This window comes from Aotus nancymaae, unplaced genomic scaffold, assembly GCF_030222135.1.
Source record: "Aotus nancymaae isolate 86718 unplaced genomic scaffold, 86718_ANA_hifiasm-v0.15.2.pri h1tg000031l, whole genome shotgun sequence".
Classification (NCBI taxonomy): Eukaryota; Metazoa; Chordata; class Mammalia; order Primates; family Aotidae; genus Aotus; species Aotus nancymaae.
Genome location: NW_026988444.1, coordinates 2,264,263 through 2,408,441, shown reverse-complemented (window position 1 = coordinate 2,408,441; position 144,179 = coordinate 2,264,263). Strand labels below are relative to the sequence as shown.

General features: G+C 42.8%; 1 protein-coding gene, 1 long non-coding RNA gene and 1 other non-coding gene across 7 annotated transcripts; 2 read left to right on the top strand and 1 right to left on the bottom strand.

The window, feature by feature from the left end:
• Positions 1-28,684: 28,684 nt before the first annotated feature.
• On the bottom strand, positions 28,685-41,729 carry COPS8 (COP9 signalosome subunit 8). 4 transcript variants are annotated; one of them, XM_012434157.3, is made up of 8 exons: positions 41,548-41,729; positions 40,377-40,447; positions 38,935-38,983; positions 37,573-37,705; positions 33,341-33,448; positions 31,941-32,003; positions 30,627-30,674; positions 28,685-29,844 (listed from the first exon to the last, which is right to left on the bottom strand). In XM_012434157.3, exons 1-8 carry the CDS (start codon positions 41,623-41,625, stop codon positions 29,765-29,767), a joined length of 630 nt encoding a protein of 209 aa, XP_012289580.1. In that variant the 5' UTR covers positions 41,626-41,729; the 3' UTR covers positions 28,685-29,764. The 4 variants fall into 4 exon arrangements, with proteins under 4 accessions (XP_012289580.1, XP_064239457.1, XP_064239458.1 ...); XM_064383387.1 differs by having other exon boundaries at positions 30,627-30,668; XM_064383388.1 differs by lacking the exon at positions 30,627-30,674.
• Positions 41,730-41,898: 169 nt separating this feature from the next.
• On the top strand, positions 41,899-126,993 carry LOC105704778 (uncharacterized). Of its 2 annotated transcripts, XR_010344987.1 has the most exons (10): positions 41,899-42,071; positions 42,475-42,597; positions 71,179-72,150; positions 74,604-74,752; positions 115,011-115,091; positions 115,371-115,587; positions 115,955-116,039; positions 117,757-118,112; positions 118,940-119,047; positions 123,442-126,993. It is a non-coding gene; the product is annotated as an uncharacterized LOC105704778 (long non-coding RNA). The 2 variants fall into 2 exon arrangements; XR_010344986.1 differs by lacking the exons at positions 71,179-72,150; positions 115,011-115,091; positions 115,371-115,587; ... (2 more) ...; positions 118,940-119,047; positions 123,442-126,993 and having other exon boundaries at positions 74,604-79,928.
• Positions 114,041-114,142, top strand: LOC135277407 (U6 spliceosomal RNA). Its single transcript, XR_010345009.1, has one exon. It is a non-coding gene; the product is annotated as a U6 spliceosomal RNA (small nuclear RNA).
• Positions 126,994-144,179: the final 17,186 nt, after the last annotated feature.

Here is a 144,179-nt window from a genome sequence, read left to right as displayed (position 1 = left end):
TTGTGAGTGTAAGCAAGTGTGTGAGTGCATATGAGTCTGAGTGCATGTGAGGTGTCAGTGTGAATGCATGTCTATGTGTGTGCATGTGATATGTGAGCATGATTGACAGCATGTGTCTGAGTGTGCATGTGATTTGTGTAAACAAGTCTGTGTGCATGAGTCTGCATATGCATATGTGAGCCCATGAGTCTGAGTGTGCATGTAATTTGTGTGAATGAGTGTGTGCATGCACATAGATCTGCATATGCATGTGATGTGCAAGTGTCAGTGAGCATTGAGGCTGAGTGTGCATGTGATGTATGTGAGTGTAAGCAAGTGTGAGCACATGTGAGTGAGTATGCATGTGATGTGAGTGTGAGTGCATGTGAGTCTGAATGTGCATATATGCATGAGTGTAATTGTGTGCATGCATGTGTCTGTGCATGTGATATGTGAACAAGTATGAGTGCATTGTGAATCTGTGTGTGCATAGGATATGCAAGTTTACATGAGTGCACGAGTCTGAGTGTGCATGTGATGTGTGTGTGTCTGCCTGTGAGTCTGTGTATGTGATGTTTGTGAGTGTGTGAGCACATGAGTCTGAGTGTGCATGTGATGTGCGAGCAAGTGCATGAGTGCAGGTCTGTGAATGTATGATTCTGAGTGTGCATGTGATGTGTATGTGTGCATGTCTGTATGTGATGTGTGAACAAGTATGTGAGTGCATGTGAGTTTGTGAGTGTGTGATGTGTGTGTGAGCAAGCATGCTTGTGTGATATGAGCGCATGAAAGAGTTTCTGTCCTTGCTCCTGCCGGCTAACTGTAGTACCCACCTTGCACATCAAATTACATTAAATATACCTCACACATTCACAAACATCACACTCACGAACTCACACACTTGCTCACACATCACAGACTCATGCAGTCAGACGCTTGCTTACACTTGCAAACATCACACACACTCATGCACTCACACACACTAATCGTGCTCACGAACTTGCTTACACTCACACACACCACATGCACTCTCACATGTAACATTTGTTCACACAAATCACAGACTCATGCACTCACACTTGCTCACACACAGACTCACATGCACTCACACAGGCACATCACATGCACACTCAGACTCACATGAGCTCGCTCACAGGCTCCTCAGCTTTCATCCCTGAGGACGCCACCCCTGCTGCCCTGTGACTCAGAGACCCAGGAGGAAGAGGCGCCACATGACGGGCCTGGCAGGGTCCCTCCATCTCCCGCCACCTCATGCTGAATGAATCACAGCCTCCTGTTTATTTAACCACTTCAAGAAGCTGGGTTTCTTCCAGGGGCTTTCTCAGGCAGCAGGGGGGCATGCAGGGGAAAGGGGTGGAAAGAAAACAGGGTCTTCTCTATTAGCGATGTAGAGAGGGGCATGCAGGGAGGTTGTGCAGGGAGCATCCATGCAGAGCTAGTGTCCCCATGTTGTGCATGGGCCTTGGGCATGCAGGGCCCATGTCGCAGTCCCCAGGGTCCAGATGGGGTCTCCTACATCCAGGACTGGAGAGGAGCTGCCACTCACACAGGAGGGTGAGGCTGCGCTAGGAAGCGGTCCTGGCCCCAAAGGAAACAAGAACCTGGTTCAAGACCGGTGCCCATATGAACCCTTTATCTGCCCCCAAAGTGAAGCTGAGGCCACAAAGCTTTCAGGTGGGCTCCAGCAGCCCCCGATGCTGATTCACACGTGCACCAGGCCTGCTGGGGGTGCTGCTGTCTCAGAGAGGGTGCAGCTTCGGGTTGTGCTTTAGTGCACAGAGAGCAAGGGTACAACAGGAAGAAAGAGAGAGAGAAGACAAGGGAGGGAAACAAGCTTTGATTCATGATTTCTGCCATGCCATCAGTGCTTCCATACACGTATGTGTGAATATGTGTATGTACGTATTCTTGATTTATTTGAATATGAGCACATTTAGAATTTGGATGGCAACAGAGTGGCTCAAGGCGTGCACTCCAAACTTGAAAGAAACAAATCTTTTTTGTGCTAGAAAAATTTAGTTAATTAAACAAAAACAACAGTTCTATTATTTTTTCTTGTAATGCTGAATAAATCCATTTTGAGACAGGCATTTTTAATTTTCAATTTTCCCAAGTGCAGCAAATTTCTTTTTAGGGATTGACAGTAAGGATATGTGGAGTGTCAAAATTCACATATGCGATGGTTCTTCAATTCTATTATGAAGTTAGCAAACAGATGAAATACTTCGTGCCCCTCCCAATATTTGTCTAGACCAAACTAGGCACAAAAAATGACAACAAAATAATTCAATTCACCAATACTTTTGACCAATGTAAAAATCTTCAGCTATTTGTGTTTTTAATTACAGAATGGGTTTGTAAATGCCAAAGGTTCTGAATGTGTTTTGAAGTTAATTCAATGATTAGTTTCTCCAATAAAACTTTTGCTCCCCTGGCAGAAAAGAGCACAGGGAAAAAGAGGACCCTCGCCTCAGGGGTGACAAATGCTGGCGTCTACGCACAGCCATTGCTTTCATTATCCCTGAGTTCTGGTTTCTCTTACCAATGTTCGCATATCTGAGTTACAGAGAGAAAGAAAGGAAGGCGCTGTAGCAGGAGCCAGGCTGTGATTTAGGCAGACATATTCAGGTTGGTGTTAGCCAAACTCCAGAAAGCGCAGACCCCTTAGGAAAAGGGGCACAGACTCCCTGAACAACTGATTCAACCCACCAGCTGTATTTACAAAGCATCTCTATGCCCACTACAGGCCTGTGGATCCAGCATCCCAGTACTTTTACTTAGATGGAAAAAGTCTATGCTTTCATTCCAAGCAGGCACCTCCCTCCTTTCCTGTCCTCTGAGAGGACGCACAGACAAGGGTGCTGGGGTGACAGCACAGGAGAGTTTGGGGTGTGTGTGGCTGGCACATAACTGTCTGTGACTCTCTGAAAGGACATGTGTTGGAGCCTTCAGCCTTGCCAATGTGTATGGGGTGAGTCCAGGGACTCTGCCAGCCCCTGGTGAGGGTCTGAGGAGAGAGGGCCAAGAAAGGGCTGGAACAGCCTCGCAGCCTGGCTGCCGAGGCCTTGGTAGGAGCGAATGTCAGGGGCGTGGCTGTCCTGTCGGGGTCAGCAGCTGGGGGACTCCAGGGCCTTCCACAGCCAGCCCAAGCACCTGCCTGGGGTAGAAGATGCAGAACAGCCTGCAAGGCTCCTCAACAGGCAGAAAAATTGCTCATGGGCCTCTTAGCGAAAGAGAAGATGCTCACCAAATATGCTCTTTTGGCTGAAGATATGAAAGCAAACCCAGTGTACCTTCTGAGGGAGAATATAGCTTCATGTAAATAGCCAGTAGCTTTCTACATGTGCTCTCCACAGCCCTGGGTTTCCTGAAAGCTCAGTGGGAATGAAGCAGGAGCTTGGAGGAAATGTTCTTTGGTTTCCTGTGCATGCATTTGTCTCCGAAGGGGCAAAGCGGCTCTGTGGTGCTGGACCCAAGACCTTCAGACCCTGGGTGGGGAGAACCTGAAAAACAATAGCATGGAGCTGCGGGGAGCTCCTCTGGCCCAGCTGCTGTTTCAAGATGAATGTCTAAGACCTTGTGAAATGTTGGTAGGTAGCCAGATGGCCTTTGAAAGGATCTGGAGAAAAGGTCTCTTATGTCAGTGTAAGGTAAACTCTGGGTTGTATTTTTCTACCATTATCCCTGAACAAAATCATATTAAACTATGTAGACTGGTTTCTGCTGTTACTATGTTGGATTTGGGAAAGAGGAGATGAGGTAGATCAGTGTCTCTGCTATGCCACGTGACGGCAGAACCAATGTCACGGGCGAGCACAGCTTCACGTCAGGGCAGCAGGGCAGCCGGTGGTGCTCCTAACTCCACTGGGAGACCCTGGTTGGGGTGCTCTGCCTACAGCAAGCTGGCTTAGTTAGAGCAGTCCAGGGTAGCTCTGGAAGCAAGAGTGATTCTTTTGCTTTAAAAACATTGAAAACAATGGGTTTCCTTTCTAGATAGCTTTCTTTCTACTTTAAGTTAAACACCAAAGAACAAATTCAACTGGAGAAATGCACCATCAAAGAATGCCTGTCTCTTTTCAGACGTCTGGAACTGGTTGGGGGATCAGGATATGGGGTGGGGGTACGGATGGAAAATCTTGTGGGGAGTCATCAGGTGTCTGAGGCTGTTTTTCTAAAACCATCAAGACTTGGTTTCCCGAAGATGGTTTTGGAAGTTGAATATAAACCAGCCAAGGCTGTTAGAAGCCATGCTTCAGAGACCAGAAGACTCTGTAATTTTTCTGCATCATTTTATTAACACATGTACATTGATTTTTAGGTCTGTCATAGACACAGTGGGAGTCAGAGAACCTGATGTGCCCGCACCAAAAAGCCAACTCTTCCCGCTCTGTCTCTGCACACTCAGGAACAAACCTGCAGCAATGACCCTACATGGCTTATCTCAGACGTTTCTTTTGGAACCTGAAGACCAGTAACGAGTTCCAGTCCCTGCTCATCTTTTTGGCCCCAGAACCCTCTCCAAAGGAAGAAGAGCCCCCATCCATGACATCCCCACACACTGAGGGAGGCTGAGTCGGGTCCAACCCTCCAAGATCCACTCCACCTGTGTTGACTCCTCTGCAATATTTTTCACTGTAAGAGCAGCAGCTGCTCATGGCAGTGCATTTTCTCTCAGATGTACTAGTGACAATCCCCTGCATGAGTGGAAGCAAGACCATGAGATGCAGAGGAGGCAACCAAAGGGCTGCCCTTTTTCTGTGCTGGCTCCCTGGGCAGCCTGTGGTGCAGCCCTGCCCTCAGGGGCAGCTCCTGAGACATCTGCCTCTGTCACTTTCCAGAGTCCATACTGATTATAGTTCAGGACTTCTCCCATCTCTCCAATGCAAACAACACATACACAAAAGGAACTGACTTGCTATTAAGTAAGAAGGAAAGGCACAGATGTAGCTCTTGGAATCAAAGAAAGGGCTCTGCATGAGCTTCTGGTGCTGCTGTAACAGCTACTACAAATGCAGCAGCTTGACAACATCATATTTATTCTCTTATAGTTCTAAAGGGAAGAACTCAAAATCAGTCTCACTGGGCTAAAGTCAAGGTGTCAGCAGGGCCATTTCCTTCCGGAGGCTTTAGGGGAGAATCAGTTTCTTTATCTGCTATCGTTTTGAGAGGCTGCCTGCATTCCTTGGCCCATGGCCTCTTTTCTGTCTTTGAAGTGCATTGCTCTGACCTCTGCTCCCATCATCACGTGGACTTCTCATTTCTCTCTCCCTCCTACTGTCACCTCTCATAAAGAACTCTGTGATTACACAGATGACTCTTCTGGATAGCCCAGGGTCATCTTCCTTATTTTAAGACCGTATCCTAGTCCATTTGTGCTGCTAAAACAAAATACCACAAACTAGGTAATTTATAAATAGTAGAAATGTATTTCTCACAGTTCTGGGAACTGGGAAGTCCAAGATCAAGGTGCTGGCAGACTCGGTGTCTGGCGAGAGCTCTCTCTTTGCTTCCAAGATGGCATCTTGCTGCTGTGTTCTCACTTGGCAGACTGTGGAAGGGAAAGAGGGACAAACGCTGTGTCCTCACACGGCAGAAGGGATGGAAAGACACATTCGTAAGCACACTGACCCATTCATGAGGGGCTCCATTTCATCATTTAATCATCTCCTAAAGACCCCCCATCTCTTAATGTTGTCTCTGGTGATTAAGTTTCAACATATGACGGTTGAGGGGGCACATTCAGACCATGACAGACCCTTAACTGAATCACATTGGTAATGTCTGTTTTGCCGTGTAAGGTCACACAGTTACAGGTTCCAGGAATAGGATGGGAACATCTCGGTGGGCCGCTGTTCAGTTAACCACAGGCTCCAAGGTCAACGATTTCAGGGACTGGACTCAGACACAGACCTCAGTCCCTTTTGCCAAGGGTCCCTCTCTGTCCCCAGTTTGCTGTTTCTCTGTGCATGTTCATGATTTACACAGCTCTTGAACCCATTTCAGATTCTCCTGGTCTCATCTGTCCCTGTCCCTGCCCCTGCCGCCAAGATGAGGAACTTGGACCAACTTCACAGAACCTTCCTTATGTTCTGCTTATCCCACCCAGCCCTGCCCTGGCTTTCCTGTTGCTCCTGAGGCAGGAGAGGTTTTTGGACTCACTCGGCCCCACATCTGTACAGATCAGAGATGTTGGGGGCATTAACGCCACAAAGGTTTGACTTTAGATGAATGTGAGATAACTGTTTCAACTATGATTGCGTGTTTGTCAGTGCCTCTTTGTAATTCTGTGTTTTTTTCCTTTATTTATTTGATAATGTACCATCTAATAATGCAACTTTAAATTATCATGTCTTCCTGGTTAACATTTTTATTTAGTCCTAATGTAGTGGGATTCTTTGCTGGGGACTAGGTGTCAGCATCCTTTAAGGGATCATTATTCCGCCTACCACAACTATGAATAACTTTTTGCCAACAATTTTGAGAATATGGGTAACGTGTATTTTCTTGGGAAAAATCTGTTGCTTATTTTAATTCGTAATACAATAACACTTCCTTTTTGTTGATTCTTGATTTGGGATGTATATATTTCTTCTTTCAATTTTCAAATTTTCTTGTCATTTCACGTTATGTGTTTCTGTTGTAAAGTATATATACTTGAATTTTGTTTTATCATCCAGTATGAGAAAAGCTGCTGATGCTTGATACTAAGGATTTCAAGATGTCTGTGGTTTCTTTCTGAAACTTCATGTCCAGTTGACCATGATTATGCGTGGCCTCAGAAAGGCTCAAGGGAGCTCTTTGATCTCCTTCCTCTGTGTCAGTTTGGTGGAGAACTAAGATCACTAAGGTCACCGTTTTTGCCTTGATGGCTCCACCATACCTCTGCCGGAACCTGGGCAAGCAAACGCCTCACTTCTGCCACTTACAAAATAGCCCCATAGTTTTGCGAGGTTGCAGCAGTATACTAAACTAAAATAAAGAACTTAATTCAAGCAATAGATACATATGCAAAAATCACCAGCTCTCAGAGTTGGAGTCTCTCTTCCCCTTGTGATGACAAAAGGACAAATGACCACAACCTACCGGTGCATGTGGCACGTTCATGCCTGACTCCCAGCAGTGGGTGTCAGGGTGGACATGGAGGCCAAACGCTGGGGCTGAGAAAGTCAGCATGTGGTTCTTTGAGAAATCTCACAAAAGCTTCTTTTATCACTTGAGGACACATCACCATCATCACCATCAGAGACGACCATTAGTTTTCATTAATGGCATTAATATATTAATATATTTCCCCACATGTTTTACAAAAAAATGGAAGGTATTTACCGAAAACACTCAGGAGAAAGAGAATGAAGTACAAGAGCTGGATGTGTGGGCAGTAAATAGAGGGAAAGGGGAGCTGGCAAGTTGAACAAGAAGGAAAATGGATGCCACATGTCCGTCAACAGCTCCCGGGCTCTGTATTTAGTTTGAGCTCTCCACACGCCAAGGCAAAATGATGGAAGTAACCATTTGTAAGACACACAGTATCCACAAGACCCTCTCTTGATACCCATATCAGAGAGCAATTTCTCACTTAAAACGTTACTTGGTGATACAGGGTACAGCCTGTCCATATTGCAACAGAGAGCATGAGTCGTTTTCTCCACCTCCTTCGCATACTGCCTCCTCAGAGGCCCAGGCCCCAAGCAAGTGCACAGTGTAGTTTGGAATGGAGAGACTGTAAATCCTCAGAGCTGCCACCCCTAGCATCAATGTGCTCAAGAATCACTGGGGTCTTGTCAAATGCAGATTTGATTCAGTATGTCTGGACTGGGGCTTCCAGGAGATGCCCAACTTGTGGTCCAGGAAGCACACTTTGAGAATATTATTTTTCACAATTGAACCTTTCATAAAATCTGGATAGCAGAGTGCTTAGGATTAATTTTCTGATGAGATCTGGGTGCTCTCATATCCTGTGCTGCAGTCAAAGGTGGGGCCACATGGTTTGAATGTTCAGGGCCAACCTAACAGTCTCTGATGATATTAACAGGCTGGACCAGGTCTGGAGCTTGCAGCTAAAGCCACTGCACTTCTCCAAGGAGAGGGGCCATGGCACTGCTCATCCCCCAGCCACACTTATGCCAACACTGCAGGTGACCGACTTTTATTCTTAGTCAATGTCCAGGATAATTTTGTTAGGTTTTGTATATTTTAATTTTTGCTTAAGTTTAGCATACATGTGGATTTGATCATCTAAACTGGTGAGTTACAAGCGTGTGACAAGCTCCCAGAATAACGCTTTGGATGGGTCTTTTAAATAATTTTTGTTCTCTTGATCCTCACAAAATAACTAATGGGTACTAGGCTTAATACCTGGGTGATGAAATAATCTGTACAAGAAACCCGCATGACACAAGTTTACCTATGTAACAAATCTGTACATGTACCCCTAAACTTAAACGTTAAAAATTGTTCTAATTACTAGGAATTCAGCCTCTAATTCCCCACAGATATTCTTTCTTGCCAAGTCTTAGTAAATGCATCCATTCCACTCATATGACAAAAGGACTGATGACTCAGGAGCCAAATAAGCTATTTAAAAACCAGAACATGAAGAAAACCTCTCTTCAAAAATATCTAATAACTCAAGAGTGGTTCTTTATCCCTTAGAAAAGACTTATTTAGGCCTCTGCAGGGACTGTATTTCAGCCAGCAGTGATGGTGATCTGACATTCGAGGAATGAAGTGGTGGGAATGACCCTAAACACCAAGTGAACTATGGCAGCAGATTGTAAACAATCAGAAACCCGGTGACAGTGAGGAGTGAGAATCAAGCAGATGTCTGGCTCTGGCTAAGCACATGCTTTACACATCTCAACTCAAAAGGGTTTCCAAACACAGCGTCAACCCTACGTGTTTGGTCTTCCTTGTCAGAGCCCTTCTGCTACCCCGAGGAAGGGATGGGTGGAAATACAGAAAAGCTACCCTGCACAGATCCCTGGATCTACATCAGCAGCTCCAGTCACATGAAAGACACCAGACACAGCATCAAAACATTTATCCAAGATAATGTTGACAATATAAGATAATGTTGAAAACTAAAGCCTCCTAATCTTTTGAAGTTGGTCCATATTAAACTGCCTCAGGCAAAGTTACAGCAGTTGGGGCCACACTCCCATATTTTCATTTACATTCTTTGTGTTTTACAAGGGAAATACGCAAAAATCTTGTGCACCAGTCTGCTAAAAATCAGGGTTCCGAGGGGAGGCATCCAACAGGCTTAAGGCTGCCAAGTGGATTTGGAATTTCTCGGACCTTACTCGTTTGACCTCATTCACTGCCCAACCTCACAAACAACCTAATCTAGTTTTCAAACCATGTTATTTAACTGACACAGAATAGCCATGAAGAGGTTCTTATCACCCTATGCATTATTATGCATTGGGCATTTTGCCCTTTGTCCTGAATTGCCCTTCTTAAAGAGCAGGTGCAGGTGCACAATTAGAACATTATTCAATCAGAATTCTTTTTGGCAATTCCTCCCATCATGTGACTCACAAGTTAAAAATGGTCCCATTCCTCTTTTATTTAGATTGGAGCCTTTTCCTGCAGCTTTACCCAGAAGAAAAAAAAAAAATCACGATTCACATTCAGGATGCACATATGCTGGTCAGGTGGGTGCACACAACATGCTCATTCAAGTCCACTCATTCCTTAAAAAGATGTCCAAAGACTCCTGGCTTCCTACTATCTCAATTGGCCCAGGAGAACGTCATCAATTATTTACGTGAAAAAAATGTCCACTCTGCTTTTAGCTTATCTTTAGATATTTGGACAAAACTACACAGTTTTTCCACTACATTATGAAAGCTTCCTTTACTTAGAGAAGGAACAAATTCAGAGGAAAGTTACTACTTTGCTCAACCTCAAATGTGATCAGATTACTCAAAGTTATTGACTCTAGCAAAAAGGCAAACCCTTACCTTTCTCCATCTGTGGTGATAGCAAGAGTTCTCAAGTGAAAGGAAATCCAGGCATGGCATTTGTTAACAAGGAGGTACTCCACTTCATAGGCTGCTCAGCTAAGAGGCAATAGATGCCTTTTCCCCCCTGCTTTTCAATGCAGAGTTTAATTGTGAGTTGTAAAAATCTAAAAAAAATTTTAGACACACTAAAAGCTAGAAGACTCCTGGAAAACTGCTATTTCTCCAGGAGGTGTATTCACCCTTGCTGCTATCATTTGGGTGGATGGGGGCAGACGGGATGGATGTTATCAGGTGGAGTTCTGTTCTTCCTGTTTTTGCTACAAAAGCTGGAGATGGGTAAGGGGAAAGGAGACCTGGTAACTGTCCCTAACATAGCCAGTGCCTGAATATTTCTTCAAAACAGCCTCGATCAGTGGTTACTGACCTTGTCTTCAATGGTTTCTAACTGATGGGATCCTCGCTCTATCTGAGACCATCTAGACCACCACTACCTCATATGCACAAGTCATGTGGCTACTGAGCACTTGGAACATAGAAGTCCAAATTGGGCTGTGCCACAAGTGTAAAATACACATGGGATTTAAAGACGTAGTATGAAGAAAAGCATGTAAAATATCTCATTAATATTTCTGTATTGATGACTTGTTGAACTAATAATATTTTGATTGGCTAAATAAGATTGCTATTAAAATTAATTTTATCAGTTTTTCTTTTTCACCTTTATACAGTGGCTGCTAGAAAATTTAGTTACATATGTGGTGTGTCTTCTAGCTCTATTGGACAGTGCTGGTCTAGGCAATTAAATAGCTCTTCTTTGTGTTGAGTCAAACTGGCCTTTTCTAACCTTCTTGATTTTGCCTTCTGAAGCAATAAACAAAATTCTTCCACATGACAGTCAGTCCAATATCTGAAGACAATCATCATCCCCACCCCATCTTTTCTTCTCATGCTGAATAGCCTTTCCTTTTGCAAACATTCCTTCTATGACATGTGTTAAAAATTATTTATCCAAAACTTGGAAAATGTCAAAATGATTGCTGTTATCTTTCTGGACAATGTGTTTAATAAGCCTAGTTGACTTCATTGAGCTCTCTCAGGGAGTGTAACTTTTGATTTTACAGGGTGTAAAACAGCTGGTTCCTTATTGGTTATGGAGAGTTGCTCTAAGTTTAACTTGTAGAAAGTAGAGAGTGAGAAATGTTCCTATAATCTGAGATGAAAAGCAAAAATTCTGCAAATAGATCTCTGGGTACTATGTGAGGGTGTTAAATTGAGCTTCTTCTCATGCCCCTACATCTAGCTGTTGGAGACCCAGCTCCACATTGTTTGTGGTTCAGTTTAGTGCATATTCCACCTCTTGGAAGAAAGCATCCCAGCCTATCATGCTAGTACAATAGCTGAGCCTTAAATAGGCCATTCCACCGTTCTATTAAGCTAGATATTTCTGCCTAAGGAGAACTTAAAACCAATGAAATGGTCATGCACCCACTCTCACATCTCCTTTTTCATAAAATAGGTTTCTTGGACTGAGGTGATATTCTGTAGGAGTTATTGTTAATAGATGAGACTTCTTATGTTCTTAGAAGGTGGTGCCGGAGAAGGCACTCACAGTGCACGTAAGGCAAACCCATATCTGGAGTAGGTGCCATTTCCAGTAAGGATGTGGCACTGTTCTTTCCATGGTAGAAGGGGCCAACATAACCAACTTCAATGGTATTGTCAGAGCTGACAAGTGGTATCTAGTTTCCTTTAGGAACAGAGCCATAGTTGAAGGTTTCACATCACTCTCCAGTGACTCCAGGTCCACAGAGGAAAAAGCAAGAGCAGCCCTGGCGATGGTGAACTCACTGGCCCATGTGTAAACCCCATTCCTGCTACTATTATGCCTCTACTTATGGGCCCATTGTGCCAACACAGGGATGACTGAAGACAGCCTGGCCCACAGGCAAAAGATGAGTTAACTCGTCCATGTGATAGATGACTTTTTCCTGTCTGGTTTCCTGTTCTCTGGTGTGTTTTAATGTGAAACACATAGATTTACAGTGTACCTGCTCCTACAAGTCCATCCATGATCTCTTTCCCAGACTTCTTTGTCTCCAATTTTCTGACCTTTCTCCTTTCAGGCCTCTGATCCACTAGCCTAGCTGCCTGCTACTGTCTTAAAGTCCATGCTGCTGGCTGCCATTATCTCTGTTCAAAGTGAATAGCCAAATGAACAGTTCACAAATCTGTCCACCTGGAGTATTTCCCCTTACTACTCTCCTTTATGTCCACCTCTGAGTGGGTTTGAAATATGACAGCAGTGCATTTTTAGGCTTGTATCAATGTGTCAAGCTGACCCGTTTGTGAATCAGGCCTGAGTTTTTGCTTCCTCCATTAACAAGTCAGAAGAAACCTCCCATAAAACTATACATGTGAGTTGAGAGAAAGGTGTTGGTAGAACAGAGGTAAGAGCTATGAAAGTCTGGGTCACCTGGTTAGCTGTTTGTAATTGACCTGCTTGAATCTGCCATCAAATTTGCCATTTTCACAGATTTAGCCATCTCCACCTTTTATAGCAAAAGCAGGAAGAACAGAACTCTACCTGATAGCATCCATCCCCTCTGCCCCCGTCCACCCAAATGAAAGCAGCAAAGGTGAATAAACCTCCTGGAGAGATGGTAGTTTTCCAGGAGTCTTCTAGCTTTTAGTGTGTCTGTTGTACTCACAAACTTTTAAATATGAAAATAGCCAGTTACAGCCTACCTACTGAAATTCTAATTTTGTTTTTCTTTTGGATAAATTCTAGTTAATTCTCTTTCATATATGCCAGGTATTTTTTGATGTCTCTTGCTCACTCTTCTTACTTTTAATGCCTTGACTTTTAAAAATATTTTTTTAAATTATTTAAACATAAATTTAAATAGTTTAGTAAAATAAACATGTTGTTAAACACGTTTTAACAAACAAACATATAAAATATTTTCATTTTATAATTATAATTTCATACCCAATGTCTTTGAGGCTTTAAATCTATAGCTTTTCATTTATGCTGATTCTTATTCATAATGGTTTATTTATTATACACTTTTTAGTTTTGGATTGTAAACTTATCATTCTTGGAACCCTATCTATGGCAATTTATTCAGGCATTGAGCAAAATATATTGCCAGATATCTGCTTTTGATTCTGGCCAACCTTCTGAAGACAGACTTGTGTACTCATACCCCTTTCCATTACTTACTTGCTCTCCTACTGCAGAATCTCCTGGAGGGGGAGTATTTTTCTCTAGTTCATCTTTAGAGGGCATTATCTTTAAGATGTCCTACTGTATGTGAGTTGAGTGATCCTACTTACCTCATCAAACATAGGGTTTTGTCTCCTGCTCCTTTCATGTCAGTGGCCCCAAATAACAGAAGTTCTAGGCCATCAAGATTGGTAGGTGCCCCTAGAACAAATGTAGGCTTCAGTGCTAGAGTATAGTTGTTTCCAGCCTTTGAGAATGTCCCTATTTTACTGTCAGCTCATCGATGCATATTTTAAAATAACTTTAATACTTGAAACAGCATTTTAGTTGTTCTAGACTGGGAGGTTTTCTCCAGACATTTAGTTAACTATATTGGCAGAAACAAATGTTAACCTTACAGTTTAACATGCATATTTAACTTAAAGTCTAAAATTAATCTGTATCTTCCCCCATCTGAATATTTCAAAGATTTAGGATTAATATACTGAACAATAAAAGTTACAAGTTTGATGCCATCTTGTTTTTAAATAGTTCTAATTTAATGATTCTCAGTTAAGGGTAGGGATGATGAAAATCTTCAGAAGACTTTTTCAAGTGTTCCTACATGTAATGAATGTGTTGTACATGTTAATAATATGAAGGCCAAACAATGTTAAGAATTTGGTGTTCTCATTGATGAAATCATCTTCTTATAAAATTTGCTCTAATACTGACCCATACATCCAACAAATATACATATAAACATATATACATAACTATATACATATAGTTTTGTGTATATATACACATATATATTATATATAGAGAGATATTCTAAATTTAGTTTATGTTCTTAAAGGGACATTTTCTTTTATAACCACAGTAAAATCAACAAAATCAGGAAAATTAGTGTACTATAAAATGTTCTAATATAAAATACAGAAAACTTTCTATATAGGGCCAAATAGTAAATATTTTAGCCTTTACAGAACATATAGTCTGTGTTACAATTACTGAATTCTACTGTTGTAGTGTGAAAGCAGCCACGGATGATGCATAAATCAATAGGTGTGGCTGTGTTCCAAAAAAACATTTTCGAAAACAAGCATTGACCTGGTTTGGTCCCATAAGCTACAGTTTGCCAACTCCTGATCTAATCTACAGAGTTAATTCTGATTTTGCCAATTTCCCAGTCATGTGTGTTATAGCATTGTGTTTAGTTGTTGTGCCTCTTTATTTTCCTTCTATCTAGTTTTTCAATCTTTCTTTGTCTTTCATGAAATTGACATTCCTGAAGAATGTAAGACAGTTGTTTTGTAAAATATCCCTCATTTTGGATTTTAGTATATTCTTCTTTAGAAAATACTTGTGGGAAGAGAGTTTGGGTCTGTAAATATTTTTAATTCCCAAGCCTTAACCCACTAGTTTAACATCCACTGATGAACCTTTCCTGTATTAATTATCATCATGATGGTTTCCCAGTGGTGATATCGCAAGTCCATTCATTTTATATCTGTTAGCTGGAACTGTCCTTCAACCCTATTTATTTGTTTATATCCATATGAAATAATGAATTCATGTTTAATTGAACAGGTTATAATCTTTAACTATCATTTATTTTGATGTTCAATCTGTCCCTAATTTGGTCAGAGGGATCCCCTTTCAAGCTGGCTCTAGTGTCCTGTTAGTACATCTTCCAGTCCTTTAAGTTATTCCTTGCTTTCTGGCACAAGCTGTTTTAAGACGTTCTCTACGTACAGACCTGAAACCAACTATTTCTCCAAGGAGTCCTGTTTTCTTTTAAAGAAATAGCCTTGATTTTATTGATTTTCTCTATTTTCTGTAAGGTTTTTATGTTGCTTATTTCTGTTGCTTATTTTATGTTGCTTATTTTAATATGCTCTTCTTTTTCTAAGTTCTTAAGGCAGAAGCTTACATAACTGATTTTAGATTTTATTTTAATAATATAAGCATTTTAAAACATGAATATCCCTCCAAATAGAGCTTTAATTTAATCCCACAAATTTTGTTATGGCTGTTTTGATTTTCATAACATCAAACATTTCATATTTCAAAATATTTACTAGTTATCCTTGTAGTTTTTTCTTTGACTCATGGGTTATTTAGAAGTACATTTGAAAATTATTGACTATTTGGGGATTTTAAATATATCTTCTGCTATTGATTTCTAATTTAATCCTATTATAATCAGAGAACACATATACATGACTTCTAACCTTTTAAACATAGTGACACCTGCTCTGTGGCCCAGCATATGGTTTATCTTGGTGAATATACATTCTGCTGTTGTTGGGTGAAATGTCAATTAGGTCTGCATCGTAACAGTGCTGATCATGTCTTCTATAACCTTAGATATCTTCTGTCTAATGTTCTGTTAATTACTGAAAAAGAAGCATTAAGATCTCCAACTATAATTGTGGCTTTGTTGGTTTCTCTTCTCAGTTCTTTCAGCTTTGGATTCGAGTATATTTGAAGCTCTGTTGTTGGAGTGTTTGTAATTATTCATATGAAAATCTTAAATTTCTCATCATGCTATTTGTTTTCTGTTTGTTTCATCTTTTCTTAGCTTCTGTCCTCCCCACTTCCTGCCTTATTTTGAATGGAATGTTTCTTAAACTGTTATTTCATCTATGTCTGCTATTGGACTGATTTGTTACATTAATGTTTTCTTTACTCATGGTTATTCAAGAGCAGTGAGGTCCAATAGAACTTTCAGTAATGATGGAAATGTTCTATAGTTATGCTCTCAAATATGGTAGCCACATGTGACTACTGAGCATTTGATATGTAGTTGGTGCAACTGAGAAAGTGAATATTTATTTCCTTTTCATTAATTAAAACTTAAATGTAGTCAGTTTTGGGTAGTGGCCACCATATTGGACATTTCATTGCTAAGCTTTAATATCTTTACCTTATTATAATTTAACTTTACTGTATTTTACCACTTACTGTATTATGTAAGGCCCTTACAAAAGTATATATCCATTTCCCTCTTCAATTCTTTGCACTATTCTTGTCATATATTTTAACTTCACATATTAAAAATCCTATATTATTTTTACTTCAAATAGCAATCTTTCAAAGCAATGAAAAAATAGACATTTTACCCACATGTTTACCATTTCTGATGTTCTTTATTCCTTCATATAGATCTAAATTTAGATCTGATATAATTTTATTTCAGTTGGAAGAAATTTCTTTAACATGTATTTCAGTGTAGGTCTCCTGGTGATGAACTCTTAACTTTTTGTTTGTCAAAAAACAAGTTTTTTTTTCCTTTGACCTTAAATTTTCAGGACATTTTTACTGGCTTTAGAACTTTAGTTTGACAGTTGTTTTCTTTTAGGCCTTTAAAGATGTCATTCCATTATCTCATTGCTTGCATACTTTCTGATATCTGTAAATTCCTATCTTTCTTTTTATGCAATATGTCTCCCCCTACTCTAAGACACACCAACTGCTTTACATTTAAAAAAAATTTTTTTCTTTATCAGTTGTCCAGCAATTTTATGATGTTCTTTTGTATGATGTGTGTGTGCATGTGTATTTATTCTAGTTAGGGTTGATTGAACTTCTTGGATCTGTGAGATTATGTACTATTCATCAAGTTTGAGAAATTTTTGGCTAATCCTTCAAAAAGTTTTACTTTATCTTAGCTTGTGGGGACTCTAATCACACTTGTATTAGACCTCCTGGTATTATTCTACAAGCCCACTCATTTTTAATTCTTCCTTTTCCTCTAAATTTCATTTAAGATATATCCTGCTCCTCATAATTCATTGATATTTTGTTCTGTAGAGTCTATTCTGATATTAATACAATCCAGAGAAATTTTCATTTCAGAACTTGTGTGTGCATATATATATATATAAAATTGCACTTTAGGTTCTGGGGTATATGTGAAGAACATGCAGGATTCTTGCATAGGTACATACATAGCAATGTGGTTTGCTGCCTCCATCCCCATCATGTATATCCGGCATTTCTCCCCATGTTATCCCTCACCAACTCCCTACCCTCCGCTGTCCCTCCCCTATTCCCTCCCAACAGACCTCAGTGTGTGATGCTCCCCTCCCTGTGTCCATGTGTTCTCATTGTTCAACACCCACCTATAAGTGACAACATGCAGTGTTTGATTTTCTGTTCTTGTGTCAGTTTGCTGAGAATGATGGTTTCCAGGTTCATCCATGTCCCTACAAAGGACACGAACTCATTGTTTTTTATGGCTGCATAGTATTCCATGGTGTATATGTGCCACATTTTTCCTGTCCAGTCTATCGTTGATGGGCATTTGGGGTTCCAGGTCTTTGCTATTGTAAACAGTGCTGCAATGAACATTTGCATGTATGTCTTTATAACAGAACGATTTATAATCCTTTGGATATATACCCAGTAATGGGATTGCTTGGTCAAATGGAATTTCTATTTCTAGGTCCTTGAGGAATGGTCACGCTGTCTTCCACAATGGTTGAACTAGTTTACACTCCCACTAATAGTGTAAAAGTGTTCCTATTTCTCCACATCCTCCCCAGCATCTGTTGTCTCCAGATTTTTTAATGATCGCCATTCTAACTGACGTGAGATGGTATCTCTATGTAGTTTTGATTTGCATTTCTCTAATGACCAGGATGATGAGCACTTTTTCATATGTTTGTTGGCCTCATATATGTTTTCTTTTGAAAAGTGTCGGTTCATATCCTTCACCCGCTTTTGAATGGGTTTGTTTTTTTCTTGTAAATCTGTTTTAGTTCTTTGTAGATTCTGGATATAAGTCCTTAGTCAGATGGGTAGATTGCAAATTTTTTTTCCCATTCTGTTGGTTGCCAGTTCACTCTAATGATTGTTTCTTTTGCTGTGCAGAAGCTCTGGAGTTTAAATAGATCCAATTTGTCTATTTTGGCTTTTGTTGCCAATGCTTTTGGTGTTTTAGTCATGAAGTCCTTTCCTACGCCTATGTCCTGAATGGTTTTGCCTAGGTTTTTTCCTAGGGTTTTTATGGTGTTAGGTCTTATGTTTAAGTCTTTAATCCAACTGGAGTTAGTTTTAGTGTAAGGTGTCAGGAAGGGGTCCAGTTTCTGCTTTCTGCACATGGCTAGCCAGTTTTCCCAACACCATTTATTAAACAAGGAATCCTTTCCCCATTGCTTGTTTTTGTCAGGTTTGTCAAAGATCAGATGGTTGTAGATGTGTGGCATTGTCTCCAAGGGCTCTGTTCTGTTCCATTTGTCTATATCTCTGTTTTGGTACCAGTACCATGCTGTTTTTATTACTGTAGTCTTGTAGTATAGTTTGAAGGCAGGTAGCGTGATGCCTCCAGCTTTGTTCTTTTTGCTTAGAATTGACATCTATGCGGGCTCTCTTTTGGCTCCATATGAAGTTTGAGGTGTTTTTTTTCCAGTTCTGTGAAGAGGGTCATAGGTAGCTTGATGGGGATAGCACGGAATCTGTAAATTACTTTGGGCAGTATGGCCATTTTCACAATATTGATTCTTCCTAACCATGAGCATGGAATGTTTTTCCATCTGTTTGTGTCCTCTCTTATTTCCTTGAGCAGTGGTTTACAGTTCTCCTTGAAGAGGTCCTTTACATCCTTTGTTAGTTGTATTCCTAGGTATTTTATTCTCTTCATAGCAACTGTGAATGGCAGTTCATTCTTGCTTTAGCTCTCTTTAAGTCGGTTATTGGTGTATAGGAATGCTTGTGATTTTTGCACACTGATTTTGTATCCTGAGACTTTGCTGAAGTTGTTTATCAGTTTCAGGAGATTTTGGGCTATGACAATGGGGTCTTCTAAATATACAATCATGTTGTCTGCAAATAGAGACAATTTGACTTCCTCCTTTCCTAATTGAATACCCTTTATTTCTTTTTCTTGCCTGACTGCTCTGGCTAGAACTTCCAATACTATATGGAAGAGGAGTGGTGAGAGAGGGCTTCCTTGTTTAATGCCAGATTTCAAAGGGAATGTTTCCAGTTTTGGCCCATTCAGTATGACATTGGCTTTGGGTTTGTCATAAATAGCTTTTATTATTTTGAGATACGTTCTGTTGATACCCACTTTATTGAGAGTTTTTAGCATAAAGAGCTGTTGAATTTTGTCAAAGGCCTTCTCGGCATCTATTGAGATAATCATGTAGTTTTTGTCTTTGGTTCTGTTTATGTGGTGAATTACGTTTATAGAGTTGGCGTATGTTGAAACAGCCTTGCATCCCCGGGATGAAGCCTACTTGATCGTGATGGATAAGCTTTTTGATGTGCTGTAGCAATCGGTTTGCCAGTATTTTATTGAAGATTTTTGCATCTATGTTCATCATGGATATTGGCCTGAAGCTTTCTTTTCTTGTTGAGTCTCTGCCAGGTTTTGGTATCAGGATGATGTTGGTTTCATAAAATGATTTGGGGAGGATTCCCTCTTTTTGGATTGTTTGGAATAGTTTCAGGAGTGGTACCAGCTCCTCTTTATATGTCTGGTAGAATTCAGCTGTGAACCCATCTGGACCTGGGTTTTTTTGGTTGGTAGGTTATTAATTGCTGCCTCAACTTCAGCCCTTATTATTGGTCTATTCAGGGTTTCAACTACTTCCTGACTTAGGCTTGGGAGGGTGCAAGTATCCAGGAATTTATCCATTTCTTCCAAGTTTACTGGTTTATGTGCATGGAGTTACTTGTAATAATCTCTGATGGTGGTCTGTATTTCTGTGGAATTTGTGGTGATATCCCCTTTATCATTTTTTATTGCATCTATTTGATTTTTCTCTCTTTTCTTTTTTATTAATCTGGCTAGTGGTCTATTTTGTTGATCTTTTCAAAAAACCAGCTCCTGGATTTATTGATTTTTTGAAGGGTTTTTTGTGTCCCTATCTCCTTCAGATCTGCTCGATCTTGGTTATTTCTTGTCTTCTGCTAGCTTTTGCGTTTTTTTGATCTTGCTCCTCTAGCTCTTTCAATTTTGATGACAGGGTGTTAATTTTAGATATTTCCTTGCTTCTCATGTGGGCATTTATTGCTATAAATTTTCTCTAGACACTGCTTTAAACGTGTCCCAGATAGTCTGGCATGTTGCATCTTTGTTCTCGTTGGTTTTGATGAACATCTTTATTTCTGCCTTCATTTCATTGTTTATTCAGTCAACATTCAAGAGCCAGTTGTTCACTTTCCATGAAGTTATGCAGTTCTGAGTTAGTTTCTTAATCCTGAGTTCTAATTTGATTGCACTGTGGTCTGAGAGACTGTTTGTTATGATTTCTGTTCTTTTGCATTTGCTGAGGAGTGATTTACTTCCAATTATGTGGTCAATTTTAGAGTAGGTGTGATGTGGTGCTAAGATTGTATATTCTGTGGATTTGGGGTGGAGAGTTCTGTAAATGTCTATTAGGTTTGCTTGGTCCAGGTCTGAGTTCAAGTCCTGGATATCCTTGTTAATTTTCTGTCTTGTTGATCTGTCTAATACTGACAGTGGAGTGTTAAAGTTTCCCACTATTATTGTGTGGGAGTCTAAGTCTCTTTGTAGGTCATTAAGAACTTGCTCTATGTATCTGGGTGCTCCTGTATTGGGCGCATATATATTTAGGATTGTTAGCTCTTCTTGTTGTTTATCCTTTTACCATTATGTAATGCCCTTCTTTGTCTCTTTTGATCTTTGTTGGTTTAAAGTCTATTTTATCACAGACTAGGATTGCAACTCCTGCTTTTCTTTGCTCTCCATTTGTTTGGTAGATCTTCCTCCATCCCTTTATTTTGAGCCTATGTGTATCCTTGCATGTGAGATGGGTTTTGGCTTTTTATCCAATTTGCCAGTCTGTGTCTTTTGATTGGGGGCATTTAGCTCATTTACATTTAAGGTTAATATTGCTATGTGTGAATTTGATCCTGCCATTTTGATGTCAGCTGGTTGTTTTGCCCATTAAAATGGATGCCCTTCCCCGCACAGAGCTGGACTGTCCCAGGTCCAGCTATGCTTGCTGTGAAACTCTCAATCCAGAGCATTTCAGATTGCTGGTCTTTGTGGGGGTGGGACCAGCCAAGCTAGATCACCTGGCTCCCTGTTTCAGCCCCCTTTTTTTCAGTTGAATGGGTGACTCTGTCTCCCAGGCATTCCAGTTACCAGTTGAAATGGCGCCCGGATTTGTGTTTTTGTGCGGAGACTTGCTGTGCCGGCTGAAACAGCCATGCTGGAGACTCATGGCACTTTTCTGCCTGGGAATCTCCTGGTTTGTGGGCAGTAAAAATTCATTTGGAAATGCTGGTGATCACTCACCCTCTGCATTTTTGCTGGGAACTGGAATCTAGAGCTATTCCTATTCGGCCATCTTGGATCCTCCTCCAATTTGTAGTTCTTTATATTTTCTATACATAAACAAAATATCTTCTTTATTATCTTCTATATCTATTAAATTTTCTTCTCTCAGTTGGTAAGTTGCCTTTTTATTCTATTAATGGTGTGTATCTTTTTAATAAATAGTTATTATGATTAACAGGCTAATTTAATCTTTACTTGTATGGTTAACAATTTTAGCATTTATCCTAAGTTTGGAAGAATATTCTCCAATGTTTTCCTTAAAGTGTTATAATTTTATGTCTATGATGCATTGGAGTCAAAAAAAAATCTACATTTTCTAAGAGATAGCTAATTAGCACAATTATTAAAATAAATAATCCTGTCCCTCCTTGCTCCCTGTATTACAATAATACCTTTGACAACAAAGGTCACTTCTGATGTGACTTTATTTGGGGTCTGTTTGGATCTTTCTGTGTTCCATTGGTCCCTTTCTTTATCCTTATGCCAGTACCAAGGTGTCTTCACTAATGTCACTTTAAAAGTCTTGATCTCCAGTCATGTCATCTAATGTCCTTTGTAAAGATTGCCTTGGATATTTGTGGCCTCTTATAATCATTTATAAATTTTAAATTCAGCTCATCAATTTCCAGTGAGAAAAATCCCTTTGCAAGTTAAACAGCAAATACAATTGAATATTTAGATCAATATTTGACTAGGAGATTAGGTGCCTTTAATTTTCTTAATGTTTGTAGTTCCTTTGTATGAATCTTACACTTTTCTTAATTGACTTTTAGCTATTGATATGTTTAATGCTATTGGAAACATTATTTTTGTTTCATCTTATATTTATTCATTGTTGTCATATAGAAATACAATGACTTTTGCATGTTTATCTTATATCCAGCAACCTCAATAAATTTCTTCATTTTTAGTAGTTCGTTAGATTCTTTAGGTTTCCTAAACACAAAATCACATCTATAAATAATACTCATTTTACTTCCCAATCCCCATGCCTTTGTTTTTCTTACTTAATGAACTAAGATCTTCAGTACAATTTTGAATACAGGTGGTTATAGCAGACTTCCCTTGATTTCAGTATCAAGTGGGAAGCTTTCAGTAATCCACCACTACATGTGAGATCTGCTGTAGGTTTTCCATGGATACACTTATTAGAATAAGGACATTCTCTTTTATTTTTATTTGCTATGAATTTTTCTTTAAATCATGAATGAATGTTGAATTTTATCAAATGCTTTTCCGGCATCTCTTTAGATCATTGCATGATCCTTCTCTTTTTTTTCTGTTAATGTGGTCAATTACACTCACTAACTTTCTAATATTAAACTGTCTTTTAAATGCTGGAATAAACTCCACTTGGTCATAATAGTCTTTTGAAATATTGATGGATTTGATTTCCTAACATTTTGTTATGGATTTTTGCATCAATCTTCATGAGTATATTGATCTACATTTTTCTTTTAAAATTGTGGCCTCTTTAAATCAGCTGGCAATTTTCGACTGTATTTATTAAATGGAAAAATTTGTGTAAAATTATTGCTTTCTTAAATGCATGGATAAATTTATCAGTGACCCTATATGGGTGTTGTGTTTTGGAGAGGATTTTAGTAACCAAGTCATTCTCTTTAACAGATAAGCATAGTCAGATTTATCTATTGGTTTTATTTCTGTTAAGTTGTATTTTTCAAAGAATTTGTCCATGTAAGTTTTTTTCTTGGCATAAAATTGTTCACAAAATCTTATTACCAACTTTTTTTGTTTTTTTTTTTTTGAGGTGAAGTCTCTCTCTGTTGCCTAGGCTGGAGTGCAGTGGCACAATCTCGGCTCACTGCAACCTCTGCCTCCTGGGTTCAAGCAATTCTTGTGCCTCCCAAGTAGCTGGGTCTATAGACACATGCCACCATGCCCGGCTAATTTTTCTTTTATTAGAGATGGGTTTCTCCATGTTGGCCAGGCTGGTCTGGAACTCCAGGCCTCAAGTGATCCACCCACCTTGGACTCCTAAAGCACTGGGATTACAGGCATGAGCCACCACACCCAGCTCTATTACCAATTTTTTTGCTTTTTTACTACTGCTGTATATAGTTTGTGTTTTCTCTTTATTATTCTTGCTAGAGACTTAAGAATTTTGTTTCTTTTCAAAGCTCCAATTTGTGGTTTTGTTGATCTATTACTACTGTATTTTTATTTACTATTTCATTGATTTCTGGCCTTCGGGTTTCAACTTTATTTGTAATTGATTTGTGATTACTGGTTTTCAGTCTTTTTTCTTTACTAGTAATTGTTTTTCAGTCTATACGTTTATCTCCAATCTTAGCCGTGGATAAATTTCTTAAATATTTTCTAATTTATGTTTTCTTTTTTGTCCCATGAGTAATTTAGAAGTATACTACATAACTTCTTTCTTTCTTTCTTTCCTTGAGCCAGTCTTACTCTGTTGTCCAGGCTGGAGTGCAATGACATGATAATGGCTCACTGCAGCTTTGAACTCCCAAGTTCAAGTGATCCTCCTGCCTCACCCTCTTAAGTAGTTAGGACCACAGGCATACACCAGGCCCAGTTAATTTTTAAAAATTCTATTTTTGTAGAGACAGGGATCTATATTGCCTAGCATGGTCTTTAATTCCTGAGCTCTACAATCTTCCTGCCTCAGGCTCACAATGCTGGGATTACAGGTGTGAGCCAATGTGCCCAGCCAACTACATAATCTCTAAGCAGTTAGACATTTCCTAGTAATTTCTATGGGCTTTACTGATTTCTAGCTTAATCCCACCATTTTCAGAGAATGCACTCATTTTGATTTCTACTCTGTAATGTATTAGGGCTTTATAGTCTTTTATGTATTCAATTTTGGTGAATGGTTTATACAGCATAAAATGAGTATACATTTTGTCACTGTTGGCTAGTGTTTTATGTATCCTAATTAGATCAAGTCTGTCACCTTTTCTATGTTCTTGGTGATATTGTCTGTTCATGCCATCAGCTAATATGAGAGGTATATTAATGTCTTCCAGTATGATTATAGATGACTCTTTTCTCCTTTTAGTTCTGTCAACTTCCACTTGATTATATTTTGATTATCAATTTTGAATTGCTGCATATTCCTATTGCCATTTGGACTGATCTCTGTGGTAGAATAATGAACCTCCAAAGATGCTGATATTCTAATCTGTAGAATCTCAGGTTACATGGGAAAAGGAAATGAACACAGCAGACAGAATTAGATTGCTAATCAGCTTACCTCAAAATAGACTGATTATCGTGAATTTCTAGGTGGGTCTAATATCATCACAGGGTCCTTAAAAGTGGAAGAGGAGGCAGAAGAGAGAACCAGAGAGTGAGAAGTATGAAAATAACTCTACCCAATGTTGCTAGCTTTGAAGGTGGAGAAAGAGGGCCATGAGCCAAGAAATGTGGGTAGCCTCTAGAAGCTGGAAAGGGCAAGGTAACAGCTTGTCCCCTAGGGCCTGCAGAAAAATATGCAGTCCTATTGACATAAGCCCAGTGAGACCCATTTCAGATTTCTGAACTGCAGAACTGTAAGATAATACATCTGTGTTGTTTTAAGCCATTAAGTTTGTGGCAATTTGTTACAGAAGGAAACTATATGCAACTTTTTTCATTAAAAATCACTTTCTATCTCTAACAATGCTTCTTGCCTTGAGGTCTAGTTTGTCTAATACAATTACCCCTCAGTTTCCACAGGGGATATACTTGGCTTCAGGACTGCCAAGTATACAAAATCTGCAGATGAGACATAGTATTTGCAAATAACCTATACACATTCTCTTGTATACTTTAGATTTAATACCTAATACAATGTAATATATAGTTGTTAGGAAGTATTTTTTAAATCACTTTTTTTCAAATATTTTTGAGCCAGTTGGTTGAATCAGATGTAGAACCCACACATATGGAGGGCCAACTCTCAAGAAACACCAGCTTTCTTTTGGTATTTGCAGTGGTGTATCTTTTTCCAACTTTTAAATGTAAGAACACAGGAATATTGTGTATATTTTATTCCTGTGTAGCAGTTAGGTTTTTTTTTTCTTTCAAAATGTTAAAAATGCCATTTCATTGTCTGGCTTTATCACTATTTCTTTGAAGATAATGTCCCCTCCTGGTCCTCCCTCTGTGCTTTTAATATATTCTCTTTGTCTCTGGTTTTCAATAGTTTTACTATTATTGTCTGGGTGTGGTTTTCTTTTCACTTATCCTCTGTAGGGGTTTTCTGAGCTTTTTGAATCTGTGGCTTGATTTCTTTCATCAGTTTCAGAAAATTCTGGGCCGGCACTTCTATTTTTCTGCTTTATTTTCTCTCTCTTCCCTGGATTCCAATTAGATAAATGGTAGATCGCTATGCTGTGTACCACGTCTCTAACACAACTGCCAGTTAAGTTCCATTCTGTACTTCAGTTTAGTATTTTATATTGACCTGTTTTCCAGGAGCAGTTTTACTAATGTTCTACTTCTGGCTTATACTTATAAGCAAACACCTTCCCCGACCCACCAACCTTGTTTAATGGAGCCCTGGCATAGCAAGACTCCAGGAAAATGGAACTGTTTCTCAAAGGTTTTTGACTTGCTTTTTGGCCTAGGCAGCTTAAAAGTTCACCAAATATCTTGAAGGGTAAACAGTGTGTGGTTTAGCCCTCACAAGTCTCCATTTTTATCACCCCAGCCCTGTAAAAGTACCCAATTCCACAGGTTGCTAGGTTACCCAGCAGTGGACCCCTCACCAGGCAAAGCTTGGATCTTGCTGTGCCCAGTGGAATCAGCAAATACTGCCCCCTACCTGCAAAGAGGTGCTGCAGATGACCTCATTGTGGTGCTGTCAAATCTTGGCTCCTCATTCCTCATTGATTTAGGGGCTGATGTGTCTCAAGGGATAACTCTGTGTATTCACCTACTATATTTATTGGCACAATTCTGAGATGGGTTCAAGGTACTTCAACTCAGGAGCAGAAATTTTCATACTTACCACCACCCCCTGACTTTTTGTCATTATTTTTCAAGGAAACTCACTACTCCTGTTAAATTTCCCACATTCTGGAACTGGCTGATTGCTTCTTAGTGGGATGTTTAACTTGTTCCACTAATTTTCACATTTTATGTAAACTAGCCGATCTAAAGTGTTGATTAGAGTTTTTTATATATATATATATATATATATATATATATATATATATATATTTGGATTAGAGTTATTTATATATATAAAATAATACAGGAATATTAAGAGTATCTTTTGTGTATGTAGCAGTTAGGATTTTGTTTTTTTTTTCAACATGTTAAAAATGCCATTTCATTGTCTAGGGGTGGTTTTAAGTATAAAACTTTGATTAGAGTTATATATACATATATACACATATATATGTGAACTTTTTTGGACAAGAAAGCTTGATGATTGCTGCAGTATGCTTACCATGCCATCATATCAGGCTTGCTTAATAGGAATGAGCAAATTAAGGTGCTTTCAGCCAGATTCATGTATTATACATTTCCCTTTGTTTTGACTAGGTCCCCAATCCCTTCTCCAAGGCAGAATAGCATAGATATATACAGATATGTAGATAGATCACTTCTCTTGATGTCTGGGAACAAGAGACAGGGAACCAGGAAAAGTAAAACAAGGAAGGAGGAAAAAACAATTGAAGGTTGCACTAGAGAGTTTATGACAATGGGACACCACAGCTCAATCTTTTTGGGGTTCTTTTTGAGGAACTAGGTATACAGTACATCTGAAATAGTCTGCCCTGAGACAAGGAAGAGAGCTTATCCACCACGTCATGTTCACAGCTGCTGAAAGGCTGCCCATGGGGCTAACACCCTCTTACCCAGGTTTGTGTGGGCATCCTGATGGTAGTATCAGGGTAAGTCCCAGGGCAAGACTGGAGAGCTATTCAATGGATCTAAAGCAGGGTGCTGTCAGGCTACACCTGTATGTAGATGGCTGGCTCGGAAGTAGCCAGAGCACAAAGACAGGCTGATGGATGTACTGGACATGCGTTACGCTCATTCTCATTTTCCTGCCCTGTGGTCTCAACAGCATTAATATATATTTCCAAGATCCCTTCTTTATTTCATTAAGGGCTGCAAGTACTTTTTTACATGGCCTGCAGAAATCCCTTCAAGTTGGCTCGTATAACCCTTTGACAGAATCCCAAGTCTTTAAGAGCTTCCTTGAATCCTAGACATCTTGTACCAGATATGAACCTGTACGTTTATTGCCCTGGACCTATTAGCTGTTTTGCAAATAAATTCTTATTCCTTTTAATTGCAGATGAAAATGATAGAATACAATCTAGGTACCAGTGGTGCTCATGGTTACTGAACTGTAATTATTCTAGACCTTTTCAGTAGACAGGAGTGGGAGATATTTACTGTTTACAAAGAAAAATAAAACATATAATGAGGTTTCCATGTCAAATTTAAGATTACTAGGGTCTACTGTTACATGATTACTAATTTAATGTATAATATACTTTAAATAATAATGACATCAAGATTTTGGGAAATTAATCATGAAAAGCCACATTCATTAGTCTAAGGTTTTTTTTTTTGCCCGTAGTGTGCATCTCACTGACAATGGAAAATTGAAATACTGTGTTTGAGTCACTTGATATTATTTTTTCTCTAGTTCACTGTCCTCTCCTTCCTCTTTAGGGAACTATTTTATTGATTTTGTATATATCCCTCAATTGCTTCATTTTGAAATATAAGGAAATATGTATGTAAATATAATTGTAATCATTCTCTTTTTGTTACCCTCTAAATACGCATATAAATTATATGTACTTTCTATGTTCTCACTCTGGAGATCATTCCAGTTCAGTATAGAGATCTTCACTCCTCTTACAGCTGCATAGTCTACACTGTTGTTTATTCAACCAATCTGCTATTAATGAACATTTGGATTGACTCTAATCTGCTTTTAAAAATAACCATGGATACAATTTGTACTTAATACCTGGACGTTAAAAAACTGGCTCTGTCATTCTCGTGATCACTCTACTGATCCTCTGACTTCTTGATTTTCCATTTCCTCAACTGTAAAACAAGGAATTTTAATGACTTACCTATCCGGGTTAAATAAAATTGCAATTCAAAAAGTATTCCCATATATGTTAAAAAAAAACTGAAATAGTCACTAAAATGCATTTAAAATAAATAATGTAATTATCACTACACAGATTCACCATACAGCTCACTTCTATTTAATTAAGAAATTCATATTGAGACAATGACAAAATAGACTGTGTCCACAGAAAGACTGAGATAGTGAAATTTCTAGAAACTACCCTAAATGAAATAGTTGAAGAATTCAGTTAAATATTTATTGAACAAATGCAGAATAAATGAACTAAGGGCTGTTATAACCTGAAGTTACAACAAACAACTTCAAATATTCAGAGGGCTGTCACACAGAGAATAAAAGATTCGCTCAGCATTTATCCAAAGGGCAGAACTTGAGCCAAGGGATAAACAGAAGCAACCAATGGGCTGCAGGATAGTTGTACAAAGTGTCTCATGCATCTTCATAGCTTCTTTCCCCATAGAATGCATTCTGCACTTAAGTTTTCCCTTGTAAAAGGAGACAGCACAACTTAATACTTCTCATGAATGCCTTAAATAGGTTGCATTTTCATGGCAAGCCCTCCACTACCAGCAATGGATACACTCACACTATTGGAAGAAATCGAAAGTTAACAAATTGGTTTAGTATGGAAATGGTCTATTTGTTCCTCAGCTATGTTTCTGTATTTTACATTAGTGACTCTCAGGACATGGTGGGTGAAAAGGAAGTATATTCTCTAAAGAGGGTGAATCATAATCCCCAGCAATTCAAATACTGTGCCTGGGGACAGTCTTTCTTCAAATTCAAATGAATTATTGCAACTATCAACCAATGGTACAGATAAGAGTGTGGCATGTGCTGGGGCAGAGAAAAGACAGTTGACAAACACTATTCTACATGAAACAGGAAATCTTATTTTATAAGTCACTAGAAAACAAACTAACTGTAATACTGACAGGCTCCATCCAGATTATTAAATATTATAAACTGAGAACTGGTTCAGCAACTGTTCTGCATAATGTTTAAGGACAAAATGTATATAGCATATTTTATATTATACATGTATTTTATCACATACTCGGTAAGGAATGCTGAGGTGCTTAATCCATCCAATAAATTGAAAATACAAACTTTACATTTCTGTATTTGTCAGTATACAGGATTCTGAAGATGAATCTTGAACTCAGAGTGATAATTCAGTTTTCAAGGAAAGCCACATAATCCGTCAGTCTGGCTAACTGCTGTTCATTGGGTATTGGGGGAACTGGAGCAGGCTCTGTATGTTAAAGAAACAAACATGCTTCAGGTTAGATACCACTGTAACAAAGGTTTGGCATCAACACCCACCTTTACTACTGCCTTTAATTTTTAACAATAATCTTCTTAGATTTGTCCTGGTTTTAGACAAAACCTTACATCATAGAGGCCTGGGTATTTTTGAAAAGCAAGACGAGAAATCTCAATTTTGGTGAGTATGGTTTTACCTAACTGGTAGTAAAGACATGTCTGATGTTTTATTATTGAAGTAGTCTATGTAAAGGTTAAAGACACTTTCACCATACAGTGCCTCTTTTAAAAGATCACAGCTCTTCTGGAAAACATCCTTACCCATGCGACATTAAATTCAAGAAATAATTAGAGTGCCTCCCATGCCCCAGGCATCACTGAAGAATATTAAACTTTCAATGAACAACAACAACAAAAAACCCACAAAGAACCTCAAGGAATTTATATTCCAACACTTCAGTTACTACATATCAGCCTGGGGGTGCCTTCTGAATAAGAGTGCTGGTGAGTAGCTCTGGCAGGGCTCCCCGACGTGACAGTGAGAAGGCTCTGCAGCTGGCCCAGAGGAGACCACCACCTGAAGACAAGCTCTGGAGAGCCCAGTTTCACTCTTGTAGCCAGAAGTATTACTACACATTTATGAAATGCAACCTCTGTTTACGAGGTGAGGAATACATACACACACCCTCACACACACATATACATACATACTACAAAAAGGAAATCAGGAACAATGAGACATTTAAAACATGTACATATGAAAATACATACCTGATAAGGGAATAAACTTGTTAAAGGAAACATCAAGGGCCCCTGCAACTAAATTAAAAAAAAATGTTCAGCTCAATTTACAGAAGTCATTGTTAAGACCTCTCACAGAACATGCTATTTTCAGACAACATGCATTTAGGGCCATTTGTTTCTCAAACAGGGATAGCAATTGTGTTCATTGTAAGTCTTTCTTATATTACTCTTCCCCACTATCTCACTTGACTGGGATCATCTCTTCCCACTCTTTGTACCTCAAAGGGCTGAGCATATTGAGAAGCTTTTACTGTATGTTCAACAATGTCTAAACAACAGGCATTCAGAGTAGGTGGAAGGAAATTTCGGTTGACATGGATGCAGGAGGGTGTATGGAAGTGGGCACTAAGCCTGGCTCTAAAGACCTGGCAGAAAAGAATACCCCTGGTCAGTAGGAGGAAGAGAAACAACCAGGTGGGAACAAGTGTGGTTCACTTCAGACAGCAAGACCGAGGGGCTGAGAATTCAGATTAAGACAACAAGGACAGGTCACAGAAATTAAGGCCTTAAAAGGAAGGCTAGAGAAGTTCACTTGGTGAAAGTGAAAGCCACAGGAAAAGTACCCATGTGACTTGAGTGCAAGCAGAAAGTGGAGGGGCAGTTGAATATTAAAACTTTTTTTTTTTTAAAGACAACGGTCTGGATATTAAGGACAAGCTCAGTTACAAATGGTTCCATAAAAGGATGGGAGATTGGCCGGATGCAATGGCTCACACCTGTAATCCAAGCACTTTGGGAGGTCGAAGAGGGCATATCACCTGAGGTCAGAAGTTTGAGACCAGCCTGGCCAACATGGTGAAACCTCGTCTCTACTAAAAATACAAAAATTAGTTGGGTGTGGTGGCATGCACCTGTAGTCCCAGCTACTCAGGAGGCTGAGGCAGGAGAATCGCTTGAACCCAGAAGTGGAGGTTGCAATGAGCCAAGATTGCGCCACTGCACTCCAGCCTGGGTGACAGAACAAGACTCTGTCTCTAAAAAAAAAAAAAAAAAAAAAAAGAGAGATTATATTTAGTAAAAACTAAGGCATAAGAAGGAAGAAGGACCATGAAACACCTACATAAAATCATTTATATACAGGAAATAAATTTTTAAGAGTTTAAAGTAGGTGACCTTTAAGCTCCTTTCTACCCTGTCTACTACGCTTTATTTAAAATGAGTTATTTCCATTGTGTTAGTATAGCAGAATTTTACATCCAATTATCAAAAATCAAAGCCTGAAAACCTGAAGCAGTCTTAGAAGAGTTCAACGTTGCATAAATGGGTGAAAGCTCCACCTACCTGGCTTTCTGGGCAGAACCATTCTTGTGGTGGAATCAGCTTGCCATCCTTGTTCTAATATACCTAAAAAAGTGTATTTCACATAAAGATGTGGAAATAATAAAAATACCCAACAAAATCCACAACTTGTCCATGACATGAGTTGTACAGAAGACATGACGTGTTTAGTATAACCTTTCACATGCATTTTTACTAGAAAGGTATATTAATAGAGCATGGAAACTTCTTATTGAAGTATTTCTGAAACAGGTATCAAAACCTCACCTTACTCTATTAGGCTGCTATAATTGCTATAATCACTAAAAGACGGTTAGTTTTCTGCCAAGAATACATTATAGCATTAACCTAATCAATACTGTTTAAAAACAAACATAAGGAAATCTAATATGACACCTTTTGGGACCATCATATCAGTAATAACAAAGATGGCAACGATAAAAACAGTTTCCATATACAGAACGTTTACCTGTAGGTACAAGACTATGTGCTTTCATAGGGATTATTTTATGTAATCACCACAATTGTATTAAGAAGGATATAGAGCCATCATTTGACAGGTATGCAAAATGAAGTTTAGGGAATTCAAGGGATTTGTCCTAAGTCACATAGCTACTAGCATCAGGGATGGGTGGTACCAGGATTCACATCTAGGTAGTCAGCTGAGAGCATGGGTTCTGAAGTATATTATATCTAGAAAACAGATAATGGATCAATTTTGAGAGCCAAAACAAATAAATGTTTGTAGGAGTAAATAAAAGTATTTAGTAACTGAATATAAAAACTATCATTAACCTATCTTCATATGTCTAGAACTGTGCTAGGCCCTGCAAATTGAGGATATGGAGCTTCATGGAGCTCATATTTCAGCTGGAGAATCAAAAATGTCAATCAAGGTAAAACAAAGCAACAAGGTGTATAAACTATTCTATAGCAATGAGCAAGAGGAAGGATCAGTCTGGGATCACCTGAGAAATAAAAACGTGAAGGTACATTTGGAGAGACCAGCAGGTGTGAGTGGGAAGCAAGCAAGCGCCTAGAGTATGGGTCAGAAATGGCAGGAAAAATGGGCTGAAAAGAGATGTGGGGATGACGCTGCCTTTACCAAATAAGGGTGAAATAAGGAGTTCCAAATGTGAGCAAAGAGGCCAATTAGGATGTATTTTTGTAACTAACTGTGTGGATATTCACACATTTGCTTGCTATGGAACTATTAATATGCTTGATGGCAGGGTGCTTGCTGGGGTGTTTTGCAACACCTGTTTCATATCACCTTTCAAAAAACAAACACAGCCTGGATTCCAAAAGCATATTCTGTTCCAAGGGTTTCAGAGGAAACTGTGAACCTACAATTCACACTTCTATTTTCCATTTTCCTTGTAAGTAAAGTAAGCCAAAAATACCTTTCACAGCCTCTTCTACAGGGAGTCCCACAAAGGCTGCAAAATCATCAGCAATTATTGAAGTATACGCTTGAGAAACCAGGGCAAAGGCTCGTCTCCTTGTTGCATCTATTATGGGAGCGGAAGGTTGGCACAGAGTGAACCAAGGGAGCAGGCATTTTCAAAACACACCGTTAAGTCACACCACTGTCCTTGTCCAGTTTTCATAAGCAAGACCAGATGAACCCAAAGATTCTGTGCTTATAGACATAAATATATATGGCCAGTATGTAAAGGGGGTTCAAATATTGCTGAATAAAAAAATACGTTTCTTACATTTCCTCTCAAATGAAAAAATCTCAGATAATAATGAAAATCACAAAGATAGAAAAAGGTTAATAAACCCAAGGCTCTAACCCTAATAAAATGCAATGTTTATGCAATGGGGATACAAATTTTACTTATCTTATTTCATTTACAAATGCTGGAATCAAAGGAGGAGAAAACTGATTTGTGTAATCAGCTATACTTTTGAAAAACGTCTAATACAGGACCACCCCTGGGAGCTACAGAACACATCTTGTAACTGGAGCATTCTTCAAGTCTGCATCAAACTCTTGACTGAATTATGGTTCAAAATCCTAAATTCCCACCCTGAAAGAATGAGTCTAAGAAGGGACAGTCGAACAACACCTGCGACAAAACGTTCCCTGAAAATGGCACTTGGGATTGTCCCCAGGCTTACATACTCACATTAAATAAACACAGGAGTAAGGCAGAGTTGAGTCCTATGAAAGCAGCGGGCCTATCTTCCTGCGCTGTGCTCTTTGGTAACACAAGAGCTCCTCCACCTGGTGGTCAACATGCTTAGGACATAGTCTGGATTTTACTTTCCATATTTAATAGGCCAGTGTACATATGTAAAAGAAACATCGTAACGTATTTAAAATCTTCTCTCCACTGCTGGGACTTTGTCAAAGTACACCAATTCCCTCAGACACCCTTCGTGCCAAACTAGTCCACTGGCTCTCAGACAAGTCTTACACCTTCTCCCTCTGGAGCTTTTGGTCCATGCTGTTCTGTGGCCTGAAATGCCCTCCTGTCTGCTCTCTGCCATGCCTAGGTCTGTTTATAATTCATTACGATCTCTGTCCTTCTCCAAACTCAGCAGTATTGTTTACACTTCTACTTTAACAAGTAACTTTACCACCTACGGCAGATCCTGTTCCGCCTACCCCCTTCTTTTCAATTATATCCCAAACTTCGACAGGAAGAGCAATCTCTTATCTTTATAGTCCACGAAACACCTAGCATCCAGTGAAATATATGCCAAATACATGCTTGTTGATGGCATCATGAGGACCAAAATGGGGCACAGCTCCAGGACTTAGGCTTTGTTTTCTCACATTCCTTCAAAACTGCTGACAGTCCATTCCTTCCCTTCACACTGAGCCTGACATCCTCTCCAGCTTTCACTGAGCCCCGTCTGCTCTTCCTTCCGTGGCTTTCCACCAGATTCCTTCCTTCCTTTAACCAGCCTCTAACCTAAGAGACTTTACAATATCAAGAAATTTCTTCTATTAAGGCTGCAGACATTCAATGGAAAAGAACTGAGCCAACAATGGAAAAAATATATACTTTTTTAGGGAAATAAAAGTATATACCATCAAACTATATTCATTTGGTAAGCCAACCATATTTTAAAAACATTTACTTCAGTTGAAATATTCTGGTCATATTTTCAGAGTGGGGAATAAAACAGGAATGCAGTAAGAATGGAGAAGATGAAAGGGAGAGTAAAAAGTAAAAAGAAAAAGTAAAAAGTAAAAAGATACAACTGGAAAAGGAAACAAAACCATAAAACGGGAGGCAGGAATGAGCCGACGGAGCAAAAACAAAGGCTAAGTTTTCTTAGTCTCAGAAGCTGCAATATCCACTTGGCACGAATGACATCTACGTTCTGACTAGTCACTATGTGATCCTCAAGTTGTGAAATCTGTAACCTCAGTCCCTCCCTAGAATGACACCCTGGAAGGTGGAATAAAGTGAGCTAGCATCCAGTATCTGTGACAAACTGTTCATGGAACACATTTTTGGTGAAAACAGAGATGCTAACAGAATGCAAATTCAGTTGTTTAACAAATATTCAAGTGCTGCTCAACCATCACTGCCAGTGCCAGAGACAGAAGGGAAGAGGAGCTAGTCACTCCCATCCCTTCGAATCCACTTCTGTCTTTTCCAGCCATGCTGTATGCCAGAGAGGTTGGCCACCAATGCCTGTGGCAACTGAGCTCTCTTGCTTTGGCAAATGGGTGCTCTATCAGGTCAGAGGCTGGGAGGAAAGTCAGGGAATTTTTTGCCTATGCCCCTTCCCTGCCTTGCTGCAGCTGATCTTCTGTATCTATCCTGTGGGGCAGCCCCTTTTTCACAGCCACAGTAACACTGCCCTTTCAGGGCTCAAGGGAGAATGGCTACTGTCTATCCAGTTCCTGGGTACTTCATCAGTCCTTGTTGGTTTCCTGCAAAAACAGTTTTCACTAGCTTTTCTTCAATTAAGTCATTTTCAGTTTTCTAATAGGACTGTGTCTAATTTAGAACAGAATGGAAAATATCTAAGAAAGTGATTGTTCTTAACTAGAAAAGAAGTTGCTAATACGTTAAGAAGCAAAATATTAAATTCATCAGTAAGCCCAATCTGTTATGGGACTATCCTGACCTGGCTGCATTTTACAAAGGAAACCACAGTACCATTCATAAATCTGGGGATTTGTTAAAGTTTCAGGATATGTTCATGAATATTGTAGTGCTTTAGAACAAGGTACATGTTATATATTATAACCTGAAGACAGTACTATTTATAACTTGATTTATAACCTGAAGAAAGTACTATTTCTAATCCCATTTCACAAATGAGGAAAATGAGACACTGAGGAGTCACCCCAAAAGTGACAGATCTGCAATTTAAACTCTGGAAGCGTGGATCCAGAGTTCAAACTCCCACATGGTATGCTATACAGCCTTTCTAGGTCTACTGAACTGCTTTCCAGGAATTCTCAATCTCATGGAATTCAGTGAGAGGAGGCTCTGGGAGGGAATAAAACTACAGACCTGACAGTATACAACAGAATACTTGCTGAACGAGTAAGGAGCCCCAAGCCCAGTCCTGCCAGCAAACTGGGTGTATGACACTGGGAAAAGGCACATGCCCTGTGACTGCACGACCACAATCACAAGGCTGAATCACAAGGAGACTATGAAAGTCCACTATAACACCAATTCCTTGGGGCTTATATGAAGAGGTTTCCAGTGCTACTTTCTAAAACTGCCCCTGCTACACCTGTGCACTCTTCTGCCACACTCCTCCCTTCCCATCTATCTGCCTTAGCATTTTGTTCATTTCATTCACATTTCAAGTAGCTGCCTCCTGTTTTGTCACTTACATTGTTCTGTTTTATGCTGCTAAGAATTTTACCATTCCAAGGAAATTACGTGAATCTCAGAATTAATCTTTGCTGTCCTGCTGCCCTGTAAAGTGGATATCCCTTACCAGAGTGATGAATAGTTATTAAAAAATTCCTGCTCACTGACTTTCTCCAGAGCAGGAAGACATACAGTACAGGTGGATATTAACTATGGAAGTAAGGTAACAATAAGAAATAAGAGTATGTCACAACATAAAACAAGATGATTATATAATTTTATAAAGAGTGAACCAGGAGGACTGGAGGCAAATGTTAGGGGGTGGGAGAATGTAGAGAGGCAGGAATGAGATTTTACTGTGGGATCAGTGCTCTGTCACAATGGGCTTTTAATCTTTCAAAGTAATTACAAATGCATTTGAGCATCTATGTATTAAACTGATTAGTTATAAAATCCAGAAGTTTAAGACAACACCTGTCAAAGGCTGAGGCTAACAAAACTCAAACAGCAGTCTCTATTTTCACATATCTACAAACCCTCACCTTAAATTTATTAGAATATTACAAGATTTCATTTTAATAACAAAAAAACTCTTTCAAAACTGACAAGAGCAGTTTCTACCTAGAATTAAGAAACAACAGAGGCATAGCAGCCAATGTAATCTTAAAAAACAAAAAGGATAATTAGGGCAAATCTAAAAATTCTTAAAACTGCTCTTTTCACCTATCAAACATATCTACTTAAAAACACACCACTAATTTACTGCTTTAACACTGCAGCACTTAGGGACTAAGTCTCATCTAATTTCATTTTTAACCACAAAGAAACACTACCTCTAAGTGCTTCCATAATTGGCTGGACCGTCTCAGACCACTGGTGAGCGTTGATGGTTGTATAGATCCCAGGGAAATCTCTCTGCCAGATTCTTTGTCCTACTGACCAAATTCCCCCAAGTTCAGAATTTGCCTGCAATAAATATTATTGCCTTAGAGGGTATTCACTCTGTAAATGTAGCAATGACTGTATCTTAAAACAAAATACTAGAAATGATACAAAAACTTGTTAGCTATATCATTAAAACCGAATTCAACATTTATTTTAAAAGATGCAATTACCTTTTCAGTCCAATCACTATCAAAAGAATTTTTAAACACTATGAGTAGTAATGTAAAATTTATTCATAGGCTTGATATAAATTTTTTATTACAATAGCAAATTAAGGCATTAGAAAGTAGTTCAAAAACATTTCAGAATTAAGCCTGGGGACTAATTAGCTTAATATTGTTTTTAACGATGTTGTATTTGTATTTCATAGCTATGTTTTATATATATATATATATATATATATATATATATATATATATATTTATGTTAAAATAATAGCAAAATGGTTAACAATAGACACTGTCAATCTAAGATGTCATACATTATAGCCTCTCTAAGCGTTTCCACTAATATCATTGAAACGTATGTGCATAATTTATAGTTGTTCTTTATTTAGTCAAAGAAGCTGAGGAATATTCCAATCTTACTTAACAGAATATATGGGGAAAAAAAAAGTAAAAATATTAATCTGATCTCTTGATGAATATTGACAATGAACAAACGTTCAGAGGAATTCTTGGTAATATTCTGAGAATGTTAAAAAATTTCACTTTACACTCATGTTAGACACATGGAATCATCTGAAGTTGAAATTTTACTTCATTCCGTTTTCAAAGAACCTTTTCCAAGGTTATTTCTTCTAATCTCCCATTCAAAATAAGAAATCTAAAATCCTAATTAGCAAAAGAATCTGACTGCTGTGATTAATCATTCTTGGCATATTTTTGTAAACAATGGCAGTTTCAAAATAAGTACCATTACTGGAAACAACAAAAACCAGTGGAAAATCACCTCCGCTGCCTCTGCCACCTCCTTCCTTCATCTAAAGGGCTCAGCTGCTTAACTAGGGAAGCTGCACTTAGAAGTGTCTCAAGAATTCTAATCAGTAGGAACTAAGCACAAATTTCTACACCATCCCAGCAAAATCCAAATTTCTGAGTAGAGGACCCTAAAGATTTATTTTGAAACTTCAATACTAGCTTGATGACTATTTCTAGGACATCAGCTAGAAAACAGAAACTTATACAAGGTTGCCATTTAAGGGAATGTCATTACATTAAAGCAGTAAGATATGTTTAAAGGATACTTACAGATTTTATAGCAGGTGGTATTCTTTTCCAAAGGTATCTTGCATTATTCCTAATTTACACCACCACAAAGAATAATAAATTAAAAAGATAATCATCTTAGTAAATGTTTAAAAACTACCAGGTCTCAAGGCAAATGTACAGAAGTATACTTTACATAACACAAAGTAAAATTTAGTTTTATATGAATTTGTTTTGGGGAAACAATAGTGGTTTTCCAGAAAAAAAGGACACGAAATATTTTTACCAAAATAATATTTTGCCATTTCCAGTGAATTTTTAAAAATAATAATCCACATCCTAAATTAAGGCAACAGCAAACTAAAAACACAAAGACTTATGGAACTGCCCAAATAATTCATTCAGATATAAAAGTAAACAAATGTATGTACTATCAAGGCTCTAACATTCCCTGACAAGAAGCATGGCACACAACACTTCTCTCTCTATTATGGCCCCTCCTACCAGTGGGTACAGAGTTTCTGAGGAAGGAGTTTTTAAGGGTCTGGAGGCTTGAACTACCACAACCATATAATTATAGTTTTACAAAAAAGAAAACATGTATGTGTAATACAAATTTCAATTTAGTTTTTAAAAAGATAGAAAGGTTTTGGGAGGAATTTAAAATAAAACTTTATCAGGAATCATCGGTGAGTCACAGAACTACAGGAGACTTTTTTGTACAGTTATGCTTTCTTTTTGAGAGAGGGTTTCACTTTGGTTGCCCGGGCTGGAATGCAGTGGCGCAATCTCGACTCACTGCAGCCTCGACCTTCTGGGCTCAGGTGATTCTCCCCACCTCAGCCTACCAGGTAGCTGGGATTAGAGGCATGCGCAACCACACCCAGCTAATTTTCTGTATTTTTAGGACTATATATTTTCATTATATAGTCCCCAGCCTGGTCTCAAACTCCTGGACTCAAGCCATTCACTTTCCTCCACCTCTGAGAGTGCTGGGATTACAGGCATGTGGCACCAGGCCCGGCCTAGCATAGCTATGCTTTCTGACTTTTCCATGTGAACATGAATTAAGAATAATTTAAAAAAAACAAAACTTTCAGGAAATCTCATAAATGTTTGTAATGAATTCTGCTTGGTGGCAATCTTCTCTTTCCACTTCTTTTGTTCTATTGATTATATATGAAGTTAAGTAAATAAAGGTCATAAAAGTGTTTTTAAAAAGACAAAAAGGTTAAATGAATTTACTGACATAGTTTCTCATAGTAAATTGAAATGTTTTCTAGAAAGTGTATGTAAGACAATGACAACCTAATAATAATTCATTAAGCTATGATTCAATAGGAAATAGATGTAACAGTTATTTATCATAATAAAAAAGGTAGCTCATTCTGCCTATGTTTTAGTAGTACTACTTCAGTGCAGAAATATTTCCATATTAACTTTGAGAAAGCTGTTGCTCTTGGCTTTAGGGTGAACGTACTTACATGTCATTATGGAGCAAATATAAAGCTAGAAGCTGACCGTACACTGGGGGTGTAGCAATTCCTCCAGGAGCCTAGAAGTTCAAAAATAAAAAAATAAAAAATGAATTTTAAAAACTTCATTTACCCGTTAACTTACATTTAAAAAATAATATTTTATTAATGCTATTTTAAAAAGCCTTAGTTTAAGTCTAAGATTATAAGGAATCTTATAGTCCTATTACAGATTTAGCAACAGCTTAGAGAAGTATCAAACACGAAAATCCTGAGTATTAAGTTTATATTCGTCATCAATTTTATCTCCCTTTGGGCCTCAGTTTCTTTATACATTCAAGAATATGTAAGTAGATCCCCTTCCCCAGTTCTCCAGTTCCCCGGTTCCCATTTAAATTATCTTACTATTATAAAAAACAAATTCAACAGATTCCTAAAGTATTCTGATTCTGCCTATTACATCAAGTGTCCTGAATGACTAAGGGACAGAAAATCACCAAAGCTGCATTTTAAAGACAATTCTTTCAATTTTAACTCAATTAGAAAATATCTATTAGTAAGTTGCTGCTTCTGGATGTTGTCTCCTTTAGTTAATTAACGTTAAAACTAATGATATAAACGCTTTTTAAGAGTCTAAGAAAAACGTTAACAGCTGCATAACTTTCATCTGTCTTACTAAAAACAAAATGGCAAGCTTACTTGGCAACGACATTACGAGACTAAGAAAGGCTTTGTGAGTTAAGAAAAGGTTACAATGGTCACATCTTTCTTGGTGTGTGCGCGTTGGTGTGTGTGTGTGTGTGTGTGCGCGCGTTGGTGTGTGTGTGTGTGTGTGTGTGTGTGTGTGTATCAAGATCTTTAATAAAATCCACATTACTACTCTCTCCCAACCTGATACTGGGAAGGAAAGATGTCTAATTAATAAGAGCTTATCGGTAGGTGCCGGAGCAAAGACGCACAGGGTTTTCGGGCTCACAAGCTGAAGACAAATTTAAGAAAAAGGTCCCGGGGAGTTCGGGGAGACCCGGCCCGGTCGGAGCACGCCGCGACTGACAGGGCTCCACACGTCCACCTCCCGCGCCGGCCCCGGGAGCCTCAGACCCCGTTACCCTGGAAACTGCTGCCGCCCCGGGGCCTAAGAAAACTCCGCAGTTTCTCCCAGCGCAACGCAAAGGGCTACCTCGAGCTCCTGGTTCTCGCACTGATCCAGCAACTTTTTGAAACTGAAGGCACTTTCCGCCATCACCGCCACTGGCATCTTCCCGGCCGGTCTCGCCACACCTTCCGGACAGCCAGACCCCAGACTGTGCCTCGGGCGTCGCGCCCGCGATGACGTTTAAAGCCGCCTTTGCCACCGAGCTCCCCTGCGTACACAGACCGTCAGTTCCGGGGCGCCGTCAGACGTCGCCGCGGCCGGGATGGGGCGTCGCCGCTCTGGCCGGCTCTCTTGGTGTCCTGGAGGACCTGGCTGGCTGCGCCGGAAGCTAGGCTCAGACTGCGCGGCGGTAGCGGCCAGTGAGGAGTTTGTTGCACCACTGAGGGAGGATTCGTCATGAAGACATCCAATACATAGAAAACAAATAACAGCAACAGTAACTCATTTTTAAATATTAAAATTGCTGGGGAACACGACGGATCCTGCAGCTCTTCGGTTGTCCTGGTCAAGTCAGTGACCCTAGGGCTCTGCACCGTGCCCTGCACACAGTAGGTGCTCACGAAACATTCCTGAGTTCCCCACTTTGAGAAGACAAGCTTAAAAACTTAGAATCTAAGGTTTCAGTCTCCCCAAACCTGCTTGTTAGGCAGCGCCCCCCGGAGCCACGCTTCTCCAGCTGGGACCTCCTTCCAGGCTATTCTCGGACCTCAGCCAGAGGGAGTTTTTCCTTTTAACTTTCCTGAAACTTAGAGCAGATCTGGTTACCCTTCTGCACAACTCCCTAACATCCAGGGCCCTTCCCATCGCTCAGAATTTGCATCTAATTCCCAGCTCCCCTCCTGGCTAGCTGTAGCCATCCTGGCCTCTTTAGTTTAGTACACCACTGATGGTTAGCGAACATTATATTGTGTATTATTTATTAACATATTTGTTTTTTACATCCCTCACTAGACCCCCAGGAAAGAGGCTCTGATGTGTTCCCTGCTGCAAGGCTGGCTGCATAATCTGCGGGGCCCAGGCAAAGTCAGAGTGCAGAGCTCCTTGTTCAGAAAACAGAGGGAAGGTGCCATTAAGGTAATAAAAATATAACGCTTTCTTTTTGTTCTCAGTTCTCTCTTAACTTTTCGTAGTGTTTTTATGTGTTATTTAATATCTTTCTAAGTAAAGAGAAATTTAGATTTAAATTGTTAGCATGACTTTTACCATCCATCTTTATGTTGTGAAATGCCAGTTTTAAATTCTAAGTGCACTGAACTCATTTGTGGAATCACAGGAGTTATGCAATTTGTACTTCATAGATTATACGTGCATATGTATTTTGTTTTTACCAGAACTGTGCTGGTAAAAACAAATGCTGCACAAAGGGAACTTGTTTCATGAGCACAAGTTCTTCCACTCTCGGCCTGGGACTCACTGATGAGTAAGGAAGGACTGAAGGCAACAGAACTAGGGACTGGCCTTTCGGCATAATCAGGTGTCTAATATAAAGAAGCGCATGAATAAGAAAATGTGCGATATGTGTGACGGCTAATACTGAGTGGCAGCTTGATTGGATTGAAAGATGCAGAGTATTGATCCTGGGTGTGTCTGTCAGGGTGTTGCCAAAGGAGATTAGCATTTGAGCAGTGGGCAGGGAGGCAGACCTACCCTTAATCTGGGTGGGCACCATCTAATCAGCTGCCAGTGCTAGAATATAAAGCAGGCAGAAAAAATGTGAAAAGAGAGACTGGTCTAGCCTCCCAGCCTACATCTTTCTCCCTGGCTGGATGCTTCCTGCCTTTGAACATCGGACTCCCAAGTTCTTCAGTTTTGGGACTTGGACTGGCTCTCCTTTCTCCTCAGCTTGAAGACTGGCTATTGTGGGACTTGTGATCATGTAAGTTAATACTTAATAAACTCCTCTAGAGAACTCTGACTAATGCAGCATGGTTCCTTTATGTTTCTTAAGACACCATTGCCGCCTTTCTGCCTTCAAAGCAAGTTTAGGCTCTAAGGGGAAAAGTGTGTCCCTTCAGGGATGTAGGCACCCAATTCACTCAGTTGTAGATATAGCATGAGTACGTTGTGCTCACTTTGAGTCTTGGTGGCCTCCCAACATCAGGGGTCCACAGGGAATTCATTGTGCATGGTGCACTGTGAATGCTTTATGGAACATCGGTGGCCACACAGAGAGGCCTGTTTCCCTGGCTCATGCTTCATTGTCTTAATGGACCTCAGTTACAAACCACAAGTTTATAGAAAAAATTGTTAAACATTTCAAGACAGAAACAGCCATCCTTGATTATTTTTGCATAATCCACAACATCTCTGTGTGGAAATGATTGTTTAGTAATTCCCTGAATGGAATGTAAAGAAGAAAACACTACGATGTTCTTCAAGGAATTGCCAGCTTTAAATAGAAGGGCAGATAAGGAGATCAACATTTGAGTCAGTGGGCTGGGAAAGGCGGCTGACATATATAGTTAGCAGAACTAGAGATATTTTGGAGGAATAAAGCAACAAAGTTTCATCCACAGCTGCAAGGAAGAGAAGGACTGAGTGTGAGTCTGAGATCATTTGACAGAACCAAGAGGAGCAGGATTTTGACGCTTGTAATAATAGTCTTGAACACTTTGGGGGCAAAGAAATATTCAAAAGAAGCCCTGCTTGACAATTTGATCATTTAAAGGGAAAACTATAATGTGAAAGCTTTGGCAGGTGCTCTGGCCCTCTAAGAGGTGGAAACCTACAAAGTTGGCTCTTTGCTGATTAGAAAATCCCAGTGAGGCTTTCAATACATATTGCAGGTTAGAGGTAGAGTTGGGGTGTCACTTAAGGACCAAGCTGTTCCTTAGAAGACCAGTATAGGAATTTGGGATTTGGAGGCTGGGTGCCAGAGAGAGTAGGACGAGAGTCCTTGGGAGGCAGAGAGGAGTCTCTGGGAGCAGTTGGGGTCTGAGGTGAGACCCTGACTTGGACACCAGGAACTCCAAGTGGCAGTGAAGCACTGAAGCGTCTTCAGGGCTGTGATGGTTGATATTCAGTTTTAGGTTGTCACTATAATGTGCTGGAACCACATTTCCCCCCAGACTTTTGACAGTAAGTGAGAGAAGAGAAGGGGTACAGGAAAGGGCAGTGTGGTATAAAATGCTGTCATCTCCGGAGGTGCTACTCAGAAGAGAGATCAAGACTGGGAAGAAGCAAGATAGTCAAAGAGAGGCAGCCAGAAGGACCTGGAGATGCTGGTGCTGGAGTGGGAAGGACTGCGTTTCTCTCTGCTTTTATAATGAGGATGGGGCCAGCATGCTGAAGGGAAGCATGCACTTAGGAGGCTGGAGGATGGGGCTCTCAGACCCGTTACCACTCCTGGTCTTCCCCTTATGCACCTTTTCCATGATTCTTCTCTGGGAGAAGCACAGTGATTGAGGAGGCTGGAAATTGTACCAGAATGGCTGGTACAGTTTGGATGTTTGTCCCCTCCAAATTTCATGTTGAAATGTGATCCCCAGTGTTGAAAGGGGGATCTTGCGGGAGGTGATTGGATCATGGGGATAGATCTCTCATAAATGGCTTAGTGCCATCCACTTTGTGATGAGTGAGTTTTCACTCTGGCAGTTCACGTGAGATATGGTTGTTTAAAAGAGCAGGGTATCTCCTCTCTCTGTCTTATTCCCTGTCTTGCCATGTAACATGTCTATGCCCCGTTCACCTTCCACCATAATTGAAACTTACTGAGGCTTCACCAGAAGCAGATGCCAGCATTATGCTTCCTGTACAGCCAACAGAATCAGGAGCCAAGACTGGGAAGAAGCAAGTCTGACTGCCCTCCTGGTTCACAAAGAGCATTAAGAAAGCTGCAGTAGGCTGGGCCACATAGCCCAGAGGGCTGAGCCTCCTGGCCTGCCTGCCCATCCACCCTGGTTGTCCCGGTGGTAGGGCCTGGAGAACTTCTAAGGGGAGAGAACAGCTGGAGTTTCTGTTGATGTGAAGAAGGCAGCTCTTGGCCTTCTACGCCCACACTTCTTTTCCTATAAAACTTCCTAGCAGCAATTTGAGCTACCTGCAGAGGAGACAGGGCAGGAAGGGCGAGGGTCTGCCTCTGACCTGCCATGTCCTTTGCAGGAAGGGGGTAGGCACCTTTCTGAGCTTACTCTATTCCCCACCCACACCCCCGGGCAGGGTTGGACATGAAGGCTTTTTTAACCTTTGTTTTCGTTTTTTAAAAATAAATCTGTAAAATCTGTAAAAAAAAAAAAAAAATGTTTTCTTCATAAATTACCTAGTGTCAAGTATTTCTTTATAGTAATGCAAAATTGGACTAGCACAATGGTTAACTCAAAACTCTGAAATTTCACGTTTTTTGGTCCTATTTTCCACCCTTTCAAAGTGGTCTGCTCCATTTTATCCTGGGAACTATAGAGTCATTTATTATGAATAAGGCCTCTGAAAAAGTGATGTCACAAGGGGTTCAGGTGCCCTCCCACCAGATTCACACTGGTTGCCCATTTGCTTCAGGATCACAGTTTCCATAACCGGGTCTAGGGCCATGTGATCAGTCTGATTCATGTCATGAAGAAACCACAGCAAGCGTTCATCAAGTGGCCCATCTCCCTTCATGGGGCTCTTTGGCCAGTGAACCTGCTCTTGAAGCTCTGGGATGTGGATTAGTCAGCCAGTGTCAACAAATGGTGGGAGAGGAGAACAGATGATCAGCCCTGGTCACTTCTGTGCTCAGAACACTCCCATTGTGTCAGTCTGGATTGCAGCAAGAAGTATATGGAATGCTCAGTGTATTCATCTGTTTTCACATTGCTATAAAGAAATACCCAAGACTGGGTAGTTTATCAAGGAAAGATGTTTGATTAACTCAGTTCTGCATGGCTGAGGAGGCCTCAGGAAACTTACAATCATGGCAGAAGGGGAAGCAGGCACATCTTACATGGAGGCAGGTGAGAGAAGAGTGAGGGAGGAATTCTCAAACACTTATAAGACCATCAGATCTCATGAGAACTCACTCACTATCATGAGAACAGTATGGGGGAAACCATCCCCATGATCCAGTCACCTTCCTCCCTTTGACGTGTGGGGATTACAATGCAAGATGAGATCTGGGTGGGGTCACAGCCAAACCATATCACTCAGATTGGGCAGTTTGAGGAAAATTTTAATAAAATGGCTATTTACAAAGGTATTGGCAAACTATTGGAAAACTACAAAGGATATCACCCCAGGGCTCACTCACAATAGTGTGACATCATTACCACCACTAGAGTTTAAAAAGCACATGAAGGGGAATCCCACTTCTGTGGATACATTCCCCACTTAAACAACTGTAGTTGGTGAAAATGATTTTTAAGACAACTTAAAAGTTTCTGGAAATTGTCTTAAAGGCATGTAACAAATGAAAAAAATTTATTCAAGAAATATCACAACTTGGTAAGAACAGAGAGAGTATGTGGCATTTCAGCCATATCCTGCTCCTTCCCTCCCCATACATACCTAGCTTAACTTGATAGAAGTTCCACTGTGGGTGGATGTGGTCAGGAAGATGGGGCTCACTCTCCCTTCCTCTCTCAAACAAAGGATAAAGTATCTCACAAGAAAGGGAAGGATGCAAGCATTTCTCATCTACTCCAACTCCAGGTTTAAGGCTAAATTCCAGATAAGTGTGGCCAAGAGGCAGGAGGCTCCCTTTTTCCACCAAGTTCCCACTCATGGATGAAGACTATTGCTAGGCATAACAGGCCAGGACTACAGGGATCCTAATTGCCCTCACTCCAGCTTGCTTGCTGGGGTAGGTAAACATACATTCTGTGTCCAATAGAAAAGCTGAGAAGACCAGAGGCTACCACACCTGCCATGTGCCAGAGCAGTATGGCTCTAGCATCCAAAAATCAATGTTATAAGCCATATCAGCAGAATAAATGATCAAAACACACATTCATCTCAATAGATGCAGAATACATATATAAAACAAAATCCAACATCCTTTTATAATAAAAGCACTTAATTAACTAGGGAGAGAACAGAAGGTCTTCAAACTGATAGCAGACACCTATGTAAAACCTACAGTTTACATTTACTGGTCAAAGACTGATGGCTTTTCTCGATGATCAGGGAAAGACAATTTGCCATTTTTATTCAACAGTGTACTACAGGTTCTAGCCAGGGCAATTAAGCAAGAAAAATAAATGAAAAGTATTCAAATTGGAAAGGAGGTAGTAAAGCTGTATCTATTAAAGATGGCATGATCTAGTATATAAGACATCCACCAAAAAACAAGTAGAACTAACTGTGATAGGAAAATAAATCTTGGGATCCCAAACTTACTAAGCCAAAGGGAAAAGTCAAGCTGGGAACTGGGTCATGCAAGCCTGCCTCCCATTTTGGTTCCTAAGTTAGATGGCTACAAAGATGAAAAGCTACATACCTCCCCTGTGGGTCCCGAGATCTTTACCCTAAAACATTTCTGTTAAAATTTGTCATGGTGATGTAAATTGATAGCTTATCTTCACAGTTGCGTAGGACCGAACTCAAAGCTATCCCTCTGCCCACCTGAGACAAATGCATATCTGATTATTTCCTCTGCCCTATCGTCTACATTATCTTAAGTAAAAATGCATATTCACAAAGCCAAAGACATGAATGACTCTTTTCCTCTACCTCCCTCTCACATGAAAATTGTACATTTCTCAATATCTCACCCTTTCTTCTTTAAATATTGAAGCTCTCAAAATCATCTCTTGAGAAAGGCATAGACCTGTCTCCCAGGCACATCTTTACCTTTGGCAAGTAAACCTCCTAAAATGATTGAGACTTGCCTTGGTCATTTTCCTCGATTGACATAGTATTGGGTCCAGGTAGGTTGCAGGATACAAAATCAACATGCAAATATCAATTTTATTTCTGTACATTAGCTATGAATAAACCAAATAAAGAAACAGTTTCACCTGTTGTATTAACCTGTTCTCACACTACTATTACTATAAAGAACTGCCGAGACTAGGTAATTTATAAAGGAAAGAGGTTTAATTGACTGAATTCTGCACAGCTTGGGGGTTGGGGGAGCTCAGGAAACTTAAAATCATGGCAGAAGGTGACAAGGAAGCACAGACCTTCGCACGGCAGCAGGAAAGAGATGGCTAGCAAGAGCAGGGAAAACTGCCTTATAAACCATCAGATGGCCAGGCACGGTGGCTCACGCCTGTAATCCCAGCATTTCGGGAGGCAGAGGCTGGTGGATCACCTGAGGTCGGGAGTTTGAGAACAGCCTGGCCAACATGGCAAAACCCCATTTCTACTAAAAAAAAAAAAATACAAAAAAATTGGCTGGTTGTGGCAGTAGTCCGAGCTACTTGGGAGGCTGAGGCACTAGAATCACTTGAACCTGGGAGGCAGAGGTTGCAGTGAGCTGAGATCATGCCACTGCACTCCAGCCCGGGCGACAGAGCAAGACTCTGTCTCAACAAACAAACAAAAAACCCAAAAAACAAAAAACCATCAGCTACCTTCAGAACTCACTATCACAAGAACAGCATGGAGGTAACTGCTTCCATGATTCAATTACCTCCCACTGGGTCCCTCCCATGACATGTGGGGATTATGGGAACTATAATTCAAATTGAGATTTGGGTGGGGACACAGCCAAACCGTATCACCTGTAATAGTATGAAAAAGAATAAAATATTCAGAAATAAATATGATAAAGGAAATGTAGAACTTAAACTCAGAAAACTACATTGTTAAAGGAAATTAAAGACCTAGATAAATGGAAGACATCTCTTGTTCATGCATTGGAAGACTTTATATCATGACTGCAATGCTAAAATTGATAAACGGATCCTAAAATTCATACAAAAACTTAAGGAACACAGAATACCCCAAAACAATCTTGAAAACAAAGAACTATGAGAACTCATACTTTCTGATCAAAACCTACTATTAAGTGGCAATAATAAACATTGGGTAGACATTTTGGCAAATGGATAAGAATAGACATAAAGATCAATGGAATAGAATTGAGGGTCCAGAAATGAGCCCTTGCAGTGACAGTTGATTTTCAACCAGGGTATCAAGACCATTCAATGGGGGAAAGAATAATCTTTTCAACAAATGATGGTGGACGACTGTATATCCACATGCAAAAAAAATGAAGTTGGATCTCTATCTCACACCATCCGCAAAAATTAACTCAAAATAGATCAAAGACATAAGTGTAAGAGCTAGGACTCTAATAGTCTTAGGAAAAATAGGATAAATCTTCATGTCCAGGCATTAGGCACTGATTTCTTAGATATAACACTGAAAGCACAAAGAACAAAAGAAAAAAGTAGATAAATTGGACGTTACCAAAATTAAAAACTTTTGTTCTTCAAATGATACCATCAAAAAGTGAAAAGGATCAAGAATGTAAGAATATTTTTACAAGTGACATGACAGATAAAAGACTTGAGTTTAAAATATATTGATAACTCTTAAAACTGAAAAATAAAAAGGCAAATAACCTGCTCTTAAGATGGAATAAGGATTTGCTCAGACGTCTCTCCAAAGTAGACCGATGTCCAAGACGCACGTGAAAAGATGTTCTACGCCGTTAGTCATCAGGCAAATGCAAATCAAAACCACAGTGTGATAGCACTTCACACCTACTTGGCTGGTTATAATAAAGACAGCTAACAACAAGCGTTGGTGAGGATTTGGACAAGCTAAAGCCCTTATGCACTGTGGAAGGACTGTACCATGCTGCTACTTTGGAAAACAGTCTGGCAGCTCCTCAAAAGTCTCAGTAGGGTTGCCATATGGTGTAGCAGTCCACTCATGGGTATATTATATAGGTATATTCCACTTTCATTCCGAGAGAAAGGAAAACGTATATTTCCACAAACACTTGTACTTGAAAGTTCATAGCAAGCTTTATTCATAGTGGCCAAAAAGAAGAAAAAACCCAAATGTTCATGAACTGACAAATGAGTAAATAAAATGTGCCATATCCATACAGCAAAATATTATTCACCCATAATGAGGAATACAGTGATGATACATGCTACACTATAGTTAAATCTTGAAAACACATATTAAGTGAAAGAAGACACAAAGCACATATTGTATGCACATAAAGATGCACAAAGCACATATTGTATGATTTTATTTACATGAAGTGTCTAGAATAGCAAGTCCTTAGAGAGAAGCAGATTGATGGTTGCCATGGGTGGGGATGTTTGGGGAAGTAGGAAACTACTGCTAATGGATCTGGGGTTTCTTTTTGGGGTGACGAATTTTTTTTTTTTGAGACCAGAGTCTCACTCTGTCACCCAGGTTGGAGTGCAGTGCTGCGATCTCTGCTCACTGCAACCTCCGCCTCCTGAGTTCAAATGTTTCGCATGAGGCAGCCTCCTGAGTAGCTGGGATTATAGGCGCACACCACCATGCCCAGCTAATTTTTTGTATTTCTAGTAGAGACAGGGTTTTGCCATGTTGCCCAGGCTGGTCTCAAACTCTGAGCTCAGGCAGTCCACTCACCTTGGCCTCCCAAAGTAATGAAAATATTTTAAACTTCTATTGTGGTGGTGTTTGTACAACTCTGTGAATGTACTAAAAACCACTGAATTGTAAGCTTTCGGTGGGTGAATTGTTGTAAGACAAATGGAGAGAATATTTAGTGGAGCCTAGCAAAGACTGCTTGGCCGGGACTCTGATCTTTCATTAGGGGACCAGCCAGACAGGGAGGGAGTGAGGAGTCAATGCTCAGAGGAACTTCCTCCCCTCTCTCCCTCTGATCTCCTGCCGGGGCTCCCCATTGGCTGAGCCCAACAGGAAGCAGAGGGCAGGAAGTCTACAGCAGTTGCTCATGCAGCTGGCCTTCTGAGGCACAGTGGGGAGGGGAGCATGGAGAGTGGATGGGAGGGACAAATGGAAGACACTCAGCACACCTAGTCTGGTGACAGGGGGTTGGGGCCCCAGTGATGGTAGAGTGGCCTCTGTGCTGGAGAGCATGTGTTACCCACCCCCGAATGCCCCATGCAGGAAGATCACCTAAAGAGAGAGGAATGTGATATTATCCCCTGCCAAACCTGCAAGAAGAAAACTAAACACAGATCACTTGCAGCTGTGAAGTGTGTCAGGTTTAGAGTCCGGGCAGGCAGGCAGGCAAGAGGTGGAGAGTTCATGGGTATCAGTGAGAAAGATTTCCAGTGGTTTACCTGACTGGAGGCAGCAGGACCTGAGGTTAGAGGATGGGCCCCAAGCGATGACAGTGGCTCTGCCAACAAGGGCCTGTGTCAGAATTGCTGGGAAGCAGCTACAGGAATAGGCTGACCCTGAGCCAGCCCTCCTTGTTCCAGGAGTCCTGGGCTTTCTGCTTAGGGTGGAAACAATCCTGCCCCAGAGCATGTGCTGCCTCTTTGAGCAGGGGCCACTGGGGTGAGAAGAACAGATAGGATAAGAATAGGATGCATTATTTTTCTTATTCCTGAGGCATTGCACTCTCAGCAGAGTAGAGGAGATTACTAATTTTGATGAGTTGTCCTCTGGAGGAACTGGAGTTTGGGGGATGCCGCCATCAGACCATTGCCATTGGACATTTATGTCCATGACCAGTGAATTTTCCAACGGATCTTTTGACAATGTCATCCCTAGTGGCAGGAGATGCTGCCATTTTGGAAAGCCAGGTAGCAATACACAGGGGCGATGAAACAGTCTTAGCCTTGGACTTAGTGTTCTGTCTCTGGGAAGTTATCCTGAGTAAGTTATTAAAAAGAGGAAATAAGCTATAACTAAAACTGGGACTGCAGCATGAAGTACAATAGCTAAACCCCTTGAAAAGACCTAAATGTCTAATAGGTGAATGGTTAAACGTGCCGTCGTCAGTCAACTGAAGGGAATATTTTGGAGCTATTAAATTCATAAACATCAAGTCTATGTAAAAGTAGTCTTTCTGCAATAACTTTGAAAAAACGTGAAAATAATATTGTGTATATCTCTTGGTCATTATGTATAATAATCCAGACTAGATTTATGGGGAAATGTTGATAGGGAACGTGGAAATGAACATTACGGTAAGCTTGAAGAGCTAGATTCTGGGTGAAAAGTATTTCCTTACCATATTAAAAATCAATGAAGATTTTGTTCTTCTAATCTTAGACAACTTTAACAATTCAAACTTTAAAAATAGGACACTTTGCTTTCTTTTTTTCTCCTCCTTTTTACTAATGCTTGTGTTCACAAGTGAATAATAAAAGAGAACATTTTTGCAAAACTTCAGAAGGGCCCTGGAGCTAAGGGCAGATACATGTTAGGGAAAGTTTGGAGGAATAAAGAAAAGCTGCAAAAAATGATGGCAGTGGTAGAGGCAAAGGGGTTATAAATAAAGCATGGAGGAAGAGCGCAGGCACACAGAGACCCGAGAGCAAAGCAATGGTGTTTCTAGAGCAGGGTGGCTTCCAGGCACGTGACATCATTGAAGGCCGCTCTCACACTCATCAGCTGTTTCCTGAGTAAGGACGTGTGTCATGGCTAATGGCGTGAGTGGAAATATAGAACATGTTATTATGCTTTTGATTTCTAGTTTTATTTTAATTCTGTGAGCTCCATGAAGCTGGTTGTATTATGAGCACTGCACATAGCAGGTCTTCCATAAATGCTTGCTGAATGAATACTAGTGTGCTCACTTTAATTTATTCCCTGAGAACAGGATATCACCTTGCTTTTACCTTCCTTGTTTTCCATCCACCCTTGCTCATTTCCTTTTGCCTTCTATGACTCAAGCAGTAGGATGTTGTATGAGTCTGTTCTCACACTGCTATAAAGAAATACCTGAGACTGGATGATTTATTTTAAAAAGAGGTTTAATTGGCTCATGGTTCCACAGGCTGTACAGGAAGCATGATGCTGGCATCTGCTCGGCTTCTGGGGTAGCTTCAGGAAACTTGCAATCATGGTGGAAGGCAAAGGGGGAACAGATGTTTCTCATGGTGGGAACAGGAGCAAGAGAGTGGGGAGTTGCCACACACTTTTAAACAGCCAGATCTCAGGAGAACTCACTGTCACGAGAATACCACCAAGGCAGTGGTACCAAACCATTCATGAGAAATCCGCCCCTGTGATCCAGCTACCTCCGACTAGGCCCCACTTCCAACACTGGGGATTACAATCAGACACGAGAGTTGGTTGGACGCAGATCCAAACTATATCAGACGGGCTGATGCTTTCAGCTCCCATGACAATTCTGACGAAGAGGACAAAAGCACGTTCAGATGCTGCTCTCCCCGCATAACTTGCTTTCCCAGACCTCAGTTCCAGAACTGCGCCAGGAGAACTGCGGACAGGACAGCCATGTTGACCTCCAAGGAGTTCCCTTCTCTCTTTATAGTGGCCCTCCCCAGTATCGTCTGATATGTCTGCCTGAGACATCTGTTTTCTGTCCTGCAATACTTCCTGATTGTTTATGCTGATTACTTATGTCTTCCATACACCTACAGGATCACCTAGAACCCTATCCATTCCCACTAGGTTCAGGATCTAGTACTTTTATCTCGTTCTTTCAGATTTTCTCCTGTTGGGTTAGGTTATTTCCTCCATACCCAGCCTTTTGGCATAGTTTTCTTGTGTGCAGGCAGCTCTCTTGGAAGCAGAAACTGCAAATTCAAGGCTTGAATCCTGCTGCTACCCCAGATGCTGACCATGGCAGCCATCACTAATCAATCACAGCTGACTTTCCCATGGAGCCTGGGAGTTCTTGGCTCCCAGCCAAGAACTCAGCCCCTTCTTGGCTCCATCCTGAATCAGGTGGTCCAAGCTGAGTGGACCTGGTCCTTGTCCGTGAGGCGGGGGGAAATGTTGAGATCAGCCCGAAGCATCCATGGGAAAACTGGATGAAGTTCCTGGGAGAGTAGAAGGGGGAGGTGTCAGGAAGGCTTTTCTCTGGGAACCCCTAGGTCTTTGCGCTGGGCAGAGTCCTGTTCACAGTCCTCCCAACGAAGAACTTCAGCCTGCTCCTACCAACAGATCAGAGTGGGTGTGCAAGGAGAAATCTGTCAGCATTTCTGTGCTAAAATGAAGGCTGCTGCCAAACTATTTGCCCCAGATTTCTCGTGGTTGCCATGTCCTATTTGCTTGATCAGGGTCCCTAATCCTGAGCATTGCCTGTTCCTCCCCTCTCCTGCCTTCTGTTTACTCAAGGGTCTTCAGGTCCCAGTATACTTTGCACCCAAGCCTGTCTGTGTCACAGTGACCCCTCCCCCAAGCCTAATCCAGGCTTTATACTGGTGACACACATTGATTTCAAAGCTCAGAGCATCTCAGCATAGCCTTATGTCAGAGTCACCAAAGTCACCTTAGGCTAATGCGAGCCTCCCACCAGTGGACTCTTCCCACAGTGCCTAGCCCACCCACCTTGAAAACAGTGTGTGATCAATGAACTTTCTCAAAGGGATGACTTACACTTTCCTAGAAATGAGGCTTTGGAGTGCTTAATGGAAAGCCAATATCCAGTGAGAAAATAAACATAACAATGTTGGGAATAAAAAAAAACATAATCATACATTTTGAGGGAACCAAGCGGAGATGGTCATGTTTTTCCTGTGCAGTTTATAGCGGTGCATTCGAGAGCCCAGGCTTGAGAATCCTGGCACTGACAGTGTGATCTTGGGCAAGCCTGTAGCCCCTCTCCGAGTCTATGCCTGCACCTGTGAAACCATAGTTAATAGCCAGGCTGCAAGGTAAGGCTGTCTTAAGCATTGTGTTAGATTATTCTTGGCTCAGGACATGGGCAAATGTGATTTTTGTTAATTACGGGGATGCTAAGTTGGGATTTCCCATAACCTTATTCACACAGGGTTTTAAGACATGTCTTTTTTTACCTTTAATAGTGGAAATCAAGCATTGTACTTAACTTTTCCAGAGGGAATGCAGTTTTGGGAAATAATTTCCAGTGTTCTTCCCTCCAAAGTAGAGTTGAGAGGGTCAAGCTAGGCAAGTCTGGAGACGTTTGGTGCAATCTCAGTATTTCCCACCAGAGGGTACTGTGGCACCATGCAGGAGCCTTAATTTCCCCCTGGCTGAAGGAATCTGCATTCCTTCAGATCTGGCCTTGGGTTGGGCATAACTTTACCTCCTCTCGTTATTTTTCCTTTTCCTCATTTTTTTAAAAAGTGGCAATCCCTTTAAGGGTGCTTTTGGGGAGTCCCTTTCCACGTGCTGTATGCTTGTCTAAGTCTTGGCAGGCTTCCTCAGGCTGCAGCCCCTTCTTGGCTCCATCCTGAATCAGGTGGTCCAAGCTGAGTGGACCTGGTCCTTGTCCGTGAGGTGGGGGGAAATGTTGAGATCAGCCCGAAGCATCCATGGGAAAACTGGATGAAGTTCCTGGGAGAGTAGAAGGGGGAGGTGTCAGGAAGGCTTTTCTCTGGGAACCCCTAGGTCTTTGCACTGGGCAGGGGGTCCTGCAGGGAGCACAGTCCACTCCCTGCAGAAACGCAGTCCAAAGCAGGGGCTTCTACTACAGCTTCCTGGGGAAAGGTACTTTTTGTTCATCATAACTTTCCCCAGTGTTCATGGCCTTCTCAAAGGGGTGTGTGAGCCCCCAGGGTACTGAGTCCCTGGCCTCTGTAGAAGACCATGGCCGTAGGAGGGGCCAACAGGAACCAGCTTGAGGCTGTTGCATGTCTTGGGAGATGCCTGTCTGATAAAAGTTGAGGATGCTTTTTAAAGTGGATTTGGATGGATTTGAATGACCATTCATTGAGCTACCTCATTTGATTTATTTGCAGTAGTCATGATACCAAATGAAGAATCAAGGTTCAGAGAAGTCAGATAACTATTCTAAGGTCACACAACTCTCAGGGATTGAAACTCAGGGCTCTCTGAATCCAAAGCCCATGTTCTCAGCAGCATTGCACAGATTGAGGAGGCCCCGGTGAGTGTTCTCTCCAGGTATGTCCAAACTCCTGGGGATCTGCCAGAGGCAGCCTGGAAATGGCTTTATACCCAGTCAGAGCAGAATACCTGAGGACACACTGTGAATCCATGTTTTTCCTGATACCCCTTTCAATTGCAGACAGCCTCCACACTGGGATTCACTCTGCCTACTTCCTCATTCCAAGATCCACTCATCCTCACCCATGTCTGTTCTTCTTTTTCCAGGAGCCATTTTCTTATTAAGCACCTACTGTGTGCCAGACACTTCACTAAGTGCTGGGATACAGCGGCAAATACATTCAGCCCTCACATTAGCGTGAACCATATTGCCTTGAGGAATTCCTTTAGTTCTCTTGGGGCTTCTAAAATTCACAAGTCTGTTTCTATATCAATTAAGATTGCATAACAAAAAATCCCAAATTGTGACAGATTAATATAACAGACATCTGTTATCTCATGCTTTTTGTGGCTCAGGAATGTTTGTGTAGTTTAGCTGTGTTCTCTCTGTCAGGGTCACTCACGAGGCTGTGATTAAGGTGTTGTCTGGGCTGTGGTCTCGTCTCAAGGCTCAACTGGGGAGGTATCCCATTCCAATATCACTCATATGGTTGTTGGTAGGATTCATTGTACCCTTCTCCCAGCAGGATGTCTGCTGATATTACTGGGGGAAGGGTACACATAATGGTGCTGATGAAAAAGAGTCAAACTCTGTAAAATATTTGAAGAGATTTATTCTGAGCCGAATGTGAGGATCATGACCCATGACACAGCCCCTAAGAACATTGGCCCAAAGTGATTGGGTTTTATACAGTTTAGAGGAACATAAGACATCAATCAGTACCGGTAAGATATACATTGATTTGCTCTGGAAAGATGGGACAAATATATATTTCTCTTATATATATTGCAGCTGTCCCAGCAAAGCATGGTGGGGGTGTGCTTACGGGTCATAGATGCATTAAAAGATTTTCTGATTGGCAATTGATTAAGTTATTATATTATCTAAAGACCTGGAATCAATAGAAAGGAGTGTCCAGGTTAAGATAAGGGGCTGTGGAGACCAAGGTTCTTACTATGTAGAATAGATGGTACATGTCTCTTATAAGGCCTTAAAAGGTGCCAACTGTTAGTTAATTCTCTCCTGGGTCAGGAAAAGATCTGAAATGGGGAGATGATTCTATATAGAATGTAGATTTTCCTCACATGAAACAGCTTTCCAGGGCTATTAAAAATACATCAAAGAACCAGGGAGTCGGAGGTTGTAGTGAGCTGAGCTTGTGTCACTGGCACTCCAGCTTGGTGACGGAGCAAGACTCCATCTCTCTCTCTCTCTCTCTCTCTCTCTCTCTCTCTCTATATATATATATATATATATATATACTTTGATTTTTTTCAGTGTCTGCTGTCATGTGATGCTATACTAGAGTCAGGTTATCCTATTGCTACAAAGAGCCTGTTTTGTCCAAATTAACATTCCTGTTTTAATGTTAATGCTGATTAGTTGTGCCTGAATTCCAAAGGGAGGAGGGTATAATTTGGCATGTCTGAATCCCCCTTCCCATTATGGCCTGAAATAGTTATTCAGGTTTACTTTGGAATGCCTCAGCTGACAGGGGGATTCAATTTCAGTCAGTTGAGGGGACTTAGAATTTTAGTCTGGGTTTACCAAGGTTTCAGCTGTGGTGGTAATTAATTTTTCCCTAAACTAGGTGATAGGTACATGGGTCATCATTATCTTACTCTTTGATCCATTTTGAATGTCTTTTAATATTTCATAATGAATGTTTTAAAATGAAAATATTTTAAAAATAAACCTTGTTATTTGTGCATGACTAGATAGACGCGTGAATGCAACAGAATAGAAACTCTAGAAATAACTCAAGTACATATGGAAATTTAATATATGACAAAGGTGACATTTCAAGTGCTGGAAAATGATTAGCTTTTTGATAAATGACAGAGACTATTAAATAAACATCTCACATGGTACACAGTAAACTCTAAATGAATTAGAAATACAAATGTAAAAGATAAAATCAAACAAGCACTCGGAGGCAACATGAGTGAATCCACCTATGGGGAAAAGCTTTTTCATTACGACTCGAAATCCAGATGAGACGCCAAGAAAGATAAAATGATCAAAAAAGGACATATAAACATTGCAAAGAAACCTGTTGTCTTAGTTCATTTTCTGTTGCCTATAACAGAATACCTGAAACTGGGTAGTTTTAAAGAAAAGGAATTTATTTCTTACAGTTATGGAGGCTGAGAAGTCGATCACATGCTGCCTTGCTGTGGCTGCAGGTCATGGGGCTGCATCTTATGAGGGCCTTCTTGCTGTTGGGGACTCTGCAGAGGCCCAGGTTGGGGTAGGACATCACATGGTGAGGGGGCTGAGTGCACTGACTCAGGTTTTTCCTCTTCTTGTGAAGTCACCATTAGCTGACAGTCACCCCTTAATCCATGAATGGATCAATCTGTTTAAGAGGGAAGAGCCTTAATGACCCAATCTTAAAGGCCCCACCTTTCAATACTGCCACATTAGGGATTAAGTTTCATATGATTTTGAAGAGGACAAATATTCAAACCATAGCACCTATATATACGAAAAAAATGACATAACTACGTTTTTAAAAACATAGTAGAAAGTAGCTGCAATATATATCAGAGACACTGGGTTAATTTCACTAATAAATAAAGATTTATTAAAGATTGGGGAGAGACGAGTGAGGAACCACCATCCTGATGATAGTGCAGTTTTTGAATCTCTCTGAATTCCCCCATAAGAACAGACAGAAAACTAGATGTGGAATCAGAAAGCCATGGATGACATAAACAATAAAGCTAGGTCAAAAGGCATTCTTAGGAACATCAAAATATAAGCAGATGGGAATAAACCATTAACAGCCCGAAGACTTGTAAGTTTGCGTTTGTGTAAAAGAAATAACATAAGAAAGCAACAGGACTGAGATGGGGAGAACCCAAGAGAGCCAAAAAGTTTTCACCATAAAGCACAGAAAGCTGAGCACGGCAGCTGAAGCTGGGAAGGGCACTGCCGGCTTCAGTAGCAGTGATTACAGCTGTCACTGCTAAAGTTGAAGGGACCAGGGCTGTCTGGGCCCTGTTGACCCTCAAAATTACCTACCAGGGGTTTCTTCCAGGACAGGGCCCCATGCCCAGAAGAAATGTCTAGGGGTGGAATAAACAGTTTGAGGAAAAAGGGCAGTTGAGAAACCGGAGAGAGAAGGTCCAGATATGGCTGGAAGAAGGAAACATAGCCAGGAAACTTCTAAAGCCAAATTGCCATGTTTTTAAAACACACCACAAAAATAACACAGCAGAAAAGCTTGTGTGAGCCATGATTCTTTCTAAACGGTCAAGGAAATGACACATAAAAATGGACAACAGAAACGGATTAATAGAAAATCCCATACAAATTCTATATAAGAAATTGAGGAAAACAGACCAAAAACCCACTAGAAATATGGGCAAACATAGGAACAGATGCTCCTCTGCCAATGTACAAATGAATACATAAGAAAAAATGCTCAACTGTATCCAAAAACAAAAAATAAAAAACAGAGATACTGGTTTTCACATATCAGATTGGCAAAAATTCAAAAGCTCAACCACATGCTGCATTGCTGTGGCTGCAGGAACAGAGCTGCTCCCTTTAGTCCTTGGGGGAGAGCAACATGGTATGATTCCAAGAAGGGGAACTTGACACCATATAACTACCATATGCATGCATTTCCTGTAAGAGGTGAATGTTTCCCCCCAAATTTATGCTTACCTGGAACCCGTGAATGTAACTTCATTTAGTTATAGGGTCTTTGCAGAGTTAATCAAGTTAAGATGAGGTCATACTGAATTAGGGTGGATCTTAAGCCCAATATGCCTAGTGTTTTTATAAGAATTGAAGAATAGACACAGACACACAGGGAGATGTTCATGGGATGACAGGGACAGAGGATGGAGTGATGCGGCTACAAGCCAAGGAATGCCAAGGCTTGCTGGCAACACCAGAAACTGCAACAGGCAAGGAAGGATTCTTCCCTGGAAACTTCCTGGAGAGTACAACCTGGCTGACTCCTTGATTTTGGAATTCTGGCCTCCAGAGCTATGAGGGAACAAGTTTCTGTTATTTTTAACCACAAAGTTTGTGGCACTCTGTTATGGCAGCCTCTGGTAACAAATACATCTACCTTTTGGCCCAACAGCATTCACAGTCTTATTCACTAAGGCATCACATGTAATTGAAAACAGCCTAAATGCTGAGACATAGAAGCACATTCTCTCAATACAGTGCTATATAGCTTTAAAAAGGAGTGAACAATATCATCATCAGCTGTGAAAAACTGAGTCCAAAGACGGTGCCCTGTGCACGTGCAGCTAATCACGTCAAGAACCTGAGCCGACCTTGCATTTTACTTTGCCCAGTAGAATGTGGAAGTGAATTCAGTTCTTTAAGAAAACTAGTCTATAAAGGGACTGATAGCTTCTATCTCCTCTCTCAGATATTATATGAAAGATGAGGAAAGACATTGAATATGGCCAGTGCATCTGTAGGGGTGGAGAGAAAGCTTTCCTTCCACCCTTTCTGAAGTTTCGCTGAAATGACTGACAATAGACAGATTCACAGGAGAAAAATGGCTTACACATTTATTAATGTGCATCTGGCCATGGGAGTCCTACAAGTATGAGACCCAAAGAAGGGCCAGGAGGTTGAGGCTTATATACCCTCTTCATAGGGGACAGGGAAGTGGGGGACTGCAGGAAATTTTAGAGGGGTAGTAAATGATTTCTAAGGAAAATGAGTGAGCTGAAAGAATAGATAATAGCCTGGGACAAAGTACCTCTGAGTTCTGGGGCAGGTGGCAGGAGGGTGAGGGGCAGAACTACACTGTGAACAAAGGTTGTCTTATTATGCAGATAAAGTCTCCCAGGTAATTTCTTGGAGCTATCCTCAGAAGAATGGGTGAAAAGTCTGTCTGGAAGGGTGATGATTCCTAGTCTCTTCTCTTCTCCAGTAGTTAATCTTTCCTGGTTGTTGCATGATATTCCTAGGAAGGGTGTCTTAAGACAATTACATTTCTGACCAGGTGCAGTGGCACAACTTAGAGAAATTTCAGAAAGAGTCCCTCCTGGTGCTTCGGGAAAGAAAGTGGATCAGATACACTAGACAGGGGGTTGAAAGGAGACTGGAGAGAGAGACCTTAGTTCTAAAGCTTATTTCTGAGGCCTTTTGATTTCCTTTAACTCAAAACTCCTCAGCATACCAAAGTGCCATATTATGGGGTACCGTTTTCTGAGCCCCAACTCATCCAAGAATGTCTTAGAGGTATCATGGTCAAGGACATTGACATTATGTCTGTTTGACAGGTCTAACCCTGAGGGAAGACAAAAAAGCCTGTGACTCTTGGTAAGGGGTGAGGAATGTGGAGGGGCCGTTAAGATTGTGTAAGTCCTTCATTCCCACCCTGTACCACCCACAGTGACCTTCTGGTCAGAAGTTGGTTCTCAGGAGGCCATCCACAGGCAGGAATGGACTGGTGGGAGGTGTCTGGTCAATCTGAGAACTGACCTGGGTCTTTAGCTGCCACTATCTGCTGAGGTTCTGTCCCGAGGCCCTCTGGAGGGCCCTACGACACCCAGCCCTCCATCCTGTGCAGTCAAGGTGCCTACACTTAGTCTTCCTTTCCAGAAGGCTCTGGGAACATTCCACATGATTTGAATTCTTTGAAGAGTTCAATCATTGGTGACATAATTTGGGTGGATAGCAAAACATTGTCCCATTTGCCCAAAAGAAGTTATTATGTTTGTCTTTACAAACATAATAACTTCCTTTCAGAGCTACTTAACTTTGCAAGAGTCTATAAGCAGATCTTTGTGATAAATAACTTTCCTGATATATCCACCAGCAAATCCTGTGGCCCACTCACACACATGGCAGCTTAGATGACTGTTAATACAACAGCTAGAGGTGGGAAGGATATGATGCAGAGACTGGGTGACTGAGCAGGTGAGGCGGAGGCAGGGCCTGCAGTTGGGCTAGTGGCCTGGGACAAGCTCAGACCTCCTTCCAGTGGCTCGCAGATCACAGTGGGCAGGAAAGGCAGAGGACATGGAGGGGCCTGTGCTGCAGGCGGGAGTCTGTGTGGCTGCCCTGGGGAGCCTGGCCCGGGCCTTTGCAGTCGCTCCACTCCTCCCAGGGGCCTGTGCTGCAGGCGGGAGTCTGTGTGGCTGCCCTGGAGAGCCTGGCCCGGGCCTTTGCAGTCACTCCACTCCTCCCAGGGGCCTGTGCTGCAGGCGAGAGTCTGTGTGGCTGCCCTGGGGAGCCTGGCCCGGGCCTTTGCAGTCACTCCACTCCTCCCAGGGCCCTGTGCTGCAGGCGGGAGTCTGTGTGGCTGCCCTGGGGAGCCTGGCCCAGGCCTTTGCAGTCGCTCCAGGTGACCTCCCAGGCCTTGACTGTGGGGACCAAGGCTCTGAGGCTGCTCTGGGCATTGCTGTTTATAGAGTGGTAACTGCGGGCTGGACCTTGGGATCCCTTGTCCATCACGAAACTCTGGATGTGGTAGGTTCTCTTATTGCCATATAAAGGTGAAGGAATGAGACCCAGAGCAGGTATGAGACTTATCCAGAGGCCCACAGCTTGTCGTCAGTACAGCTTTTTTTTTTTTTTTTTTTTTGACAGAGTTTCTCTCTTGTCACCCAGGCTGGAGTACAATGGCAGGATCTCAGCTCACTGCAACCTCCGCCTCCTGGGTTCAAGCGATTCTCCTGCCTCAGCCTCCCGAGTAGCTGGGATTACAGGCGCCTGCCACCACGTCTGACTAATTTTTGTATTTTTCGTAAACACAGGATTTCACCATGTTGGCCAGGCTGGTCTCAAACTTGTAACCTCAGATGATCCACCCACCTTGGCCTCCCAAAGTGCTGGGATTGCAGGTGTGAGCCACTGCGCCCGGCCAAGCTTTTTTTTTTCTTATTATTATTTATTTTATTTTTTAAACTTTTTAAAGTTTTAAAAAGAATTTTTAAGAAAACTTTAAATTTAAAGTGTTTTGTTATGGTAAAATGTATATACTTTAAAATTTTCCATTTTAACCATTTTTAAGTTCTAAGAGTCATTTTTAGTAGCACTCACAAAGTTGTGTAACTATCACTACTATTTCCACACTTTTTAAAAATCACCTAAACAGTAACTCCACAGTCATCAGGCAATAACTCTGCACCCTGCCTTTCCCCACGCTGGTAATCTAATGCGCTTTCTTTCTGTCAGTGGAGCTGGAAGGAGCCGAGAGGTCGGTGAGGCATTAGCCTGGCCTTGACGACATCGGCCCCACCCAGCTGCAACAGGCCCCAGTGGTCTCTGCTCCGACTGGAGGGAGAAAAGTGTGGGGATGCATTTTGGGGCTGAAGCTTACACCCCAGTGCTTCCCTGAGAAGCCCCGATGCTTGGAAAGGAAGGAAAGGGCATCATTCTCCGAGATACATTTTATATTTTTTACATTTTAGTATCTGTTAGGACTCGATCTCTCTCATATGCCAGGAATTCCAACGAAACTGCCTTAACCCAAAGGGAGTCGGTGGGTACAAGCAGCGAAGCCGAGTGGGTCCCGGCTGCAGGTGGGCGTCCTGCGTGGGCTCACGTGACGTCACAGAGCTGGTGTCTGCTTGTCTATTGCTGACGCAGTTTCCTCGAGGTTGGCTCCCTCTCAGACAGGCCCTCCGCCCAGTACTGTGACAGCGCCAGCCTCACATCTTCTCAAGCTAGTCCAGCAGGAAGGAGGGACAGGCTCTTTCTGGGGAGTCCTGGCCCCGGCGGTGTCATGTGCCCACATGGACCAATCACTGTGGTGACGCCAGTGAGATGCTCTGATTGGCTTAGACCCAGGTCATGTAATCGACCCTGCCCAGAATCCCTGGGCCTAGAGGCTGGGTGGGGAATGGGTGGGGAATGGAGGTGGGAGAGGGAGGGGGTGTTTTCCCAGCTGAAGTGTGGATGGTTTCAAGGTGAATGCGTTGTAGGCGTCAAGATCAGTGGATAATGACTGATATTTGTGGAGTGGTCACTGCCCGTAGTAGGGATAATGATGTCCAGCCTCCGAGCTATTGAGCGAGTTCAATGAATTAATACATGTGAAGAACTTAGAACAGTGCCAGGTGCACAGCAGGCTCTCAGCAAATGTTCACTGTTTGCCAAGCAGCAGTCTCAGCTCCTCTTGCACCATATTACTTCTTCCTTACAGCAGCCCCATAAATGGGTGCTATTTTCTCCACTATACAAATGAGGAGTCCAAGGCTCAGAGGGGTTATGTAACTTATCTGAGGTCACACAGCTAGTGAGGGATGGAGTCAGGATTTTGACGTCAGAGTTTGGGTGCTTAACTCTTCCACAGTGCTACTGCAAGAGGGATGCCTGTTCTGTCTATTAGAGCCAATGGCAGTAGGCTTGATGGAAGTGTATTTAAAGCATCCCATAATAGTATAAATAGAATTCTCCAAGTGGTCAGTTTTCACCCTGGTTTTAATTTGGAAACCCTTTAAAACTACATGAATGCTTTTCAGATACAAATCTGAAACAGGAGGACTAGCAGTACCTTCCTGTCTTCCCAGCGGCCAGAAAGAGTTGATGTAGCTCTCAAGGCTTTGTAACTTACAACGAGGGAGGAACTCACATGCTGAGAAAGTGTGATTCAATGAATAATGGGAATCTGGATTAATTCCCAAATAAAGTTGTTATCATAAGAATTTATGAAGAGGGAAAAAAGACATTTAGCAGAATCTCTAGGGGCAGATATTAGACATGAAAATCAAACTTTGCAGTGCTTTAAATGTTATTTATCACGTCTTTTTCTCTTCTGCGTCCAGTGCCTAGAGCCCCAGGCCTGTGATCATATTGTTTTAAATGGACAGGATCACAAGTGGCTGCTCTCACGTGGAAGTAAGGGCAGGGAAAGACAGATGAGACATGAATGTGCTCTGTGTTTGTGAACACAGAACACAGGATGTAGGTGGTATACCCAGCTCAAGTTCAGCTCTGAAAATCCTTTTCTGGGAGCTTAACATCAGAATTTTTTCATTAAGTCAATCAGAGGATACTGGGAAATTAAACAAAGTAGTCCTCTCTCCCGCTTTATCTACTTATATCCCAGGATCAGTGGAGCTTAACTGTGTGAATTCGGGTGCTGAGGTGTCAGCTTTGTTCATCCCCACAGGGGTCCTGGTCAGCTTCCAGGAGAACCTTCAGCCAAGGGACATGGGGAGCTGCTTCCCATCTAAACAGAAGCCAAGCCAAAGCAACTGGCCACTGTGGGCTCAGCCGGGGTCAGTGTGTGCCATGCCGCCATTGCATGGCGTTTCAGGGAGGCCCCTAATGACATCAGTAATCCCTTCCAGCGGGTTGCAGGTCCTGAGAGTTCTTCAAAACTAATTGGTTGGAGGCCAGGCGCAGGGCCTCACACTTGTAATCCCAGCACTTTGGAAGGCCAAGGTGGGTAGATCACAGGAGGCCAGGAGCTTGAGACCAGCCTCGCCAACAAGGCAAAACCCCGTCTCTACCAAAAGTATGAAAACTGGTGGGGTGTGGGTGGTACATGTCTGTAATTCCAGCTACGTAGGAGGCTGAGGCAGGAGAATCGCCAGGAGGCAGACGTTGCAGTGAGCTGAGATTGTACCACTGCACTCCAGCTTGGGTGACAGAGCAAGACTCTGTCTCAAACAAAACAAAACAGAACACTAGTCCATTGGAGGATGACATGCAAAGCCTTCCTCTTCTATCTTCTCAGCCAGCTGGTCAGGTATGAACAGGATCTTGGCTGCCTGGCTACTGTCTGTAAGCAAAGTCTCAGAGCTGAGGAATAATTTGGGCCCACAGACTTGGGGTTATTAGCTCTGTAGTGATGGGAGTATCTCTGTCAGATTTACTTCAAACTTCTTGACCCCCATGCACCCTGCAACCCTCATCCCTGAACTGAGCTGTTTTTATAGGAGCCTACGGTGTCCGTGAAGGGAGTTCAGCCCCTCCCAAGACCCTCCTCCATCTCGCAGGATTCTCCTGTTGCAGTTCATGACCGACAAATCCGCCAGCCATTCCCCTGCCCACACCCTTACACTCTGACATGAATCTTACTTACTTCAAAGGTTTTCTAAAATCATAATTCAGGATCTGCTAAACTTCACTATATGGCCCCAGTCTTCACACTAGCACTGATCCCAAAAACATACTGCCCTCTGATTGGTTGTATTACTGTTTCTACAAAGCTTTTGCAACATATCTCTGATGCTGATCTCTTCTCTTCAACCATTTTTGGTACATCATTCTCCATACCTGATTATGGTGATTGGCCTTGAGTCTTGATGGCCGCTGTATACACCCCAGCCTAGGAATGTGGGCTTCTCAGCACTGGAGTCACCTGCGAGTTTGAGGGTGACCAAACCTGTTTTGTGGAAAATGTGGCTGCACCCTGTGGCGACCTCCCCCCCTCACCGTGCAGCCCTGCAAGTGATGTAAAGAGCTCCTCGGCCTTTCTCTTACTCCGCTAAGCTAAAGGCAGCAGCAGATAGCAACTCTTGTCCTGGACACTCGCTCAGGGCCACCCTCCCCCTAACCCTCTCCCTTCTTATTTCCCACTCCCTCCCCACCCCCGCTTCCTGGTCCTCCAGCTTCCTGATCCTGGTGTGTGCTATACCCCAGAATGCCTGCCACTGTCTCCCTAGTTTCCAAGCCTTCCAGCCCACACCCCTGCCTTCCATCATCAGTGCTGCCCTCCGTCTACCCTATTTGGTGTTGACTCTGACCATTCCCTGGGTCCCAGGAAAACTGACTGCCTTGGGCAAGGGGCGCCTTGTTTAGCAGCCTCCACCCCACAGAATTTTGTGTCTGCATGAGAGGAGGGCAGCTGACGGGAGAGAGCCTCATGGTGCGCAGGGACCGTCTGGAGGTAAATTGGGACATGATAGAGCTTTGGGGAGAGTAGCAGGGAGACGGACCGAGCAAGAGAGAATATCTGCTTTCTGTAAAATAGGCAGGGAGGACAGGCTCTCTGTCATTCCAGAGAGTTGGATTTTAGTGATGTTTCTGAGGACCAAGAACCAGAGACTCTGTGCCCATGTGCTCTTGGGGTCCACAGCCCTCTGGAAAAACTCCCTGTTTATCTCACTTGTTATTCACTTGTTTTCTGTGGATGTCACTTGTCAGATGGCTGCAAGTCACACTGACCTGTATTCAAACCCCATTTGAGGCTGTCTGGGATGGCACTTACCGTGGCAAGGAGTTGCAGGGCTGGACCTAGCCAGGATGCAGGTGTTGGTGGGTAGGAGCTGACCTTATCCATGGGATCCTGGGGACAAACGGGGGTATGAAAAAGAACATAATGCACACCCATGCCCCACCAAATGTTTACGTCCAAATCCTGGAATCTGTCATCATGTTACCTTACGTGCAAAGGAGAATTAAGGTTGCAGATGGAATTAAGTTTTCTAATCAGTTGACCTTAAAATAGGAAGATTATCCTGGATTCTCCATATGGCCCAGTCTAACCACACAAATCCTTAAAAGTGAAAGAAGAGGTGAAAGGCGGGTTCAGATGTGAAGAGAGAAAGCATGACCCACAGTTGCCTGCCTGGAGGAAGAAGGAAGGGGCCACAAGCTAAGGAAAGGGGTGGGCTCTAAACTTCAGATGACAGCTGAACCGGCAAGGTGGGGTGGACCTCGGTTTTACAACACAGGGAACTGAGTTCAGTCAGCAACCTAATTGAGCGGGGACAGGCCCTCCCCAGAGCTCCAGGAAGGAACACAGCCTGCCAATACTTAGATTTTAGTCCAATAAGTTCTGTGCCGAACTACTGACCTGCAGAACAGATCATAAATGTGTGCTGTTTTATACCACAATGTTTGTGGCAATTAGTTACGGCAAGCGAAGACTCACACAGAGTACAGAGGAAAGCTGAGTCTGCCTCAAAGTGGCCCCATAGCCTGAGCCCTGTAGTGAGGGACTGTGGGCAGAGCATGATGGAGCAGTTTTCAAGTGTGCCCAGGTTCCCAGCTATGATGCCCAGTGGGGGACAGGGCGTTTTGCCTACCTCGGTATGGAGCGCAGCTGGCTGCAGCAGGGACAGGTGCTCAACACCCTGGGTCCTCAGCAGTCAGCCCTGAATGTTCTCCCGGAGGGCATTGGCAGCCATGGTGGAGGGGTGCAGCCCTCCTTTGCTCTGTGACCAGCAGGTGGTAACAAAGAGAGCTCTAGGAAAGGTGCCCAGAGATGCCCCCTCCAAAGGGGGCCTTGGCGGGGCAGTTTGGCTGCTGCTTTACGTGGGACGAGTTAGAAGCTAGTAGAACTTGAGTATCTATAGTAAGGTGCTCATGTGAGGGAAATTCAAGATAAAAAGGCACATTTTCAACCACTTTGAGCCTCAGTATCCTCACCTGTACAATGGGAAAAATAATGGTTCCCAAAGAGTTATTATGAGAATGAATTAAACACAATCAGCCCAAGTGCCTAGCTGTACCTGGTGCATGGAGCCACCTCGTTCCCATTCCTTTCTCCATTTCCCCATCTTGTTCTCTGACTGTGCTTTCCATCTGATGTTCCCATCTGGGATGACACCCTGACTCTGCCTGTTTGCTTCAGGCCTTAGCAGAGCTTATCACTGTACTCCACGAGGTTGTCCAACGTGGAGCTATGCCGGCATCCACAGTGGCCTTCGCTGAGACGCCTGCACTGCCCTGAGTGCAGGATGGGTCCTAATGTGGAGGGATGTGGAGTTTCCCGGTGGCTGGGGCGGCACTTTCTCCAGGTGTTTGTGGTGGAAGTTGACTGTGATTGGAGACTAGGGTGGCACGCTACTGGGAAGGTTCCTGTTCTGGGGATGGGCCAGATCCACTCCGTTATGCCAAAAAATCCCAGCAAGTTGCCAAAGGGGGGTGTAGGAGTGGGGAGAGAGAGGTTTTGAGCAAAATGGGCATATGGAAGGGCAGTGTGGGTGGGCACTGTGTAGGGAATGGTCTCCCGGGGGTGGCCCCAGAGAGACCGTGTGGGAGGCACAGCAACCCTAATGAGACACCTGGGCCCTGGGCTCAGGCCAGCAACTTAATGTTCAGTCGTAATTTGAGAAAGTGGTATGAGCTTACTGGGGCAGGCCTGAGATGGGTCTGAGCCCTGGAGTGGGAACGGTCTGGTAGGGTGGGAAGGAGTGGAGCAAGCGTGGGATGCTGGCGAGGAGAGGCCAGCCCAAGTCTGATAACCAGGTTGCAGCAAGCTCCAGACCCTGACAGTGTATTCTCAGGAAAATGAAAAGGGCAGACCACAAGGTGGTGCTCACCACAAAAGAATTCCAGGACCAGTTTAAACCCGTGGAGTGGCAGCTTTTTATTCACCCCAGATTTACAAAAACAGCAATACAGACAAAGACATTTGAGGCTGTCCTGGACATTCTTTCCCATTTCTTCTTTTATGGTATTTCTAGTTTGTTTCAGGCAATCTCGTCCTGCATTACTGGGAAGTCTGGTTCAAAACAGTTAGTGTCTTCACAGTGACTGCAAACACTAATAAACACACAGACCCACACACACACACACCCCCACACGCATGCACATACACACAAATGCCCTGTGATAGGTGACTTCCTAGGTAGATACTCCCACCCCAGGGTACTGAGAGGGGTAAACAGAGTTGGGCAGGGTGTCCTTCAGGATGTGATCCTATGATTTTGTCCTAGTCCTGATATTCTCAGGATAGGGAGGATTTCAGTTTTATGTAAAAATTATTCTATTTCTATAGCACGTAGTTTTGCTTTTTTGTACCACACCATCCTCCATTGTCTCTCACTTTCCCCACACACTATTACATGCATCATTAACTCTCAAGGTCCTGCCAAGACAAGCAGCTCCCCTTCAGGTGCTGAGAGCGACGTGGGGCTCACCCTGCCCAGCGCACTGCTGTGAGCACATGAGGTGAAGCCCGGGGTGGGAGCAGAGCTGTGCTGGGAAGGAGCCCAGGCCTTGTGAATTTTGCATACAAGAGTGTTTTGTATACCTGTGGAAACTCACATGAACAGCAAATTATCATAGTTTTTCCCCCCCTTATGTCTCTTGGTGTGTTGTATGTGTGTGAATGTGTATAAATAAAGTATTAATTTCTGTGCAATCTGAGATATCCTCACTGAATCCTGCCCGCCTCTCCTGGCCAGGCCGCATCAAGTGACCCCTGCCCGGCATCCTCCCTGCTCCACCCCGCATTGTGAGACCACCTTCCATGAGCTCCATCTCCAGGACGGCCCCATCTGGGCATCACAGTTCCAACCAGAATGTGTGTTTGGTCCCTGGGGCTTCTGGATAACTTGGAGCTTTGTAAGAATTCCAAAAGGATTTGTTCTGAAGAACTAAATCCAAGTTTTATAAGTGACACACGGTCTGCTCCCTTCAACACGCACACGAAACACACATGCATGAAACGGCAAAGGAGAACAGCCTCAGCATGACCTGAGAGTCTGCCAATCCCTTCCTCACCAGAGCAGGGCTCAAAACCATATTCCTTACATCCTTGGATTCTGGGGTGCAGCCCTCAGGGACACCTTGGGAGTAAGGCCAGAATGTGGCAGGCAGGGCAGGCCCAGAGCTTCTCCCCTGACTCCACCTGGCACATGGCTCATAGCTGGTGGGGCTGGCCAAGGGTTGCTTTCCCGGTATGGTTTGCTCATTTTCTTTTGCTGCTCTTGTTCCCAGTCTTACCTGCACTCTTTGCTCTGTCCCTGCTCCTCAAGGGTTTCAAGATCAAGATGCTTATTGCAGAGAACTGTCTTCCTTTCAAAAATGGCTTACAGTTCAGCCTCCAAATTCACGATTTCAGCTACACTGCCACATCATTCAACATTTAAAAACAAACATAGTTCACATTATTATAATTTTCCCAGTATAAAGTGCAACTACCTGCAGAACAGCTTGACAAAATCTACAGGGAAAAGATTTCTGTTTTTAGGAGGAAATGGAAAATGCTTGCCTCATGACTCCTATAGACGCTCCACCACTGAGCTGGGCTTGGCTTTATGTGGGCTCATGGATTCCACTTAAAATGTTAACCCTTGGCAGAAATTAAAATTTCAGATGGAGTTAGTTTCCTATGGCTGTCGCTTCACATGTCATCTGGAGGAAGCCCCCTGTGCGGTCGCTCTACCCTTCCACAGATGAAGGTGAAAATAACGCAGGAGGGAAACTGAGACAGTGGCCTTTCCAGGCAGAAGCTGGGAAGAAGGGACGCCCAAGAGGAGCAAATGGACCCGGGTACCAGGCAATGGCCTCAGTGTGAAACGCACAGGACCTCCGTTTGTTTCCCAGCACAGAGACTGCCTACACAAAGTTTTGTTCTTATTTGTGTTTTTAACTTTTCCCTGGCCCCCTGACGGAGACACCTGTGCCTGTGCTCCAGGGGAACTCGGCAGCGCCCACAGTCCGTTGCTTGGATGCTTCTGTGAGTTGAGCAGAACGACTTTCTTCATTTCTATCAACTACCTCTCTTTGCTCTCAGCCCGCTCACTTCTCAATCTTCTACGCCTCAGCCAGGATGCACCTTCATAGAAACAAGAAGGAGGGACTGCTGAGGACCCCGGGAATGTGGCCTCAGGAGTCACCATGCAGGTGAAGAAGGGAGGCACCCTCACATTCCAGCAGCCTGGGAACCGGGATGTGTCCCATGCATTGACGGCTCCCAGTGCCCTGAAGCCGAGACAGCGGAAAAGGTGAGGCAAGACACCTCCTGCAGAACAGCCATCCACAGGGGAGATCTGGCGAGGAGTGGGAATCAGGTAGCTTTACCCAAGGTCCCCTAAGATGCAGTGCAAAGAAATGATCAAATAGGCAAGAATTTCATCAGGAAAATGCCTGAGAGAGAAATGGGGTGGAAGCTGGGTGTGACTGGAATAGCTAGGTGTGAGCCACCACTCCCAGCCTACACATTTTTATACAACCAGATCTTGTGAACATTCCATCACTATACAGAACCTAGGGGGATGGTTCTAAACCATTCATGAGAACTCGGCCTCCATGAGCCAGTCACCTCCCACTGGGCCCCCCACAACACTGCGGATTACAATTCAACATGAGATTTGGGTGGGGACAGAGAGGCAACCCTATCCACAACCATCTGGAATGTCATATGCAATGGGAGAAGGAAATCATGAAAGATAATATAAAAGAAATTCTTTTTAGCAATGAAATCTGCTGACATCAAGATAAATACATATATACAAGCATGTATATATACACACATATATATTTTAATATGAAGTCAGCTTCAAATCCAAACAATAGAGAGATGGATTTATACATATCTGAAAATGAGCATTATACTTCTATTAAATAGGTCGTATTGAAAAATACCCGAAGGCATAGAATAATAACCTGAAATGAAAATAACAGGTGAAAAACAGTAAATACAAAGTAAATTGACGTGTTTCACAAAACTTCTTACCAGTGGTTCTCTCTGTGTGATGGGATTACAGATGATTTTTGTGTTTTACTCTTAAAGAAGTAATGTATGTTGTTTTGTACCTCTAAGATGTTTTAGGAGCACCATCGCGTGGTCTGTGCCTCTAAGATGTTTTAGGAGCACCATCGCGTGGTCTGTGCCTCTAAGATGTTTTAGGAGCACCATCGCGTGGTCTGTGCCTCTAAGATGTTTTAGGAGCACCATCGCGTGGTCTGTGCCTCTAAGATGTTTTAAGAGCACCATCGCGTGGTCTGTGCCTCTAAGATGTTTTAAGAGCACCATCGCATGGTCTGGCTTTCCTACCACGTCACATTGCCTGCCTTTCATCCGTGGGGTTGCGCCGGTCAGCGCTGCTGGAGGCATGGAGAGTCTGTGCTCCCTCCCTACGTGCTGCTGCCACTGCTGTGATGAAGTTTATGAGGGACTCCCCCAACCACTGGAGACTGGGGTCTTATTGCCTCTCTGCTCCTCCTGTAGGCAGAACTTTGAGCACCCCTAGAACTGATACCTCCCAGGGATGGGATTGAGAGTGGCAGGAGGCAGAGTATGCCGGCTTACCTGAGCTCACAGCCCTTGCCGCCCCCTCTGGGTAGGGACTGAGCTGGGCTTCGTGTTATCCACCTCGGGGTCAACCAGTGCTGCCCCTGTAGTGGTCTGCAGCAATCTCCTCCTGCTTGCCAGATCTCCAATAGCCCCGTCCCTCTGCAGGCTGCCCAGCCCCTAGAAAACAAGCTGGGCAGGTTCTCTCAGGTTGTACTCCAGGCTGAGAACAGATGCATGTGGCCTCCCCATTGCCAGCACTGTTAATTAAGCCATGTCCAAGGACCCACACACACCACAACACCTAGGCACGAAGCAGACCCATTGGATTGCATCTCCAATGAATACATTCCCGTCCTGTCACATGACTCCATGAGGTTCTATAAACAAATACCCTAATCTGTTAACTACTCTTTTGGGGTATAATGTAATCTCCCTGCCAGTGATCTGGATTTTTAAAAAATTGATTATTTAATCTCTAGGGCTTTTGGCCCCTTTCTTTTCTGACCACAGGGGGAGAAGTCTGGCAGAAGCAAGCCTTGGCTGACCACGTGCGCCTCATTCCGTGCCATTCCAGCAGTTGCTATGCTCCCAGCTCATATAATAAGAACCAGTTTTCCCGCTTCATGATTTTGCAGCTTAATGGGATGGACATGGTATGGCTTAATTAGCGGCCCAGTCTCATTCTGACAGTCTTTTGTGAGCATTACATACTCCAGCCCCTATCATTATTACTGGAAAAGTGAAAGTGGACGTTGGCAATGGGTTGGCCTCCACAAAAAGCTGTGAGAATCAAACTGTATAAACCAAGATGGGAAAATACCTAGCCAAGTTTATTCTAAAGCATTACCTAATATTGTTGGACAGCTGTCTTTTGGCTAAGACTGGGGGAAACGTCAATTAAGTTCCTATTTTAGAGGTCAGAGTTATAGATTATTAATGAAAGCACTGAGCTGTACTTACTATATCCATCACCAGAAAGAGAGTAATTTCGCTTCTAGACAGGCGCAAGGTGCAGACACACACAGAGGCTGGAAGACGGTGCACTATTGAGATCTGTGCCTCATCCAGGCCACCACAGGCAGCCGGAACCAGGCCACCGCCTGCATGTCCCTTCTGTCCTGTCCTCCTCCTCCTTCTCACTGGTTCCCACGTTCCTTCCAGAGTTTCCCATACATGGATCACTCCCAGCTACCTTCCACTGGGGCCGGAGGTTCTCATGGAGCACGAAGAAGGAGACCATTGGTCCCTGGGACCATGAGGGGAATGATCTAGAAGTCAAGCAAATGTTCTGGCCCTTCGGGATCTTCAAGGTGAGTCACCTGGGGTGGACCAAGCATTTCATAATGATGATGTTACATTCTGCTTGCACAGTCTCCCTTTCTTGACTCTGTGTTACTGAAGATCCTCTTCCTACCAGCGATGAGGGAGTGAAGGGAACGAAAGGTTGGCTGAGAAGGCAAGTCCATTCGTCCACCTCATATCCCCACTGTGATTGCACGCACCGCCCTCATCTCTAGCCTCACTTTTTCTCAGCCGACTTGTACCCGACTGTTCTAGGGAGATTACAGGGGAAGAAGGCTGAGGTAGAGAGCAGGGACTCTATATGGTTAAGCTTATAGAGATACAGAGCGTACGAAGATATGGGAATGCAGAGAAGTTCCGTCTTACAGAAGTATAATGTAAGCAGCATAGTAACTTTAACTGTTCTAGTAGCTGCATTAAAAACAGAAAATATAAAACAGGCCAAATTAATTTAAATACTATAACTTATTTAGCCCAATATTTCCAAAATGTTAATATTTTGTCATATAAGCAATTACATGATGAACTTGTTAATGAGATCTTTTATAGTTTTCATACCAAGTCTTTAAAATCTAGTGTGCATTTTCTACTTACTGTACATCTCAAGGCAGATACTAAATTTTCATCAGAACTACTTCATCTGTATTTAAATTTCATAAGATTTGCAGTTAAAAACTTAGATTCACACACCCAAGTGTTTCCAAAGATACTTCAAAGTTTTCCAGTAACTGAATCAAGTATCGTTTTTAATTTACAATTAACTAAAGTAAAATAAAAATTAAAAATTTAGTTTCTCAGTTGCACTAGTCACACTTTAAATACTCAATAGCCAGGAATGGCTAGTGGCTACCACATGGAGCATGTGGATTCAGAAGCTAAGTGTATTTTGTTTCCAAGCATTGTACAGTAACAGCAGCAGCACTTGAATGTGATAGGAAGGCTCCCAACAAATAGGAAGTCTCAGGAAGGCACCTCGCGGAAGCGTCAGCCCGTGGAGTTGTTTCCCCAAGAGTTAGAAAGAAGTATCCAGGTCTGGGAGTTTCAGTTCCTAAAGTTCTTTGTCCTGGAATTGCTACCTGAAATTTCATGACAACCTCAGCATGCGGCTTTTCCCACTCACTGCCCCTTCAGCTCCTAACTCACTTTACTGAAGACCTGTCTCCCTTTAGATTGCATGACCTCTGAGGGCAGCAACCATTTTTAACCTCTGAGGCTGTGGGTAACTTGCCCATGTTGCTTTTGGGTCATTAAAGTTCTAGCAAAATTTGAATTTTTATATGAAAATTGGGGTAGGCAAGAAGGCTTTCTGCCAGAGCAGATAAAACTCTTGGAGTTAACCATGCCTGCTCTTGTTCACTGCACATGTATGTGTTTGTAACTGAAAACCAAGACATACTAGAAGTACCTCTTTCATGCAGAAATAGTTCACTCCTGAATACTGATACAACAGTTTTCTCCTCAGTCCTGCATCAGTTACTGCCAAAACAAATCGGTCCTCAATAACTGTTGTAAGTGTATTCAAGGCCCCTTTGCTTTAAGGTATTGGTTTTTGATGGTAGAGAGAGGGTTGAGAATTGAGGTACCACAACTGCTCCCTAGTGAAAGGTATACCATCTGCTCAGGTTGGGCAGATAGTGTGAGTCATTTCCAAGTTACGTTTTCTGCTTCCTCTGTGTGTGTGTGTGTTTGTGAGTGTGTGCGTGTTTAAGGAGGGTATGATATGCCCAAAGAAAGCTCCACCTGCCAGCAGACCCATTGATAATCCAATACCCCAAAGTTAGCAACTATCTCCACACAATCTTCTCCTCCGAGAGCAGATGACAGCGCTTGTCACTGATCCAAACTCCTAAGAATCTTTTGGGATCCAGAGGGTGATTTTTTTTCTCCAATTCTTTCCTGTTTTATGTGCCAATTCCCACCACAGCACAATAAGGTGATGAGAAACCCCAATAAAAACTTGTGCTTTTTCATCCTTTGGAAATCATGCCTTATATTTTAAATTCTGAGGCCAAGCATAATTTTGCCTTTAATTGGTTTCAGACTTCAATCAGTGACATGACTCATTATCAGGAATTCTTGAGTGCAAACCCGCAATCCCATCCCCCAGCCCCAGGCTCCCTTTTCCAGCATCTGTGGGAATCCTTTTGTCCTTGATCTTTCTTGTAAGGTATTTTGAAGACTTTGATCTATTAACTTCTTAACCATCTCCTTCCCCTAATTTTCATTTTTCTTTTCCTGCAATGAACCTTTAGTCTTTTGCAAAATTCCCTTTCCTTCAGGGTGTAACCCTCTGGGCCAGGGAGAGCTCTGGGGCCCCTATTTGCATTTATTATATGTGCCAGTTATCTCCCTGTTTGCTCTCAGATTTTTAAATAAACACACAGGGTACTCAAGTCAATCTGAATTTCAGATAAACAACGAATAGGTTTTTGTACAACTGAGTACCAAATATCACGTGAGGCATAGTTATGCGAAAAGTTTTTCATTGTTTATCTGATATTCAAATTTAACTGGACATTTGTGTTTGATCTGACAACCTCACTCTTCAGATTGCTCCCTGCCCTTCCCTACTTTGCTCGCCATCACAGGAGATGCCCCTTCTCAGCTCCCTTGCCCTTCAGATCCTGGATGAATTTGGTTGAGATTGGTGGGCCAGAGGCCAGGAAGAGCCAGGCTGCATTTTCTCCCTGTTCTTGTGTGGAGTCCCCAGCCACAGCTGAGTGTTTCCGTGGCTCTGGCCCTGCCTGGATTTTCCTGTTTCTGTTGCAGTTTCCACTGGGTGGCCTGGATCCCTGTGTGCCACCAGGCTGCTCCTCCCTATGCCCTCCCAGGACTGAGATGGTGGCAGCAGCTGCCCACTGTGCTAGTCTTCCCATTGTCTGCCATCCCCTGTTGAGAGACTCCACTTGCCCAGTACCTGTTTAAGCAATTTCCTGTATTGGATTTCATCTGTTTGAAATATCTAGGGCAGCTGCTGTTTCCCTGACTAGCCCTTGATTGAGAAGGGCTTTGCTATTTATTTCTCCAGTTCTCAGAGTCCCCTCATCCTTCTTCCTTCAGACTGTCAAACACTGTCTTTGCCTATTTCCTCTCTCATTTTCTTCTCAACTGCCTTTGCCTGTAAAGACGGATCCGTCATAGGCCATACGCAAAGAAACTGTTATCAGTATTAAAGTACCAAAAGTTCCTTCTTTACAAATATCTAAGATGCAAGCCTGTGAACAACGACGCCATCCCTCACTTGCACTCCAGTATTGTCATCTGAAAAGTGTAGTCTCAGTTCTTGAGGAGAAAGGAAGGGTTGGAAGGGGAGCGAATCCACCTGGCTCTGTTTTCACCATGGAGTGTGCATCTGATCGGCTTGTGTGGATGAGAAGAGCTGCACCGTCCTACTGCAGAGTGATGAGTGGGGCTAACGTTCAGTCTTGGCCTTCTGTTCCTTCTCAGAGAGGGGCATCCATATATCTGGTCCTCATCCATGACTATAAAATAAAACTGCATTTTCAGTTAATAATGAGATGATAATGTCGTGACAGATTCCCTAACAGTGTAATTGCCAAAAAAAAAAAAAAACCTCCTCAAATTACTTCCAAGTAAATTGATGAGTGTTGGAGGGAGCTGCCCAGTATGCTGAGGAATGGGGCTCGTGTTCATCTGGTGCATTTCCTGGTCATGCCATTCTACTGCCTCTGCCTCAGTGACTCTCCCGAGGACCTGGCTCCACAGGGCCCAGCTGGGATCTGCTTTGGGTGCACAGCTTCTCCATAGCCTGCTTTGACTGTGGAATGCACTTTCCCTTAATTCTCCAAAGCATAGCAAAGATCACCCTGTAGCTTTGAAATTGTATGGAAATTTGTGCATCAATGGAAGGGAAAAATATCACAAGAAATGCATGTGTTACCTTCAGAGCCAGCCGGCTGAAGTCTTCCTCTCCCTGTTCCACATGGCAGGAGCCTGTGGACTCCATTGGTGGATTTGTAAAACATCTGTTTTGAAAATCTGTTTTGCCAGACTGGCAAGGCTCCCACAAATAAATTATGCAATTCCTTACTTTTTATCTGTAGATTGGCCTCTTCCTGTCACATGCAACACTGGGACCACTCACTCTCATCAAGGGAAACATGACACTTCTCACAGGGGTGTAGACTAGCCCCACACGATAATCATGCAATAGCCCTACCATCAATACATCCGTGGGGTAGTCATGAATTAATATTAAATAATATTACAGAATGGACAGCAAGGAAATTCAATTCCTTCTTATTTCACCCAGAGAGTAGAGCCTACAAATCCTCCTGAGTCTTTGAGGCTCTCTATTCATGTTATCGTTGAACAAGAAAAATGTACACATGTACACACACACACACACGCACATACACCACTCATTTCCCTGAAAGCACAAGAATGAGCAATAATAGCTATGCACAGGTTAGTCTCAATGAGTATTTATCAAAACAGATTTTTCTATTTCACAGATGCAAATTTAGAACTCTGCCTACATTTTAAAAATCATCTCCAGTAACCACCCACAACAATTTACCTCCTCAGAATTATATTATTAGATATTTCCTTCCTAGCAGAGGGTTTTCTTTTTCCCGAGGAAGACACCTCTGTGAGCTGTTTAGTTATGCAAATGTGAGCAAGGATGGTGAGCAGGGCGTTGAGCCCAAAAGGCAAATTCAAATATCTATTCTCGACAGTGGAAGCTGCTAATAACCTAAATAACAGATATTTTAAATTAAGAAATAATTGGAAGACATAAAACTATATAGTTAGTATTCTTTTAGCGAACCATCAGCTCTAAGTAATGCTAATATATTAACATTTTTACATGTTTGCTTGATATTTTTATTTTAAATAAGACATTATAGATAAAGTTCAAGCCCCTTTTTAATATCACCGGGTCCTGTCCTCCAATTTTGTCTTTCCCGATGCATCGGCACCCTTACATTGGCTTAGGTGTTTTTCATGCATATGTTCATGCTTCTATATATACAACTGGTATACAGGATACCTTTGCATGTTTTGAAATTATGTAAATGGTTTCAGACAGAATACACTTTTCTTCAAATTGGATTATTTTTACTCAATATTTAATATCAAGATCTATGTTACTGTGTATAATCCTAATTATTAATCTAGTTCATTTATGAAAGCTGCAATATTCTATCAAATAAACTTGCTTTTCCAGAAAAAATGAAGTGATGGGGATTTTATTTACTTTCCTCGTTGAAACAATCAAAACACAGACAAAATATGTGAAATGATGTTTTCAAGACACTGGACATCAAGCAATGAAGGACAGTGAACCCTCTGAGATAGCAAACGAACAATAATGAAGCCTTCCAGTACCCAGCCTGTCTTCCTTGGTAGTGTTTCCAGGCTACCGTTCAGCGAAGCAGGAACCCAGGTAGAGCTCAGTGGAGTCTCTGAGTTGAGGAGACAGAGCTGAGAGTATAGACAAATCCTAGAGGCAGGAGTTCTCAGGACAGAATGCCAGCAAGGAGAGTGCTGCACAGAGAGAAAGATCAGGAGGCATGCAGAGGGTGCAGAGGGTCACCACTGAGGGTTCTGCTGAGTACTCATGATCACATGAAAACTTCCGAGTCTGGGGAAAGAACCACCCCAAAAGACTGGAAGTGACTGGAGCTAACCACGGCCCGAGAGCAGTGCCTGTTTCCACTAGCCAGACTGGAGAACCTCATGATGCACAGGACATTTGGTTTAAATACACAGAGAGCCTTGCCTTAATCAGTGGAGAATAATTAGAAATAGACTCAGCATTGCTATGGTCCCACCTAGAAAATCTTAAAAGTCAGACTCAAAAGGATTAATCTATTTCCGAGTAACTTAATTGCATCCCAGAATAAAGCTCAATAATATTGAAAGGACTACAGCAACTTTCAATACCCAACACCAGGCATTCAGGGAAGCAGAAGAATTTAACCCTTAATGGAGAGGTCAGTCCATCAAAATTGACCCAGAACTGGCACCAATGTTAAAATTAGCAGACAAGGACATTAAAATATCAATATAATAACGGTATTCCATATGTTCAAAAAGTTAAATAGAAGCATGGGAGATATAAAAATGACACCAGACAAACTCCTAGAGTTGAAAAAATACAATGTATAAGATAAACAATAAACTATAGGATTATTAACATATTATACACTGCAGATGAACATATTGGTAAATTTTAAGATCTAGTATTAGAAACTAAAATGAAACAATGAGGAAAAAGTACAGAAAAAAACTCCAGAGCATCAATAAGCTGTGAGATCATGTCAGGTGGTTTAATATATATGTAATCGGAATCACCAAAGGAAGGGGGGGAGAAAATACATTTAAATAGATAATAGCCAAAATTTTCCAAATTTGATGAACATTATAAACCCATAGATCCAATAAACATGTGAAGAAAATTACACCAAAGCACATACTAACCAAGTTGCTTAAAACCAATGACTCAGAGAATGTGTTAAAAGCAGTCATACCAAAAAGACAAAAGGAAAACACAGGCAAAGAGGAGGAAAGATAAGGGGACAACAGATTTCTCAGGAGAAGCAATGCAAGTGAGTAGCCATTGGAGCTGCATTTTGAAAGCACTGAAAGAAAAAATCGCCAATCTTGAATTCTGTATCCAGTGAAAATATTTTTCAAAAACAGAGGTGAATAAAGACTTTTTTCAGACTGGAAAAGCAATTCCATCAAGTGACTGTATTACAGTTTGCTCGTCCATTTTTCTATTGATGGGCATTCAGGTGGTTTTCCTTTTATTGTTTATTGGACAGCACTGAAATGACCATCATACACACATTACCTTTTGTTCACATGCAAGTTTTTCTAGAATATGCATTCAAAGGGAGAATTGTTGGGTAACAAGGGACATGCATCTTCCATTTTTGCTAAGGTACATACCAAGTGCCTGGAGAGTGTGAGCATTGGTATTGTCAGATTGAAATGTTTCCTTTTCTAATGGGCCTGTTTCTGGACGTTGTATTCTATTGCACTGGTCTGTCTGTCTATCTTGGGGCTAATATTAGGCTGTTTAAATTGTATAGTTTCACAATAGTGATTGCACAAGACCCTCTGCATCATTGCTAGAGCTGCCGTTATAAACCCTATTGTTGTAGGGCTGCCATAAATAACAGAAAATTTTAAACAGCAGACGTTTATTTTCTCACAGATTTGGAGGCTCAAAGTTCAAGATCACGGTGTTGGCTGGGTCGGCTTTTTTCTGAGGGTGATGAGGAAAGGATCTGTTCCAGGCCTCTCTTCTTGGCTTACAGATGGCCTTCTTCTCCCTGTGTCTTCACATCATCTCCTCTCTGTATGTGTCTGTTTGTGAACTCCTCTTCTTATAATATTCATTAATATTGGATTAGTCCCACCCCATCATGACCACATTTTTAACTTAACTTCTGCAAAAACCCTATTTCCAAATGCCGTTACATTCTGAGGTATGAGGGGTTAGAACTTGAACACAGGAAATTCGAGGGAAAGCAATTCAGCCCATAACACCCTCTCTCTTAGATTGTTTTAAATCAAAACTGAATTTTAGAATCAATTTCTCAAGTTTCACAAAGAAAAGCCCACCAGGACTTTCAATTAGAATTACAATGGATTGATCAGGGGAGAAATGACATATTGGTGACATTGGGCCTTCCCTTTCATAAACATGCAGGTCTATCATTTGTTCAGGGATTCTTTTATGTCTTTCAGTAAAGTTTAAATTTTACTCCTAATGACTTTGCATTAATTTCTTCCCAGTGGCTTACTACCATAGACCCTCCATCCCCAGGGGGTTCACACAGCCTTTTTGAGAAGCTCTTGCATTCAAACTTCTGACTCCTGTATACAGTTTTCTGTCCCTATTTCATGACTCACTGCCTCAAACTCTTCACTTCAGCACACCAACGTTCTTGGGGTTTCTCAAACATACCATGTTAAATCACACCTCTGTGCCTTTTCATGTTCTCTCTGCCATTCATTTATCAATTACCTATTAAAAGATGAGGTGCATTAAAGACTCAGCCTAGACAAAACCTCCTCCAGGAATCCAACCTCAGCCCAGACCACCACCCAGCCAATAGAGTTAGGTAGCTTTCTTCTCTGCTCTTCTAGCATACGACTGCCGTGCCACAGCATTTTCTAAATGTCTCTGTAATGCCAGAGATATTTAGAAATAGAGTTGTATCTTACTCAAATTTGGATACCATCAAACAGTAGCACAGTGCCTGGAATATAAGAAGTGATTCCAAATATTGCTGGAATAAGTGGATAAAATAAACCAGAATAGCAATTTGTTAATTTTCTCGTAAGTGATATTTCCTTGTTAGAGATTGCTAGCTGGACCCTCCCTCTCAGGATTAGTGGGCCCAGGATTTAGAGTGATATGGAAGTGAGGAAGTGAACATGGATTCAGGAAAAATCTCAGTGGTCATGATGAGCACTGAAAACCCATTCCCACTTCTTAATAGAAAGCGGCTGATGAGTAGTCACAGTGTTGGTGTCTGCCTTATTTAACATCTCTCGATCTTGGAAAGTCTTGGATAAAGGCCATTGGAGCTATCAACTTCTCCATTGCCTCTTGGTTTCTTTCAGACTCAAGAGCAGCCTTTGTAACTGTGGTCACGATCTCTGTTGTTGCATTGCTGAGATTACAAACAGCCCATGAGGAATGACACCATGGACATTCCCAGGAGGACCCAGGCCTGATTTCTAGACTCTCTCTTTACCTGAGCCTGGGAGGATTTTCTCTCCGTCCGAATTCTTGGGGGAAGAAAGCACCTCCCTCTTGTCCTCAGGTGCTGACTCCACTTAACGAGGAATATGCAGTGTCTACTCCCAGGCCTTTTTCTCTGAAATTAGCGAGCTGACTGAGGGTTTCAAAACACCCCCAAGAGGCCACATGGTAAAGGTGACTCTTCAAACATGTTTTAAGTTCCTGGCTTTTGATGGCTTTTATCTCCTCAAAAGTAAGTGAGAGCTTTAGACAGAGCTGTGAGGACTATTCAGTAAGTGTGAGCACATGAGCTGGGGACAGGCTTCTTGCGGAGAGCTTTTCTGTCTCATATCATCTGTGCTGCGGCCTTGCTTCCTCTACAGGTGGATGAATTTTGAAGGGATGTTGAGCTCCAAGAATGCCTCCTAGACATTCTTGTATAAACCAAATGCTGCAGGCGCTCTACCCTGGAGTTCAGTCTTGCAGGACTCTGGACCTGGAGTTTGCCATGCTTGCTGTTGGGACAGTGATAGTATGGAGACAGCCTCCCCTTGCCCTGTCCTCTGCATACTAGACGTCTCCCTTTCTCCATGCTTAAAAGGCTGTTGGACTCAGGTGTAGCACTCAGATGAGAGTCTTCCAGGAGGGGAAAGGAAATTCTAGAAAATGCAACACCTTCGTGGGAAGCGTCCACCCTCCCTTCGTTTCCCCTCTCCTGTTGGTAACAGTCTTCCTGTTTTCCTTAGGGAAGTGCCCTTGACCTGCCCTTTGCAGCAGGCTGTTATTATGGATATCCTAATTAATCCCCTCCTCCCCAATAGCTCCACCCAGGTCATGCTTGAAATGCTCCTCATGTAGGTCCCTTCTGGGGATGGTGAAAGGCTACTCCACCTGTTCCAAAGAACTTCTCCTCGCTCCACCATCTGGGAAGGATTTAGTCTTTGTTTGTGGTTTTCACGAGTCAATGCAAGTATTCTAGGAATGAATGGCAGCCCGTCAGTAACTTCTTGGGACAGACTTCCATAGTCTTCTGTTACCTGACATCCTTGAGGGTGTATTGCTTCACATGAGAAAAACTATGAGATCACTGCACCAAATTTTTCTGAGAAAACCTTGAAACATTATAATCTTCTAGGAGACTTTGAAATGGAACATAGTGTAAACAAAGCCCGATCTAGCTCGTTCTTAGGAGTCATGATGGTCCTTCTGCAAACCAGGTCTCTGCTCAGTGTTATAATGTTATATACCAAAGCTTTGGCTCAGGGAGCTTCGGTGGAAATTCTTTTGAATGCTTTCCTTTGTGCTTTTGAAACTTCTTTTTCTACCCGGCAGCAATTGGCATTTCTTGCTAATATGAATATCTCCCTTCTCAGAGGCTGTTGCCTACTACCAGGTAAGCAAAGATGTCTGAATCACCCTGAAGGCAATGGTGGTGACAGTAGCTTGAGGAGAGCTGAAGTGGCTCCAGGAAGTTTGAGAGAGAGGGCAGGAGATCCACAAAACATCATCTCCAGCCAGACTAACCTATTTTCCCAAATGTTAGTTGAATAACTGAACACACGAATGAAGGAGAACATCTTACAGTTTTCTAAGAGGAAGTAGATCTTCCTGGAGTTCTCAAGTCTCATTATACAAATTTCCTTTATACAAGTTATATAAATTGTGTGTGTTTCCTTGGTCGGCTTCTTAACAGCATCATTCAAATAATGAACATTGGAAAAAAAGTGCCAAGAAATCTGTGTAAGCATCATTGTCAGATTTCTTTGGGAAAATGTATTGAACCAAAAATGTTACTTTGATTATTTCTTTGAAAGGGCAAGTTGTAACGTTTTCAGATTTTTTTTCCTATAAAAGTTGGTTTACTTTCATCTTCTTGTAAAGGAACTAAACATACTCCTGGAAAAAGAAAGTGCAGAATTGTAGGGTGTCTGATATCAGGGATGCTTATTTGACATTATTATAAAGTAAACATTGACTTCTGGCACACCAGGTGAGGCCAGGCTTCCTCTCCACCCTCCACGTCCTAGTTTATGTCACTCCTGTCTTTTCTAAGAAACCAATACCCATTATCTCCCTCCCTGCCATTCAAGTCACTTTTCTTTGACATCAAAGATTCCTCTGTGATTTCCTTTCTTGGCTCTGCTGCTGACAGTGGAGAATGTGGACTCAGCAGCAGGGAAATCTAAAGTCATTAGATATTATAAATTCCCTTTTGGATGTATGCGGTGATTTTTTGGCAAGTACTGCATTTCCCGTGCCTTTGTAAAAGAAAGGGAAATTAAAAAATAAATGACAAATATCAAAGTAATTAGGTCATCCAATCATAATCCAAATGTTTACATTTGCATGATTACAGCAGCAACATGGGAGCATCCAGGTGATGCTTTGAAGTACAATTGAATAAATGGTGTGTCATGGTAAAAGTAAATATTTTAAATCACTATTATGTTATCAGATTAATCACCCTACAACCGCAGCGAGATAAACAGAGAGAGAAGCGTGTAATGTGCTTCATTTGGAATAGCTCCAGCAACCTCCACAGTGTTCCACTGGGTGGTTGATGAGGCACGCTAGGTTTTGATGAGAATGTGCCATCTGTTGCTACATGACCTAAATCCTCTATTGGGGTCAGTCCTTACTGAGCATTAGTGTAGTGACTTAATCATCTGTACGGTCCACACTATCCAGGCATTCTTTTATAGACAATATCACAAAGTGGTTATTTCATTGAAAAAGTAGAAATAGAGACAATAATTAAAATAAATTTCGACTGTATTTATTGTACATGGCCATGTATGGAGTGATTTAATGAACAAGTAACTTCAAATTCAGATAACTGATCATGCATGAAGATAGAAAGAGTCGGGTTCTTTCTTGGACCACTGGCAATGCCTCCAGCCTAGCTGGATCAAACACTGGGAATTCCAACTCTCGTTTCAGTTTTATCATCATTGCCAGCTTAACATGGACAATGGGCAATTTCATAGTACTTTGTATACATTATCTCATTGATTTCTTAACCCAGGTTGGGATTCTGTGTTACATTCTTCAATGCCATCTATTCCTGAGACTCTTCCCCACTTTGGAATTATATATGCACTTCTGAAATTAGTTAATCGATGTCTCTTTTCCCCCAGCAGATGGGAAGCTCCATGCAGGCAGGAATTAGTCTGCATTACAATTGGCATCTAGTCATGAGTAGAATCCATGCATGCTGCAGTTCTTTAATTGGAAAATGAGAAATAAGGACATTGACTGAAAGTAACTAAATCGCATATGGATGACTATGTATATACAGAGATTTACTAAACAAGTAATTTAGAGATGATTGCTGAAACACTCATATAGCACGGAATGGGGTTCTTGTTTGGGAGTGGGAGCCAAGCACAGTTCCTGGTACCCCATGAAAGGCATTCAATAAATGTCTGTGAGTGAGTGAATGTCAACATTCACAATAACACAGTGAGTTAGGAGATAGTATTCCAAGTGTGTATAAGAGGAAACTGAGGCTTAAAGAAGATAGGCTCTGTGTTCAGTAATGAAGCTGGAACCAAAGCCAGGTCTGCAGGGCTCTGTGTTCAGTAATGAAGCTGGAACCAAAGCCAGGTCTGCAGGGCTGCAGAGTCCTGTGAGGTTGACGGCCACATTAACTGCCTTTGGCAGCCTCCGTCTCCTACGAACACATTCTCCTCCTGTTGAGTCCAGAGTCATCACTGCTCATTGTGGGAACTCATCGCCATTCAGCTTACATTACATCAGTATTTCTCATGTGCAGCCTCATCTCATGGGTGAGAGTTGGGAGGATTTTACATGACAGATGGATGAATATTTTTTTATTTTTTAGTTACATATTTATTTTGATTTTGAGAAAATATAAATGGAGCATTAAATCAGTTTTTTTCCCATGGATATTATTGCCTAGGGTGGGAAAAGTATTTAAATTTTCAAATGAGTCAACTTAAAGAAAAACATTAAGTGATTAATATGATAGAGGAGATGCACGGACAAGGCACACCTCATAAATCGTGGGAATGTTACGAAAGTTTCACCCGAAGTGGAAAACATTATCTTAGATCTATTTCTCCCTCTTGTCAAAATTTCATCTCACCTGCTTCAGACAATGCTGACAGTCTTCTGATGGCAAAGGAGGACACCCTTTTTTGAGCAAGAAAAAACACTGCCTTATCTGTCTCACAATAGAAGGCTTATTTTTCTGTCCCATGGGAAATCCTAGACTTTCCAGGGGAAGAGTTTGTTTTGACAAGTTTCATTTGCAAACCAATCCCAAAGACAGAGCAGCTCTCCGCTATCTTTCTTGCTTTCTTTGCAAAAAGTTCCTGCTGCCCTGGACTAAGAGGATGAAAGGGAATTTCTCCTTCTGGATTTGGAAGGGACTGTTGCTACTTTTTAACAAAGATGAGGGCCAGGTCTGGACAGGACTGGATTTAAAAGCAAGCAACCTTGTCTTCGATATACTTAAATTCTTTCTCCACAAGATACGTGCAAAGCATGTATCTTAGTGTTTGGATACATGCAAGCGTGTATCTTAGTGAAGCTGGAACCAAAGCCAGGTCTTCAGGGCTGCAGAGTCCTGTGAGGTTGACGGCCACATTAACTGCCTTTGGCAGCCTCCGTCTCCTATGAACACATTCTCCTCCTGTTGGATCCAGAGTCATCACTGCTCATTGTGGGAACTCATCGCCTTTAAAATGCTAATTGAATGTGAAATGAGTGACAGTTCTTCTACGTTTCCCCCAAAGTAGCATACTTTTAGAGTTATAATATATTCTTTAATAATTTGAGAACAGAGCTGACCTTCATGCCCAGATAATATGAATATGTGTCCTTGTACTTTCACACTGGAATATGAAATTTGGGAAATCAAGAGACATACAATTGTTTCTTATGTGTTAAGTAGGTGCTCAGGAAGTATGCATGGACTTTTGTCCTGGGTTGAATAGTGTCCCCACTAAAGATCACGTCCACATGGAACCCGTGGATGTGACTGCTGTGGTTTGAATGCTTCTGTTGAAACTTAATCCTCAATGCCACAACATAAAGAAGTAGGGTCTTTAGGAGGTGAGGGGAAGTAGATGTCCTTATAAAAGGGCTTCTGAGGGAGCTCAACCATTTTTGCCCCTCCTGTCCCTTCCACCATGTGAGGATGCCGAGACTGCATCATCTGTGAGGAAAGGTTCTCATCAGACACTGGACCTGCCAGCATCTTCACCTTGGACTTCCCAGCAAAAACTAGACGAAATAAATTTCTGTTTTTTATAAATTATCCAGTCTCAGATATTTTTTAGAGCGGCACAAACAGACTAAGACGGTGACCTTAGCTGGAAATAGGGTCAATGCAGATGTGATGAAGTTAAAGACACACAGGGAGACCACCATGTGAAGATGGAGGCAGAGGCTGCAGTGACAGGTGCACAAGCCAGGCAACACCAAGGACTGCCAAACGACTGGACTACGTCACTGAAAACATTAATTCTCTGTGAAATTTCACAGCCATCGGCAAGTTCTCATGAGAATTTTGTATTACGTTTTCCATTTTGATGATAACTTAAAAAATGATTGCAGGGCTTCTTGGAATTATCAGGACAACCACTTTTGTCATGTTTCTTCAAGGGCACATTTACATTTACTTCCACTTCAGTGCCCTGTGATTTCAGGGAAGTGTATAAGGTCATAACAGCAGCATCCTTCCCTGTTTCTCATTGTGTCAAGTTGAATTCTTTAACCAGCTGTGAGGGCAAAACTTCTCCTTAGCTACAATCATTGGTGGAGCATTTTTATAGACTAAGACTTCACTTTCTTAAGTCACTTAGTGAGCGAAGACTTTGATTTGACAGAATTTAAAAGACCTGGTATTGCAAGCTGATTTTTAAAAATTTAATTATTTATTATACTTTAAGTTCTGGGGTACATACGCAGATCATACAGGTTTGTTACATAGGTATACACGTGCCAGGGTAGTGGTTTGCTGCATCGCCTCCATCACTCCGTCATCTGTCTACATTAGGTATTTCTCCTAATGCTATCCCTCCCCAGTCCCCCCACCCCCAGCTATTCCTCCCCTAGCCTCCACCCCCCAGGCCTCACAAATGCCCATCAATGATAGACTGGATGAAGAAAACACAAACTGAATCTTTCTTTAATTGTCCTGGATTAATAGGAACAGAGGCATACCTAATGTCAAAGTGATACCGCTGCACCTACAAGGCCAAATGAAGTCATGTGCTGAAAAGTGTGCTGGGTGAACTGAAACCTCCTCCCACACTGGCGGTGGAGGCAAGAGGACTTGGGCCTCTGCTTTCAGCCAACACGCTCCCCTCCCAGGAATGTGTCTCCCGGGCCCCAGCGTCATATACTTCAGCAGAACCAATTGGAACAGTCAGTTAGCAGTCAATGTAGCAGGAGATGGGCCACAAGGTAGTTTTCATTAAATGACATATTTCTGTTTTTCATGATTGTATTTTCGAATATATTTTAAAATGATTGGCCTGTCAACATAATGGATTGGCAGTTAAAAATAACTAGGAGAATATGTAAGAAATCAAAAGGATAAATTATGACAATGATAATATTGGCGACGCAAACAATGGTTCACCAAGCCGAACGTAAAACACGTTCCAGGCAGTGACGAGTCAACAGAAAGCCACAAACACATTGCTTTCCACTGTTCAACTCAGAACTAGCAATTTTGTTTTAGCAAAATAATGCCATCTGTCATATCAAATGAGTATCGTTGATTTGAATTCTATTAGTTTTTAACTTAGGCCTTTGTTTTGTTCCCTCTGTAAATGCTCATTGCTAGTGAATAAGGTTTTACAACTAGTTTTATATCAGTGCATATTTAAGTAACATTATGATGAAGGAATTTTTCAACCATGGGAATTCATGAGAATCATTTTTCTTTGAAAGGAAATTACTCAAGGTGGAGTAGCATAGCCTTAATGGCATTGTAGTCTTTAATGCATTTTATTTTCATATTTTGAAAATTCACATTTTCAGTGTCTGCTTGTCATTCTAAAGGAAACGTGTCCATTGTGAAAAGTAATTGTTATGTACAGAAAAACAAAAAGAGAATGACGATCACTTATAACTCCACTACTCACACCATTTTAATGCCTCTTCTTTTAGGGGATTTCTATACATATTTAATTTAATTATTAAAAAATGATGTGAAACCACAGACCTTCTTTTATCGTCTGCTTTTAACGCTTAGCCGATATCCATGGCAATCATGGGGTGTCAAAATGAGAATTTTCTGTCTCAGAGTTTTAGCTGAGAACAACCCAACAGAGCCAAGAATAAATTTCTTCGGGTAGAGAACAGAGCACTGAAGTTACGTGAAGTGACATGAAGAGTCTTTTCCCAGCATTATCCTGGACCGGAACCTATGTGATCTGAGGCCAGGTATGGGGGCAAAGATGGTGAGCTGGCTTCTTGAGGGAGAGTTGTCAACATGCTGTCTGCCCCACCCACCTGCCTGGGATAGAGAGGATGCTTCCTGCACACCTGGAGCCAGGTGAGTGAGGCTTCCATGGGGCCTGCCTGGAAACTTGACCCCCTCCTCCAGAATCTGAGGTGCAGGAGGCGTGGCTCACCCTGGAAAAACCTCAAGGCCTGAGGCTGCATCAGGTGCCTCTGAAGAGGCAGAGCCCAGAAGCTGTGGGCAAAGGTGAATGCGCCTGGAACTGAACTTAATCAGCACCTGAAAGGGTTTGAGCTGACTTCAAAAGATGATGCTTCCTACTTGTATGTAGATAGATTAAACATACACACACACACCATGAAGTTGATAAAGAAGGAGAGATGGTTAGGGAGGAAAGGAGGGCACTACGGGGAGGTGTCTGTGAAGGACATTCAAGTTTTCTCCTCTCCGCTGAGGTCATAAATACAAAGTCTGTGGATCCAAGGAAATGCCTGGGATATGAGATGTAAGTGGTGGGCTGAACACCATCTTATTAGACATGATTAGTAGAATCAGCTCCATAGGGTCGGCCTTTCATGGGTCAGTCTTCTACCCAGGAATGGTGGCTCATGCCTGTAATCCCAGCACTTTGGGAGGTTGAGGCAAGTAGATCACCTGAGGCCAGGAGTTCAAGAACAGCCTGGCCAACAGGTTGAACCCCTGTCTCTACTAAAAATACAAAAATTAGCCCAGGTATGGTGGTGTATGCCTGTAATCCCAGCTACTTGGGAGGCTGAGGCAGGAGAATTGCTTGAACCCAGGAGGCAGAGGTTGCAGTAAGCCGAGATTGCGCCACTGCACTCCAACCTGTGCAACAGAGCAAGACTCTATCGCAACAACAACAACAAAAAAAGTAGTAACTGAGAAGGCCTTTTTCCTTCTCTGATCAGCTGTCTCAAGAAGAAATTCTCCTGGGCTCTGGCCACAGGGTGATTTCCTATCAATGAACACAAGCGGGTCTAAACAATGTTACTTAAAATGTAAAAACAACCTTACCACTGTCAGGGGCATATAATAAAATTTCAGCTTGTTGCTACTTCTAAATGCCCCTTGCCTTCTCATTTTTCTATGAACCTATGTGTGTTGCAAGGGCTGTTCTTTTTCTTATTTCCTGGAAATAGAGAAGGAGAAGTGTCTAGCTACAAAATACAAAACTTCAGGTTGCTGTTTTCCTAATATTAGTTTTCTTTGGATGGATTAATAAGGGGAGCAGTTTTGGAACCTGGCGTTCATAAGTTTTCACCTGTTTAAACATCGTGGCTTTGGGAGCTTGGCGCTGCTTGGCGCTGCTTGGCGCTGAGTCAGTCAGCATCCTAGGGGTTGATGGAGTGGAATCCTCGCTTCTTTACACAGGTGAAATTATGTATTTGGAGGTGTTGACAGGCCATCAGGTGAATGCTTTGAACTCCATCAGTAATTTTTAAAGACACGATTAAAAATGGGGGTATAAGTAGCATCTAGCACTCCTAAGGCAACAAAGCATTCCGTGAAGGGAGTTCTTCTTGCAGGTCTGCTGTTTTGTTCTGTTTTGTCTTTTCCATTAATTAAAAATCAAGGGAGTCTCTGGAGCTCAGAATTGAGCCAAAGGTTGGAATTTAGAAGGTCAGATGCCCTGGGGTGGATAAGTCTATCCTTTCTGCATTTGGGAGATGATTCTCTGAATTCTTGCTTGGAACTCTGCTCTTGGATTTCTCAAGGGCCTTATGGAGGGGAAGTCTATGGGGCTCCCACAAGGAGGAGGGGGCTCTGGGCCTACATGAACCCCACCTCAAGTGGGTGCCCATGAGGCTGCAAGATTCAGCTTTGCAACTTCAAGAAACCTTTGCTAGCACTAATGGACAAAGTGAGAAGGTCATGTCAGACTTGTTTGCTTCCCGAGAGTCTCCAAAGTCAGCTCCGTGTGGTTGAAAGAGGAAACATATATAGTTTGAATTCAGACCCACAGAAGCCTAAAAGGCTTCCTTGCTCTCACTGTGTGAGTCTGGGCCATCAGTTTTCTTATCTGTAGAATGGGAATAGCAACCCTCCTAGGGCTGTCATGCACATCAAATGCAGTCCAGCTGCTAGCTTGAAGCACGCCCTCCGATGTGACAAGCTGCTGCTGAGACTCATTGCTGCTGACACTAGCTGAAATAAAGAGCAGGCGACACCACAACTGTTGTGGAATCATTCTAGGACCTGGCACAGGCTGTAGGGTTTTTTGTTTTTGTTTTTGTTCGTTTGTTTGTTTTTTGAGATGGAGTCTCGCTCTGTCGCCCAGTCTGGAGTGCAGTGGCATGATCTCGGCTCACTGCAACCTCCACCTCCTGAGTTCAAGTGACTCTTCTGCCTCAGCTTCCCGAGTAGCTGGGATTATAGGCATACACCACCACACCTGACTGGTTTTTATATTTTTAGTAGAGACGGGGTTTCACCATGTCGATCAGGCTGGTCTCGAACTCCTGACATCAGGTGATCCGCCCACCTTGGCCTCCTAAAGTGCTAGGATTATAGGTATGAGCCACCACACCCAGCCAGGATGTAGGTTTTGATAAGTGCTATACTGTGAAATCGTTTAACATACTAGATTTTGAAGAGAAATAATTCATGCAGTAAAATGGATCTAAAATATCTTTTATGAAAAAAAAAAAGCTAAACAATGCAAAGTCTGCTTCACTTTTTCCTGGAGAGGACTGGTGTTTAGCATTTTATTGTAAATTAATGATTCTGTTAAGATAAATATCCACACGGGATGTCACATTTCCAGTCATCAATAGCTAGTGGCAGAAGCTTTAGTGTAAAAAGTACCTTCCATAGAGTGGAGGAAAAGAGACATGATGATGTTAAATAAAACCGAAAAAAGAAAAAAAAATGAAAATGGTAAGGAAACAATGAGAAAAGACAATGTTAAGGGATAAAAAGGCTTGTACGGCGGATAAAATACAATTATATAAGTAAACCTTCAAGTATCTTAAAGGCCATGGTCTCAGAATCTCATTACTCAAAAAAGTGCATTACTAAAAAATTATTGACAAAAATATTTTAACAAACCAGTGCAGTTAGAGAAAAAAACCAATTTACTGTATACTGAATACATCAAAACTGTAAATGAGCCATTATTTAGAGTTCGGATTGAACTCAAGTTCATTAGGCTTAAATGACCTTGGCAAACTTATAAAAATTACCATGAACTTTGAATAGTTATTAGATGCCTAATTGCACAAGGCAGTGGATTCCTGATTTAAATAAGTCTAATTAGAAAACACATGAAGAGGAGCTGCTCATGTGGAAAGTGAGACCCTCCCGAGGGTGGTGTCCCTGGCACTTTGCAGAAAAAGCCTGGGGGCAGTAGGGCAGGGCTGATGCATCGGGAAAAGTTGGGAGCGAGCTCGCAGGGTCGGCTGGGAAACTGACTGTGGGTTTCTCTGGAGTCTGTCTTCCTTTGCTTATTCTAAATTATTTTGGAATTCTGGGCTTTCCTCTCTTTATGTTTTGTTTATTTAAAAAAACAAAGGAAAAACAGAACTAGAGGTGCCAAGCAGAAGTCCATTCTTTCTCAGGGTGACAAAGTGCCTTCACTGTCCTCCTCTCTAGCAACATATCCCAATAACCACTTCTTTTTGACTTCCTTAGGAAACAGTCTTTTACTTTTTATATTTTGGGGTTTTGCTCTGTTGCCCAGACTGAGTGTAGAGGTGCCATCTTGGCTCACTGCAGCCTCTGCTTTCTGGGTGATTCTCGTGCCTCAGCCTCCTGAGTGGCTGGGATTACAAACATGCACCACCACACCCAGCTAATTTTTGTGTTTTTAGTAGAGTTGGGGTTTCACCAGGTTGCCCAGCTGGTCTTGAACTCCTGGCCCCAAGTGATCCACCTGTCTTGGCCTCCCAAAATAGTGGTATTACAGGCGTGAGCCACCATGCCGGTCTGGAAACAATCTTTAGCTTGCTAGAATTTAATTCTGTTTTAGACCCAGTATTAAGTTCCTCTTGTGATAACTGGAATGTTCCCATTGTGTATTTCTCATTAAACAGGGATATCCTATGCTTTGGTTTGAATGTTTGTCCCCTCCCAAATTTATGTTTGAAAACGTTAATTGTAAACAAGCTTATAGATCAGGCTAGTCCTCTCAACCAGCCTTTGGCATTGGGAGTACGGATGATATCATTTCCATTTCCTCCACCCCCAGCACAACAGGCACAATGGCAGTGATGAAATGCTTGCTCAGGGCCACTGGAGCAGTGTGCTAGACTGAGGACTTGGGTGGGGCCAGGACCCTGGATTCTACCGCCTGTACTGCTTCTCCTCTGACCCACCCCATCTCCTCCAGGACACCAAGGGATTTATGCTGTTGCTTTAACTAAAAAAAAAAAAAAAAAATTCTGGAATGCAGCAACATGTATAGGCCCTCATTAGTCATTCTTAAAACAAAAAAATGCTTTGGAATTAATTGCAATATAGTTGGCCTTTTAATCTCTCACAAAATAAATGCATTTTGGTTCAGGTAAAGCAATTTATTTATGCATTATTGAAAATTTAGAGCAGTGAATTCCAAACTTCTTTAGCAGCAGAACTTTTGTACACACCTAAATACATGGATAAAGGAATAAACAAATTAAATAGACAGATAAAAATGGCCTGTATTGAGAAAAGTGGCGGGGCTGGGTCCATACTTCTACCTGTCTGTTTGGTCCTCCACTCTCACACCCTGGTGAAGAAGCCATTCTCTTCACTCTCGGTGGGTTTTCCCACCAGGGTTATATAAGGCTGAAACCAAGCTCAACAAAGTTGCAGCAATGCACAAATGGGAAAATGGTGAGGTCTATTACACACACATATGCACACAGGTGCACACACGCACACGTCTTGATATTTATAGGTCTTGAACATCAAAGGTTGCTATGAATTTAGCAACGCTCTTAAATGAATTGGTATAAAATGTCAGTGACGATTCCTTCTTCCGGATGTGTTCAATCTTATCATGTGTGTATAGATACAGCCAAAATTAGGCACTAAAATCATTTCTGCATGTTTTCCCTCTTCCTGGATGTGTTTGGAATTCCCACATATGCAATCTCTGTGCCTGCTAGAACCAACACCCCCGTGTGGAGTCCTTCCATCCATTTGAGGGCAGCTTTATTCAGAGGCCAACACAGAGCGTTAGAGGAGAAAGAAGTCCCTCTGAACGACTACAATGCCTGCAGAAGTCGGTTTTCCCACAACCCTTGTGCTTTAATTAAAAGTGAGCAGCAGAGTTGCCAGTGCAGCATTAGGAGCGTAGTACAGGGTGAATGCAGAGAGTGAACTTAATGTATTGTTGCTGGATTCTTAGAAGAGGATGGAGCTAAACATGAAATGAGTTTCATATCAGGCAAGAAACTTGACGAAAGAAAATTTATAGTTAATTGCTTGCTGTTTGCACTGTCTCCCAATGTCTTGCAACTGAGCTTTTAAAAGCTTTATATGTCTTTGTAAACTTCTGATGATAAATTTCTCTGTTAGAAGATACCGTATTCTCCTAAATATTCCAAATGATGGAGAAGTTGTTCTAAATCTTATAGAAAACACAGATCCCTTTGAGGTTAGCCATTTGGGAGCCTTCTGCATGATAATAGGTGAAGTTTGATTGAAAAATACCTACTGTCAAAAGCTTATCTGAGGTCATAACTTGTTGATCTCAAAGTCCTGTGAGGACACATTTACATGACAGTCAAGCTTTGGTGCACAAGACTATTCATTAGTATGCAGGAGGTACTTGGTGCCTACAATGACTGACACTCTTTGAAGAAGGATGAGGCTCAAAGTGTCCCTCAGGGGTCTCTGTTCACAAATGAGGAACCATTGCTCCAGGAAACAGAAATCCTAGAATGCCTGGTTTCAGAGTTAATTTTCCATTAAGAGAGAGAGTTTAGTCTTCTGATGTTAGATGTTACTATACCAATTTATTCATCATCATAACAATATGACCAAAGAAATAAATATTGCCGCAAATGTCTTCTGCTAGATCGATATGATACAGTCAAAACATATTACCATTAAAAACGGCGATTACATAGGAGGTAGGCTAGATAGGAAACTTGGGAAAGCCGGTGCATTTTAAGCCTATAGCAGTTTGCTAAGAACAAAAAAAATGCACATAATTATTCCAAAAGTAGACATTTTTTTTTTTTCTTGCTTTGAACTTCAATAGGAACAGTAGCTAAGATGTTGACTCAGGGTTCCGTGAAGTGTTTTGGAGGAAAGTTAACAAACTAACAAACTATCAAACAGGGTGCCTATATCTGATGATCTGAATCAATTTTGAAACAGAGCTTAAAAAAGAGGGGAGTAGGCAACCAACCAAACCTCCACTGGGCTTTGCGAGGAGCCTCATCAGCCTTGTGTGGTTGGCATCCAGAGAGAGAACCTCAACACAGGCAGCCTGGGGACCAACTGAGAGGGGCTCCTCCTGTTCTAGATGTGTAGCTGGGGAGGACACTTTGTGTTCATTCCATTCATTGAGAAGACATTTGGGGATACCTCAGTGGACACATCCAAGTTCCTGCCTTCATGCCACCTAAGATCTAATGAGGTGTTGCGGGGGATGTGGACATACAGCAAGCAAATAATCAAGTTACTGTAGATTCCACATCGTGCTATGTGTAGACTTCACATGGTGTCATGCATAGATCCCACATGGTGTTATGTGTAGACTCCATATGGTGTTATGTGTAGACCCCACATGGCCTTGTATGTAGACCTCACACGGTGTTATGTGTAGACCCCACATGGCATTGTGTGTAGACTCCACATGGCCTTGTATGTAGACCTCACATGGTGTTATGTGGAGACTCCACATGGCCTTGTGTGTAGAGTCTACATGGTGTTGTGTTTAGACCACACATAGTGTTGTGTGTAGGCCCACATGGTGTGTAGACCCCATATAGTGTTGTGTGTAGGCCCCACATGGCATTGTATGTAGACCCCACATGGCATTGTGTGTAGACTACACCTGGTGTTGTGTGTATACTCGACACAGAGTTGTGTGTGGATCCCTCACAGTGTTGTATGTAGTGTGTAGATTCCACATGGCATTGGTGCACAGAGAAAGGAAGCAGAGGTAGGAGAAGGTGACATGGCACAGGCCAGTCCAAGGCACCTCCTGAGAAGGTGTGACGTTTGAGGAGAAACCTGCGGGGAGTAAAGGAGTAAGCCACGCAGCTCTGCAACGGAGGCGAGTTTCAGGAACATGTGAAAAGACCCTGAGCTGGGAGCTAGGGGGCCAGCAGGATGGAGCAGAGTGAGGGGAAGGGAAGGAGGTGAGTTAGAACATGGGGTAGAGGGGTCTCGGGGCCATGGCAAGGAGCTTTCTGAGTGACATAGGGAGCCAGGAGAAGCTAAAACAGGACATGAACTGACCTGTGTTTCAATAACATCACCTGGGCTCGGGGGGAGCGGGGCATATATGCTGTGTCCATGACACTCACACAGAGAGACTTTCACTCTGTCTGGGAGGAAGGTCAGACCATCCCTTTATATAGAGTCACAGACATACCGCCAGCGACTCCCTCATCTCCTTTTCCCAGCTCAGAATCCACCCATGGGCTCTGAGCAGGGACTGCTGCCCTGGGGCCAGGACATGGAACAAGAGCCACCTCCCCTGCTGGTGGTAGGGGCACTCTGCCAGTGAATTAAACCCAGGCTCAGCCAACATGTCTGCCTTTGGCCCTTGACTTCCTCCCTCCTTCGTCTTTCCCCATACTATGAGAAAATACATCATAGGAGTTAAAAGGATGGGTCCAGGAGCCGTGCTGCTCAAGTTCAAATCCCAACTCCACCAATAGTAGCCTGGAAAGTTGCTTCACCTCTCACTGCCGCAGTCTCTCCATCTGTTCAAGGCGTTTGATGCTATTTGCACTTCCCTCACAGGGTTGTTAGGAGTTCAATGTGTCATCGCATGCCCAGCATGGAGAAGAGTACCTGGCTCACAAGATTGCCACATGAGTGACTGCCACATGAGTGAGTGCCACATGAGTGAGTGCCACATGAGTGAGTGCCACATGAGTGACTGCACATGAGTGAGTGCCACATGAGTGAGTGCCACACGTGCCACCTGGGTCTCGGCTCCTGCCCTTGTTGTTATTGTCAGTGTCTCTGCCACAGGAATGGCTTTGCCTGGGTCTCCCTGCAATGCTGCAGCTGTCCCTGTGGTCCCAGGATGAGGAATCAGCCTTCTCTGTGAGGCCTGGGAGCCCCGCATGGTGCCATGGCTGCTGCTTAAGCTCTGAGCCAGCCCAGCCCTGCTTCTTGGCTGTCTGACTGCCCCTGGGGAGCCCTGCATCAATGCCCTCCTGGCTGGTATCTGGTACCACCTGCTCCGCTGCGGGGTCAGCCACTCAGGACCCCAAGCCTCGTGCCCTCCTGTGTAGGCTTGACTTTTGTGATTGTTGTAATTGCTTTGACCAGACAGTCCCCCAAGGCTGCTCCCTGGACTGGTCCACACACCTTTTTAGCACCCACCAAATGCCACTTTGTTTTCCTCCATGCTGAAGGCTGTGCCTCTCCACAGCTGACATGCCTTCTTGTCCTTGGTTTCATGATACCTGATGGAGTGCTCAGAGAACTTGGTTATTGAATGATGTATCTACTTCTTAGATGTTACCACCTTCTTAACCACCTGTGAAACACTTTTACCTGAAAATGACTAGTTTAAATTCTGCACCTTAAACAACAGACTCTGGGCTCACCATGCACCCCACACCCCCCAGCTCCCTCCCTCACCCTCAAATCCCCTAGGTGCGCTCGGGGCCTCCTGTTCTCCCAAGTCCTCCTTGTTCCCTCCTCCCTCCCAGCACATCCCAGCACCCCTGCCTCCATTCACCCCAGGCCCTGTCTGTATGAGAGATACCTGTTTAAAAACAGCTCAATAAAGCTGCACTTACTTAATGTACAGTTTGGTGAGTTTAATATGCACATACCCATTGAGACCATCACCACAATCAAGATAATGTACCTGTTGCCTCCACAAATTTCTTTGTGTCCCCCTATTTTTTTTTACTGTGTTAAGAGCACTGAACATGAGATCAGTTCTCTTAACTCATTTTTGCGTGCAGAAAGGAGGTATAACCTTAAACCCAGGCGGCCTACATCTTGGCTTGGGTCCTGTAGGACAGAATTACCTTATGCTAAAGGCCACTGTAAAACTCTACCATGAGAAGCGGGCACCGTTGGCTTTCAGAAGAACTTTAGCAAGCTTTCAGAGCATTGGGGTGCTTCACATTCCAGAGGAAATTTCATAAAAGGACTCATTAGACCATGCAACACCGTCATTTTAACAGGCCGTTGTAAGATAATTTACGCTCTGAGTTTTGAAGCAGCGAATGCCTTTTAGTCATGTTGGAGAATTATGAAACAATCGAAATTTGTGCCTGAGCCATTTAAGCATCCATTGGCACAAGTGGTATTTACTGAGCATCTCTGGACTGCCAGCAGTGGGAAGTGCAAGGGACGAAGTGTTGTTTGTGTGCTGTTGAGGGACTCACAGTGTCCTAGGGGAGAGACCCAGGTAGACACGGAAGCAAAGCGTTAACCGGAGTGTCAACAAAAAGCTATGAGGGTCCAGAGGATGGGGGAGCGCTGGAGTTTGGCTTGGACGGGGAGGAGGGTTTACATCAGGGAAAAGAGTAGCGTGGGATGAAGCGGGGTAAGACTGATGTTACATGCTGCTGTCACGGCCTTCCTTCAGAGGCGACAGGAACAGGCATAGAGAGTGGACGGTGAATTCTGAATATACAGCTGAGATTTGCCACGTATCCACTTGTTCTTGAGTATGTTCAGAAGAGCAGGGTTTTGGCTGGGCGCGGTGGCTCACACCTGTAATCTCAGCACTTTGGGAGGCCGAAGTGGGCAGATCACTTGAGATCAGGAGATCAAGACCAGCCTGATCAATACGGTGAAACCCCATCTCGACTGAAAATACATAAATTAGCCAGATGTGGTGGTGCACACCTATAATCTCAGCTACTGGGGAGGCTGAGGCAGGAAAATCACTTGAGCCCAGGAGGCGGGAGTTGCAGTGAGCCAAGATCATGTGACTGCACTCCATCCTGGGCAACAGAGTGAGAATCCATCTCAAAAAATAAGATAAAATAAATAGATAAATAAAAATAAGAGCCAGGTTTTAAGGGCTTGTCAGTCTGAGGTACAGGGAATACTTCTGACTGTCGGAAAACTCCACAAATTGTATGTAGAAGTTTTCATGCACGAACATTTTCCTGGAGAGAGATCCATATTTGCCTTCAGTTTTTGAAGAGTGTGTGTTCCTAAGAGCTCATAATGGTTGTACCTGTGCCAGGCGGCTGCCCTCTACCTGGGAAGCAATCTGTGGTGGCACTGGTTGTCTCTGAACTGCTACCCAGAGACTGCCTTCTTATCTGACCTTGGGAATGTTAAATCTGCATATGCCATTTTATCCAAGCAGCTCCCATTCTAGGCGCCTAGAAAATGCTGGTTGAAATGAACTGAATGCTTATCTAAGTTGTATTTCTATTTCTTCAACATACCCTATATGGCCAGTAAGAGCATCTTTAACCAACTCAGTAACTGCCCCACTGGCATAAACGAGAAGGCAGGAGGCCTCCCTGTGAAACCAGCAGGAAGTCTCCACGTTCCCTGGTGCACCTCCCAGCCCAACTAGAAAATGCACTTTTGTTTTGAAAGCATCCATTCTGGTAGTCTTTGGGGAGTAACTACATCCCCCACACCTCACCATTAATGGAGAGCTGGAAAAGACTCTTTGGAATAGAGGCTTCCAAAAGCCATCAGCTACATTTCTGAAAAGGCAGTAAAAGGGAAAGAAAGAAAGAAATGAACATTGTCAATTATAAGGAAATTATTCTTGACATTTCACATAGCATAAAAAAGAGGACTGTGCACAATAAATTAAACAATCTTGATGCTCCCATTGCGAAGGGGTCACTTTCAAGTAACTTTCATTCCAGCTGTGTCTTTGGGGGAGTCCATTAAATCTCCTTTTGGCCCCAACTTCCCCACCTTTGAGAGGTCAAGTCTCACATGGCTATGGTGAAAATCAAATGAGGTGAAGGACGTTGAAAGAACTTATAAAAGATTCAGTCTATACAAATTAAAGCTTCCACGGCCATCATTAATACTGACCGTCTTCGATAACTTTGCTGCAACTGGTCTTGAAGTCACTTGAGATGATAGTGACTGCCTTCATGTCACCCACCGGCCACCAGGTGGACTCAGCTGCCCTGGCTTGGTGGCTGCCTAACCTATTTCTCACTGCTTCCTAAGCGTCCTTCCCTCTCAATGCCTTTCCTATAAGACTCTTCCTCAGTCAGGTGGTCAGGTGCGGTCCCCCCACCCTCTAACCTCTCTCCTCCCCAGCATTTCAGGGCTCACTCCTGGAGCTCATGGAGGTGGGCAGATGGCAGGTAGGGTAGAGTTTGGGGTTGGGAGCTTTCCTCCTTCCCTAGGGCTCTGGCACAACTTCTGTTCACCTCTTTCACGGAAGAGACGTTTCCCCTGAAGTTCTACTCTTGTCTCCTCTCTCTTAACTCCTGGTCTCCTGGGAAGTCTCATCTACTCTGTGACTCCAGCTCTTGCCCCCAGGACACTGTAAATGCCACTTTCTCATGTGCCTAGGGCTCCGAGGGAGTGCCCGGCACACGGCAACCTCTCAGCAATTACCCCTGAAATGAATGCACCCTGGCTTCCCATGCCTCCTTCTTGTCCCTGGGCACACTGCGCTCCTCTGTGAGCTCCCTCAGATCCTTCCTCCCTTCCTCGCCCTCCCCTGCTCGGAGTCTCCCACCAGGGTTAACTCTGTCCTTGCCAAGCCTGATCCTGTGGGCCGTCACTCTGTCCTCTTGTGTTTCTCCCTTCAGTTTCTTTGCCCTCTGGTGACCTCTTGGCACCAGCACTCTACTCATCCATTCCTGGGGTCCCTGCTCTCAGGCCGCGTAGCACTTCTGGTAGACACAGCCCACCCGGTCTCCATTCCCAATGGAGCCATCCACGGCTGCTCAGTCTCTCCCACACCCTGTTCATTTTTCTCCCCCAAACGACCTCAGCTCCTCCTGGCTTCCTTCTTAATGAGTTAATAACATTTGTCTCCACTCTTCCCTTCTTCCTTTGGGTACAGGAGGGTGCATCTCCTTCTTCACCCAGGTGAGTCCCTCTGTCTCTGCATTCCATCCAACAGGTCCAGGCTCTGGCGCCCACGGTCATCCCCTCCTCCCTGTGTCTGTTGCTTCTTCTGTCCTGCCTCCTTCCCTTCAGCCTGTCCAACTGCTCCGTGGTTTCAGGTATTTGCACACACACCACAGCCAAAGCCACACCTCTTTCTGGGACCCTATTTAGTGTCAGGATACCCCCTTATTTCTTTGTTCTCCTTTCCATTGATTCAATACATGCAAAGTGTTTAGAATAGAAAATAGATGAGTGACCATCACCATCGTGATCATTGTGATTTTTGTAGCAAACATTCTTAAATGTTTGTCCAAGTTCACCACCCCCATTTCCTCCTCCTCTAAAAGCCCCTGAAATCTCAGAAGCCACAAGCTGGATTTGATTCTGCCACACCCTGCAAGTATTCTGACTAAGATCATCACTGGCACCCCAATCACCAAATCTAAAGGAGGATTTTGGTCCTCATCATACTCCACCTCTCCATCGGCTTCAGGTCCAGTTGGAGCCTCTCTCTTTTTTCCCTGAAATGCTCTCCAGCTTCATCATATTGGGCAGCCACTATTCTGAAGCCTCCCCATCCCCAGGCACAGCTGAGGTCATCATTGGAGTCATCAGAGCTCAGTCCTCGGATCCCCTCTCTTTTCTGTCCTCACCCACCCCTAGGGGACTTCATGCTGTTTCTTGGCTTTAGATATCATCTATATCCTGAGCACTAGCAAATGTACTTGCTGGCCTTGGCCTTCCCCTTGAATTACAGACTGGTGCACCTGAGCTTCCCCTTGACATCAGCTGCTCTCGGACATTCAGTGGGCATCTGAAGCTCACCATGTTTGAATCAGAACTTCTGATGTTTCTACCAAACCTGTTCTTCAAATCTTTCTCCAATTTCAGTGAATTCTTCCAATCGCTTAAGCTTGGAGTGAACGTTCATTCCTGTCTACTTCTTACACCCCACATGAAACTCCCTAGCAGATCATGTTGGCTTGAGAATCAGGTCACATTCTCCCCCCTCCACTGCCCCATTCTGCTCCAAGCCCCCATCAGCTTCTCCCCGCTCCCACAATAGCCTTTTAATGATCTCCCTGCATCAGATCTGGCTCCCCTGCCCTCTCCTCTCTGCTATAGCCTTCTGTCAACATCAGTAAAATTAATATCAGTTTTGTCAGTTAAGTCAGACACAGGGATCTTGTTACAGTCAGATTGTGTCATTCCTCTGAGCAAAATTCCCCACTGGCCACCAGCTCACTTCATCCAGGCCAAAGTCCTCATCACGTGCGAGGCTGTGAGTGGTCCTGTCATCCTGACTCATCTCTTCTCTTCCTCATTCCTTCTGTTCGAGCCGCACTGTCCTGTGCACTGTGCCCTGAACATGCGACACACCTCTGCTTCGTTTCTGTGCACATTCTGTCCCTTCTGTTCCTGAAGGCGTTTGCATGGCTCCCTCCCTGACTTCCTTCGAGCCTTCACTCACATGACACCTTCTTAGTACACCCTCTCTGGCCAGGGATGCTACAATTTCACCCGCTCTTCCCATCACTACATACCCACTTCTCTTCTTTGCTTTAAATATTCTTTTACTAACACTTAATAACTAACATTTCACATTTTATTATTTATCTTGTATATTATTGGTCTCCCCAATGTCTTACTAGAATAGAAGCTTCATGATGCAGGGTTTTTTTGACAGCTTTCTCACCCCAGAAATAGAAACAGAGCCTAACCCATAGGCGGCACTCAGTAAATAGCTATAAAATAAGATTCTTTTAAAAATCATTTTCATGTGCCCATCTTCTGCTCCATAGCCATTGGTGTCTCCTTATCTCATTGTTATTTTCCTCAGGATATTTTATCCAAGCCCAGGGCTTCACCTGAAATGGTACCATGTGATGGAGAGCAATATTGTTCCACTGTTTTTATTTCTTCCTGAAACCACACCCTTTTCAATCGACTCTGAAGCAGAATATACATTTCCCAGCCAATTGAAGTTGAACTCAACTATGTGATTTGCTTTGGCAGCCTGAACAAACACGTGGAGCCCAAGTCTAGCCATGCTTAGCAGCAATGAGCAGAGCCCCCACAGCTGACCTGCTGATGTGTGAGCCATCTCACTTGCTTCTGAGTTTGGGGAGGTGGTTTGTTATGCAGCAGTAGCTGACTGATACACATTTTAGTAACTCCCAAGTTCATTCCTGAGTCTAAGTCTCTATCCTGAGTTCAGGGTCCAAGTTCCACTTTTTAATTGCTTCCCGGACAGGGCCCTTGAAATTCTTGCAGGGATTTAGCAGCTTCTCATCTTCCACCCCATTCCCAGCCAGCTCTGATTTAGCCAGGACACTTTAAATTATCAGGCAATTAATTGGCTCATTAAATGGAAAAGCCCAGTGGCAGGATGGACTTTGGGTCAGCAAATTCAGTGGCTCCATGCTGCCGTCAGGGATCCAATTTGTTCCCGTTTGGCTGCTTGGCCTTCCATTGTGTTGGTTTCATTCCAAGGCCGGCCACCTTCATAGGCCTAGGATGGCTGCCATTCCAGCCTGGGATTCTTTAAACACACACAGTAGGCAGGAGGAGGTCTTCCCACAACACTCAAGCTCAAATCTGGAGTTTTATGCTGGTTAGATCACCCTTGAAGTGAACACTGTGGCCAGGGGAATATCATTTGCTGAATGGCTCAGAACTGTGCTGTTTGAACCATGTCAGGTGGATGGGGTCCGGCTGCTTGATGTAGACCTGTGCTGGGGTGGGGATCTGTAGAAGCGGCACGGAGTCCATTGCCCCAAAGAACTCAGCTACTGCACAAGGGGAGAGGCAGAAAGGGTATCGAGAGCACCTGGCATCTGCCACACGTCCCTTCTGTGTTTCCAGCACTGACGTGCTGTCTACTGGTCATTCTGGTTGGTGTTTCCCTAGCTCCCGGGCACTCTCTTGGTCACCAGGTCTAGCACTCCCTAGACACTCTCACATCTGTGTCTCTCTCCGGTCTCACTGCCACTGCCTGTATCAGTCCCCCATATCTCAATTACGATGAATCACTTACTGCAAAATGCTAATATGCTATTAGAGGAAAGTAAAGCAATACTGCTAAGTAAAAAGGAAAAGAATTAATGTCACCCACATGACCCAGAAATCACAATTCACATTTTCATGTCTGTCCATTTGAATTACATTCTTTGAAGATTTTAATCGAACTGTATGACTAGGTTCAGAAACACAGCCTGGTCCGTATTGCACATGGAGTTAGGTGATTTCTCACTTTCTTGAGTCCTTTCTGGATTTTGGGCTGGCAAATCCATCCATGTGGTTGTGGGTGTTTGGGGACATTGAAGCCAATGCACAGCCATTTTTTTTTTAGTTTAAAGGAAGCTCAGGAGCTCAATAGGAAGTGCTGAAGCTCGACCCCAGATATGTACAGATGTGCCAGACTAGGCAGAGGTGGGGGGAAAATGATGGAAACCAAATTGCAGAGGGACAGAGAAAAATCGCATGAGTGAGAAGGCTGGCAGGGGAGGTGTGAGGAAGCAGGGGATTTCAGGTATAGTGTGGGGGTACACTGGAACCTTCTCGTACCCAGTTTTCATTTTCCTTAAAGAAACAACTTCATGTCCTGAAAATGCAAAACTGAAAGAATTATTTTGGTAGATCCCCAACTCCCAACCCCTTCTCCTAGAGGAGATCCAATGGAGGAAAGAAATCAACCAAGAACATGTAACGATGAAAGCATTATCTTACCAGATGGAGAGAAAGATGAGAACCCAAGGCCGCCAGCAGCCACTGAGATGCCACCACTTGATGGCGGCAGCAGAGGGTGGTGGAGGTGCTACTGTTACCATGAGTGCTAGCGGGTAGATAGGGCGAAGGTGGAAAGTGTCGCAGACCGGCAGCCGTCAAAGGTGGCTTCTCTAGCTCTGGGGTGGACAGCTGTCTTCAACTGTCACCTCACGTGGGAAGATAGTCCAGAGGGCTCAGTGTTAAGCAGCTGACATGAGCATTTCTTTTTCTTTTCTTTTCTTTCTTTCTTTTTTTTTTTTAAGACGAAGTCTCACTCTGTTGCTCAGGCTGGAGTGTAGTGGCGTGATCTCGGCTCGCTGCAACCTCTGCCTCCTGAGTTCAAGTGATTCTCCTGCCTCAGCCTCCCAAGTAGCTGGGATTACAGGTGCATTCCACTACACTCGGCTGATTTTTGTACTCTTAGTAGAGATGAGGTTTCACCATGTTTGTTCGGCTGATCTTGAACTCCTGACCTCAGGTGATCTGCCCACCTTGGCCTCCCAAAGTGCTGGGACTAAAGGCTTGAGCCACTGCGCCCTGCCCTAACATAAGCATTTCTAACATACATAAAGCACAGATAGTAAAGCCCCCAGATTCATACTCAGTATACTGTCATGCAAATTGAATTCATACTCAATATGCTGTCATGCAAATGGAATCTTTTCTATTTAAAAGTGTTGAGAATATTCATTTGAAATGTGAAATGTGAATAGTCAATTTGAAATTTGAATAGAGAAGGTAGTGACCACGTGGTTCATATAATTTTGTACTTCTTGGCCCTTTCCTGTTGTAAAGAGCTGTGACCCTTTACACCAGCTCCAGACTGGTGATATATAGCACTCAGTGAAACCAACACCTTATTGAACGATCAAATATGTCAAAAGGAAATTTAGGGCAAGTGGCAGGAAAAGCTTCATAGCAGGAAAATCTTATGGGAACATAAAATTATTTCCCAAGGAAGTTGTTAAAAATCCATTATGCGAGCCATTTATAAATGTGTTATTTATCAACATCTTGCAAAAAAAAATGTGGGACAGCACATTACCAACAAAATTCCTGTACTGGCAAGCTAGCCCACATGCTTTAACAGAACTTTTTTTCAAGTCTGCTGATGATTTAATTTATAGCATTCCTTTCTTTCATGTGATAGAGAATGTTATTTTCTTGCAATATGATACATAATACCAAAATGAAACAGTTGCTTTCTGAGAATGAACATGGAAAGATATTTTTTGTTGTTCCTCCTAGCTCTCAATTTGTAAATCAGTGCAAAATACATGTGAAAAATCTGTGTAACTTCAAATGAGTGTGATTTTTTAATAGATTAGTTATGAGAATATGTGCTTAGATGACACAAAATAGATTTATTGCTGATTAACGTGATGTATTAATATTAACGTGGTGATTAGTACATATTAATTTAAAATGACCCAAGGGCAGCTTGGTCAGGAAGGAAGGCATCACAGGGAAAGCCTCTGGTTGGGGAGGACGGTGGAGAAGGATGGGTTGGAAGAAATGCTGAGCAGATGGCAAATACAGTCTAGGATTGGGAGGGAGTGGGTTTAGGGCATTTTATATGAGAAATATTTGTACTCAAGGCTGCATCAAGATGGTACCACTGAAGACCACTGGAAGAGATCTTTTAAAAATCTAAAATATGATTTTTAACGTGAGATCTCCCCAAAGAGGAGAAATTAATTGGAAAAAATGCATTCGTATGAGCCACCCCAATCTATACTTCAGGGATATCTCTATATGTGCTTAAGGCCTAAATAATGCAAGGCATTTTTAGACATCAAAGTCTGAAGGAAAAAAATGGTGTGTGGAGCCCACAAGATATCAACTACCAAGTTTCTAATTTACAGAGCAGCCTGAAAGGATCAGAGAACATCCTGTAACCGTGTCTGAGTGACCACTGTAAAGTTCTTCAAGCTATGGAAAATACTGAAGTCAAATATTTACAGTACTGAAGGGCCCACATGCAACGGAAAATAATCCCCAAATTAAAAACATCTGGGGGAAAAGTCCTAGGAAGAGCCAAGTAATGAAAGAGCGATGAAGATGCAGAATGCATTTGTGGAAGGCGCATGAAGAAGGGAGCCTTTTTCTTCCTTTTTCTCTTTTGTTCTCTTTTTCAGGTAATGAGGCTACCTTCCTGTGGTGAGCTTAAGGGAAGTGATTTGATTCTGTCTGACTGAGTTTACAAGCTGCCAAATGAAAAAATTTCTACTTCCCATTGCACGAAATAAAGTAATTATTGATGTATAGAATTTGTAGACCATCTTAGATGTTAAAACACTGGAGAAGTGAAACATATGTGTATATAATTACCTAGGATCAGTCAATTGAGGAATGTTTTATCTGGGTTATAGAAAAACAAGAAAGGGAGACAATTTAAAGAGAAGAAGAAAAATACTGGCTTTGGTTGCAGTCAAGTCCTGGATCCATGTGTTACTAATCATTATTTTAGGCCAGTTGTCGAAACCTCTCCCAGCCTCAGTTTGCAAGTCTTTAAAATGGGACTCTGTGATAAAGATTCATTGACAGAATTGCTGGGCATGGTAGCTCACACCTGTAATCCCAGCATTTTGGGAGGCCGAGGCGGGTGGATCACTTGAGGCTGGGGGTTTGAGACCAGCCTGGTCAACATGGTGAAATCTTGTCTTTACTAATATGCAAAAATTAACCAGGCCTGGTGGAACTTGCCTGTAATTCCAGCACTTTGGGAGGCTGAGGTGGGTGGATCACTTGACGCCAGGGTTTTGGGACTAGCCTGGTCAACATGGTGAAATTTCATCTCTACTAATATACAAAAATCAGCCAGGCTTGGTGGAACGTGTAAGCTATTAGGGAGGCTGAGGCACAAGAATTGCTTGAACTTGGGAGGTAGAGGTTGCAGGGAGCAGAGATTGTACCACTGCCTTCCAGCCTTGGCAACAGAGCAAAACTGTCTCAAAAAAAAAAAAAATGCAGATGAAGCACACAGCTTTATACCTGGCCCTCAGAAAGTACAGATCACCCGGCGTTTGCCATTACGGTTATTGTCGTTGTGTTGTTGTTTTTGTTGTAAGTGTTGTTATCACATTTTTACTCAGGGAAGCAAAGTGTCAGAAGGAGGTTAAGATTCTATCAAACAACAGGGTCCTAATGAGAAGTACTTATAAAATTTTAAGGGTTAAAACTCTTTTGGAAGCATTTTGGATGATAAGCCACATAAAATAACAGGGTTAAGTATTTTTTTTTCCTTTAATGAGAACAGTTGCAGGAATGCAAGGAGTGCCCCTGGGGTATGTTCAGATGGTCTCATGTCGAATGTACTGAGGAGAAAAAAAAATAAAACCCAATGTGAATGAACAAGCCCCACTCCCTGAGTTTCCTTATTTATAATAGGATATCGTACACGGGTAGACTCTCACGGCTGCTATCTAGCTTAATACAAGTGGTTTTGAAGTCTTGGATGTGTGTTATTTATGCTGTGCATGGAACACTTATTTAGCGTTTCCACCTTGAAAGCCTCCTGTTGCTTAGGCATCGAGAAAACTTTGAAGTTGAGAAAGTTACAAAATTCAAAAGATTGCTCTTGGTTCAGCATACAGGATTATAGTGGGGAATCAGAAGAGGAGAAAAGAATTCAGTGGTATTCAAATCATGTTAGAGACCATTTGATATCTGCCTGCTGTTTAGGGACTGAATAGCAAATTGCAAAGAACTCCTAATCACAGGTATGGTCTAAGTGCCTGTTAGAATACCTTGAGCAATTAACAGTAGCAGCACAACTCTATTAAAAAAAAAGAGTCAGAAACATCCAAATTTGTTGTTGGTCAAACAGGTTGGTTTAGTTACTGGCATGGTCAATGACACTGGTGGCTAAAAATCCATAATATATAAGGATACGATAGAATTCACATCCTAAGCCTCTCAGAACTGCAAGGCATGGAAGGGGATACCATGTCTGAAAGTGCCTGTTCAATGCCTGATATAAAGCTAATGATTAATTCAAGTTCTTTTTGTTTTTCCTCTTCTTCCCTTCCCAGAAAACCAAATAAGGGTCCCAATGACATTTTGCCACAGATGTTCCCAACGTTGGAATTGCTGTCAATGTTATGTGTTTATGGATGAGGACCCAGTTTCCTTCCTGACCTGTAGGAGGGATGGAGGAAGATGGCTCTGGGTTTAGGCAGCCATGGCGATGGCCAAACCCCGAGGAGGGGGGACATCCTATACGTGGGACTGCATCAAAGCCCCTGAGTTACCAGTGACTGTGCATTCCTCTGGAGTCCCTCTTATTCTGAACCCCGAGTCCTAGAATGGCTGCCCATAATCTAGAACAGTGTGGGACAATAAATAATACATTTGCACCTCATAGGCCTGAGGATGTAGGTTCAGGGCCCCATGTCGAGAAGAATTGTAAAGTTCAGTTGGAAAGCGAGCCATGATCAATTAGTGATAGCATTTATAACTGGGTTTTCATCCACTAAATGTGTAATATTGACAGCAATTCCAGCAGTGGGAACATCCATGGCCAAATGTCATTGGGACCCTTGTTTGGTTTTCTGGGAAAGGAAGAAGAGGAAAAATGAAAAGAACTTGAATTAGTCACCAGCTTTGCGTCAGACACTGAACAGCACTTTTCAGGCATAGTATCTCCTTCCATGACTTGCAGTAATCAGTTATCGTGGGGAAATCAATTAGTGATGTCTGCCACTGGCTAGGGCTAAAGGAAGGCAGCGTATGCCAGCTTGTGAGATTTCCTATCCACAGTGCAAGACTTGGCTCAAATACCATCTTACAACCATGTCCGAAGATTTAGAATAGAGCAATGTATGAGCTAAAGGGTAATGAGATCATCCCTATCATTGTTCCTATATTTTAGGCAGTTAATTTATTATACCACCTTATATTATAATTGTTTGTTATTCTTACCACCAGATTATAAGCTCCTTGAGGGCAAGCACTTCTTCTAAATCATCCTTACATAACCATGATTCCCCCTCCCTCTCTCTCACTTCCAACTCTAATGCATGCATTCAGTCTTTCTTCTGGTGACTCATTCAGTGTTTGCTGAGCCCCTATTAGGGACTAGAAGTGACAACAAGAGGACAAGGCTCAGCTCTGTGGAGCTTGTGGCTTGGCATAAGATAGGTGCCCAGAAGCTCTGCTGCTGAATCTGCCTGCTGGACTCATTGCATCCTACTCCTAAGGCCTGGCCTGTGGTGACCTGGGCTGGAAATGCTGGAGACCCAGGGGGTCCCAGGGGCAGTTTGTTAGCAGAGGTGGTTGCATTTTCTCAAATCTCTAGAAGTTTCTGGAGTAAGCTTGGAAAGCCAGGCAGCTTCTGATGAGTAAGCAGAGGCTGCCACCGCTCAGTGTGGGAAACTGAGCACAGGTCAGCGCAGAGGGAAGGCTCATCTGTCCTGGGTTGCAATGATCAAAGGCCTGTTTCATGGAATTCTCCCCCTGCATTCCTGCTTTCTTGTGAGAATTAATTAGACATTTCACCTTAACTTCCCTTGTCAGAAAAATTGAAAGGATAAGACTAAGTTATTTTGTATCTATTGAGCTAATGTTTGCATTTCGAACTTCCTAAATCATCTCAGGCAGTCTACTTGAAAGAAGCGTGTCCTAGACTTAGAATAATGTTTAATTTTTAGAAAATGCCATTGTCTTTCCATGGAAGGTTAGTAATTCCAAAGAAGTCCATATAACATTATCTAATCCTTCTGTTAACATGGAGATCGCTTTCTTTGTCAGAGTCTTCTTGTCTTTCTTTTTTTTTATTTTTATTTTTTATTTTTTGTATTGTATTTTAGGTTTTGGGGTACATGTGAAGAACATACAATATTGTTGCATAGGTACACACATGGCAGTGTGATTTGCTGCCTTCCTCCCCATCACCTATATCTGGCATTTCTCCCCATGCTCTCTCTCCCCAACTCCCCACCCCCCGCTGTACCTCCCCTGTTTCCCCCCAACAGACCCCAGTGTGTGATGCTCCCCGCCCTGTGTCCATGTGTTCCCATTGTTCAACACCCGCCTATGAGTGAGAACATGCGGTGTTTGAGAGACTTCTTGTCTTAATGGTGAAGGGTATAAACGTTTCAACAGCTGTGGAAGAAATGTTTATTACCCTCCAGTTAGGCAAAGAGATCCGTCTTTCCCAAAACAATGCTTGGGGTTAAAGACTTGCCTCCCCTTTGCAATTTAGTTTGCACCTTTATTTCTGAGAATGACTTCAATTTAGGCAGTCGGTAAATCAAGGGTCTGACTACAAGAAAATCCCCTCTTTCTTGTCCCTGTCGGCAAAAAGGAAGGTGTTCTGGTTTGTGGTAGTTGTTTTGGGTGTGAGTGTTGTTTGATTTTTCTGTAGAGGTTTCTCAAGGAAGCTGACTTGATTTTTCCAGGTGCCACAGTCTGTTATGACACTCCTAGGCATCAAGAACAGCTCAAAACCTCTATGCTGCTGAAGACAGCAAGTTAAGATAGAAGTCCCCCTGGTAGAAAAATCCAGTAGGTTCAGGTTCCTTGAGGTTCCCACCTTTTGCCTCAATCGTCTTTACCTGTTTAGTTCCTTCCATTATGGGAAAATCCCTGGAGATGCTGCAATGCCAGTGGCACCAGGAGCCCCCATGTGACAGCCAGGGGGAGACCATTCTCATTAGGAACAGTCAGATCCCCATGGCAATGCCACTTTCATCCTGCATGCCATGCTCGGAATCCTTCCAGGCTCGCCAGTGTCAGTGGGACAAAGTGGAAACGTTAGAGTCCTCCTTGGGAAGGCGCGGGTGCCTCCAGCCTAGTACTCTCTCTCCACCCTCTGGGCCCTCTGGTAGACACGTTCTGTTCCTGGCGACCTTGGGCATCTGAGATTTCCATGTTCTGTGCTGGCAATGGCCTCTAGTGGCCTCCCTGGCCCTGCCCTGTGAACATTTCCGACTGCGACCCACACTGCAGAGCCCAGGCTCTGTCACACACTGAGTGGCCCAACCACCTCTACACACACTTTTTATCCAACTCCCTAAGTTAATTATTATGTATTCCATAAAGGGATCTTGGAGATCATGTAGTCTGACACCCCATTTAGTAGGCAAGAAGATTGAGGCCTAAGAGGCAAAAGGAGTTAGTTCACGTAGAACCCAAGGGTCCTGGCGTATGCTTGAGCAGCACATACACTAAGATTGGAAGAACGCAGAGAAGCTGAGCATGGCCCCTGCACAGGAGAACGTACACATTCATGAAGGATTCCGTATTTTTATGTTTATTCTGACACTGTTCACAATAGCAAAGTCAGGAAATCAACCCAAGTGCCATCAATGGAGGAGTGGATAAAGAACACGTGTGGTTGGACACGGTGGCTCACACCTGCAATCCCAGCACTTTGGGAGGCTGAGGTGGGTGGATCACCTGAGGTGAGGAGTTTGAGATCAGCCTGGCCAACATGGCGAAACCCTGTCAAAAAATACAAAGAAAATTAGCCGGGCATGGTGGTATACGCCCGTAGTCTCAGCTACTTGGGAGGCTTAAGCAAAAGAATCCTGTGAACCCAGAGGTGGACAGAGGTTGCAGTGAGCTGAGATTGCACCACTGCATTCCAGCCTGGGTGACAAACTGAGGCTCCATCTCAAAAAAAGAAAAAAGGAAAAGAATATGTGGGGTATACATTCAGCCATAAAGAGAATGGAATCGTGTTTTGCAGCAACATGGATAGAAGTGGAGGCCATTTTCCTAAGTGAAATAACTCAGAAACAGAAAGTCAAATATTGTACGTTCTCACTTAGAAGTAGGAGCCGCACAGTGGGTCCACATGGACATGCAGGGGAATCCGTGGAGACTCCAGAAGGTGGGGAGGGTGGGAAGTCAGTAAGGGCTGAAAAATTACCTCTTGGGTCCAGTGTTCATTATTTAGGCAATGGGCATATTAAAAGCCTAGACGTCACCACTACGTGATATAAACATGTAATGGAACTACATTCCTACCCCCTAGATCTGTAAGAATAAAAAAATACAGTAGGGACAAAAAAGAACCCAAGGGTCATTACTACTACACTTTGTTATCTTTTATTTTGTTCTCTTATCAGCTATTTATTTATTTATTGAGACAGGGTCTCACTCTGTTGCACAGGCTGGAGTGCAGTGGTGTGATCTTGGCTCACAGACTCAAGCGACTCTCCTGCCTCAGCCTCCTGAGTACCTGGGACTACAGGTGCGTACCACTACCGCCCCACTAATGTTTGTATTTTTAGTGGAGACAGAGTTTCACTGTTTTGGCTAGGCGGGTCTTGAACTCCTGACCTCAAATGATCCACCCACCTTGGCCTCCCAAAGTGCTGGGATTACCGGTGTGAGCCAGTGTGCCCGGCCCTCTTATCAGCCTTTGTTGCCCATCTGTGAATCTGTCTAATCTCTCCAACCGGATTCTCAGCCCTTTGAGAATAACTATGTCTTGTTTCCTTTGTGCTACTACTTATTTCCTTTGTATTAGTCAGCAGAGTCTGCAGAGAAGGATCCACTGGCTGAATCAATGGATGGAAGCTGTCTGTGTGCTTTAGAAAACAGCAAATCACCAGGACACCCATCTTGGAGACTTTCCTGACACTCAGAACAGGGGCTGTTGGGCTGCTGGCATCAGAAAGCAAATCTTACCTTGTCATAGAGCAGGCCTGCTGAACAGAGATGGAGCGGTCACTTGGTCCAGTATGGTAATTGTTCAGTGGAGATCCCAAAGCCCAGCATGCTGAGATCACACAGGTATCCGGTACCAAAACCACGACTGGAACACGGTCCTGCCCCGCAGTGTTCCTGGACAAAGGTTGCATGGATGGGAGCTGGGGGAGGGAAGGAGGAAGGGAGAGAAGCTCCAACGCTGGACAGATGTCAGGGCGCCGTGGTTCTGCATGTGTTCCTGCAGCAGGCCCAGCAACCAAGGCCGAGGAGGCCGCAAAACTTCTCCAGTGTCTTTCGCAAGCTTCTGCTCTCGTTTCTCTTTTCAGCTAACCTCCAGGCCCTCTATTTTTTCTCCTTAGGCTCTAGTCTCTGATTAAGATGTGCCTTCTTCCCTCTCAACAGAACTCATCACATCAGGTCCCACCTGTCCCAGAACTCCCTTTATGATCACAGAAAACAGCTCGCTGATCTTGGACAGGGCTGTCAGGTGAGAGACCTCCTCAGACTGATGATTCTTTTAGTCTACTTTTCCAAAACTGCTCCCACTTCTGTCTCTGCCAAACAACCGCTGTCAACAGCTCTTGAAACCAAAAATCGTTGCTCAGGAAGCAAATGTGCTTGTGGGAAGAATGACAGTCTGTCTCATTGCAGAGGGTGGCATTCATGACAGTGTTTGAAGGAATTAACAGGTCAGGCCAGACGACGCTCAGCCTGTTAATCAGGAAGCTTGAGCATGGGTTGTCTTCTACCTTCTTGATGGTTTGACATTGCAGATAAAACCTGGTCATTTTTCAGAAGGATTCCGAAGAGGTTGTGTAAATTGAAGAAATGGCTCGCCCTTGTCAGGAAAGCAGGAATGTGAAGTCTAGTGGACTATTTTACTGCCAAGTTTGTTATCATGAGAACCGCTCTCAGCTCCTTAGTGGAAGGAAACTAAATGTATGCAAGGCGTTATTAGCTTACTCAGATAACAGCACCAGCATAAAACAATGTTGTGACTGATTTGCAAACTTAGTGCAGGGAAGATCCTTAGACGTGATTCTGGAGTTGCCAACCCTGTGAGCTTTCACAGATGCTGTGGGCCACTTTCAGAGCCCACGGATTCAGTGTGTGGCTATTGGGAACAGCTTTGCTATGCAAATCAGTGATCGTTTCTAATGTCCCTAACTGCCACATATGTTTTCATAGGATTATTATTTATGACCCCAAATAAGATTTCCATCTGGTTAGCAGTGAAACAAACCAAGATGTGAGAAAATGGGCAGTTAATTAAAGGTTGCTGTCTGGTCAGGGTGGCATTCCAGACCACAGATCCCGTTATATAGGAGGGATGCCCAGATACGCCCTGAGCGCTCCTCCCTTCCTCTTCCCATTGCAGCCTCTAACTCGGGTGTCTCTTGAAATGCCACTTAGAATCTTTTCACCAAAGATGTAGGTGATTAATCAAGGCCGAGTGTCACAATGACCCATTGTCCCTGAAGGCATTCCTTTTCCTGGCTTCTGACCTTTTCTCTTGGGGCAAATGTGCATTTTCCCAAAGTCTTAATGGACAAGAACTCACAGACAATGGCCCTGCATGTAGCTTTCATTTGCAGGATGGAATGGAAAGTGTTTGGGTTGCTGGAAGTAGGAAAAAGGGCATGCATTAACTCATTCTTTATATTCTCGTCAGAAATCGTACATGTATTTTGAAGAGGAGAGCTTTCCACTCGGTTTTTCATTTTTAAAAGAATCCATTGCACATAAGCCCATCCTGATAATATTAAAGGAAATTAAAAGACTCACCCACAGTCCTGCCACTCTGACAAATTTAATTCTTTCCATTTACCGTGTTTCCCTCTAATCTTGTCCATATACAAAGTTTTTACTCAGTTGTCATCAGAGCTCTCCCCTGGCTTTTAAAAGAATTACATTGTGATGGAGATATCTCTTTTAGATAGTTATGTACCATTATTAAAGATTCAAAATATCATTAATTTCCTTCAAGCTCTATTATGTTTATCATCTATCACTGTGTCAGCACACTAATCACTTCCTCAGTTGCCTCAGGACCATGGCTTAACTATTCACTTTTAATAGAAATCTGACCACCAGAGCCTATCTCTGCATCAACAAAGACATGCCATTCCATGAGCCGTTGATCCTTGAAACAAGTGAAGTCCTTTAATGGTTTCCTACACAGTTGAGATTTTTTTTTTTTTTAGATGGTGAAAATTGAAGGTGAGAGAAGTTTGTGGAAACAAAGAGATTCATCCCTATTCTCCTGTAGTCCCTGGATGAAGAGCAATTGTGGACATCAGCCAGCCTTTACACAGTAATGTGGAGAGTTCTGCTGGAGGGATGCTTCCTCCAACCCTGTGTCCTGGGCTTGGCTGACAGCTGCCCAGGCAGCTGAGATGAGTGAATTGGTTCAGGTTACCCTGAAGGTGCAAGCTTGGACCCTGGCTCTTCCTACATGCACAGCCCTATCCCTCTAACAAAGCATGAGAATATAAGCTTTGGAATCAGAGACTCTGGGTTCACGTTCAGACTTTGACATGGACTTGATATGTGATATGAGGTAAGTGATGTGACCTTCCTCATTCTTCTCGCTTTATATTTGAAACAGAAATTCTATCACTCATTCATTCACTAGATATTTATTGAGCACAGTTCTAGGTCCTGGGAATATCATGGAGTTTGCCGATGAGGAGTAGGGAGGGGATACAGATACTGATCTAATTGTCATCCTAGAAGCTGCAAGTGCTTTCATTAAGGAGTGGAGGAGTACCATGCTGTGAGACCCTGTTAAGAGGGAACTTGAACTTGTTAGGCATGTCAGAGAATGAGTTCACCAGCTGGGGACTGGAGGGAACAGCATTCCCACTTCAGGGAACAGAAAGTAGACAGTCTCTACACTAAGAGGAAGCATCGTCAGGAAAGGTTTCACAGAAGTGGGGGGTCAAGAAATACAGGGGCCAAGGGAGATGTAGCTGAAGGGGTAGGCGCCATGGCCCCTGTTAAGAATTCCCTCCCTGTAATGGTGAATTTTAGGTGTCGACTGGGTTAAGGGATGCCCAGCTGCCTGGTAAAGTATTATTTCTGGGTATGTCTGTGAGGGTGTTTCCGGAAGAGGTTGGCATTTGAATCAGTAACTGAGTAAGGAAGATCCACCTTCACCCAATGTAGGTGATCACCATGCAATGGGTTGAGGGTTCAGATAGAGAAAAAAAAAGACAAAGGAAAGAAGATTCCATTCTTTCTCTTTTGGAGCTGGGACAACTTTCTTCTCCTGTTCTTAGACATAAGAACTTCATGCTCTCCAGCCTTCCGACTTGAGGACTTTCACCAGTGGCCCTGGTTCTAAGGCCATTGGCCTCAGACTAAGAGTTATCCTTACCCCAACAGCCCACTGGTTCTCAGGCCTTCGAACTTAGATCGAGCTATGCTCCTGGCTTTCCTGGTTCCTGAGCTGGCAGAAGGTCTATTGTGGGACCTCTCAGCCTCCATAATTGGGTGAGTCAGTGCCCCTATTAAATCCCTTCTCATATATCTATATTTGTATCTGTCTATATATCCATCTATCTATTTATCCATCTATATTTTCTGCTCTGACTAACACATCTCCTAAGAGCAAAAGGAAGCCACGGAGAGTGTGGCAGTGCATGCTATAATGAGACATGGACACTGAAATGTCACTCTCACTACAGCATGAAGCTGGTATTCCCAGTGAACTGGAGCAGATGCAGTGAGAGCAATGGGTCCGCAGGGAATTTACCTGGTTTGCTTTCTGTTAGGATCTGGCAGCTGGCTTAGTGCTTGGGATAGAGTTGGTGCTGAATAAATATTTGTTTCAGTGAATGAATGATCTAAACTGATGATTATAGAGATGGGGAGACTTAGACTGATTTTAGGGATATTTAGGAGAAAAGGTTGACATTTGTCACTGCCTGGTCTGGGGAGATCACCATCCAGGCACCCTAGCTGATTGCGGTTGGGAACCCATGTCTGGATTCCATTTCACAGAGACCTCAGCCGGGACAACTGGAGCCTATTGACTCTGCCCATGGTTTCCATATAGAACAGTAAATTTTCTCTCATATTTCCCTGCTGGCCTTTTATTTCTGCCTCCCCATTCCCCGGCGTTCCCCAGTTGTATCCTAGTCAATTTAGAATTAACACCAAGTAATGAAAAAAAAAACAACCCCAGAAGTGGCATGTTGTTTAAATTCCCTATTTTCTCCATGATATGTTTAACCTTAATATTGTACAAGTTCATGCCTAAGACCATGAATTATCTCTTTCATTCATATTGAATTGTCATGTATTTCATGGACATTGTAAACCACACAGTAGGTACTCATTGCTGAATAATATGTTCAGCCTTGCAGGTTCATCTTCCATCAATATCTTGGACCATTCTATAAGCATAATTGTCTCCAGAATGTTCAGTTTGTGCTTTTTTTCAGTCTCCAAAACATTCTCCATTGTTGGCTACATTCCAGAAAACACATTTGCCCCATATAATAACAATAACTGTAACAATAACAGTAATATCAGCAGCAGCTGAAAACCGTGTAGTGCTTCTCATATGCCAGGCACTGTTCTGAGTGTTTATTTCACAGAAAGTTACTTTCTACACCAATCCTCCTGCAATATTCAGTTATACAAAAGAATTAAGGACTCAGTGAGAGGAGCATCACACACTGGGGGCAGTTGGGAGGGTAGGGGAGAGACAGCGGTGGGTGGGAAGGGAAGGGAGGGTGGAGAGGGATAACATGGGGAAAAATGCCAGATATAGTATGCACCTAAAGTAAAATAAATAAATTTTAAAAAAAGAATTATCTCAAGAGAACCTTACAAAACACATCCATACTATGTACAAACACTGTATATTTGATAAGACACTATCGATAGAAAATGAACCTAAACACGATTTACTTAAATCTATGTTCAAATCCCTTCTGTGTGGTTTGTAATATTAAAGTGTTTATTCTATAAATGGTACATTCCTTCACTAAAAAATAAAACATTTACAGTAAAGGGTTCTATAATATTTTATATTTTGAGGAGCCTGAACTCAGGTGGCAATGTATAGGCAATGGACCCAGCTGTGAATCTGGTGGAGTCTCTGGGCTGTCCCATCTGACCGACGAAGATGAAGGAATGTGTGATAAAGCTGAAGACTGTTAAGGGTTTCACAGTGTTTCCACTCTTTACTTTTAACTGTGCTATAAAAATTCATTTCCCTACTGGAACTGGGCTCTGCAGGTTTAAGTTTGAAGGGCTAAAGTCACACTGAGCCATATTTCTCCCCAAGTGGAAAATAATAGTCTATTTGATGTAGAGTGGATCTATGATGAAGAATGAGAGTGTGAGAAGAAAAGAAACTCTTTTAAGCAAATGAAAGTAAGACTTTGGTTTTTATTTGGAATTTCTAGAGTGCTCTTTTGATGTTTAAAAATTGCCTGCCAAAATCTCATGGTTTATATGCAGGTAATGGACGTCTTCACTCTGGTTTTGACATTTAAGAGGGTCTAGTCCTAAAAGGCAGAATCTTAATAGAAACACACTATGGGCTAAAAAAATAAAATATGGGAATCCACTGTTTTCTTACTTAAAGAAGTTATAATATCTGGCAATTCTCATTAGTTCTGAGCACCAACCCCTGGACGCCCTCTTTACCCCAGCCACACACACATCCCAAGGGCCAAAAAGATGTTGAATCTAACTTCTTGTTCTCTACCCTCATGGGCGGGTGGGTGGGGGTAGGCATTTGTTCACCTTGGGTCTGTGTTCATGTGCTTCATTCATTTTATATCATATCGTACACTTACCTGAGGTTCTACATGGTCTTTTAACTGTTTTGTTACAATGAATCACATTGAAGTACTTGAATTTGCTCATCTCTTTGTTATTCAACATTTAAGTTGTTCTTATTTTTTTTCTCTAACAGATATCATGGCAACAATTAATTTTTACATATACATTATAGCTTCTTTTTTTTTTTTTTGAGATGAAGTCTCACTCTGTCTCTCAGGCTGGAGTGCGGTGGCACGATCTGGGTTCACTGCAACCTCTGCCTCCTGGGTTCAAGTGACTCTTCTGCCCCAGTCTCCCCTAGTGGCTAAGACTACAGGTATGCATCACCACGCCCAGCTAATTTTTGTATTTTTAGTACAACATGATTTAAAAAGCATTTTTTAAAAAACGTTTGTACTAATGTACAATACTATCAACTCTTTATTATATACACACAGATGCACACGCACATCTATGTATACTAGTTTTAGCCCAACTTCACCAGCAACAGATGTTATTGTTTAAACTATTTTCTCATTTAAGTTTTAAAAGTTCACATATGCTGTTACGTTAATTTTTATCTTATGTTACTTTGTATTTTATTTTACGTTATTTTTATCTTTATGTTTATTCAAGTGCTGGTTTATTACTTTTATCCACTTTATGCGTATTTTTTTTGTAGTTGGCCTTGACTCACTTTTTTTATGAGGGTCTTAAGTCTTTCCAAATATGCATGAGTATTTTCAAAGGTCATTATCAATATGAATCATATTTGTTGACGTAATTCATGTAAATATTTTACCTTACGCCTCCCCTTACATTTTAGTCTAGTTCTCTTTAGTCAGTGCAGTCAAATACTTCACCATCACGTTGCCCATCGGTCTGCTTTACATTTCCTTGAATTTTGAAAAAAAATTATGTTATTTATTATTTCTTTGAAGGTAGGATATTTTCTGCTGATTTTTCTCTATAAATATATTTGTAATGATGAAACAACCTCCTTTATTCAGGGATTATAGTGTAAAGTATGGATATAAATTAGGATTTCTCCAAATTGCTCCCAGATTATCTCAACGTTATTTATATTACAATTCCTTATCCTTTCGTTTTGAGAAGATTGTGTGATAATGTATGATTCTGGGTCTGTTCTGCTGTGCATATTCCATCCATTCATCTTTATTTTCATTTCTTTGCAATTCTACTTGGCATTTTATTATTGTTATGGGTGCTAATATTATGTTTTTTAAAAAGGCTACGCTTTATTTTCTTCTGTTTGGAATATTTGTTAACGTACCCACACAGGGAAGACTATGTGTTTTGTGGAACATAAAACTTACACCATTTAGGTGCTCTCTTAAGAAAAACAAGACAAAATTATTAATACAAAACATCCAAGCTCCCTCTGTGAAAGAGAGAGAGCAAATGAGGGTCTCTGAGATGTCTGGGTCCTTAGCTTCACAGCACATTCACCTCTATTTTATTTTGCTGAATGAATTTAGCAATATTTGGCTGAGTTATTTTTAAAAAAGAACTTTATATTTCAGTTGGAATCACATTGTATCTGTGAAATAGAGCACGACGTTTCTCTACTTTATTTGTCTTCTTTTTATACTTCCTGATAAGACGTTCCAATTTTGCTCATTCATCCAGCAGCAATTTATTGAGTACCTCTTCAATAACTTTGCAAGGTTTTGGTTTTTTTTTTTCAATAATGATAGCATGCAATTCTACTTATTACTATTTCAGATTCTTGAGTGTTTTACAAATGGAATCTTGGATTTCACAATGGTTTTGTTTCTTCGTTTCCTGTGATTAATGACTTTGCTACTTTTTTGTGTATTTTTCTTATATACAGAGGGGTCTTGTTCAGAGGGTTTTTAAAAATTAATCTTTATGTTTTCAGTAAGTTTGTCTTTTAGACTTTATGGGGGTAGAGTCTGGTCATCTTGAACTAATCATATTTTTAAAAATCTAAGTGTGGCTGCTTTTCCACGGCTCCGCATTACCCTTTTCGAAATTTTTTAAAAAACTATATCTTTAACTGTGGTAACAAAAAACATGTAACATAAGATTTGTCATCTTACCCTTTTTTTTTCCTTGTCACCCAGACTGGAGTGCAATGGCGCAATCTCGGCTCACTGCAACCTCCTTCTCCCGGGTTCCAGTGATTCTCCTCATCACCTCATCTTACTATTTTTAAGCATATAGTCCAGTAGCATTAGGCATTTCTGTGACATTGTCGTGCAACTTAGTGCATCTTGCAAAACTGAAACTCTGTCCTCATTAAACAACCACTCCCCATCCCTTCAGCCCCCAGTAGTCACCACGCTGCTTCTGTCTTCATGAACTGGACTACTCTAGGGACCCCATGTAAGTGAAATCATACAGCACTTCTCTCTTGTGACTGGCTTATTTCACAGAGTTTGATGTCTGCAGGGTTCATCCATGTTGTGGCAGTGTCTGGATCTCCTTCCCTTTTAAGGCTGGATAATATGCCACTCCATTCATGTATATTATGTTATGTTTATCCACCTGTTGCTGCATCCCCATTGCCCTTTGATGGAACACAACTCCTCTCCATGCACAGCCTGGTCTCATCTCTCCTGGCTTCATCCTGGTTTGTCTTCCCCTGTCTAGTGCTGCATCCTCACTGCTTTCTTCCTGTCCCTCAGAAGACGCCAAGTGTGTTTCTGCTCCAGGGCCTTTGTATGCACTTTCCCTCCACCCTTGATGCTCTTCCCCCAACTTTCAAAGGGCTGGCTTCTCTCAGCATTCAGGTCTCATTTCAAATATCACTTTCTCACAGAGACCTGTTTATTACTTAAATAGAGGCTCAATCTCTGCCACTGTCTGCCATGCTACCTTTAAAAACTGTATTCATTACATTTACCATGACCTGCCATTCACCTGCTTGTTTATTCCTGCAAACCTTGTTTCTGTCCTTCCATAGGTGTATTAGTCTGTTCTCATATTGCTATAAAGAACTACCTGACAGTGGGTAATTCATGAAGAATAGAAGTTTAACTGACTCACAGTTCCACAGGCTGTACAGGAAGCATGGCTGGGAGGCCTCAGGAAACTTACAATCATGGCCACAGTCAAAGGGGAAGCCATCACGTCTTCACACGTTGGAGCAGGAGGAAGAGAGCAAAGGGGGAAGTGCCACACGCTTTTGTTAAGCTTGTTCCTATGAGCACTCACTCACTATCATGAGAATAGCAAGGGGGAAGTCTGCCCCATGATCACCTCCCACCAGGCCCCTCCCTCAACATTGGGAGTTACAATTCGACATGAGATTTGGGTGGGGACACAGAGCGAGACCATACTTGAAGGTGAACTCCATATGGGTCACAGATTACCTGACTGGCCACTGCCTCCCCATGCTGACAGCCAATTATGAAATAGCTCTCCAATGGATTGATTCAACTCCATATAGGTCAGAGATTACCTAACTGATCACCGCCTCCCCATGCTGACAGCCAATTATGAAATAATTCTCCAATGGATTCATTCAATATTCTTTCTTTTTCTCTTGTTTTATTGTTTTGTGGGGTACTTAAAAATATAGAACAGTAATGGGATTGGTGGTTGTCTCTGTTTCATTTTTGAATTTGAGGGATTCTTTAGAGTGCTTCATTCTTATTATGTATGTGACTATTATTATGAATTATTATTATGCATATTATGAATCTTATTGTGAATGTGACATATAAGATAATTTAAGCATTTTAAGGAGGGTTTCTTTAAACAATTTTGCTAGAAATCTATGATGAATGGTATTAATTCTGCCTCAGTGTCTATTTGAAATGTTATTCTTTGTTTCTCTATCCAAGCCTAGGACACACCAGCCCCACAGGAAGGCCTGGATTACAGACCTTGCTCCAAAATAATAGCATGTTGGAGTGTGCTCTGTGGGATCAGTTGCCTAGTGCTGTATTAGACAATATTAATTGCTTTGTTTAAAATGAGTCACCCTTGCATTAAACGACTCTCTAAAATTATTTTGATATTGATTGGAACAATTAAAACTGACAATATCTCTTTGACTGCAAAACGGGGGTGCATAAAGCCTGGGCCATTTGGAAATGCTGAAATATGGCACGTCATGGGTCTGGCCTGTTTGTTTACAGCTGTTTGCCACTGACAGCACAGTTAAATAATCTCAGCAATGTCTTTCCCAGACATACGCAGACATCCTGTATGACAGGAACCTGCCCCATCGGAACAAAAAGGCCTGCGTTGGTAATCTTCACTTTATAATACCAAGGCCTGGGGCTGTGCTCAGCTCTGCCCACTGCCTGGGACTTCCTGGGTGTCCTTTCCAAAATCCTGTCTGTTTGGAGGAGCCAGCACACCATGGTGAGAGCAGTGTCGGCCTCTAAGTCAGTTTAGAGCAGGTGGGTGTCCTACCAGCTGTATGGCCCTGGGCAGCTCATTTCCCATCTTGGTACTGCCATCATGGTATATAGGTCTTGACAGTGCTAACACTTGCTTATCAGGGAGGTAGGTGATCCAACATAGGGGTAGAGTTGGAGGAGGTGCTCCAAAACAAGAACTGTTCTTATCACCAGAATCCTTGCTTGCCACTCTTCCAGTTTTTAACCAGTTAATTGCCCTAGTAAAAATACAACTCTCTCTCTTGTTTTCTTTCTTTCCTCTATCTGTTTTTTTATATTCTTGCAGCTGAACAGATTTTTTTTTCAGTCTAATCATAGCAGTGCTCATTTAGAATCCATATTGAAGCTATTGTTTCAAAACATTAGCCTGGTCTGCAGATTGAATTTCACATTTGGAACCCTTCTGTCACACAACACTTTTGATGAAATCAGTTGGCTCCTCCTGAAATTATTCTGAAACAGATGGAAAAATAAACATGAAATGTCAAGTCGTTGGACTGAAACTGAAATCTCACTTTAGTCAATGAAACCAGACGCCATGGCTATCATGCAAAACCTTGATAAACTGAACACACAGCAGAGCCTTGGTTACATCTCAAAGAAAGAACCCAGGACAAGAAAAGCCAGTCTAAGTGATGGCACACTCCAGCAGCAGCCTGTGCAGGGGACAGCCATGGCACATAATCATGGGAATTCATACTTGGTGATGAGCCTGGGGGATGACTAACCCAGAGCCGGGATGTATGAGATCGCCAGGACGACCATAACTAAGTTCCATCGCCTGGGTGGCTTAAACCACAGAGATTCATTGTCTCTCAGTTCTGGAGGCTGGAGGTCTGAGATCACTGTGTCAGTAGGCTTGGTTCCTTCTGAGACCTCTCCTTGGCTTGTGGACAGTCATCTCCTCCATGTACCTTCACATGATCATCCCTCTGTTGTGTCTCTGTCCTCTTCTTATAAAGAGACTGGTCATATAAATGAGGACTTACATGAATGACCTCATTTTAACTTAATTACCTCTTTAAAGACCCTTTCTGCAAATACAGTCACATTCTGACGTACTGAGGATTAAGACTTCAACAGATGAATTTGAGGAGGACCCAGTTCTGCCTATAACACATGGATTTCCTTGTCTCTCCTGGTGCTCCGTGGCCTGTTGGGTTTCTTGCAAGTTCTCTAACCTACAGAGTTAAGTGACCTCTGGCTCAGAATGTGTTATTCAGATGACCATTGCCCTGATATTATAGTGGGGATGATTCAGTACTTTCCCCAAACTTTGAAACTTTGAATCATCAGTACACGAAGCTTGACATTCTAAAGTTCTTTTTTTCTTTTCTTTTCTTTTCTTCTTTTCTTTCTTTCTTTCTTTTTCTTTTTCTTTTTCTTTTTTTGACAGAGTCTCACTCTGTCACTCAGGCTGGAGTGCAGTGGCATGATTTCAGCTCATTGCAACCTCTGCCTCCCGTGTTCAAGTGATTCTTGTGCTTCAGCCTCCTGAGCAGCTAGGATTACAGGTGTGTGCCACCATGTCCGACTAATTTTTTTATTTTTTAGTAGAGATGGGGTTTCAATACGTTGGCCAGGCTGGTCTCAAACTCTTGGGTCTCAAGTGATCCACCTGCCTCAGCCTCCCAAAATGCTGGGATTACAGTTGTGAGTCACTGCACTTGTCGAATTCTTTTCCTTTTCTTTCATTAATAATTACTTTAGGAAGTCTATAATTTGGATTCACTTATTTTTTCAAGGGAGTGTTTCTGAAACACAAGGTTGAGACTAAATGTTTCTATATTTTGTAGAATGTTTTATGATTTATTAACACATTTTAAATACGTATACTTTCAACTGTGAAAAATAATGTAACCCTTGTTACTTCTACACCTGCATTGATTTCAATTTCCTGAACTGAAGTGACAATAATACAGAGAGAGTTTTTTATTATTATTATTTTCAACATAGATGATGTTGAGCAGGTAGCCCAACTTAACCTTTTGTTTTTTGAATTAAGCTGATAAGATTAAATGTTGGAAAACAATGGATACTACATTTATCTGATAACAATGGAGATCTAAAAATTCAGGCCAATATTAAAAATGGGGCAAAGAAAAACAACAGGAAAGTCAGGTGGATAAAACTGGCCAACACAACTATAGACTCCAAAGGAGAGGACCTTGATTTGGAGAAACCAGAAAGTGCCACCCTCTGAAAGAGAAGCTCACAGTGACCAATAGATAATTAATGAGCTCAGGCACCTGTATATATACACCAGGAACTGGGTCATTTGTCAGCACGCTGCAGAGGCTCAGCAGCGTTTCCAGTGGTGTGTGCTGAAGAAGGTCACTTCTGTAAGGCAATACAGGGATTGAGGGTGTCTGGGTATGCAGACCTCTGTATATTGTTCCTGTCTCTTAGCCAGCTGAAATGCTCAATCATGCTTTAAATGCTCTGAGAGGCCCTACAAGGAAAACAAGCAAGTCCAGTTTAATTTCATTTAACCCAGCGTTTTCTACAAGGGGCTTGACTCTAGGCCTCTCTTTATAGGACCACATTCACAGGAGGTTAGCATAAGCTTCTCACATGGCTTATTTCATTGAACTCCCATACAGCCCTACAGAATTTGCCACCATTAGTACCCACATGTGATGAATAATGAAGCTGAGCCTAGCAGAGATGAAATAAACTAACCTAAGGGAACAGTGAGTGCTGGAACCTGGGCTGACTCCCCACAGCCTGCACAGAGACCTCGTCCCGCACACTCCCCATCCAGGCACACCAGTAGGCTCTTCTGAGTGGCCGCAGGATCTTCCCAGTTCCCACGAGAGGTCCATCACCAGGGTGGAGATAGAGAAACTGAGCGTTCAGAGCCCAACAGTTTTCAAGTACCGTTTCTCTTAAGGCCACCCAGACACCCCTCTTCCTCTGGTTGGTGCTCATCAATGGGTCAATGGTAGAAACTTTGTTTTCCAAATAGGTTTAGCTTTGAGTCTGCTTTACGGACTGGCCTCTGTGAATGCATCATTGTCACCGCAATCCAAGCAGGGCTTCGCAAGGTCACAGGGACAGCACTAACTGTGGACATTCTAGAAGGGTCATTCTTTGTCATGGGGGCTGTCTTGTGCATTGGGAATTCTTGGGAGCATCCCTGGCCTCCATCTACCAGAGGCCAGTAGCATGCCTCACCCTCCCCAACTGGTTGTGTTGACCAAAAATGTCTCCAGCCATTGCCAAGTGTCCCCTGGGGGTTAGAATTGCTTGATAAGAACAACTTGAGTTACAGCATTATATTAATTCACATCCATCAGCCATTTGCAAGTCTGTGAGCGTGAATCAGGATTCAGGAGCACTCCCCAATCTTGGATGAATAGAGAAACCTGGGATTCTGAAATTGCACAATATTAGGCTGTTCTTGCATTGCTATAAAAATAATTGAGACTGGATAATGTATAGAGAAAAGAGGTTTAACTGGCTCATGGTTCCTCAGGGTGTACAGGAAGTATGATATTGGCATCTGCTCAGTTTCTGGGCAAGTCTAAGAAAACTTACAACCGTGGTGGAAGGTGAGAGCAGACATGTCACACGTCACATGGCAAAAGCAGGAGCCCTTTTAAATGACCAGGTTTTGGAATAACTCGCTTACCATCATGAAGATAGCACCGACAGAATGGCACTAAACCATTCATGAGAAATCCACCTCCATGATCCAATCACCTCTCACCAGGCCCCACCTCCAACACTGGGGATTACAATTCAACATGAGATTTGGGCAAGGACAGATCCAAATCCCATCACGTAGGAAGCTGAAACCTAGCGGCCGAATCCCAGGACACCTGGATCAGTCAGTATCCCAGAAGGAACCAGAAGGCCCACCAGGACTGGGGAACTGAGGTGAGCCTAAGCATGATCAAGACAGTGCTGGCAGAGTTGAGGGATATCAACAAGGAATGACGCAGCACCCTGGGCCCAGCCCAGCTGGAAGTGATTGTCACCTCTGCACCTGCAGGAGCAGGTGAGTAAGCAGTTTCCTGAACCTGGAGAGTTGTGTGGAAAGGCTGCCCAAGCCAAGCTGTAGCCCTTAGGACAGAGACACAGCCTTCTGGAGCAACCTGGCATGGAGGACCAGGGAGAAATTATTCCTTGCATACTCTTCCTCCCTCCCTGTTTTTTTTACTGTCTTCCTCCTTTGGTCAAGGATGTAGAAAGCCAAAAGACGAGAGTGGTGAATGCAGAATATCGGCTTTCATTCTAGATCAGTTTTCTCCAAATTACTCACAAGCCTTCCTGGCAGCATTTATTATATGATTTTTCTCCCCATATGGAGTGCTTATTTATTATATATTGAATTCTTATATGAAAGTCTTATTTTTGTTGATTCTGTTATGCTACTCTGTATATCTTTAAAAAAAAAACTAGCTCCTCATTATTTCAATTATTTGCTTTATGACATGGTTTAATATCTAATGGAGCTAGTTGGACTAATTTTGCTGCCAAACTACAATTTGCCATTCCCCCTTCCTCCTTCTTCATTTATTTTCCCATGGTGTGTCTTAAATGACTTACAGCCAAAACCTTTCTGATTGCAGTGGGCAGATTGCCTGAACCTTTACTATGAATTTAGTACTCTTTAACACTTACCTAGGCTTTCTTTGATTTGCTTTCCTTTTCATTAAAAACAAAAATTTCTTGAAAATTCTTCCTCTGTATGTTTGCTAGAATGGTTTATTTCACCTTGGATGTATGTATGCATTCATTTCCTTTCCAAGTGGAAAATTCTATACAACTAAAAAACGAGCACACTATGACCTCCTTTTTTGAAACCAGCATTTCCAACAGTAGTAGCCTAAGCTTTGTTTTTGTCTCCAGTCATGTCCTAAGTCTTGTTTGAGCAGTGTTGATTATTGAGACCTGATGCTTCACCCACACATACACCATTTGTTCAGTGTAAATGTTTTGTTTTTAATGAGAAAAATTTATACTCAATATCTACAAGGAAAAGTAAGATTCTGATATCTGAATTACTACTAATCCTTTGGGATGTGTAAAATGCACAACATCTGGGTACAATAAGCAATAAGGTCTAATATTGTTTTCATTGCTCAGCATCCTTTTAGTAAGCTGTCCACAGATTTTTCTAAAATGTCTTAAACAAATAATAACAATGAAATTTCAGAACCACAGACATCATTAGCTTGTATTTCCTGAGAGTGATTCTGCAGAGTGAAATAGGGATATACACACGTGAGATGAAATATCTGGTGGAGAGAGACATTTATCACAGCACACGGGGAAATGCCTAATGAGTTACACGAAAGCAAAATGTCCAGCCTCTTGTGATTTTGATTTGTGCTGCATCTTGAAGCAGGCACTGTGGACTGAAAGGTTGTGATGATTAAGCTCCAACTGGAGCCAGTGGAACAATGTAAAAAATTTAGCATTCAATTTGGCTAACTTTCCTTTTTTTTTTTTTTTTGTTTTTTACATTTTAAGTACCTTTTGGTTTCACACAGCTTTAAAAGGTAGTAAATAACACTAGCAAGAATTCCACCAATGTGGCAATGAGAAAAGGCCATAATTTATTTGGGAAATTGACCAAAACAAAAATACATTGCTGAAAAAGGTGAAGAATGGCTTCCCCTTTCTCCTTCTCCATTGGCAGAGAGATCCTGTGTACTCGGCTCCAGCAGGGAAAACAAGCATTGATAAATTAGGTGTCGCAAGCACCCTCCTGCCAGGTTAGCAGGCAGGACCTGTGGCATGCTTTCCCTCACTGGCTGCCACGCTCTCTCTCTCCTTGGGGACATCAGGGAGCTGTCCAGAAAAATAATTGCTTGTCATGGTGAGTGGGTCAGGACCCTTTCCAAGTGACCTAGAAGGAAGAATAAAATATTACATTCAAATATCTGTCTTGCAAACACGCCTATATTTTGTATTTCCCATAATTTCACCATGCAAAGAAGTCAGTTGATGTATTACCTTTTAACAGGGTAAGAGTGAAGGAGAATAAAGAGTAGAAATGTATGGTATCTTCCTTAAAGATGTGCAAGTAACAGAACATTTCTCATTTAAAATTAGCCAGTCACGTGAGATATTGTTAGTGTTTATATGTGAATTAAAGACTACAAGGAATGTGGCCTATTGGGCTACATCCCACAAGTAGATCAGAGAACAGACTCTGTGGCAACTCTGAAAGGAACCTGGCTCCAGGGATCAGGAGCCTCTCCAGATCCTCAGCCAAGGGCTCAGGGACTGACACGCCTCTCTGCTGGAACACCCAGCAAACTGGAAATCGTCAGCTATCTGAATAGCATCTGTGGTTTTAAAGAAGGTATTTACAAATACCTCCCCCATGCCGACAGCCTGCCTCAGGAGCACAAGAGAGCTCTGAAATAAGCAATTCACATTCTCAAAGAGATCTGAGAACATTCTTTAGAGAAAAGGGAATAGTATAAACTGAGAAGCTTGCTTTGTAAGATTTGTTTCGTTTCTAACCAAAGCAGTCAATAGTAGATTGGCTCCTCCAGAAAACTGAGCATTTATTACTTTTATAATCAGAAAAAAAGTGAAGCTATTTGGATTTTAAGAAGAAAAGCATACAATTAGATATATTTCTGAAGATATCAAAATTCCAGAAATACAGGCAACCTGCCGAAATAAAACCAAACGGGCATTACACGTCTCTTGCAGCAAGATAGATCAGTCACAGTGGACCAGCAGCTTCCGAGTGTTGAGGGGACATCTGTGGTCCCAGCATCCTATCTTGCCAAGTCTCGTTCCTTCCTGTGGCCACAGTCACAACGATCTCAGGAACTGAAAGGTACCCCTTGCCCCACTGCGGAAGTTGCCAGCAAAGATCTCCCGCCAACTGAGTAATGATCACAATGTGGAAGGCTTTCACAGGGAAGATTGGTGTGAAATAAACCACATGAAATGGACATGAAGGAGTGAGTAAACATTGATAACAAGTTTGTACAACTCAATGCAAAAGTAAAAACAAAACAAAAAAATACTAAAAAGAGGCCAGGGGCGGTGATTCACGCCTGTAATCCCAGCACTTTGGGAGGCCGAGGCGGGTGGATCACCTGAGGTCAGGAGTTCAAGACCAGCCTGGCCAATGTGGTGAAACCCTGTCTCTACTAAAAGCACAAAAATTAGCCAGGCGTGGTGGCACACACCTGTTATCCCAGCTACTCAGGAGGCTGAGGCAAGAGAATAGCTTGAATCTGGGAGGCAGAGGTTGCAGTGAGCCGAGATCGCATCACTGTATTCTAGCCTGGGTGACAAGAGTGAGACTCCATCTCAAAAATAAATAAATAAATAAAAAGAAATAAAGAGTAATGCAAAATAATTTAATGATAATCATCTGCATGTTAAATTCCCACTGACTTTCCAATAGCTTGGGAGGGAGATAGAACAAAAGGGAAAAAAAACCAGTAACGTGATACATATTAATGCTTTCATCCTATGCGAGAAAGCTAAAAGATGCAGTTTGTACAAATGTTGATTAAAAAAATATATATACACAAATCAAACTTAAGCATTACTGTTGTTAGTGAAGTAAACAGAAAATGCACAAATCATAAAGAAAAAAGAGAGCAATACTACCTGCCAATATGGTCAGAGGTAGGGAAGGAAACACACTGGAGGCATGAGGGAAACATAAATAAACAACGTAGATTACAATGACAGAATTAAGACCAAGAATGAGTTAATATGGGAAAGCAAACATGTTAAACTCTTCGGTGAAAAGACAAATTCTCAGACTGTATAACAGCAAATATAAACTTTTATCTTCCTCCCAAGGATCTCTGTAAAGGCAGATTCTTAGAAAAAGAATTTCCTGGAAGTGCATGTCTTCAGGCACCCAAAGGACAGAGAGAAAATGAGCAAAACGTCATGAATTCATCCATCCGTATTCACTCAACCAGCATCTCCTGAATGACCCTGGACACTGGGTGGGTTGTAGAGATTATGATGGCGAGCAAGACACTGTGTCTGCTCTTGAGAGGTGCCATTCTGGAGAGGAGCACAGACGTGGGGAGGTGGTGACCCCAAAAAGGACACATGACGTGAGAGGAAGAATGAGGAACCTGGGGCCAGCCTTTCCTACCTCGAGCCAAGACATCAGTTTGAAGCAGGACAGTGCCATTATATAATTGGTCATTTGTGTCTGTAACTCTGATGGAGAAACTCAGATCGAATAAGTAATACATGCCCACACACTCAAAATGTACCCCACTTTGTGTACATTTCAGTTTTTAATATCTTTTTCAGCTTGGGTCGCTTTCCCCTGTAGACGCACAGAGCCTGATTCTCCTGCACAGCTCTCCTGGGTGGGTGATGCTTGAGAGCTGGTTGAACAGAAAAAGTCTCTGAGCTACACGTGGGAACTTTTCCTACAGCAGAAGAGGAGTCAGAAGATGAAAATCAGGATCCAGGAAATCATAGCACAGAGCAGTGAATGGGAAGCATTACCCTGATGGGGGTGGAGGTGGCAGTTGGGAGCATGCAATTACTTTCAACTATTTTTATAACCGGGCAGCCGTCGTGCCAGATCTGAGGCTTTCTTCAGTCAATGGCAAGGTTTTTAAATAATTGTGTACATTTTCAGAGCCCTCAGAGACAATGTGAGATGGTGGCAGCTTCTCTCCCATCTTTGCAAGTGACTTAGCTTATTCTAGTGGGGGACTGGCTCAGGTTGGGCTCCCAGAAGCAGACCCCTAAACCAAGATGTGAGTGCAAGTCGTGTATTTTAGAGGTAATCCTAGAGAGTGATGGCAAGTGAGTCGGGAAAGGTTGGGGGGAGGGTGGAAAACCAAGGCAGGGAGTTCTTGTAAGCAGGCCTCCCCACCCCGAGGATATTTGGGCTTATTCTGCTACATTCTGCTGTGGCAAAGGGAAGCTGGGTATTCACCCACTCACTCCCTTCCATCATGGTTGAGAGCAGCCCTGGGATATTAACTCCTCAGCTTGGTCAGCCATGCCTGGCCTTACAGCCATTGAAATCTTTTGCACAGCAGGCACGGGGTTTGAAGGTCACAAGCCATGGGCATGTGTAGAATGGAGTGCCAAGGTAATGCTGGTGGGGTGCTGGCAGCATCCATTAAACGGCTGTGCCTCAACTCTTCTTGCCATCCTCTGCTACTGTTTTTCTTTTCACATCTTTGTTAAATTAATGCTTGTGTATTCTTTTTTTTTTTTTAATTTTAAAATTACTTTTATGTTGCTCAGGCTGGTCTCAAACTCCTGACTTCAAGTGGTCCTCCTGCCTCAGCTTCCCCAAATGCTGGAATTATAGTCATGAGCTGCTGCACCTGGACAGTGCCTTGTGTCTTATTCTGCTAAACTGCTGTGGCTTCACTCTGTTACGCTTTCTCTTCCTCTTTCCTTCCCCACACTTCCTTCTTTCCCGCCTGCAAACATTTACTGAACCGTCACTCATTTCAGGCCCTGGTGATGAAAGATGACGGGACCTTTATGTGCACAGATTCTTATTGACACTGCATTGGCAAGGCTGGGAGACAGGCATGCAAGAAATACTGTGGAACATGGATCTAGCGTCTTCTAGCTCAAAAGTAACTGCCAGAGAACTGGATGAAGTGACTCCTGGAAAGGCGGTACAAAGACACATGGTGAGCTCAGAGTGTGCAAGGTGCTGGTTCAATGTGAGGTTTGATTATGACAGCAGGTGATAGGCAGGCTGATGTGTGATGAGGAGTTTCTGCTGCTCCAAGTTCCCATCAGTTTCCCAGCAAGGCAGTGAGGAGACAAATGACCTCTGCTGTTGAGGACAGAGGAGGCCACAGTACATGCTTTACTGAAGCATTTTCCAGGTGGAATTTGGGTCATAGTGTAAACAGTTTGTGAAAGCTTGAAGGAAGACATATGACAGACGACAAGCTCTTCAAACAAAGTAAGGCCACTGTCACTACTCCTTAAATCCTGTCCTTCCCAGAGAATGCTCCCTGAGTGTCTAACATGCACATCACATATTGCTCAGCCAGATGTTCAAGAAAACCTTTTGCAGACCTCTCTGTCATCCCTTGAACTCAAACTTCACTGTATATAATGAACCCTGGGGAGCCTATTATAATGATATTCCTAGGCCCTGTTCCAAATCTACTGAATCCAAATCTCTGCTGGTGGTCCCAGAACTCTTGAGTTTAGGCAGCTAACTGTGCTTTCTCTGGGTTAAAAGAAGGATATACCCATTCATGTATCTTGTATCTGCCCATCTATCCATCCACCCACCCATCCATCCATCCATCCGACCATTTATCTATCCATTATCCATCCATCTGTCCATAAATTCATCCATTCATCTATTCATTTATTCATTTAAAAACATTCATTGCAGACCTACTATGTGCAAGGCACAGTGCTAGGCCGTGGAGCTACTGAACAAAACAGACAATTATTCCTGCCATCAGAAATGTCACTTTCTTGGGAGGCAGGCAGACAAGAAAGTGACAGATAGGTCAGGTACGTGGGATGTCAGGAGTAGGAAGTGTTACGGGAAACCTAAAGCAGGGGAGAGGGATGTGGAATGTAAAAGTGCAGCTGAAATTTTAGCAACAGTGGTTGGAAAAAGTTTCTCTGAGAAAGTGACATTTGCATTAAAGACTTAAGGTGAGACAGCCTGCCATCAACATGCTCACTGGGGAGAAAATTCCCGGTAGAGGGACCAGCTACATCTGGCAAGTTTCTAGAAATAGAGAGAAAGCCAGCACAACTGAGCTGGTGAGTGAGAGGGGAGGGTTGGCTGTGAGGTCAGAGAGGTAGGGAGAAGCTGAAGCCACTGGGGAACTTTAGGTTTTTCCCTGGTTGAGATGAGAAGCTCTTGGAGGAACTGGAGCCATGGAGTCCTATGATCTGATGCCTGCTTTAACAAGATCTCTCGGGCTGCTGTGTTCAGAATAAACAGAAAGGTAGGGAGGTGGATTCCGGTAGCCTGGATGGGAGGTAACTGCAATGAAGTTCTCAGACCAGCAGAGAGTGTTCAGATTTTTTTGCTTTAACAAAAGGATTTTCATTCAGAAATGGATGCGACAAATAGGCAGTAAAACATACAAAAAATACAAAATTACTCCAGGTAGAGGATGCTGGGCATATTAGTCCCATCTCAGGCTGCCGAGACTGGGTAATTTATAAAAGAAAGAGGTTTAATTGACTCACATTTCCACGGGGCCGGGGAGGCCTCAGGAAGCTTACAATCACAGTAGAAGGGGAAGCAAACATCCTTCTTCACATGGCAGCAGCAAGGAGAAGTGTAGAGTGAAGTGGGAGAAAAGTCCCTTATCAAACCATCAGATCTCTTGAGAACTCATTCACTATCACGAAAACAGCATGGCAGTAACCAACCCCGTGATTCAGTTACCTCTGACCGGGTCCCTCCCATGACACATGGGGATTGTGGGAACTACAATTCAAGAGGAGATTTGGGTGGGGACACAGCCAAACCATATCACTGGTTATCACAAGGCCACCCCAGGCTGACTGTGCCCCCCACAATCCTAGGGGCACTGTTGCACACAAGTTGGAGCTGGGCATGCAATAAATTGCCCTGCCTGGGCTGGGAAATTAGCAGGGAATGAGGGGAAAGTGCTGGGATTCTGGATCTGTTTGGAAGGTAAGGCCAACAGGCTGTCTAGCAAGGTCCTTTTCACAGTGGAAATGGAATTATCTTTTATCATTTTCCTCATGTGGGTCCCCTCTGCAGAGCAGGTTCAGGGTAGAACTTTCATTTGGATTCTCTAGAACCAGCAGAAAGTCACCAAGTGCTGCCCTGGTTTTGTCATTGGTCATCAATCTCCCAAAAGCCTGGGGAAGATAACATGGAGAGTGAGCCCAGATGTATCTCTGGAGACAAGGTGCCCATTAATAGAATGTCATATTTAGTCAATGACATTGTAGGAATTTGTAAGTGTTTTCTGAAGGGAAAAACGTTTTGTCTTTGATGGATTTTCTGTTTTACAGACATAATTAATCACACTTCTTAAGAAATCAATTTCTCTAAAAGCAAAAATAATCTATGTTTTGCCAACTGGAAACACCACTTTCAGTTAAGAAACACTCTCCATCAGTTGACTGTACTTCTTGGCACCAGAAGCAAGGATGCCGTCCATGTACTCAGATTATAATGATTCACTGAAGAAATATGAAGTTCTCAGACCAGCAGAGAGTATTCAAATGCTTTTGCTTTAACAAAAGGATTCTCATTCATAAATGGATGTCACAAATAAGTAACAAAATACAAATATACAATCTACAAAACAATTGATTTGTATACAATTGTACAAAACAGTTGTTTTCAGGCTTCTGAGGAAGAGACATTTTCTGCAGAGTATTGTGTGATAATCTAGAATCAAAGAATGTGAACTCATAGGCAGATACTAACCAGCCCCATTCCCCTGCCCCGTGGTAGGACCCCTCTTCAGTATCCTCAGGAAATGGACTTCTATGCCCCCTCGCAGCGTGTCAGGGGAGGAAGAGGTCGACCTGCTGCCTGCTGCTTCCTCTCTGAATAATGTTGGCTGTGGGAAAGTTCAGCTCATTGCAAATCTGCCCTCCTGCCATTTCCCCATTGGCGCTGGGTAGGTCTTCTGGAATTACAAATAATGTGTACAGTTCTTTTCTCAAAAAGGTGAAGCTAGCTATCAAGTCAGTACTAAAAATTCACTTCTCTGCGCCCACATTTCACCGCTCCGTCAGTTGTTACAGGAATCCAGCCTTGGTGATTTCTTAAAGAAGCCGCTTGAACCAAGGCATAGCATCTCAAAGGCACATGGCCTCCACAGAGCTCACCACGTGCTTTCCACGGCCACCCCAGGTTTCCAGAGGGGATGAGGGCTGGCACTTACTGAGAGTCACCTCCTTCTTGCCCTGGGGTTGGAATGAGTCACCTTGGGGGAAGAAGTCCTGCTTCTCCGAAAACAACGAAGGAACTAACACTTGGCTCACCCCAACTCAGCTGTGCAGGCTCTGTTGGAAGAGGAAACCCAGCATCCCGAATCCATCATGGTCTGGAAGGCAGCTCGCAGGAGAGAATGACTTGATTTTAAAATTCCAACTGCCTTTGTCATCCTCCTGCCAGGCCTGACCTTTTGCAGATATGCTTTTAATTAAGCAGTGGTTTTGCTTAGCCTCCTCCCACCTTCTTCAGTTTCCAGCAATGATGCCAGATTGTTAGTTAACTCCTTAAATTAACACGAGGGCTGCCGGAGCACTGGGGGCTTCCACAGGAGGCATCGGTGCCTGTATTTCTGTGCTTGTCATGGCTGCTTCTCTGCATACTGAGGTCCGGGGCACTGGAGTGACAGAGAGCACGCGGCCACACCGGCCAGTCACGGGGAGGACCCGGCTGTGTGCTGCACATATTTGTGACCTGACCAAAGACTGGCAGGCTACATCCTGGGCTGAACCTAGAAGACACGCCTCTGGGGTAGAGGGGTCAACAAAGCAGCTCATATTCCCTGCTCCAAAGGACGCAGCTGCAGAGTGTTTTGGTAGTGGAGAATTGCTACCATCCCAGACTCAGAACTTGGAACAGGCTGTCTCGTCTCCAAAATACAAAGATAAAAAAAGATCAACAGGAACCCAAAGTGAGGTGAGGAAAAGTGCGCTGTGCAGCAAGCCTGCTGTTCTTTCCATGGGGAAATGCTGAAGTCACTTGGAACTGCTGGTTGGGATGATTGTGGCAAGTGCTTTCTTGCCACACTGGGTGAGGTGGCATTTCCGCATTAAAGTCCCTTAGCATTTTCTAAGGGGAGCAGTTTAAGGATGTCTCTTCATAAAATATCCGATTGTTCTAAGCAAGCCTCCTTTTGGATAGAACTGACCCCTGCTTTTCTCCAAAGGTAAATATTGAATGTGACAATGGGAGAGTCATTTATTTCAAGCTGTTATTAACAAGCTCTGGCAGAAATTCAGCAAGCAAGCATCTGGTTTGAGATCCAGACGCCCAAAGGCCTAGGCTGATCACAGTGTTTATCTGTAACATGGGTACTTGCAAACAGCAGTCTGTTACATGGGTTTCCTTTGAATTAGGAAGGCTGGCATCCTTCCAAAGGGACCACTAGGTCTAAGGGTCCTGCTGCCCGCTTGGTTCCAAAACCTCCTCTTGTGTCTAGAATTTTGGGAGATATCATTGCCTTCTTATGCCCGTTCGCTGGCCCATTGGTTTAGAATGCACTTAACAAACAGAAATACAGACACGTTTGCTTCTAAGGTTTTAGGAATGAAATTCCCTTACAGCTCACCTGAAGTGGAACATTAAGTGCCTCCTTGCAGAAGGGTTGGTCCCACATTTGTCCTGTTGTGATGCGTGCCTTTGACACACAGCAAACACCCAGAATCCTAGAATGTCACACCAGCAAGGCCCTAAGACATCATGCTTCTTCTGATGGCAAACCTACAGCCCAGGGTGCTATGTGAGTGGCTCAAGGCCCTACTGCAAGCTGACCTCAAGGCTGCACCCCGGCTCCTGGGCCTGATAGGCTCACACCCTCACATCCTGCCCTCCCAGGATCCTCCAGACCCTTTAGGAGGAGGAGACGCTGACCTGGACATTTGGAGAGACTCGGTCTTCCTGAACTCGGGGGTGGGAGGGGTAAGGGGAGTTGCCAGGTCACTGACTCTATTTACAGTCTCAGGAATTGTACCTGTTTAGGGTCCCTCAGTTTTGCAGCCAATGCCAAGGCAGGTGCAGTCCCTGCCTGCTGTGTGTTTCTGGGACACTTTGCCGCAGGTGTCACCTTCACTCTCTCGACTCACCTAATGCTGACAATGGTGCCCGTGGACCAGGTCTTCTCCCCACACATCCTGAAATACCCATTTGTCAATGGAACCTCCCTTTATAGCACCTCAAGGAATTTCCCCTCCAAGGGCCTGTGAATGACACTAGGAACAGCCTACTGTATATGATAGTTGTTTTCTAGACTAAAATACAATCAAAGGAACTATTGCCCAGTGAGTGGTATCAGACGTGCATGGGGAGAAGCCAATGGGGTAGCACCAATGGGAATTGGAATTCCAGAGCCCTTTATCTTCCAGAAGAATTCCTCAGACTCCGTGGAAGGCTATCATTCCACAGAGCACTTCACTACTGCTGCTTCCACTGGAGGGATGTATCTCAGTGCAAGATGCAAAGAAGTGAAGTGGACCGGGAAGCATGTTGACCAGCATTGGTCACCTCACCTGTCCAGGCGGGCACTCCCTTCTGCAGCTGCCCCCATGGCTTCTCCCTGTGCAGCGTGGACACCCAGGCAGTATTCCAGTGTTCACTGAGGCCACTGGCTCAGGAACGGCGCCCCAGAATCCATCACCAAGCAGGCCGGACAAAGATCTCCTTGCATCCTAAAGTGGCATACTTTCAGATTTTAGGAGCACTTTTCCACGGAAAAGACCGAAAATGGGCTTTTGAACCTCTAGGAGAGAAAGAGAGAACAAGTGAGGCTGAGAAACGTGGTTCCCAGCAAGCAGCAGCCCGCCTGAATCCCCGCGCCTACACACGGGGTGGGCTTCTGGCGGAAGACCGTGGGAACGGAGACGAAATAAATGCTAAGTGCCCTCAGTGCTTCTCAAACGCAGGACTGGCAAGAATACAAAATGCAAGCTGAAAAGACAAACAAACAGGTAGCCCTGGCAGCTGGGCACTGCCGCAGCGTCTGAGTGATTTCGTGAGTGAATCAGGCACCTGGCTGTAGCACTGTGGTTTGTTCCTTCTCAGCTAAGGTGACATACTTACCAGAATGTTGCCTTAGTGCCTGGGCTTCTTCAAAAACAGAGGTAACTAGAAGGGGCGGGAATGGAACAGGGTGTGCAGGATTTGCTCAGGAATGTCTGCTTTTGCGCACGGGAACTGCAGTGGCCCTGAGAAGCGGTTGAGTGGGTTGTGTAAGCGTCAGCTGCTTCTGTCTCAACAGGGAAAACACTGACCTGGGTAAGCACACGTTGGGTTTATTTTTGTTTGTTTTTAGCTGAATCAATTCCTTAGAAAAATGAAGTCTCCATAGCGTTTGTTTTCCATTTTTAAGTTGTTGTAAGAGCAACGGAGTGAAATGGAGATGGAGCCACCTCCCAGGGCCTGCGATCTTCCCGCACCCGCGTAGCCACCTCCCAGGGCCTGCGATCTTCCGGCACCCGCGTAGCCGCCTCCCAGGGCCTGCGATCTTCCCGCACCCGCGTAGCCACCTCCCAGGGCCTGCGATCTTCCCACACCCGCGTAGCCACCTCCCAGGGCCTGCGATCTTCCCGCACCCGCGTAGCCACCTCCCAGGGCCTGCGATCTTCCCGCACCCGCGTAGCCACCTCCCAGGGCCTGCGATCTTCCGGCACCCGCGTAGCCGCCTCCCAGGGCCTGCGATCTTCCCGCACCCGCGTAGCCACCTCCCAGGGCCTGCGATCTTCCCACACCCGCGTAGCCACCTCCCAGGGCCTGCGATCTTCCCGCACCCGCGTAGCCACCTCCCAGGGCCTGCGATCTTCCCGCACCTGCGTAGCCACCTCCCAGGGCCTGCGATCTTCCCGCACCTGCGTAGCCACCTCCCAGGGCCTGCGATCTTCCCGCACCTGCGTAGCCACCTCCCAGGGCCTGCGATCTTCCCGCACCTGCGTAGCCGCCTCCCAGGGCCTGCGATCTTCCCGCACCTGCGTCCTTCATCTGTCTCCGTGTCGTTTCCTTTTTATCACACTCTGACCTTCTCTCTGATCACAGTCTTCATTTATACTCTCATTGCTCACCTCCCAGACAGATTCTGTAGATTTCAAATGTCAAAATCAAGAATTCCCCACACAATCATTTAATCAGGAAAAGAGAGAAAAAAATGAAAAGTAAATGAAGTACAGTTCACATTTTCCACACCCTCCTTCCTAACCATGTGTGCTGCTTGTTGAACAATAAACTAAAAGGTTTGTTTCCAGGGTTATGTTACTGTTGGCTGATAGCATATCATTTCAAGGGGGTCCATTTTTCTCAGCTCGGCTCAAATCACTTTGGCAAGTTTAATCTGGTCTAACAGCTTTGCTATTTACTGCTGGAATTTCTGTATCTTAAGAGCACCCTGGGAATTTAGCTTAGTGGCTAAAAGATTGACTTATAGCTCCAAACCAGGTGGAACTGGGGATGCACTGAAAATACACACAAGGATATATTGCAGAATTATCTCTGCTCTGAGAGCATTCCCACGGGCATGGAATTAATTTCTGGTTTTTAAACTGAGCAAAACTGACTCTGTGCATCTAGCGATTTAGAGCATTCCTCCTGTTGAAAGTGGAGAGCTGGGCTGGGGAAGGAGGTGGGGGCTGGGATGCACACAGACCTGGGCTCTGTGATTTACTTGTCCTGTGATCTTGGGTCTATTTCTTGATCTCTTTGAGCTTTCTTCTCCTCATTTGTGTAAGGGGGTTAATAAATCCTCCCACAGAGAGTTGTCCTGGGGATCCGGTGAAGCAATGCTCTGGGGATACATATTCATAAGTCTCTGTCTCTATTTAGAGGAATCTCCATCCCCTCCTCTATCTAAATCACTCTAGCCTTCTCCCCCTTTATAAAATATGTTTTAAAAGTTACAGAACCTGGGACTTATGAGGACCATCAGAGTCACAGTGACCCCAATCTTTGTAGATGGGACCAAAGTTAATCAAGCTTTTTCACAAATTTGTTTCACCCTGTTTTCCAAATGTCTTAGAAAGAGATCATTCTTACTTCTGTTATCCAGATAAAGAAGCTATGCCGCAAAATTGAAGATTAGCAAAGCAGGGACCTAATAATCATAAGATAACAACAATGGCAATGATGACAAGGATGATGATGGTATCAGGAGCTAACCTGGGAGCTAACCTTCACTGAGGGCTTCCTTGCACCTGATATTCTATTAAGTAGCCCAACATAGAGTTACTCATTCTAATACAACACCTTATTTGGTAGGACTATTATGATCCCTATTTTATGAATGAGATCATCATGTTTCAGAGATATCCAAGGTCACCAAACAAGTGGGAATCAGAACAGCATTCAAATCCATCTTTTTACTCCCTTTTCATAACAAACCATAGTCTAATTGTCTTTCTACTGTCTCAAGTGATAGATGACATTAGAGAAGAAAGGTTCCCTTTGTAGAAAATAACATTATCAGGAAGATTTTCAAAGGAAGAAACAGTAAGATCATTCAACAAATACTTGGGGTGTCTATTAAGATTAGGTGGTGCATTGGGCATTGGGAGGCCCTGGAAATCACCCAGGTGAGAGGTCTCAGTAGCCAGGTGTATCAGATACTTTCTTTTGGGCATTGGGAAGCCCTGGAAATCACCCAGGTAAGTGGTCTCAGTAGCCAGGTGTATCAGGTACTTTCTTTTGGGCATTGGGAGGCCCTGGAAATCACCCAGGTGAGAGGTCTCAGTAGCCAGGTGTATCAGATACTTTCTTTTGGGCATTGGGAAGCCCTGGAAATCATCCAGGT

What these genes read in the sequence shown, in the direction of transcription:
- COPS8 (XM_012434157.3), bottom strand. Translation starts at nt 41,625, where the DNA reads ATGCCAGTGGCGGTGATGGCGGAAAGTGCCTTCAGTTTCAAAAAGTTG. An exon ending in TACCACCTGCTATAAAATCT is followed by an intron (nt 37,706 to 38,934) that starts GTAAGTATCCTT and finishes TATTTATTGCAG; the next exon opens with GCAAATTCTGAACTTGGGGG. An exon ending in GGTTCTGCCCAGAAAGCCAG is followed by an intron (nt 30,675 to 31,940) that starts GTAGGTGGAGCT and finishes TTTTTAATTTAG; the next exon opens with TTGCAGGGGCCCTTGATGTT.